Source organism: Taudactylus pleione, unplaced genomic scaffold, assembly GCF_031769625.1.
Source record: "Taudactylus pleione unplaced genomic scaffold, aTauple2 ptg000108l, whole genome shotgun sequence".
Lineage (NCBI taxonomy): Eukaryota > Metazoa > Chordata > Amphibia > Anura > Myobatrachidae > Taudactylus > Taudactylus pleione.
The window spans coordinates 862,264-1,006,442 of record NW_028284510.1 but is presented as its reverse complement, the minus strand read 5'-3'; the positions used below and the strand labels follow the sequence as shown (position 1 = coordinate 1,006,442).

The window sequence follows — 144,179 nt, the reverse complement described above, 5'->3', positions numbered from 1 at the left end:
ATTGATTCCTGCAATGTTTAAGGATCCAATGGTTAATTGAGACATACGGTAACTTAGGTGTTAGTTAAAGTGAATATAAAGTCACAAAGCCAAGCTGTACATGTGAGGAGATAAGGGAGGACAAGACAAAAGGCTAGTGACAAAACAGGACAGGGTAGCATGTGACAAAACAGGACAGGGTAGGATGTGACAAAACAGGGGAAAGGGTGCACAAAAACTCTTATGAACATTAAGAGCCAAGACCATTCAAACAAATACGACTTTTGGTGAATATGATTATGTGAACATAGAGAGTGTAACATCGTGGGAATTTCCGAAAATTGCCCCTATTGCAATCCAGCTGATTATGCAAAATGGGAATATCATCTCTTAAACTACACATCACCTAGAAGACAGGCAAAAGACTGCACGATTACGACATTGTAATGGCGCAGTCGTTTGTCAAGTCTGTGATGTGCCTACACTGAATGAGCAGTCGTTCAGTGTAGGAACATCAATCATCTGCTAACATGCTCAACCTGACGTTATCATGAGGTTGTCCAGCATGTTTGTCCAATGATAGATGTCTAAAACGAACAGCGGGAGCGCGCATCACTGGTCGTTTTAGACATTTTAATGATCGATTTGCAAATGATTAATGAACGATTGAATGATAACAATATTGTTATCGTTCAATCGCTCAATTTAATTGCCTAGTGGATGGGCAGCATTACAGTCAAATATAAGGTAAAGAGATAAAGGTGGGGAGCATCAACATATAATTATTAAGCTAACATCTAGAGCACATCAGAGATATATACCAGGTAGTGCATAGGATACACTGAATATGAGAATTATAGCCGCACAGGAAAATCAGCTAACGTTGTTGTCAATTTGAAAAATAGAGTGAATATTGAACATTAAAGAATCTCACAGTTCCTCTAATGGTCTTGATAAGGAGCTTGAGGAAGGGTTTTGAGGGCTACTCAGCCAATTCTGGGCGAATCAGACAGATCGTGTTACCTTAGAGAGGTAACGAAGCAGGATCTGCTATGTCCTGGGAACAGGCTTGATTTTCCTCCTGAAGAAAAACATGTGCGTCATCTGGATTGTTAAAGTCAACATGTGTGTCTCGACGGAAGATACGTAGCCCAGCAGGATAAATTAAAGCAATTTTTTTCTTTTCTTTTTGCCACTTGGGAACAAATAGAGGTAAAGGCTTTCCTGGCCCTTGAGAGTTCCACTGAGAAGTATTGGAATAAATATAATCTTTTTCTTTCCCACATAATGGACTTTGTTGTCCTTGAAGCTGTCTACAATGCTAATTTGTGTTGCTAGTTTAAGCAATTAAATAGGGTTACACGTGGGCGACCATCAGGGGATCTGGAAGTAGGACCAACCCTATGAACATGCTCTATCCCTAAATCCTGGCAGTCCTCTTCTATTCCTAAAAGTTTTGGAAGAGTATTGCGGACAACTGTTGTAAGGAGGATCCTTTGACATTTTCTGGTAGGCCAACCAGCCTTAAGTTATCTCTGCATGACCTATTTTCAAGGTCATCAACCTTGTTCCATAAATGATAATTATCCTTTTTCAATTTTTGTATTGTATATCAAGCATCTGCTAGATAGTGGCATATAGCTCCTATGTGGATTTCATTATCAGATACCCTATGTGTAAGTCTCTGAAGTTGAGCCATAATGTCCTTTACAGCCTGGGTTAGCAGCGGCCCCATTGTGGATTTTATGGCCTTCACTACCTCCCCATATGAAACAGGGGAATCAGGGTTGTGACATACCTGTGGGAGGTCGGTGCCATTTGAGCATGGAAGCCGGGGTGAATGCCCAAGATTCAGCATCCGGCGCTATGTTCGTGTCCGCGTGGCGCTTCTGCTGCTGTGTCTGTGAGGATTTTGGGGTGGGCTGGCCAGCTAGGAACCTGTCCATAGTAGGGACGCAGGGGTCCGGCTGGTGGTAGGATTAGGTGTGACCAGAGATGGAAACCAACGAGCGGTCTTATAAGAGAAGATCAGCCAGCAGTGCAAGGGAGCAGCATGAAGCGTGTCTTCACTTCATGCAACCGGAACCGGAAGCTGTGTTTGTTGATTTTGTAGGTGATTTTGTAGTGCACATTTCAATTCGACCATTTTTGCACTCTTTAAAATCAACCCACATCACATTCGATTTTGAAATTGATTTCAAAATCGAATTTTAGCAAATGAAGAATTTTTACAGTTGGGTCAATTTTAGTCTAATAAAATCAACATAAAAATCACCTAAAAATTGACCATTAGTAAATATACCCCTTAATGTCAGGAATAAATAAGAACAGTAATTATTTCATTTGTCAGATCATTAGGTGATACTGGTTGAGTCTCCCATATCCAAATATTCTGAAATACGGAATATTCCGAAATACTGAATATTTTTAGCATGACTGAGATAGTGAAACCTTTGCTTTTTGATGGTTCAATGTACACAAACTTTTTTTAATGCACAAAATTATTAAAAATATTGTATAAAATTACCTGCAGGCTGTGTGTATAAGGTGTATATAACACATAAATGCATTCTATGTTTAGATTTGCGTTCCATTCCCAAGATATTTCATTATGGTATGCAAATATTCCAAGCTTTTTGGATATGGGAGACTCAACCTGTACTATACCTTGTTCATAATATAATGGTATATTTATTCTACTCATTATAAATTAATTTTTTGAGTTAAATATGTTAGAAATTTTCATGTGAGCAACATTTGCATAATGTTGTGTGATATTCTATTATTTTCTAAAAAGATGTGCTTCCTTATTTTCTTCTATAGAGGTGATTCATCTATGAGAGCATCAACTGTCTTTCTGTTTACTAAGGTACTCCCTATGGTCATTTTTCTGGTAATGATATTAGATTTAATAGATCATGTTCCCTGAATATTTTGTTATGTATTATAAAGGGTATGCAGTCAGGATACCGGCGGGCGCTATCCTACCCGCCAATATCCCGACACTTACATCCTGACATGGGCCTATAGATAGGCATCGAAATCCCGATGCCTATCATTAGCCCCACTAGGGAATCCCAACACCCTGCATACCAGGTAATGAATTTATGCCATGTGTCTTAGCGTCTAGCTGCTGGAGGGAGGGTTTGGGTTTATGGACCCCCAGGGGCACTTAGGGTTAGGTACCACCCGGGAGGGTTAGGGTGGGGGAAGGGGGGTTAGGGTTAGGCACAACGAGGGGGGGCTAGGCACCCCCCCGGTAGGGTTAGGTTTGGGGTGCAGGGAGGGGGGGTTAGGTTTAGGCACTAATGGGGGAGGTTAGGGTTAGGCACAAGGGGAGAGGTTAGGGTTAGGCACCCCTAAGGTAGGGTTAGGGTTATGGGGGGAGAGAGGAGGGTTAGAGTACTTACCTGCAGCTTTCTGGATTTCGACCCACCGGCCTGCCGCTGTCGGTATTCGATCCGCCGGCATTACATACCAATTCCTTATAAAGTGTGATGGAGTAATACATACCTTTCAACATTTGGGAGAGTGTAGTAGAGACATTGTGCGTGTACCTTACACATTACACTTAACATACAAAGAAATAGTTTTCCAGTGCTGATATGGATATTTTGGGATGTATCCTTGAGTTGTTCAAGATTAAATGTGAATTATGCAAAATATAAATGTCTAACCAATGGATGCAAAGAAATATATTCTTTAATTAAAGTTTAAAGAAAAGGGACGTTATCAATAGACAAGTCAAAGCCATGGCGGCCCCACCTCACAATTTATAGAACTTAAAGGTCTGCTGCTAACTTCTTGGTGCCAGATATCACAGTACACCTTCAAAGGTCTTGCAAAGTCCATGCCTTGACGCGTCAGAGATGGTTTGGTGGCACAAGGGGACCTACACAATATCAGGCAGGTGGTCTTAATGTTATGGCTGATGGATGTATAACCTATTTATAAATAACATAGAGAAGTGCTGGTCACATCCTGTTAGCAGAAGCTCCATGACATGATAGATGGATTATTACACATATGTGTGTAACATAAAACTTCTGCATTTTATAAATAAATAGGAGGCCGTTTTCATTAGTCTTTTTACTGTCCAACATCAGAGTGCTGGGGACATTTGTGTGCTTATCAGAATGATTACTTTATCTTTTTCATTATTTTTACATTAAAAAGTGCCACAGCAAAACCAATTACCGAATTAAGAGGGGAGGGGGTCCATGAGCAGACTCTGGGTCTGATTCAGAGCCGGACGCTATTTGCGCTCACTCGTTCAGAAAAAGGGGCTGGCTATTTAAATTAACCGTTCGCTCTTTGCGGTCTGTTCACGCCTCTATGTCTGAACGAGCGAACAAAACATGCGGTCGTTATTTTAAAAAAAAACGCCCCCTGGCCGCTTGCATCATACGTCATGTCCGCTATTTATTAGATAACTCGAGTACATCGAACGGCGTATGAACTGCTCGCTATTCTTGTGGTTGGTTTTTCCTACCGCAATCATGCGAGCAGTTCTGACTATAAAAAAACCAAGTGACGTGGTCGATGACGCTGCTTTATTAATTATGCACACCCTTAAAACGCCCGTTTTGACCTTTAGGCACGCCTGCGTTCAGATCTCCACTCCCCATTTTCAAGCACCTTCCCCTGTTACCACCCACATACGCCTCCTCCTATCACTCAAAATAGCAGGCATTCGCTATTTAGCGAGCACACGATTTTCGGCCGCACTGACTGGTTCGCGCATGCGTATTACAATCCGTACGCATGCGCAGATGTGCGAACATCGCTCGGAACGAACGAGCGGCCGCTTACGAGCGGCTCTGAATGAAGCCCTCTGACCGGTTTCCATCACTCTCTAGCCAGAGGCACATGGAGTAGACTAAGGTGAGGAGCCAAAGTATATTGCCCATGAGCAGTTCTCAGGGGGAAAAGCGTGGCGGATATTTTCCCAGTCATTTTTTTGTACAGCACATGCGCAAATCACCAGAAAAATGGATGCCACACAATTTTCCCATTAATTTGTGCCTCGCTGCTGATGAAAATGGGAGGAGGGTGTGCAATGTGGGTTCCTCTGGACCCAGAGGCCTGTGTGCACCCCACACTCTGCGCCCATTACAGATATGCCACTGCCCATGTGGGTGTTAGATATTCAGTTCATATATTTCTATACTCCAAGACCAAGTTATACAGCTCTAGCACCTCAACACTATAATCCTATAATACAACATTCATTATATATAACCAATAACTACTCAAATGTCTTCAATAGCCCCACAAATATATTCCCATGGAACCGTACACATTTATTCCATTTCAAAAACTATCCAACACATCCTCATCATTCTTACATAAACCCATCACAATATGATATGACGTCCTCTTCTCAAACAAGTAGACTTCCTGCTCTATACTATTAGAAACGGTGATTGTACAATTGTTATTTTATTTGTGTCTAGAGTTTAACGATGTTTCTTATGTTTTTAATAAGCAAATAATATTCTAATCTACTATCAGATCTTCTTACATGCTATCCTAGCTTATCGTATTTATCTAGTCAAACATTAGACATTTATTACAATTCAATATTCTTTCTTGTGCTCCCAGCTTAATTCCCCATCAGGAGTCATAACGCAAGCAGCCATTAGGTCACATATTGTGGCTGATACAGATAACCCTTGTCTTAAAAAACTCTCAACGATGAGCGAAATGCGTTGACAAGATGGTTAATACAGAAAAAATGTCCCTACACAGGCAGGTTAAGTGGACTCTTTTACTGGGGCACTCTTGAATAGTAGTTTGAAATGATATGATGAATAATTGATAAAATAACAATTTTAATTCACGCGTTAAAATATTGGTGCTAACAGCACTCGAAATACTGAATACCAAGACAAGGCAAAAAGACGAACATAAACATATAACATATAATATAATAAATCCTGCCTGAAGTATCCAATCAATATTCTTATCGCAGGGAAAAAAGATTAGGGCGAAAATATAGCCTATCTCTTTGAAGAGATGGTGAAGGCTGGCAGCCGCTGACAAGGTAAGTGTGGAAAAACAATAAACACAAAGCAGGTATCCCTTACCAATGGTGACCATACATATCCCTGGATGCTGGGCATCCTGTTTGTGAACAAGCCTGCGGGCGAAATGCGCGTCAGCACAGGCCTGATCAGCTGACCGGAGTCACGTGACTGCCACTGTGCAACACGCCTCAGACGCTGCACAGAATACACTAGCTTGTTGCAGCCTGGAACAAGGCAGTTGATCAGACGGCTGAAGGCGGGGCAGCGCTCACTATTTTTGCTGATGCAGACTACATTATACTGTACAGGTACCTTTCTATCCCCTCTGGTGGCAGTGTGACTGATCTGGGGCGCATTTGAGGTTCTGCAATGCTTATGTAACAGAGCCCACCTAACACCCTACAGGTCCTTAACACACACCACTACCCTGTTGTTTCCATGGACACTAAACTCTCCACTCTCTCATCACTCGGCCTGCACTTATTCTGAGTGAAAGCAGAAGTGGGAAGTTATTCTATGTGCCTACTTTCCTTCTTTCAGCTACTTATATATATATATTTTTTATTGATGTTATACACAAATGTGATTTCAATATAAAAGGTTGAGACTTGTGTATTATATGTGTCTCACAGAACAAGCAATTGATGATTTTCAACACTGTTATCTATTTGTGCCAAGCCCTGCACCATTCTTACACTGACTGTAGATTGCATGCTAGGCTTTAACAGGGAGCCTGTCTAACACCTAAACTGTGTTTTGTGACAATTAGACACAGAAGGGTAAGAGATACCTGCTTTGTGTTTATTATTTACACTGATGACATGCATAAATGTGATCTCAATGTTAATGGTTGAGACTTGTATAATATGTGTACTTTACAAACCTAGCAAATGATGATCTTTAAAGCTGTTATCCATTTGTGCCAAGCCTAGAATCATTTTACACTGATTGCAGACTGCATGCTAGGCCTCAATTAGTAGCTTGATAAATATCTGACTGTGGTTTATGATATTTAGACACAGAGGCACTATTATCCATCATTTAGAAATAAGTGGATTTATTATGTGATTACATTTCTACCTAAGCTTATTGTTAAACAACAGGGATATGTATGGTCACCATTGGTAAGGGATACCTGCTTTGTGTTTATTGTTTTTCCACACTTACCTTGTCAGCGGCTGCCAGCCTTCACCATCTCTTCAGAGAGATAGGCTATATTTTCGCCCCAATCTTTTTTCCCTGCGATAAGAATATTGATTGGATACTTCAGGCAGGATTTATTATATTATATGTTATATGTTTATGTTCGTCTTTTTGTCTTGTCTGGGTATTCAGTATTTCCAGTGCTGTTAGCACCAATATTTTAACGAGTGAATTAAACTTGTTATTTTATCAATTATTCATCATATCATTTCAAACTACTATTCAAGAGTGCCCCAGTAAAAGAGTCCACTTAACCTGCCTGTGTAGGGACATTTTTTCTGTTTATAATAATTGACTTTTGGGAGCACCACCAACAATTTCCATTCAACAGGAGGTTTTTCTCCAGTAATTTGTATCTATAGTTGGTTATCTATATTTCTATTCTACTTTTTCTCTTGTGCAGAATCCTTTTTCCCAAATTTCCCTTTTCCCCCCCCATTCTAGAAAGATGGTTAATACTGCTGGGAAAAAGAAAGGCATCCATCTCCTTCTGTCCATCACTACTACCCGAAAATCCGGCAATTGAGTGAGTCCCGTGATTGGGTCAGAGACTAAGCAGCCACAGAGGGATTGACCGGGTGCTAGCAGCGGCCACTACACCATCTGCATCCTGGTCTCCCCGGCTAACGGACTCAACATATTTAGCAGTGCATTGCTACCTCTATTTGATAACTGTGGGTGCTCCAGAGGTACTTAATAAGGGGAGTTACAGCCACCAGATACCAACATTTGCATCTATTTGGATCTATTATTCTGCCGACAGGTAAGAGAACTTGTATATTATACGAGCTATGCATCACAATTGCTGCACAGGTTATTAGTGAAATACCACATCTACCAAGAAACATTAAAAGACTGTGGACATCCTATATATTTGATGTGCATCCCTAGCGGTATATTATTACACAGTTATGAGTATCTATCAACTAGCGATTCAGTTATTTTCATATACAACGTATCAAGTCTTGTATGTTTTTAAATACCGTATGTCATGTCAGTGGGTTATATGTATCACATTGAGATGTAATAAATTTGTTTATTTTTAAGAGAAGCCTTGTTTTGTTGTGAATATTCAGACAAGTACTACCAAGGTAAAATATTTATACATCAAACAAAGTTCATTTCAGATATAAACCATAAAAGCGCAGTCCAATCAATGTTTAATCTGTATTATATGTAAGTACGTTAGTTTACCAGTTGGTACTGGTAGATGGACTATCTGCATTTAAGGTGAATATTTTAAACCATTTTGAAATTAATTTTTTACTACAGCGAAACGCAAGGATATTGGATAATAAGCCCATTTTTTATCTACAGGGAAAGGCTCTATTTATGTGGAAGATCCAATCACTGCACCAGAATCACGATGGAGTTGATGATGCAATTAGTGATGTATGAAACATATGGGCGATAGAAAAAAGTCATATACAGTGTATTATGTTTACTACAATGTATAGTTGCAGTGTATGTTACTGTGTGTATGTTACTGTTTGTATGTTACTGTGTGTGTAGATATAATGATGATGATGAAGACTGTGTGACATATGTGAAAGCAATGGGGTGTCTCAGATAGAGTTCTTTAAATGAAGCATGAAACTTTAAAACATAGAGCTGCAGGGTCATCTTAAGGGGATGTAGTCTGGAACCCGATGGCTAAATGCCGACCACCGGCTTCCAGACTGCTTTATCCCGACTAGGGATGAATGACAGGTGTCTAAATCTAGACGCCTGTCATTTGCCCGACGTCGGGAGACAGGCGCCCGGCAGCCCGATCGAGCGGATGCCGGGCGCCGCAGTGGACAGCCGCGGGGGGGAGGGTTAGGTTTAGGGCTCCCGGGAGGGACTTAGGGTTAGGCTAGGGGGAGGGAGGGTTAGGGTTAGGCACCCCCGGGGGACTTAGGTTTAGGCAGCGGGGAAGGGGGGGTTAGGTTTAGGCACTTAGAGGGGGGGTTAGGGTTAGTCACAGGGGGGAGGTTAGGGTTAGGCACCCCTAAGGAGGGTTAGGGTTAGGGGGGTTAGGTTAGTATAGTTAATACTTACCTTTACGATGATCGGGATTTCCTCCTTCGTCAGGCATCCGCTGTCGAGAATTGCGGCCGGCGGTAATACATATCACACCCATCTTACGAGAGGGGGGGGCTGTGTGCACTACCAATACGGGGCCCCCTCCTCTCTCCCCGGTGGCCGGCAGCAGACTGATACAGCCGGCCAGCAACCGGAGCATTTTTAGACTCCAGGCACTCGAGTGTGTCTGGAGTCTACTGCGCATGTGCAGAACACCGGAAAAATGGCCGCGGCGGCCATTTTCTGGTGTTCTGAGCAGTGCTGACCCCTGACACGGGACTACAGACAGGTAAGTTTAAACTAATATGGGTGCAAGTTGTGTGGTGCGGGGCCCCCCTGGATCCAGGGGCCATGTGCCCCACACACACTGCACCCATTATAGATACGCCACTGCAGAGCTGGTACGCCTGGGGTGCTGGCACGTGGGTTTTGCAGTCTCAAGATCCCTTGGGAATTGTGCATGATATTATAATGCCCGTTACACATTGTGACAGGGAGACCCTAAGCTGCTGGTCTTCCGCTTATAGCCACAAACAACGACATGAAAATAGAAGAGTTGTGGTGCAACTCTGAGACCTTCTGTTCTATTAGATTTATAAATGTGCATTACAATATTTTAAATTGTAAATCTCATATTTGGCATAATATAAAGAATGTACAGAAGTATAGAAATGGTGTGAAATAAAATTAAAGAAAAACCCTGTGACCATTGTGTTCGTGGTTTATTGTATGTTATTATAGGTTTGGTTCTCAATGTTTCCATCATATACTTATATTATATCATGGGATTTGATAAGAATATCTATATTATGATTAGGGGTGAGCGGGTTCGGATTTCTGAAATCCGAACCCCCCCGAGCCCCCCCGATCCGAGTCTGATCCGAATCAGGCTCGACTTTTCCCGCCTGACTCGGATCTGAAATCGAGGCAAAACGTCATCATCCCGCCTTCCGAGTCTCGCGGGTTTTGGATCCTATATAAGGTACCCGCGTCGGCGCCATTTTCTCACTCGGCTGTGGACAGTGAAGAGGGAGGGTGGGAGTTAGGGCTGTGTAGTGTAGTGTAGTGCTGCTGTTGTCCACTACTTCAAAGTCATAGGGGCTGGCTGTGTTCTGCTGTGCTGCTGTTGTTAATAGGGGCTGTGTCCACTACTTCAAAGTTCATAGGGGCTGGCTGGACTGTGTTGTGCAGTCAGTTCTCCATAGGGGCTGTGTCCACTCCAAAGTCCTGTGCAGTGTCCCAGTCCTAAAGGGGTGCTGTAGTGTTGTCCAGGGGGTGCTCTGTCCATCAGGGGTGCTCCCCCCAAGTGCTAAAAAAATAATATATTTTCTGTGTTTGTGAATTGTGTGCGCAGTAGCCGCACGTGCATCAACAAAGTAGTGCCAAGCGTGCGCCTGTGTCATAAGTAAAGGGCCAGCTGGCTTGACCGTTAAGGGTGCTGTAACCCCCGAAAGTACACTCCAGTCCAAACCAAAAAAATAATTATTTTCTGTGTTTGTGAATTGTGTGTGCAGTAGCCGCACGTGCATCAACAAAGTAGTGCCAAGCGTGCGCCTGTGTCATAAGTAAAGGGCCAGCTGGCTTGACCGTTAAGGGTGCTGTAACCCCCGAAAGTACACTCCAGTCCAAACCAAAAAAAAAATTATTTTCTGTGTTTGTGAATTGTGTGCGCAGTAGCCGCATGTGCATCAACAAAGTAGTGCCAAGCGTGCGCCTGTGTCATAAGTAAAGGGCCGGCTGGCTTGACCGTTAAAGGGTGCTGTAACCCCCAAAGTACACTCCAGTCCAAACCAAAAAAAAAATAATTTTCTGTTTGTGAATTGTGTGCGCAGTAGCCGCACGTGCATCAACAAAGTAGTGCCAAGCGTGCGCCTGTGTCATAAGTAAAGGGCCGGCTGGCTTGACCGTTAAGGGTGCTGTAACCCCCGAAAGTACACTCCAGTCCAAACCAAAAAAAAAATTATTTTCTGTGTTTGTGAATTGTGTGCGCAGTAGCCGCACGTGCATCAACAAAGTAGTGCCAAGCGTGCGCCTGTGTCATAAGTAAAGGGCCGGCTGGCTTGACCGTTAAAGGGTGCTGTAACCCCCAAAGTACACTCCAGTCCAAACCAAAAAAAAAATTATTTTCTGTGTTTGTGAATTTTGTGCGCAGTAGCCGCATGTGCATCAACAAAGTAGTGCCAAGCGTGCGCCTGTGTCATAAGTAAAGGGCCGGCTGGCTTGACCGTTAAAGGGTGCTGTAACCCCCAAAGTACACTCCAGTCCAAACCAAAAAAAAAAAAATTTCTGTGTTTGTGAATTGTGTGCGCAGTAGCCGCACGTGCATCAACAAAGTAGTGCCAAGCGTGCGCCTGTGTCATAAGTAAAGGGCCGGCTGGCTTGACCGTTAAGGGTGCTGTAACCCCCGAAAGTACACTCCAGTCCAAACCAAAAAAAAAATTATTTTCTGTGTTTGTGAATTGTGTGCGCAGTAGCCGCACGTGCATCAACAAAGTAGTGCCAAGCGTGCGCCTGTGTCATAAGTAAAGGGCCGGCTGGCTTGACCGTTAAAGGGTGCTGTAACCCCCAAAGTACACTCCAGTCCAAACCAAAAAAAAAATTATTTTCTGTGTTTGTGAATTGTGTGCGCGGTAGCCGCATGTGCATCAACAAAGTAGTGCCAAGCGTGCGCCTGTGTCATAAGTAAAGGGCCGGCTGGCTTGACCGTTAAAGGGTGCTGTAACCCCCAAAGTACACTCCAGTCCAAACCAAAAAAAAAATTATTTTCTGTGTTTGTGAATTGTGTGCGCAGTAGCCGCACGTGCATCAACAAAGTAGTGCCAAGCGTGCGCCTGTGTCATAAGTAAAGGGCCGGCTGGCTAGACCGTTAAAGGGTGCTGTAACCCCCAAAGTACACTCCAGTCCAAACCAAAAAAAAATAATTTTCTGTGTTTGTGAATTGTGTGCGCAGTAGCCGCACGTGCATCAACAAAGTAGTGCCAAGCGTGCGCCTGTGTCATAAGTAAAGGGCCGACTGGCTTGACCGTTAAGGGTGCTGTAACCCCCGAAAGTACACTCCAGTCCAAACCAAAAAAAAAATTATTTTCTGTGTTTGTGAATTGTGTGCGCAGTAGCCGCACGTGCATCAACAAAGTAGTGCCAAGCGTGCGCCTGTGTCATAAGTAAAGGGCCGGCTGGCTTGACCGTTAAGGGTGCTGTAACCCCCGAAAGTACACTCCAGTCCAAACCAAAAAAAAAATTATTTTCTGTGATGGTGAATTGTGTGCGCAGTAGCCGCACGTGCATCAACAAAGTAGTGCCAAGCGTGCGCCTGTGTCATAAGTAAAGGGCCGGCTGGCTTGACCGTTAAAGGGTGCTGTAACCCCCAAAGTACACTCTAGTCCAAACCAAAAAAAAAATTATTTTCTGTGTTTGTTAATTGTGTGCGCAGTAGCCGCATGTGCATCAACAAAGTAGTGCCAAGCGTGCGCCTGTGTCATAAGTAAAGGGCCGGCTGGCTTGACCGTTAAAGGGTGCTGTAACCCCCAAAGTACACTCCAGTCCAAACCAAAAAAAAAATTATTTTCTGTGTTTGTGAATTGTGTGCGCAGTAGCCGCACGTGCATCAACAAAGTAGTGCCAAGCGTGCGCCTGTGTCATAAGTAAAGGGCCGGCAGGCTTGACCGTTAAAGGGTTCTGTAACCCCCAAAGTACACTCCAAACCAAAAAAATATATATTTTCTGTGTTTGTGACTTGTGTGCACTGTGGCTGCACGTGCATCAACAAAGGAGCAGCGCCAAGCGTGCGCCTGTGTCCCATAAGTAAAGAGCTGGCTGGCTCATTTCTTAAAGGGTGGTGTAACCCACAAAGTGCACTACTCTCCAGCAAAAATAAAATAATATTTTCTGTGTTTGTGTGCGCTTTAGCCGCACGTATATATATATCAATATAACATAAATGGAGGACCAAACTTTCTCCGATAAAAATAAAATAGGGAAAGATCAAGAACCACTTCCTCCTAGTGCTGTTGCTGCTGCTGGGAGTTGTTCATCATCCCAGAGAGGAAGCAGGAACATCACTACTTTTACTAAACAATTGACCCTCCAACAGTCCCTAGCGATGAGGATGAAGTACGACAGCAGTCATCCTGAAGCAAAACGTATAACTGAGGCCTTGACTGCTATGTTGGTGTTAGACGTGCGTCCGGTATCCGACATTAGTGCAGTGGGATTTAGACAATTGATGGAGGTAGTGTGTCCTCGGTTACAAATCCCGTCTAGATTCCACCTGCATCCTCAAAGCAGCAGCGACAAGCGTGCGTCTGTCTGTTAAAGGGTGGTGACACCCTCAAAGTGTGCTACACAAACAATTAAAATATTGTTCTTTTTTTTTCTATCTTTGTGAATTGTGTGGGCTGTAGCCGCACCTGCATCCTTAAAGCAGCAGCGACAAGCGTGCGTCTGTCTGTTAAAGGGTGGTGCAACTCTCAAAGTGCTCCAAAAAATAAAAAACTATTTTTTTAATGTGTTTGTGACTTGTGTGCGATGTAGCCACACTTGCATCCTCAAAGCAGCAGCGACAAGTGTGCGTCTGTCTGTTAAAGGGTGGTGACACCCTCAAAGTGTGCTACACAAACAATAAAAATATTCTTCTTCTTTTTTCTGTCTTTGTGAATTGTGTGGGCTGTAGCCGCACCTGCATCCTTAAAGCAGCAGCGACAAGCGTGCGTCTGTCTGTTAAAGGGTGGTGACACCCTCAAAGTGTGCTACACAAACAATTAAAATATTGTTCTTTTTTCTGTCTTTGTGAATTGTGTGGGCTGTAGCTGCACCTGCATCCTTAAAGCAGCAGCGACAAGCGTGCGTCTGTCTGTTAAAGGGTGGTGACACCCTCAAAGTGTGCTACACAAACAATAAAAATATTCTTCTTCTTTTTTCTGTCTTTGTGAATTGTGTGGGCTGTAGCCGCACTTGCATCCTCAAAGCAGCGCGACAAGCGTGCGTCTGTCTGTTAAAGGGTGGTGTAACCCTCAAAGTGTGCTCCACAAACAATAAAAATATTCTTTATTTTTTTCTGTCTTTGTGAATTGTGTGGGCTGTAGCCGCACTTGAATCCTCAAAGCAGCAGCGACAAGCGTGCGTCTGTCTGTTAAAGGATTACATCGGTGACAGCATCCAAGTAGGCATGTCAGACAGTCCGTACCTGTACTGGCAGGAAAAAGAAGCAATTTGGAGGTCCCTGTACAAACTGGCTCTATTTTACCTGAGTTGCCCCCCCTCCAGTGTGTACTCCGAAAGAGTGTTTAGTGCAGCCGGGAACCTTGTCAGCGAAAGGCGTAGGAGGTTGCTTCCACAAAATGTGGAGAAGATGATGTTCATAAAATGAATTATCAACTCTTCAAGGGAGACCAGCCTCCAGAACGTACAGAGGGACCTGTGGTTCCAGCAGGGACGAATTAATACTCTGTGAGGATGAGGATGTACACACTGAAGAGGGTGAGGAATCGGTGGATGAGGAGGATGAGGACGACATCTTGCCTCCGTAGAGCCAGTTTGTGCAGGGACAGATAAATTGCCAGCTTGTTTTGTGGGGGCCCAAACGAACCAATCATTTCAGCCACAGTTGTGTGGCAGACCCTGGCGCTGAAATGATTGGTTTGTTAAAGTGTGCATGTCCTGTTTATACAACATAAGGGTGGGTGGGAGGGCCCAAGGACAATTCCATCTTGCACCTCTTTTTTTTTTTTGCATTATGTACAGTTTGGGGCCTAGTTTTTCAATGCCATCCTGTCTGCCACTGCAGTTTCACGCCTAGATGGGTCACGTGTTTGTGCCGCCCACTCGTGTCGCTTAGCATAGTCATCCAGCTACCTCGGTGCAACCTTTTGGACATAAAAACACTATTGTGAGGTTTGAGGTATTCAGAATAGACTGGAAATGAGTGGAAATTAAGGTTATTGAGGTTAATAATAGCATAGGAGCAGAAAAACCTACAAATTCTGTGATTTTAGCTGTTTTTATGCTTTTTTTCAAAAAAATACAGATCCAAAACACAAAACCCAGAACCCAAAACACGGAAGGGTGGTTTTGGCAAAACCAATCCAGATCCAAAACACAAAGAAAGATCCAGATCCAAAACCAAAACACAAAACACGAAAAGTGGCCGGTGCACACCCCTAATTATGATTCACTAATTAGGCAACAGAAATCCTTCTCCTTATATAATTAGTAGTGTGAGGTGTTATTAGCACTAGGAGAACAGTGCAACCAAATTACATTTAAGTTCCTATTATGATTACCATGAGGAACTCGTACCCACAAGAGATTGTCAGGCTGTCAGCCTTAGCAGGACTTCATATATTGCCCTCTGTTTTCAAATAATGTGGTTTATTGTATGTTGTTATAGGTTATCACCCTCTGGAGGTCTGCATGTCAGTTGCTGAATTGAGATTTAAGTAGATTAATACCACTTTTATACCTAAATTTCCGGTCTGACTCAGAATGTGGAACAGGGTTCCAATCCGGATCAGACCCAGAACTTCCACCGGCTCCAACCCAGGAAATTCCCAAGTCAGCGCCATTCACACCAGAGCCAGGTCTGCAGTGACACCAGCTCTTCCGGCATTGAAGTGGACACTTGGAGATGATGTCATCTCTAAACACCACTGAGCATGTGCACAATCCGGGTCATCGTGACCTGGATCGCGCCATTTATACTGCAGGGTTCCACGGGTCATTCCCGTGTTAAACCCTGCAAGTTACCTGGGTTGGATTGTTGGATTGTCGATCTGGGAATCCAAACCTGTCCCCTTTTACATCCAGAAGCTACCCGGGTTAACCTTGCAATAACCCGGGTTTTAGCTCTGGTGTAAAAGGGATATAAGTGGGGATACTTGTTAAATTACCCAGAGATATATGGCTGTACAGCTAACAGCAATTACACTGCAAAAAGTTGTATTGAAAGGATACTGGGCAGTGATACCCATTCAATCACCCATATAAGAATTAAACTGGTGTCTGTATGCCGATGTACGAGATGCAATAACATGTTACAAATGCATCCTATATGTAACTGAGTTAAGTGTTAAAGTGTAGAGACTTAACTGTGATTGACAGTATTTCCTGATAGTGAAATAAACAAAAATAACAATTGAACTATTAGAACATGGGAGCAAAGAAATCGAATTGACTACCCACACAGCTCACTATACCCATAATGGTTTCTAATTAGTAAAACATGCACTAATTGTGCTAGGGAGACACAGAGCAAATAAAATTAGCTGCTCACAAAACTGTGCATATTTTCGGGCATATTTATCAATATTATTTTTACTAAAATATTGTAAAAATGGGCATTTTCACACCATTTTAACATTATTTTAGCATCATCTACATGTACTCTTGGGAAATTGTAGAAGAATTTGCAAAATTCGCCTCCAAGCGCTAATTATCTAATTTTTCTAGTAATCAGATTGCATTTCCCATAATTCTAATGGGAAATGTAATCTGCTCAGATTTACTAAAATTGAATTGTGAAATAAAAATAGGGGAATCCTTGTGATAATAACGAGACATGGAGATGGCATTTATAGGGCTTTACCCAGTTCCACTGACTCCAGCTTTGCTCTAACAAGCAGAGCAAACCAGGGAGCTGTTACCAGTGATCAGCATTGTGTACCTAGAGCACAAGCTGATCACAGTGTAAGAAAACTATGAGGGCTTATTGAAAGTAATGAGACTGCCTCTGTTTTTCTGTCCCATAGGTAGACGTGGCAACGCTATTCTGGTTATTGTGAAGCTCATACATTGATGTGTCTGAGCCTGCGGTTAGACTGCCGTAGTCTTCTTTGTTTGGTCACAGCGAGTGGAAGATCTTCGTACATTTTGTGATGGCGGTGGAGGAAGACGTGTCTGTGAGATTATGTCAGAGATGTGTGATTGAATTGTATGTTAAACTTGGAAAAAGTGGAAAAGAAACTCATGAAATGTTATGGCAAGCATATGGTGGAGAAACAATTAGCCGTGCTGCAGCATTTCGGTGGTGGAAGCACTTCAAAGAGGGTAATACGCAAGTGACTGATGAATCACATTATGGGAGACCATACACTGTTGTTATAGATAAACCTTACCAAAGCTGTGGAGATGTTGCAAAATGGTACAAAGATAACTTTATGCAAACTTTCATCACACGTCACAATCGATGTCAGGAAATCAGGTATCCTCTCCAATATTCGAATGATGTTCTTGCGCGATTCAACTCGTCGTCGCATCTGCTCTCCAGTGAGATTCCTGGGCACCCACCCATCACACACGCGATGCATTTTCAGTTGCTTTATTACAATATGCTAAACCTGTTTGAATGAGATGCCAAAAGTTTGCGTAAAGTTTACCTTCTCCCAGAACGCACTTTGTCAGTCATTCACAAATACCCTCTTGGAACTGCTTCCACCACCGAAATTTCTGCTTTTTCCAAATTTAACACATAATTCAATCACACGTAATCTCACAGACATGTCTTCTTCATCGGCCATGACGAAACATACAAAGATCTTCCACTCGCTGTGTCCAAACAAAGAAGACTATGGCAGCCCAACTGTAGGTTCAGACACATTGATGTATGAGCTTCACAATAACCAGCTTAGCATTGTTTCATCTACCTATGGGACAGAAAAACAGAGGCAGACCCATTACTTTTCAATCAACCCTCGTATTTAAACTATAAAAAATAACTCTTACCTGCACCAGGAACCGGTGATCGGTGATTAGGCTTTAGATCATGATCCAATTAACTCATTCCAATGCCACCTTTTTAAACATCTCAAACTAGCCATGGATAAAAGGAATTGGTTATCTAAATACAGTACACTCAATAACTGCCCACCTGTAAAACCTCCCTAAATTACATAAGTATCTCAATAAACCTCCAGGAGGACAAGTTATATTGGGAATCAACTCCTTAACTTCCACCCTTTCCAACTATGTAGATACATTCCTCCAAACACTGCTTGGTAAATACCCACCAATTTAAAAGATTCTATCAATATAAGAAAAAAATAAATAAACCCTTCTTAAGGCACTAAATCAATAATACCCTGCACCTTTGAAGGGGGATGTGAGCCCCCTAAAAAGGAATCTAATGAAACCAATAAACAATTGATAAACAGGTTCACAGTGCTGGTAACAGTATTGAATGAATTGAAATTTTATACTGAAGCAAGCATGCAATAAAGTAACAATTTATAAAAAGTAACAATTCATATATTAAAAAGTAACCACTAGACTGTATAGATCTGCAAATATCGGGCACAGTTATAAACCATTGGTGTTTTATGTAATGGTAAAAACCCACAATACAATTACCAGCAGTTCAGTAGAGGAAAAGTCCCGTTAATAGGTAAACTTTCTCTGAATGATATCCACACACTGATGGTTCCACAGTGATGTAGTGTGTTTAGGGAATCATTGGTGGAAATAGCATAGATAATCCTGAATGACTGGCCAGTATTTAGAGGATGTAGGTCTGGCTGAAGTGAACACCCAGGACTCGTTGCTCCAGACAGGAGCTTGTAATCTGTGAAATGATCCACCATTCACCACTGTGTACAGGTCTTGTTGCTGTGTTTAGGGAATCATTGGTGGAAATAGCATAGATAATCCTGAATGACTGGCCAGTATTTAGAGGATGTAAGTCTGGCTGTAGTGAACACCCAGGACTGATTGCTCCAGACAGGAGCTTGTAATCTGTGAAATGATCCACCATTCACCACTGTGTACAGGTCTGGTTGCTGTGTCTCCTTAGACACTGGCTGGCAGCATGAAGTGTGGAGATCTAGAGCAGCAGGTAGCATCACCTACATGTACTCACAGCACTAGCTTGCAGCTGGGCTGGATTGAGAAGCCTGTGAGCGCTGATAAGTGCCGGACACTCTGACATACACTAGTTGCAGTTGCTGAAGAATAGTCGATGTCACACATAAATACTGAATCAAAGCCAGGACACTAGTGGGACATCTCACCAAAGAAGCAGCATTTCAGTCAGCGGTAAAACATCAGCGGCACGCGTTTCCCCATGGCTCTACATACATCTTTGTCTTATTTAAGAGATCCACTCAAATCATAGAGGAGATAAAGAAGATCACCTGGGATGACAAATATTGGCTTTGTAACACAGGTGTGGCCTCTTTATATACTTCATTTAATTGTCAAAGTCTACTGGCTAAGAAACATTTTTAAACTTTGGAAAACCATTTTAAATTGTATTAGCTATATTTTAGAGAAGGGTTGTCAAACTCATGGCCATCCAGCTGCTGTGGGACTACATATCCCAGGATACCCTGCCACAGTTTTATCAAGCCCTAATAGCAAAACTGTGGCAGTGCATGCTGGGATGTGTAGTTCCACTAGTTTGATACCACTGTTTTCAAGTGATTTAAGTCCATGACTGTTTTTATCTACAAACCAAGGGCATAGCCATGGGCACTCATTTTGCACCAAGCTATGCAAATCTTTGTATGGGGTACAGGGAAAATAATTCTATTTGTAAAAATAATCAGTTCTTAGAGAACATGTTATTATGAAAGATATATTGATGATGTATTTTTTTTTGGAAATGTGATCAAGAAACATTGGAACAATTTTTAGTCTACTTTAACACGAATTAACTAAATCTGAGATTTGAATCATGTTTTAGCTGAGAACCCATCATTTTTTTGGATTTGGAGACCTACAATTAAGAAAATTAACTTTATACTAAAATGCATTTAACAAAAGTAGACTATAATAATTATATATTTTCATTAATTTGTCATAATCCAAAATGGATTCACAATTCGCCAGAAATCAGGATAAACTACTCTAGTGATGAAGTTTATAAACCACAGGCTGATTATCTCACACAAAGATTTATTGAAAGAGGATTTCCATGTGGAATCATTTGAAGATTGCAAGGCCAATTATGAAAATGTGAAACAAGAGGATTTATTAATAACCCAAACTCACTCTGGTTCCAAGAAACCCTCTATGCCTTTCATCACAGACTTCTGTGATCAATTTCAAATAATAAAGAAAGATGCAGAAACACTGGTATATGTTATTGCAAGACCCCATAATACTAGCAATTCTATAGCAAAAAAACATCTGTAATCTTCAAAACTGCACCCCAGAGTAGCCTGGTCTTCACTGTCTCATATCAAATATATCTAAACAAGAGACTTGGTTGATCACAAATTCCAAAGGTATATTACTTATGTTTCATGTAAAGCATGCAAATTACAGGGGTTAAAAGTAACACATTCAATTCCAACACTGACCAAAAGGTATATGAGATAAAAGAAAACATCCCTTGTTTTACATGACTTCATTATTTATCTTTTGGAATGTCCGTGTAGCCTTCAGTATGTGGGAAAAACTTCAAGATCACTCAAAATCTGCATACGTGAACAAATACTTAATGTTCATAAATGTCTAATGACACGTAGTATGTCAAAGCACTTCTTCGAAAAGCTACAAAGTTATCAGTCTAGACTGAGATTCATTTGCATAGAGAGAGTATGCAAATACCCTAGGGGTGGTGAAAGACAGATTACATTTTCCAGAAGAGAGACCTTCTGGATTTACCAATTGAATACACTATCACTAAACATTGAAATTGATCTTTGTCTTTTTACAGTAATTTTATTCCAGTCCTGCAAATTATCATCCCATCTTTAATCTACTATATGCACATATGTATTTGTGTATGTGTGTGTGTATATATATATATATATATATATATATACTGTATATATATATATATTTTTTTTTTGTAGTATTATTTTTTCTTATTATTAATAATAATTATAATAATGTAATCCCATTCTATTTGGTATCTCTCATCCTCACCATTATCACTATTTTTTACCATTATTTGCTCATTTCAAATTACAGTATCCTTTGATGAAAAGGGGTTCTGCACTTTATATGATGTGCTGTCATTTATTATAGGTTATCATTTTAGGTGGATTAGTTTTTCCTTAGTACTTAATTTTTTTTCCCTAAAATCAGTAAAGATTGCACTTTAAAGAACAAATCCATTCCTTCGTTCACACTATAATCCACTCATTAGAGCTAACATTTTTATTATAATTTTTATATATAAAAAAACACATTCTAGTTGTCACGACCTGGCCCTTGAGGTTTCCCGTCAGAGGCTGTGAGTCATGGTGACTAGGTGGGGAGGCAGCAGTAGACAATGACTACCTCAGCGGCTAATTCCGGGTGTTGATGAGATCGGACCAGAGGCGCGGAGTCTAACTGATGTAGAATAACATTGAAGACTATTGGTAGTGACCTATGTAGAATATCACTGAAAAATATTGGTAGTGACTGATGTTGTATATCACTAAAGAGTATTGGTAGCGACTTATGTTGTATATCACTAAAGAGTATCGGTAGCGACCAATGTTGAATATTAATGAAGAGTTTTGGTAGTGACTGATTTTGAATATAACTGAAGAGTATTGGTAGTGACTGATGTTGAATATAACTGAAGAGTATCGGTAGTGACCTTCCTGTAGAATATTGGCAGTGACTGATGTTGTATATCACTAAAGAGTATCGGTAGTGACCAATGTTGAATATTACTGAAGAGTATTGGTATTGACTGATGTTGAATATCACTGAAGAGTATCAGTAGTGACCGATGTTGAATATTCCTGAAGGGTATTGGTAGTGACTGATGTTGAATATCACTGAAGGATATTTGTAGTGACTGATGTTGAATATCACTGAGGAGTATTGATAGTGACCGATGCTGAATATCACTGGAGAATATCAGTAGTGACTGATGTGAAATATCACTGAAGAATATCGGCAGACATTTATCAGGGACCTGTGCATGTGCAGTACTAGTGTCCCGAGAAAACAGCATTTTTTTGCTAAAGAAAATGCAGCTATTATGGGACTGTCCCACTATCCTAACGCAGTAGTGACTCCTTTAGTCCCAGCTGCTGGGTGCTATGCCATGCTCCTGTGAGTGGGTGCATCTCACATGCTAAACCCACCCACAAGTGGGTGCAGCCATGCCCAACTTGCTGTGGTCCCACAGGATGCTGCTGTACCTGGGCCCAGAATTTCTCTTGGCAGCCCTGGAGGTGACAGACAGGACCAGGAGGTAATGGGGCTTAGTGATGGGGTAGCAAGGCCATGGAGGGAGGGATGTGGCTGAGAGTGGAGGAACAGGAAAGGCGGGGGAAAGAAGCAGAGGGTTCTAAAGAAGACTGATGAGAGAAAAAAAGGGGAACAGCAAGCGGAGGAGACAAGAGGGGTGGGATAGGGATGGATAAAGTAGAGGATTATGTGGACATAGAATAAGGGGGTTGTGTGAAGTAAGGGTGTTCATGCTGTGGACAAGGTAATAAGTGAGATGTAAACTGGAGTGGAGGCTGTGTGATGTAGAGATAGTATGGATTAAAGTTGTTAAATGTTCAAAAATACAGGTCAAAGAACAGTGCTGCTAATGTATGAGCACAGTTCCAAAAGTAATATATAAAGAAAGGTATGTGAGGAGTGGATGAAGGAATTATTTATTAAAAGAATGATTAAAGTTGTTAGATGTGATGCAATGGAAAAAGGCAATACAAATAAGAATTTCTGTAGTATGAAGGCAAAAATTACAATGTACAGAGCCGATCCAGTCAGAAGTGTTATGAACAACAAATATCAATCAACAAGAGCAGCAGATAGGGGAGAACTTGCAATGTCCAAGCAGCGAGTGCAGTAAGGAGTTTCCTGGATATAGCAGCAGATGGTGATTTCGGTAATTCACATAAATTTATTACTTGATGTCGTTCAGAAAGTGTTCTGGTTTTGAGGAGGTTTTCCCTCAGTTTTCCTCCAGCTTAACTCTGGTGTAACACCGTCTTAGTTATCAAATTGTAATTACACTTATAATCGAACACTTTGAATCTAACGCTGACTATTGCAGCCAACGTCTATGCAGCCTAACTAATCACTAATAAATAAAGTTCCAAACATGTGTCTGTGTACTCACTGATTGGGCCCCACCCCCTGAGCTCAACACACACTAAATTGGGATGCAATAAAGTCTAAAGGTGCAAACACACGGGTTGATTGTTTGGACGACTGAACGATAACGATGTCGTTGTCATTCAGTTGTTCAAAAAATCGTTCAGTTTCAGGGCCAAAACGATGAACGGCAACTACCAATGCATGCTCCCATTTGTAGTTGGCAGTTGCCATTCATCGCCCAAAACTCCCGTCCAACCTGACGATATTGTCAGGTAGAACATGTTCGGGGATGAGGGAGGGAGCCCGGGACTGGAAAAAAGCGTTATTGATTTAATTCAGTGTTGTGCTCAATGTTGTTAACAACACCCAACACACCCCTGCCGGGGACACACAAGACGATTTTCATTCGGGGAGAAAATCATCCTGTGTGTACGCACCTTAAGATAAATAATTTGTGAGAAGGGGGGAGACCATCAAAGAATCACAATAAATTCCTAACTTCCTTTATAGAAATTGCTCCTAATATGGCAGTAGTAACAATTTACCTAGAATAGTTTTTCAAAGCTGTGCTGTGGCAGTCAATATAACAGCATCTGATGGGAGCAGTAGTAACAATTTACCTGTGAATCAGAGAGAGCGAGAAGTCACATCAGTCTTTGCATGCTGTGCATATGGCTAATAAGATCTCCGGCGTAACTCCGTCTTAGGACCTCATTCAGGGCCGGACGCTATTTGCGGTCGTTCGTTCAAAAAAAGGGGTGGCTATTCAAATGAACCGTTCGCTCTTTGCGGTCTGTTCACGCCTCTATGTCTGAACGAGCGAGCAAAACTTGCGGTCGAAATTTTGAAAAATACGCCCCCTTGCCGCTCGCACCATACGTCATGTCCGCTATTTATTAGATTAATCGAGTACATCGACCAGCATATGAACTGCTCGCTATTCTTGTGGTTGGTTTTCCCTACTGCTATATTGCGAGCAGTTCTGACTATAAAACAACCCAGTGACGTGGTCAATGACGCTGCTGTATTAATTATGCACACCCATAAAATGCCCGTTTTGACCGTTTGGCACGCCTGCGTTCGGATCTCCACTCCCCGTTTTCAAGCACATTCCCCTGTTACCACCCACATACGCCTCCTCCTGTCACTCAAAATAGCAGGCATTTGCTATTTAGCGAACAAACGATTTTCGGCCGCACTGACTGGTTCGTGCATGCGTATTACAAACCGTACGCATGCGCAGATGTGCGAACATCGCTCGGAACAAACGAGCGGCCGCTTACGAGCGGCTCTGAATCAGGCCCTTAGTTATCAAATTGTAATTACACTTATAATCTAACACTTTGAATCTAACGCTGACTATTGCAGCCAACGTCTATGCAGCCTAACTGATCACTAGATGTGTCCTCATTCGCTGAGCATCTATACGAAATACAGCGCAAGAAACCCTGCACATCTGATACACTGCAAGACAAGTAGCATACCATATATATATTTAAATTTTGCATATTAGACGCATTGTAGATACAGCCCAAAGCCGCTCACAGTGTGCCAGAGACACAAGGCTAAGATATTAACCGCACTGGAATTTGGTATAACACATGTCCGAAGATGAAGATGTAGCACAAATGAGGAAAAGCTGCGGCTGCACAACAGGAGCCAGGTGCTGCCAGATAATGTCACAGTGCAGAACCCTGCTCCCTGTCACTGCGGAGGAGCCAGCAATTTGGTGTCACCGCCTGGAATTACACAGGTTCTGTGGCTGGCTGATACAAACCTGCATTTCACCTGGTTTCAATGAGCCACAGAACCTGTGTAATTCATGAGTGTCCTGGCCTAAAAGGATAGTATGATAAGCCTAGGTCTGCACTCCCCATGTGACATCTCTGGTAGAGACCTCTGGGCTGATACAGAGTTGCATGCAATTCAGCAGTAATTAATTCACCCATTGCAGAGTAGTACCGCCCTGATTGGTTAAAGAGCTGACATCATTATTAGTGAGCACTTGCATCATCCCTATACTGTACCTAGTGCAACACATCCGCCTGAAAACAGATAGATCTCTATGTATGCACTATTCTTCAGAGCCCACAATTCCATCTGCATGCCCTCATTACACTTAGCCTACCTGCAAATGCCCCATTACCACCCAGTAATGCCATTTCCGTCACACGTGGAGATGTGGGGGACACTTTGTGTACCTTACTATCACTTATTCTAAATATAAATCCTGTGTCTCATAATACATTCTTTATAAAAATGTTTTTTTGACCCACCTTTGTTGACTACTATATTCTGACTTCAAGAGGATAACATATACACTGCATTTATCAGAGGTGATTTTTTGCAATATAACCAAGGTTGCCATTCACGATTGAAATGTAACTATGTTTATTGTGATTGATTCACACATGCAATATTAACATAGACAAACAGGTCCTCTGACTGAGCACACTGGTTGTTTCCTTTTTGTTTCATTGTGGCAGCTATAAAAGGGAGATGTGCAATATTGCGATTAATTAATACATGCAATATTATCATAATCAGTTTGTTTCCTTTTATTCGTTATGGCAGCCTGGACAGGGATACGTGCAATATTGTCAATTGATTATTGCTTTTCCTTTTACAGCTTTCTCTCTCCTCTGCTGCTAATACAAGGGATATGTGCAATATTGGTTCTTGCTAAGACCTAATTCTCTCTTACTACCTTAATAAAGGGACAAGTACAATACCAGTTGATAGTTTTTCTACGTGAAACTGCTGACCACTATAGGTCAACTCAATTCATATACATGCTTTACGCACCAGAGGGGATCTGTGTAATATTAGATACTCACACTGAAGCCTCATGATATATGTGAATATGTCTTCTGGTTAAGCAAATCATCATCCACTATTTTATGCTATTGTCCGTTTTCATTTTCTGTGGCAACCATAAGACGGAAACGTGCATTATTTTCATTTGATTACCATTCTTATCAAATAGTACTATCCTGGTACATGCTTGCTCCTCATTGCAGTTATTATTAGGGAAACATGCAGTTTTGTTTGTTACTGAGACATCATTTGTTTTTTCAATACCCTAATTAAGTGACATGTATAATAGTATTTAATATTTATGACTCTTTCACTGCACTTTTCAGCAATCTATATGAGAATTTGTTCCTCCCCTATTTACTGTTATTTTCCTCTGATCTCAGTCATTAGTGTTCATAACTCACTATATGCTATATTATCATAGAGCTACTAATTTTGTAACTGGAACAGAGGAAGTACCCTATTATTTCAAGGTCGATACTTCCTCATTTTTTATATTTTCATCTTCCATTGTGGTTCAATTTTTAACTATTACTGAACCTTTACTATTGGCACCTACCATGATACAGACATATTCTGTATTTCACACATTAATTTTATAGCAAGTATCAAATAAAAGTTACGTTATAAATTTATAACCATATCATATTTTACAAGCAAAGAGTGCCCCACAAAGGGAATTTTCTTTTTCATTTGCCTGTGAAAAGATTCCATATTAACTATTAATATTTTTTTCCCGGGAGCACCACCAACACCTGTATATTTTGTTAGGAGTTTACTCCAGTGATTTACTTTCATAGTTGGTTTATCATATACTTTACAAACTATCACATCCATTATTTTGCTTAAATAGATCCTGGGCATTTAATCTCTTCCCAGATCCCTTTCCCCTAAAGACTGTTATACCCCTTTTACACCAGAGCTAAAACCCGGGTTTTTGAAGGGTTAACCCGGGCAGCTCCCTGGTGTAAAAGGGGAGAGAGTTGGATCACCGGGTCGAGTGACCCGGCAATCCAACCCAGGTAACTAGCAGGGTTTAACACGGGCGTAGCCCGTGAAACCCTGCTGTGAGAACAGCGCACTCCGGGTCACGATGACCTGGAGTGCGCTGCTAGCCGGCCGATTTGTCCAGCGTCAGTGGCGCTTGGAGATGACGTCATCTCCAAGCGACCACTTTCACTCCGCAAAAGCCGGGTCTATGCAGACCCGACTGCGGTGTGAGCGGCGCTGACTCAGGAATATCCCGAGTCGGCGCCGGCAAAATTCCGGGTCTCTATGAGCGCAATGTGTCACTCACTGTCAGTGTACTCCATTAACTTCCTCCGAGTCCTATACTCTAGCTGTATCTTGCACTGCTGGGAATAGAAGTCTCCTTTCCCCGCCCTCCTCCCCGAGTCCCCGCCCCTCCTGCTGTGCCTGGCATGTACTCAGTCAGCAAACAGCTTGCGGTCCCATCTGTCTGCCTCCTTCCAGTCCCCACCCCCTCCTGCTGTGCATGGAATATTCTCAGCACTGTGAGGTTCCATCTCCCCGCCCCTTCCAGTCCCCGCCCCCTTCTGCTCTGCAAGGACTGTCTTACCTTACACACAACTTCCGGTGGGTGAGGGTCCAGGAAGACAGAGCTTCCTACGGTGCAGTAACACAGGTAAGTACCATGTATTCATGCTATGGGGTAAGGTTGGTTAGGAGGTGTAAATTATCAGGGGGGGGTGAGGTTGGTTAGGAGGTGTAAATTATCGGGGGGGGGTGAGGTGGGTTAGGAGGTGTAAATTATCGGGGGGGTGAGGTTGGTTAGGAGGTGTAAATTATCAGGGGTGGGTGAGGTGGGTTAGGAGGTGTACATTATTAGGGGGGGTGAGGTGGGTTAGGAGGTGTAAATTATTAGGGGGGTGAGGTGGGTTAGGAGGTGTAAATTATTAGGGGGATGAGGTGGGTTAGGAGGTGTAAATTATTAGGGGGGTGAGGTGGGTTAGGAGGTGTATATTATTAGGGGGGTGAGGTGGGTTAGGAGGTGTAAATTAGGGGGGTGAGGTGGGTTAGGAGGTGTAAAATATTAGGGGGGTGAGGTGGGTTAGGAGGTGTAAATTATTAGGGGGGTGAGGTGGGTTAGGAGATGTAAATTATTAGGGGGGTGAGGTGGGTTGAGGGTTGTAGTATTGTATCTGGTCTAGTGCAGTAGTATTCTGTGTGGTGGGGTATATTAATAGTGCAGGCTGCATACTATGTTCTATTAGGATATATTGAATCTATTTGGCGATATATATCGATAGATATATTCATGATGAGATGATGGATGGCAATTGGGCAAAGAGATGGAGGTAAGAGAGAGGGATGTCTGGGGTGGGGGCAGTGGCGGGCTTGGTCGGGGGGCAGGGTGCCATGTGCCCCCCGGGCCGCAGCATCATGTGGGCCACGGGCAGTCTGTGTCACTGTGACACAGACTGCACCGCGTGTGTAGCGCTGACTGGACGGAGTTCGGTCAGCGCTACACAAGTGACAAACACACAGCCGCCGGCTTCGGCAGCTGTGTGTTTGTTTTGATCAGCAGCCAATGAGAGTCTGTCAGACTCTCATTAGCTGCTGCTGCGCCCACTGCGGGAGCCGCTCCATCTTCCGGCTCCCGCAGTGGGCAATGGGAGAGGCGTCATGACGTCATATGATGTCTCTCCCATAATGCAGAGTGGCCCAGCCCGGGAAGGACAGATGGAGGAGCGGATGGCGACGGCGGGAGCGGGGATTCAGGTAAGTGTTTTTTTTTTTAGGCTTTGACTATACAAGTAGGTTACCCATAGAAAAACTAGCTCTGGTGGCATGTTGCTCTTAGTACTATAGTTTTCACCTGCCACTGAAGGACATGCCCATTAGTAACACTAGACACACCCATAGGTGAAGCTAGACACACCTTTTGGGTGGAACATGACACACCCCCTCATCGCCGTGCGGCACATTATCCTACCACCTAAAGTCTCCCTGAAACTGTTTTTCAAAAGTAGGCAAGTATGGTCTGATCTCAAAGGGACCATACAAGTGCACCACCCTCAGCCTGCTCTCCAGGTACATATACATGTAATGCTAAATACCATCAGACGATTTAGCACATACACAGTGGAGGGAAATGCATATAAATGTTGTACTAATAGACCTACGTGTAACTGTAAATGTACCCAGTAAGTCCAGGCCAGCTCATTTGTGTTTGCTAAAATAAGATGCTGCAGATTAGAGGTGATAGACTTCTCTGTAAATAGAAAAAGGAAATAGAGGACAGAATAACCCATGAGAAATGCTAAATGTTTCTTATAGTCAGAGGACACCAAGTAGAGAGACACGGATCCTGATCTGTGAGTACAATGTATTATAGTTTTTAGTTCCTACATTCCAGGTATTATTACTGATACATTTGCAGTGTATACAGTGGATACAGGGGATTGGTATGAAATAATCCCGACGTCGCAAGCCCGGCACCAGTGAAGATCCCGACTGCGCTAAAGGTAAGTACTAACTAACCTACCCCCCCTCCCTAACCCTCCTTTAGGGGTGCCTAACCCTAACCTCCCTCCCTAGTGCCTAACCCTAACCCCCCTCTAAGTGCCAAAACCTAAACCCCCTTCCCCGCTGCCTAAACCAGTGTCGGGGGGGGGCTAACTCTAACCTCCACTCAGGGGTGCCTAACCCTAACTCCCCCTTCCCCTAGCCTAACTCTAAACCTACTGGAGGGGTGCCTAACCATAAGTCTCCCCCAGGAGCCCTTAACCTAACCCGCCCTCCGACCGCAGCTGTCCGCGCCCGGCGCCTGACTTACCTTCGATCGGTATGCCGGGTATCAGGCTCCCGGCGTAGGTAAAATGACAGGCAGAATTAGACAGTCGGGAAGCCGGCGGTCGGCATTTCGACCGCCGGCTTCCTGACTGCATCCCGTATATAGGTATACAGTAATAATATAGCTGATCTAGTCCTTGCACAATGTGAGGAATTAGTATAATCATAATCATATGTAACTGTTTGCTATCAGAGAACATACTATACTGTCTGAGTACAGGAATTATGCTATAACAGGCAGACAGTGTAATATATAGGTCAGCTGTGCTTTGATCAGTAGAAATATATACATAAAGTGATTATTAAATCAATAATTAGAGATGTGCGCAGACCCCTGTGTTTTGGTTTTGGTTCTAATTCATCATTGTGTTTTGGTTTTAGTTATGGCAAAACTACCCTCAAGTGTTTTGGTTCGGATTCGGTTTTGGTTTATAAACCTCATTATATGGCATACTTGCCAACTCTCCTGATTGTCAGGGAGACTGCCTTAAATAGTAGCGATCTCCCTATCTCCATTAAGCATACATGCCTACTTTCCCGGTTTGACTGGGAGCCTCCCAAAACTCCGGTGCCGCTCCCAACCTCCCAGAAAAGTAGTCACTTGTCCTGGTAATTTTCCCACCCGCTGGATATAATAGAAAAAATATACCTGCAGCGGGGGCGGGCTGATGGCGCGATTCATGTGGTAGGGTCTCGGCTGCCGCAAGGCCGAGTGGACTTCCTGCTCTAATAGAGCAGGAAGTCCACTACTGACATCAGTTGTGATGTCAGGAGGTCCTCCCTCAAATGCCAGGCATTCCTAAGGGAACGCCAGTGTTTGGCCAACCACCCCCCTACCTGCCTACAAAACAGGGTGAGCTGTCACTCACCATTGACAGCCGCCCCATCTTGTAGCGAGCCCCACAGCGACTGAACTTCAGTCGCTCGGCGGGGCTTGCGCATGCTGGACACAGTGAATGTGCAGATCACAAACATTAAGCCGCTTGCGAGCGCTCTGCTCTTGTGAGCAGCTCTAAATCAGGCCCTATGTGTAGCGGTGTAGACATAAAGTGTCATAGCCCTCTATATTATTATTATTATTATTATTATTATTATTATTATTATTATTATCCTTTATTTATATGGCACCACAAGGTTTCTGCAGAGCCTTACAAAGCACATAAACAAATGAGCGAACTGTGACTTACAGTACAAAACAATACAGAACAAGGACATGGTTTATTAAAATTGCTGCATTAGCGATCATAACACTCAAATAAGCAGCAAGGAGTCAGCAACCAAGTCTTAGGTGCCCTTGTGGGGAGTTATGAATAGATGATAGTATGAGTAAGGGAAGGAGAAGCACATGAAGGAAGGGATGGGGTATGATATCCCAGCTGTCAGGATGCCGCTGGTCAGAATACCGACAGCGACATCCCGATAACCAGAATCCCGACACCTATAGGTACTAATGGTAAGTATTTCCCTACCCTAACCACTACCCTAATCCTCCCTCCCCAGTGCCTAACCCTAACCTACCCCTCTTAGGCCTAAATTTAACCTCCCCCTCCCCACACCCTAATCCTAACACCCCCTCCCCTGTGCCTAACACTAACCCTCACCTCAGTGCCTAACTCTAACCCTGCTAGCTAAAACTGCAATCTCCCTAACACCCTGATACTTACCTTCAGGATGCCGATGGTCGGGATAGTGGTCCCGGGATCCCGATCTGTCGGGATTTCAGTGCCGGTATTTAGATTGTCGGCATCCCACACGCCGGGTTGCCGACTACATCCCGAGAGAAGAGCCCCTTCCTATTGAGAGCTTATATACAAAGGGGAGGGGCAGACAGACAGAAGTAACACAGATGGGGTAGTGAGGAAGGATATTGGACCCAGTGGCAAACGCAGGATTTCTAGAGGGGGGTTTCCAAATGCTTCATTTTAGAGTGAGTGTGGCCTGTCCATGAAGAGGGTGGGATTACCACTTATCCAGCTTTAATATGTGTCATATAAAGTGTATTGTGTGTCATTATTCCAGCATATACAGGACCAGCGATCACAGTAAGCCATTATATACGGCAGTAGGGCCATCCTGCCTGTGCTGGATGTATTTATTTTAGATGTGGGCACCATTCCAGAGCATTGGAGCAAGTTCAGGAGCCTGGGGGAGCAGCAGAAGGACCTAGCACTGCCCTGGACATATATGTACATATTGGGCTCTATAGCAGCACATCCCTAACAGTGAATGTTTTCCAGATCTCCTACTGTAGCTGGTGCACAGGTGTATTTATTACTGGCTGATACATGTTAAAAGATCTACAGGTGGTGCTATTTATTTCATTTATGACACTGAGAAGAACATGCAGCGCTAGTAAAATTCCATTATATTACTATTTCTATTGTGGTCATGGTGTGGGCTGGGGAGGGGGGTTTCCAGGCAGATGGAAACCCCCCCCTGCATTTGCCTATGGGACCAATGGGTTAGGATGAGAGCTGGAAGGCTTTGATGAAGTATGGAGTCTTGAGAGCCAATTTGAAGATTTGTAGAGAGTTGATGAGTCTGATAGGGTGAAGGAGAGAACTCTAAGAGCTAGGGGAAAGTTTGGGCAAAATCTTAGAAGCAGGAGTGGGAGGAAGTAATCAGATGGCAGGAGAGGTGACATATATTTGTTGAGCGAAGTGGGCGGACAGGAGTGTGAAGAGAGATGAGGTCTGAGATGTAAATGGTAGATTGGGTGAAGGCTTTGTGAGCGTAAGAACCTTGAATCAGGATCTGAAGGGGAAGGGGAGCTAGTGTAGGGCTTGTTTGAGAGGGGAGGCAGATGTAGAAAGTTTGGAGAGGAAGATCAGCTGAGCATCAGCATTAAGAACAGATTGCAGTGTGAGCAGGGAGGCCATATAGAAGGACGTTACAGTAGTCCAAAGAAGATCTGAGTATCATCAGCATAGAAATTATATTGGAGATGATATTGGAGGCCAAAGAGCAGATGAGTTCACATAAAGAAGATGTATAGAGGGATAATATGAGAGGTCCAAGAACAGAACCTTGGGGGACGCCTATTGTTAGTGGAAGTGGGGGGGGGAGGTCATTAGAGGTGACAGAGAACTAGATGGGTCGGTAATTGGAGAGTGTGTTAGGATCAAGGGTAGGTTTTCTAAGAATGGGGAGACAAGGGTATGCTTAAATGCAGAAGGGACAGTGCCTAATGAGATGGAGAGATTAAGATGGGAACAGGTAGAAGAAGAGAGGTTTCTGAGGAGGTGGGAAGGAATAGGGTCAAGGGAGGGTGGAAGGGGGGGGAACTGCATGAGGGCCATGACTTCTTTTGTAGATAAAGGGGAGAAAGATGTCAAAGTTGGTTAAATGGATGGGGAGGAATGGTCAGGGAAAGGAGGAGGTGGAGTACTGAGGGTCTGGTGGGATATGGTGTCCTAATGTATGGAGTCCATTTTAAATGTAAGGTAGGTGACAAAGTCAAGGGGATAGTGTGGAGTGCAGGAGAGGAGTGAGTGGGTAGAGGAGGGAGTTGAAAGTGAAAGAGGAAATGAGGTTTTTGAAATATGAATGTTTAGAGAGGGAAATGGCAGCACTGTAAGATGGAAGAATACATTTAAAATGGAGGAAGTCTGCTTTATTGTGTGATTTCCTACACTTTTAAAGGTATCTGGTGCATTTGGAGTGCCAGGATTGAGGTGTGGATCTGCGAAGGTGAGTAGTGATCGCAGGAGCAATAGAGTACAGAGCAGAAGTAAGGGAGGCATAGTATAAGGAAGCTGCTTGTTCAGGGCAGAAATTTAATAATAAAGTAGACTGTATTAGTAGTTAGAGGTTGTGAGGCTAGGCAAAAAAGCAATGGTAATTCAGATAATATACTCAAGGGTAAAAAGGTTAATTGGCATTGGTACAGATATGTATTCAGTTGTTTATGACAGCAGAGAGCATGCAGAAATAGTTGTAAGTGAAATGGTCATTTCTTCTAATGTTCAAACAGGGAGTTCAGTGTTGAGTGTCCTGGTTATGCAGACAGCAGGTGTTTGTTGTGAAGAGGTAGTGAACTCACAATTGATGCTCCACAGCCGTCCATGGGGTAAATTTACTAAAGTTCGATTTTGTTTTCTGTTCGATTTTGCATTCGATTTCGGTTTGATTTTTTCTGAAAGGATTTACTAAAGGCCAAATCGAATGTCAAATCAAACAGAAAACGGAATTAGAAATGAAATAGAATTTCTGAAAAAAAATCTATGTTTTCAATAGGATCCCTTCATTTACTAACATTCGATTTGTAAATCGAATGAAAAATGAAAAAGAATTAACTCGAACTGCAAATCCCCAAATGACTAGAAGAACTTCATGCATTCATATGCAGCATATTCAGTACAATTTCACACAGATACATGCATACATCAGTAAGATGCATGCATGTATCTTACTGCAAAAAGCTTGTAAAGAGTGACTGTTGTAAAAAAAAGATGTGGGGTCCCCCCCTAAATACACAACCAGCCCCGGACTTTCATAGCCAGTACTGGTTGTGTAAGTACAGGGAAAAAATTGCATAGGGTTCCACTGTACTTAGCACAACCAGCACCAGGATCAGATCCGGTCCTGGTTCTGGAATTACAGGGGAAAAAATGCCTAGGGTTCCCCTGTAATTCCCACAACCAGCACCTGACCCCTTCTAGTGGAGGGTAATTTCACAGCCAAGGAAACCCTATCACCGGGTTCCCCAGCCGATACATTACGCCTGACCGCTAGCCAGCCCAGACCAGGAAATCCTGGGGAGTTGGGGACTCCCCCCAATAAAGGGGTTCCCCCCTCCAGGGCACCCCAGGCCTAGACTGATAGTCCGGGGCTATTCCCACCACCTGTGGGTGGTGGGTGGCAGGTTGATAGTGTAAGTGTAGTGTAAAAATAGATAAGTGTAAACATTGTCTTTATAGTACAACTGCAAATCCCAGCAAGCTCCCCCGCATGCTGGTACTTGGAGAACCACAAGTACCAGCATGCGGGGCATTAAGGGCCCACTGGTACCTGTAGTTCACCTGTAAAGAAATGTTTAAATAATCACAATACACACACTGTGACAGTATAGTTTTATTACATACACTAACACTTCCTCACCTACATTACCTGGACTGGTCCACTGCTTCCTGTAGGCATCCATGGTCTTGGTAAATTAAAAAATGAGAAACGCGACCTACGCAACAGATAACCACGAGGCTTGTTACCTCCCGAATGATGAGCTCAGACATGGCTTCTCCCTTTGTAGAGCAGTATCTGAGCATCCATTGGCTGAGAGAGGTCAGCCCCCACCTCTCTCAGCCAATGAACGACTCCCACCATTGAAGTCAAGCACTTTTATTCTTTGGACACTGGGGAAGAGCACCCCTAAATGAGGCAGCAGCCCCTTGATGAACAACACATACAGCACCCCTTTTTTATGGACAACAAAGCACCCCTGCTGAGTACAGACAGACCACCTGCACAGTCACAAGTACATGGACAATAACCTGTGGCAGTGTCACTGAATAATAATAGCGCAGCTAAGTTACTAACGCACACACACATAAAATATAAATGAATAGCAGAAAACATGGGCAAAGGAAGTACATATTTGTTAAAAGATAAAATGCTGTGAATATAGGTCTAGGAGTAACAGAAATAAGAAAGAGGAAGCACTGTGTCACCACACGCTGCAGCTAGAGTCAGTCAGTAGTGTGAAAATGGACATTTTCAGTATCTGTGAACAAGGCCGGCCCAAGCCAAATTTTTTTGATAAGCGGATATAGATTTTGGCGCCCCTTGTTGAAATAAAGCCTCATATTTCGGTGTGTGAAATATCAGGAGTGCATGTAATAATGTAACAATGACACAATGGAATCTGTAGATCAAAATACCAGCTTTATATACACATGGTTATAATTTAATACTATACTCATTGGAGTTACTAAGAGTGGTGTAACCGAGTGCAGTAACTAATGGTGTCACCCCACATGGACTTTCTCCTGCATCAGACAATACAGAATCCTTAGTAATGATATACAATGGACCCAAAAGGGGGAAAAAAAAACATACACATTAACCTCCACTGTGTGGGCCCCCACGTGATAAATAAAAAACACATACATATTAACCTCCACTGTGTGGGCCCCCACGTGATAAATAAAAAACACATACATAGGCCACAACATGAAAAAAAAAAGAAACACATACATAGGCCACAACATGAAAAAAAAAAGAAACACATACATAGGCCATAACATGAAAAAACACATACATAGGCCACAACATGAAAAAAAAAAGAAACACATAGGCTCCGCATTAAAAAAAATCAAAACACTTTCTGCCCCCACGTAAAAATAAAACACAAGGCGCTTTGCAGAAAAAAAACTGCACATAGATCCCCACATGAGAAAAAAACCACCACACACATTAGCATCCACATAAAATTAATAAAATATAGAGGATTTGCATGAAAAAAACGCACACATAGGCCCCTACATGAAAATAATTAAACACACACACTGACCGCCACATAAAAATGTTATAGGGCCCCTATTCAGCAGGACCACCCTGGGTGTTAAGCTACAAATACACCCTAATGCTGGCCATACACGCTACAATTATCGGGGCGATCCGCCTGATATCGGCGGATCGCCCCGATAATTGTAGCATGTGCACGGGCGACCGAGGGTTAAATATTGCTCGGTCGGGCATGCAGGATTGTCCAGCATGCCCGTCCGATGCGATATTTACCCAGTAAACTGTCGGCCGCAACGGGCAGTGTATGCCCAGCGCGGCCGACAGACAGACATTTCCTGTGTTCCTTCCTACGGAAGGAACAGGGAAATGTCCCCTCCCCCGGGGGCGGAGCGCGGATGTCGGCTATACACTGTGCGATTTCTCTCACAGTGTATGCCGGCGACATCTGCGGCTGGCAGGCTGCCAGATAAAATGTCTGTCGGTCTGACAGACATTTTATCTGGCTGTGTATGCCCAGCATAAGATATATATATATTCAGGGAGAGGGAGACAGCCAGTGGGTGACAGGAATAGGGCAACAGCCAGTGGGTGACAGGGAGTGGGTGACAGCAGAGGGTGACAGGGAAAGGGTGATGACAGGGTGAGGGTGACAGCACTGGGTGACAGAGAGAGGGTGACAGTAGTGGGTGACAGGGAGAGGGTGAAAGGGAGAGAGTGACGATAGGGTAAAGGCGACAGCACTAGGTGACGTGGAGGGTGATGACAGAGAGAGGGCGACAGCACTAGGTGACGGGGAGGGTGACGACAGGGAGAGGGTGACAGCACTAGGTGATGGGGGAAGGTGACGACAGGGAGAGGGTGACAACAGGGCGAGGGTGACGTGACAGCACTAGGTGACAGAGGGTGTCGAAAGGGAGAGGGTGATAGCATTAGGTGACAGGGGAAGGGTGACAACAGGGCGAGGGTGACAGCACTAGGTGACAGGTGGAGGGTGACAGCACTAGGTGACAGGGAGAGGGTGACAGCACTAGGTGACAGGTGGAGGGTGACAGCACTAGGTGACAGGGAGAGGGTGACAGCACTAGGTGACAGGGGGAGGGTGACACCAGGAGACGGTGACAGCTGTGGGTGACAGTGAAAGAATGACCAATGGGTGACAGTGATGACAGGGAGCGGGTGACGGCCATTGCATGATAAATACAAAGTAAATTGTCTTACCTGGGGCTGCAGCGCGTGGATGGCTCCTCCTAGCCTTGGACTTAACGCCGGGGATGGTCACGAGTTTGTGATGTCAGATCCCCGGCATCCAAGCAGCAGCACAGACAGAGGAAGCTGGGGTTGGAGGGGAGGAGCGGGGAGAGCGTGGCCCCTCCTCCCCTTCCAGCGGGCACAAGCTGTGTCACTCTGGGGGGGAGGAGCTCAGGAGAGAGGAGGAGAAGAGAGCGGCCACTCCTCCCCCTCCAGCCGTGCCCGGCCTGCTGTCAATCAACAAGGTATGTATGGGCCGGTGTTCAGGCAACGGCTGTGGCTGGCTGCCGCTACAAAGCGGCATGTGAGTCAGTGTGACTCATTATAACTCCGGCGGCTGTGGGGGACAACAGCGGCAGGACAGATGACGCCCTTACAACTTGGCGCCGTACGCCGCTGCGTACCTCGCGTAATGGGCCGGCCGGCCCTGTCTGTGAATTATTAGTGAGACAATGATAAGTGCAGTAATAGTGCAGTGACAGGGAATAGTGGGTACAGTAGGTGAAACCTGAGAGTGCTGTATTCTCCAGGGCTGGATTGAAGCTGCTGATCAAAATAAGGAAGAACTTCGATACTAGAGCAGAGGTTCCCAAACTCCACCATTACAGTCCACATTTTTTGGACAATCCACATTTTAAGGCTATCCATGCTTGAGCACAGGTGACTTACTTAGTACCTCAGTCAATTTGATTTAACCATCTGGACTCAAGTATGGACCCTGGACTGTAATGGCAGAGTTTGGAAACGTCTTTACTAGGGGCTAAATGCTGCAGATAAAATAGACAGCAGCCCTGATGGCTTCCTCCAAATGTAATGGCAAATCCCAATGCTCTGGATTCCGGGGGAGGTGTCACTTGCAGTCCTTCTTACTGCATACATGCCTACCCTCCCGAATTCGGCTGGGAGCCTCCCGAAAATCAGGTGCCACTCCCAGATCCGCAGAAAGGCAGGCAAGCCTCCCAGTCCCCGGTGACCTGTCTGTCCCCCCTATGATTACCATGTAAACCCCGGCAGCGGAGGGGCCGGTGATGCGATTCGTGCTGAATCGCGTCATTGTGGCACCGCCCCCTGCTTCACAGTGCCATTATTCTCGGCATTGACAAGATGGGGCGGGGTCGCTATTACGTGATCGCGCTGTTACGCTCATGCTCCGCCCCCAGTTTTCACGTAATTTACCCGGCAGTAGTAGTATAGTATAGTATAGTAGTAGTATAGCCATACTCACAGATACACATAGGGGTAGAGAAGATGCAGCAGATCATACAGCAGTCCAGCTGGCAGGGCCGGCTCTTGGGGTGTTCTTACCAGTGCGTTCGAACAGGGGCGCCACCCCATAGAGGGCGCACCCCTCCTCAACATCCCGTTTTCAGCAGGACAGCTCTGTCCTGCTGTTCCACCCATGGGCCAAAGTGGCCCGCAGGTGGTCTGGTCGGGAGGTTGGGTACCCCCACCGCTGCAGCTGTGTGGTGGTGCCCGGACCCTGGAGGCTGAATGGATGCAGCGCGCATGCGCGCGTCATCCATTCAGTGCCGGGAGAGGGCTGGGAGAAGTCCAGCTAGTGATGAGTGCTGGGCTCCCCCCAGCCTGACACGTAAGGGGGCTTGACCTATGGTAAGCAGGCCATGCCCCCATTTTCAGTAACAGGTGCGTACACCCAGGGGGCACGGGGTGATACTAACCCAGGAGCCGGCCCTGCCATCTGGTCATGTATATAGATGCTGGCAGCAGAATTCATAGGATCCCCATGGAGCTAAGTTGTACACTACTATGTACCATTATGGTGCTCAAACATAGTAAGGAGCCAAGATGGAGCTGCACAGACTAATTACCAGTGAAAATCTTGGTTAGGTATGGGCAAATGCATTAGGTGTGAAGCAACATGGAGGGAAGCACAGTAGGGCATCTGTATTCCAACATTCCCCCTCACTGCAAGCTCTCTCCATGCTACACACATATATATAACATCCCCCTCACTGCAAGCTCTCTCCATGCTACACACACATATATAACATTCCCCCTCACTGCAAGCTCTCTCCATGCTACACACACATACTGTATATAACATTCCCCCTCACTGCAAGCTCTCTCCATGCTACACACACATATATAACATCCCCCCTCACTGCAAGCTTTCTCCATGCTACACACACATATATAATATCCCCCTCATTGCAAGCTCTATCCATGCTACACACACATATATAACATCCCCCCTCACTGCAAGCTTTCTCCATGCTACACACACATATATAATATCCCCCTCACTGCAAGCTTTATCCATGCTACACACACATATACAACATCCCCCTCACTGCAAGCTCTCTCCATGCTACACACACATATATAACATCCCCCCTCACTGCAAGCTTTCTCCATGTTACACACACATATATATCACCCCCCCTCACTGCAAGCTCTCTCCATGCTACAAACACATATATAACATCCCCCCTCACTGCAAGCTCTCTCCATGCTACACACACATATATAACATCCCCCTCACTGCAAGCTCTCTCCATGCTACACACACATACTGTATAAAACATTCCCCCTCACTGCAAGCTCTCTCCATGCTACACACACATATATAACATCCCCCCTCACTGCAAGCTTTCTCCATGCTACACAAACATATATAATATCACCCTCACTGCAAGCTCTATCCATGCTACACACACATATATAACATCCCCCTCACTGCAAGCTTTATCCATGCTACACACACATATACAACATCCCCCCTCACTGCAAGCTCTCTCCATGCTACACACACATATATAACATACCCCCTCACTGCAAGCTCTCTCCATGCTACACACACATATATAACATCCCCCTCACTGCAAGCTCTCTCCATGCTACACACACATACTGTATATAACATTCCCCCTCACTGCAAGCTCTCTCCATGCTACACACACATATATAACATCCCCCCTCACTGCAAGCTTTCTCCATGCTACATACACATAAATAATATCCCCCTCACTGCAAGCTCTCTCCATACTACACACACATATATAACATCCCCCTCACTGCAAGCTTTCTCCATGATACACACACATATATAATATCCCCCTCACTGCAAGCTCTCTCCATGCTACATACACATATACAACATCCCCCCTCACTGCAAGCTCTCTCCATGCTACACATACATATATAATATCCCCCTCATTGCAAGCTCTATCCATGCTACACACACATATATAACATCCCCCTCACTGCAAGCTTTATCCATGCTACACACACATGTACAACATCCCCCCTCACTGCAAGCTCTCTCCATGCTACACACACATATATAATATCCCCCTCACTGCAAGCTCTATCCATGCTACACACATATATACAACATTCCCCCTCACTGCAAGCTCTCTCCATGCTACACACACATATATAACATCCCCCCTCACTGCAAGCTCTCTCCATGCTACACACACATATACAACATCCCCCCTCACTGCAAGCTCTCTCCATGCTACACACACATATATAATATCCCCCTCACTGCAAGCTCTATCCATGCTACACACACATATATAACATCCCCCTCACTGCAAGCTCTCTCCATGCTACACACACATATATAACATCCCCCCTCACTGCAAGCTTTCTCCATGTTACACACACATATATAACATCCCCCCTCACTGCAAGCTCTCTCCATGCTACACACACATATACAACATCCCCTTTCACTGCAAGCTCTCTCCATGCTACACACACATACTGTATATAACATTCCCCCTCACTGCAAGCTCTCTCCATGCTACACACACATACTGTATATAACATTCCCCCTCACTGCAAGCTCTCTTCATGCTACACACACATATATAACATCCCCCCTCACTGCAAGCTTTCTCCATGCTACACACACATATATAATATCCCCCTCACTGCAACCTCTATCCATGCTACACACACATATATAACATCCTACTCACTGGAAGCTTTATCCATGCTAAACACACATATACAACATCCCCCCTCACTGCAAGCTCTCTCCATGCTACACACACATATATAATATCCCCCTCATTGCAAGCTCTATCCATGCTACACACACATATATAACATCCCCCTCACTGCAAGCTTTATCCATGCTACACACACATATACAACATCCCCCCTCACTGCAAGCTCTCTCCATGCTACACACACATATATAATATCCCCCTCACTGCAAGCTCTATCCATGCTAAACACACATATATAACATTCCCCCTCACTGCAAGCTCTGTCCATGCTACACACACATATATAACATCCCCCTCACTGCAAGCTCTCTCCATGCTACACACATATATAACATCCCCCCTCACTGCAAGCTCTCTCCATGCTACACACACATATATAACATCCCCCCTCACTGCAAGCTCTCTCCATGCTACACACACATATATAACATCCCCCTCAATGCAAGGTCTCTCCATGCTACACACACATATATATAGCATTCCCCCTCACTGCAAGCTCTCCACATGCTACACAAACATATATAACATCCCCCTCACTGCAAGCCCTCTCAATGCTACACACACATATATAACATTCCCCTCACTGCAAGCTCTCTCCATGCTACACACACATATATAACATCCCCCTCACTGCAAGCTCTCTCCATGCTACACACACATATATAACATCCTCCTCACTGCAAGCTCTCTCCATGCTACACACACACATATATAACATCCCCCTCACTGCAAGCTCTCTCCATGCTACACACACATATATAACATCCTACTCACTGGAAGCTTTATCCATGCTACACACACATATACAACATCCCCCCTCACTGCAAGCTCTCTCCACGCTACACACACATATATAATATCCCCCTCATTGCAAGCTCTATCCATGCTACACACACATATATAACATCCCCCTCAATGCAAGGTCTCTCCATGCTACACACACATATATATAGCATTCCCCCTCACTGCAAGCTCTCCACATGCTACACAAACATATATAACATCCCCCTCACTGCAAGCTCTATCCATGCTACACACACATATATAACATCCTCCTCAGTGCAAGCTCTCTCCATGCTACACACACATACTGTATATAACATTCCCCCTCACTGCAAGCTCTCTCCATGCTACACACACATATAGAACATCCCTCTCACTGCATGCTCTCTCCATACTACACACACATATATATAACATCCCTCTCACTGCAAGCTCTCTCCATACTACACACACATATAGAACATCCCTATCACTGCATGCTCTCTCCATACTACACACACATATAATTAACATCCCTCTCACTGCAAGCTCTCTCCATGCTACACACACATATAGAACATCCCCCTCACTGCAAGCTCTCTCCATGCTACACACACATATAGAACATCCCCCTCACTGCAAGCTCTCTCCATGCTACACACACATATATAACATCCCTCTCACTGCAAGCTCTCTCCATACTACACACACATATATAACATCCCCCTCACTGCAAGCTCTCTCCATACTACACACACATATATAACATCCCCCTCACTGCAAGCTCTCTCCATGCTACACACACATATATAACATCCCTCTCACTGCAAGCTCTCTCCATGCTACAAACACATATATAACATCCCCCCTCACTGCAAGCTCTCTCCATGCTACAGAAACGTATACAACATCCCCCTCATTGGAAGCTCTCTCCATGCTACACACACATATATAGCATCCCCCTCACTGCAAGCTCTCTCCATGCTACACACACATATATAACTGTAACATCCCCCTCACTGCAAGCTCTCTCCATGCTACAAACACATATATAACATCCCCCTCACTGCAAGCTCTCTCCGTGCTACAGAAACGTATACAACATCCCCCTCATTGGAAGCTCTCTCCATGCTACACACATATATATAACATCCTCTCTCACTGCAAGCTCTCTCCATGCTACACACACATATATAACTGTAACATCCCCCTCACTGCAAGCTCTCTCCATGCTACACACACATATAGAACATCCTCCCTCACTGCAAGCTTTCTCCATGCTACACACACATATATAACATCCTCCCTCACTGCAAGCTCTCTCCATGCTACACACACATATATAACATTCCCCTCACTGCAAGCTCTCTCCATGCTACACATACATATATAACATCCCCCTCACTGCAAGCTCTCTCCATGCTACACACACATATATAACATTCCCCTCCCTGCAAGCTCTCTCCATGCTACACACACATATATAACATCCTCCTCACTGCTACACACACATGTAGAACATCCCTCTCACTGCAAGCTCTCTCCATGCTACACACACATATAGAACATCCCTCTCACTGCAAGCTCTCGCCATACTACACACACATATATATAACATCCCTCTCACTGCAAGCTCTCTCCATGTTACACACACATATATAACATCCCCCCTCACTGCAAGCTCTATCCATGCTACACACACATATATAACATCCTCCTCACTGCAAGCTCTCTCCATGCTACACACACATACTGTATATAACATTCCCCCTCACTGCAAGCTCTCTCCATGCTACACACACATATATAACATCCTCCCTCACTGCAAGCTTCTCTCCATGCTACACACACATATATAACATCCCCCTCACTGCAAGCTCTCTCCATGCTACACACACATATATAACATCCCCCTCACTGCAAGCTCTCTCCATGCTACACACACATATATAACATCCTCCCTCACTGCAAGCTCTCTCCATGCTACACACACATATATAACTGTAACATCCCCCTCACTGCAAGCTCTCTCCATGCTACACACACATATAGAACATCCCCCTCCCTGCAAGCTCTCTCCATGCTACACATACATATATAACATCCTCCCTCACTGCAAGCTTCTCTCCATGCTACACACACATATATAACATCCCCCTCACTGCAAGCTCTCTCCATGCTACACACACATATATAACATCCTCCCTCACTGCAAGCTTCTCTCAATGCTACACACACATATATAACATCCTCCCTCACTGCAAGCTCTCTCCATGCTACACACACATATATAACATTCCCCTCACTGCAAGCTCTCTCCATGCTACACATACATATATAACATCCCCCTCACTGCAAGCTCTCTCCATGCTACACACACATATATAACATTCCCCTCCCTGCAAGCTCTCTCCATGCTACACACACATATATAATATCCCCCTCACTGCAAGCTCTCTCCATGCTACACACACATATATAACATCCTCCTCACTGCAAGCTCTCTCCATGCTACACACACATGTAGAACATCCCTCTCACTGCAAGCTCTCTCCATGCTGCACACACATATAGAACATCCCACTCACTGCAAGCTCTCGCCATACTACACACACATATATATAACATCCCTCTCACTGCAAGCTCTCTCCATGTTACACACACATATATAACATCCCCCTCACTGCAAGCTCTCTCCATACTACACACACATATATATAACATCCCTCTCACTGCAAGCTCTCTCCATGTTACACACACATATATAACATCCCCCTCACTGCAAGCTCTCTCCATGCTACACAAACAGATATAACATCCCCCTCACTGCAAGCTCTATCCATGCTACACACACATATATAACATCCTCCTCACTGCAAGCTCTCTCCATGCTACACACACATACTGTATATAACATTCCCCCTCACTGCAAGCTCTCTCCATGCTACACACACATATAGAACATCCCGCTCACTGCAAGAGCTCTCCATGCTACACACACACATATATATAACATCCCTCTCACTGCAAGCTCTCTCCATGCTACACACACATATAGAACATCCCCCTCACTGCAAGCTCTCTCCATGCTACACACACATATAGAACATCCCTCTCACTGCAAGCTCTCTCCATGCTACACACACATATAGAACATCCCCCTCACTGCAAGCTCTCTCCATGCTACACACACATATATAACATCTCCCCTCACTGCAAGCTCTCTCCATGCTACACACACATATATAACATTCCCCTCACTGCAAGCTTTCTCCATGCTACACACACATATATATAACATCCCCCCTCACTGCAAGCTCTCTCCATGCTACACACACATATATAACATTCCCCTCACTGCAATCTTTCTCCATGCTACACACACATATAGAACATCCCTCTCACTGCAAGCTCTCTCCATGCTACACACATATATATAACATCCCCCTCACTGCAAGCTCTATCCATGCTACACACACATATATAACATCCCCCTCATTGCAAGCTCTATCCATGCTACACACACATATAGAACATCCCCCTCACTGCAAGCTCTCTCCATGCTACACACACATATATGTCACCCCCCCTCACTGCAAGCTCTCTCCATGCTACACACACATATATATCACCCCCCCTCACTGCAAGCTCTCTCCTTGCTACACACACATATATAACATCCCCCTCACTGCAAGCTCTCTCCATGCTACACACACATATATAACTTCCCCCTCACTGCAAGCTCTATCCATGCTACACACACATATAGAACATCCCCCTCACTGCAAGCTCTCTCCATGCTACACACACATATATAACATCCTCCCTCACTGCAAGCTCTCTCCATGCTACACACACATATATAACATTCCTCTCACTGCAAGCTCTCTCCATGCTACACATACATATATAACATCCCCCTCACTGCAAGCTCTCTCCATGCTACACACACATATATAACATTCCCCTCCCTGCAAGCTCTCTCCATGCTACACACACATATATAATATCCCCCTCACTGCCAGCTCTCTCCATGCTACACACACATATATAACATCCTCCTCACTGCAAGCTCTTTCCATGCTACACACACATATAGAGCAGCACAGACGGTGTAATGGTAGCGTTACTGCCTCACAGCAATGAGGTCATGGGTTCAATTCCCACCATGGCCCTAACTGTGTGGAGTTTGTATATTCTCCCTGTGCTTGCGTGGGTTTCCTCCGGGTGCTCCGGTTTCATCCCACACTCCAAAAATATACTGCTAGGTTAATTGGCTACCCTCAAAATTAACCCTAGTGTGTGAGCATGTGTTAGGGAATATAGATTGTAAGCTCCACTGGGGCAGGGACGGATGTGAATGGGCAAATATTCTCTCTGTAAAGCGCTGCGGAATATGTGTGCGCTATATAAATAACTGGTAATAAATAAAATAAATAAACATCCCTCTCACTGCAAGCTCTCTCCATGCTACACACACATATAGAACATCCCTCTCACTGCAAGCTCTCTCCATACTACACACACATATATATAACATCCCTCTCACTGCAAGCTCTCTCCATGTTACACACACATATATAACATCCCCCTCACTGCAAGCTCTCTCCATGCTACACAAACAGATATAACATCCCCCTCACTGCAAGCTCTATCCATGCTACACACACATATATAACATCCTCCTCACTGCAAGCTCTCTCCATGCTACACACACATACTGTATATAACATCCCCCCTCACTGCAAGCTCTCTCCATGCTACACACACATATAGAACATCCCGCTCACTGCAAGAGCTCTCCATGCTACACACACACATATATATAACATCCCTCTCACTGCAAGCTCTCTCCATGCTACACACACATATAGAACATCCCCCTCACTGCAAGCTCTCTCCATGCTACACACACATATAGAACATCCCTCTCACTGCAAGCTCTCTCCATGCTACACACACATATAGAACATCCCCCTCACTGCAAGCTCTCTCCATGCTACACACACATATATAACATCTCCCCTCACTGCAAGCTCTCTCCATGCTACACACACATATATAACATTCCCCTCACTGCAAGCTTTCTCCATGCTACACACACATATATATAACATCCCCCCTCACTGCAAGCTCTCTCCATGCTACACACACATATATAACATTCACCTCACTGCAAGCTTTCTCCATGCTACACACACATATAGAACATCCCTCTCACTGCAAGCTCTCTCCATGCTACACACATATATATAACATTCCCCCTCACTGCAAGCTCTCTCCATGCTACACACACATATATAACATCCCCCCTCACTGCAAGCTCTCTCCATGCTACACACACATATATAACATCCCCCCTCACTGCAAGCTCTCTCCATGTTACACACACATATATATAACATCCCCCTCACTGCAAGCTTTCTCTATGCTACACACACATATAGAACATCCCTCTCACTGCAAGCTCTCTCCATGCTACACACACATATATATAACATCCCCCCTCACTGCAAGCTCTCTCCATGCTACACACACATATATAACATTCCCCTCACTGCAAGCTTTCTCCATGCTACACAAACATATAGAACATCCCTCTCACTGCAAGCTCTCTCCATGCTACACACATATATATAACATCCCCCCTCACTGCAAGCTCTCTCCATGCTACACACACATATATAACATCCCCCCTCACTGCAAGCTCTCTCCATGCTACACACACATATATAACATCTCCCTCACTGCAAGCTCTCTCCATGCTACACACACATACTGTATATTACATTCCCCCTCACTGCAAGCTCTCTCCATGCTACACACACATATATTACATCCCCCCTCACTGCAAGCTCTCTCCATGCTACACACACATATATAACATCCCCCCTCACTGCAAGCTCTCTCCATGTTACACACACATATATAACATCCCCCTCACTGCAAGCTCTCTCCATGCTACACACACATATATAACATCCCCCCTCACTGCAAGCTCTCTCCATGCTACACACAGATATATAACATCCCCCTCACTGCAAGCTCTCTCCATACTACACACACATATAGAACATCCTCCTCACTGCAAGCTCTCTCCATGCTACACACACATAAATAACATCCCCCTCACTGCAAGCTCTCTCCATGCTACACACACATATATAACATCCCCCTCACTGCAAGCTCTCTCCATGCTACACACACATATATAACATCCTCCTCACTGCAAGCTCTCTCCATACTACACACACACACATATATAACATCTCCCTCACTGCAAGCTCTCTCCATACTACACACACATATATAACATCCCTCTCACTGCAAGCTCTCTCCATACTACACACACATATATAGAACATCCTCCTCACTGCAAGCTCTCTCCATGTTACACACACATATAGAACATTCTTGCAACAACCTGAATAAATGAGGGTTAAACAAATAAGAACATATCAACATTTTCAAGTATAGTCGGGTCCACAATTCTTCAGGAACAAGACTAGGGATTGTGACATAGGGCCTGATTCACTACAGATCGCAATACTGCAGATGCATGCAGCTCAACTGCGATAGCTAATCCACTGCGATCGCAATGCAAACTCAGCACACCCACTTTACCTTACACACATCTGTAATGTTTAGCAGAATAGTGCAACCATCAGTACAATCGAGCACCATCGCAGCCTCATGCACACTTGCACAAGCCCTGACCTTACTCAGAAATTGCTAACAACCACGCATGCTATGAGACCTCACACTGCATATGGCATCACAGTGACTAATTTATGCCTCTGCGATCACTGTCCCAATCACAATAGCTAGTTCACGCATGGCACTGCAATGCATATGCATGCACTGAACGCAACAATCAGCCGATTGCGTGCATATTAGCAACTGCAATCCATGCTTAATCAGGCCCATAGTCCCTTTAGTGAGCAAATCCGCAGGGTTCTTTTTACTAGCCACATGAATCACAGCAACAGATCCACTCTCCACAAGTTCTTGTGTGCTTGGACTGTGCATGATGCCTGGTGCTATAAAACAGATCCACTGAACCTTTGCTGATGGTGTCATCCTTGCTTACAAGACTTAATTCACATAAAGTATCTTTAAGATGTAATGCTTCCTTAGCTAACTCTGGTAATGTCATATATTCCGCCTTGGTGGTAGACAGGCCTACTGTGGGTTGTTTTCTATTTGACCAGCTTACCGCTGTGCCTGCCAATAGAAATAGATATCCTGTATAGGAATGATGATCATCTTCATCTGTCAACCAATCATCATTACTAAATGATTTTAAGAGTTGAATTTCCAGCTTTGGTAAATTCCAGCCTCAAGGAAGATGTACCTCTTAGGTATCATAGAATTCTATTGACTGCATCTTCTTCAAACATGATCTCAACTGAATGTTCTGGAGGCTCCATGAGTATTTCTTCTGTTAATTCTCCATTCTGGAAAGCTGAGTCAAAGTCTAACTGGTATAGCAGCATGTTGTACAAGGAAGATGTAGCAATCAACAACCGTAGTGTACTATATTTTGCTACTGGAGAGTAACTCTCACCATAGTCAACGCCTGATCTTTGTGTATAGCCTTCTGCAACAAGACAAGCTTTGTAACGGGCGATACCATAGTTCCACCTGCTTTGATCTTTTTGCAGAAAATCCACCTGCTCTTGACTGTATTCCAGTGACTTGGTCCATGTATTATTGTCATTAAGTGATGTTATGTCCTTAACTATTGCTGATTTCCAATCACACAAGTTGTTGCTTGACTTTGCCTCTTAGATATTTAGGGTTCACACAATCTGATATTTGCAAACTGCTAATAGTACCTCTTTGATGGTTTTCGACTATTTGCTCTTGCATTTGTCCTTTTCTGTGGTTGGATGTCCACGCTGGAACATGTAGTTTCTTTTTCAGACATGTCACCAGCAGCCGAGCTCGGGTAGTTAGTACCCAATCTCCAGGGCCAGATTAACAATGGGGCGGATGGAGCTCCAGCTCCAGGCCTCCACATAAAAATAGGCCCATTATCATGACACATCTGTGGCACATATTTCTGTCCAGCCACAGCAGCCAGCTTACTATCTTACACTAATTCAAGTATCTGCTCATATGTGCCCAATATTCATCCATCCTCATAGGGAAGTCTGCACCACCACTGTTTTACTAACTGCAGTCATCATCATTAGTACAGTAACATATAATTGCAAAAATTCCATCTAATTAGAGGTGTCTCATCTCCGTCCACATGCTACAAACAATCACAAAAGTTCCAAAAAATATAATAAAAATCTAGTAATGAGCGGGTTCGGATCTCAGAGATGCGAACCCAGCCGAACTTAGTGGATCTGAGTCAGATCCGAGTCGGCTTAGGTTTTCCCGCCTGACTCGGATCTGAAAACAAGGCAAAACGTTATCATCACGCTGTCGGATTCTCACGGGTTTTGGATTCTATAAATGTCCCGCGATCGCTGCCATTTTTCATTCTGGCTGTGGAGAGTAAAGAGGGACAGCTGGGAGCTGTGCTGCGCTGCTGTGCATGCTACAGTTGTTGCTTTGCTTAATGTCCATAGGGGCTGGCTGTTGTCCATATAGGGGCTGGCTGGCTGTTGTGACTGAGTCACTGAGGTTGTCCTGTCCATCCATAGGGCTGTCTGTCTGTTGTCCACTATATAGTGGCTGGCTGGCTGTTGTCCATTATATAGGGGCTGGCTGGTTGTTGTCCTGTCCATAGGGGCTGGCTGGCTGTAGTCCATAAGGGCTGGCTGTTATGCTGTGTTGTCCAGGGGGTGATCTGTCCTTAAAGGGTGCTCTTCACCCCCAGTGTGAAAAAAAACAAACAATTTTTTTCTGTGTGCATGTTAGCCACGCGTCAGTCATCAGCATAGGTGTGCAGGGGTTCTCTGCTGCTATCTGTGAAGGGGCTGCTGCCTCTTTCAGGGGTTCACCCCCAGTGTGACAAAAACAAACTATTTTTTAGTGTGTGCGTGTTAGCCTGCCACACCACCAGGGAAAAAATAAAATCTATTTTTTGTGTGTACACCAGCAGTGTGAAAATAAAAACAATTTTTTGGTGTGTGCGTGTTAGCCTGCCACCCCACCAGTGAAAAAATAAAAACAATCTTTTGTTTGTACACCACCAGCGTGAAAATAAAATTTTTTTTTGGTGTGTGCGTGTTAGCCTGCCACACCACCAGTGAAAAAATAAAAACAATTTTTTGTGTGCCTGTTAGCCACACCACCAGTGAAAACATAAAAACATATATTTTTTTTTGTGTGCGTGTTAGCCACACTTGTCATCAGCGTAGGTGCGCAGGAGTGCTGTGCTGCTGTCTGTCAAGGGGCTGCTGCCTCTTTCAGGGATTCACCTCCAGTGTGAAGAAAAACAATTTTTTTCTGTGTGCATGTTAGCAACACTTGTCATCAGTGTAGGTGCGCAGGGGTACTGTGCTGCTGTCTGTCAAGGGGCTGCTGCCTCTTTCAGGGGTTCACCCCAGTGTGACAAAAACAAACAATTTTTTAGTGTGTGCGTGTTAGCCTGCCACACCACCAGTGAAAAAATAAAATCTATTTTTTGTGTGTACACCACCAGTGTGAAAATAAAAAAAAAATTTTGGTGTGTGCCTGCCACACCACCAGTGAAAAAATAAAAATAATTTTTTGTGTGTACACCACCAGTGTGAAAATAAAAACAATTTTTTGTGTGTGCGTGTTAGCCACACTTATCATCAGCGTAGGTGCACAGGGGTGCTCTGCTGCTGTCTGTCAAGGGGCTGCTGCCTCTTTCAGGGGTTCACCCCCAGTGTAAAAAAACAAACAATTTTTTGTGTGTGCGTGATAGCCACGTCATCAGCGTAGGTGTGCAGGGGTGCTGTGCTGCTGTCTGTCAAGGGGCTGCTGCCTCTTTCAGGGGTTCACCTCCAGTGTGAAAAAAAAAACAATTTTTTGGTGTGTGCATGTTAGCCTGCCACACTAGTGAAAAAAAAAAATACATTTTGTGTGCATGTTAGCCATACCACCAGTGAAAAAAGAAAAACAATTTTTTTGTGTGTGCATGTTAGCCACACTTATCATCAGTGTAGGTGCACAGGGGTGCTCTGCTGCTGTCTGTCAAGGGGCTGCTGCCTCTTTCAGGGGTTCACCCCCAGTGTAAAAAAACAAAAAAATGTTTGTGTGTGCGTGATAGCCACACTTGTCATCAGCGTAGGTGTGCAGGGGTGCTGTGCTGCTGTCTGTCAAGGGGCTGCTGCCTCTTTCAGGGGTTCACCTCCAGTGTGAAAAAAACAAACAATTTTTTGGTGTGTACATGTTAGCCTGCCACGCTAGTGGAAAAAAAAAATTTCGTGTGCCTGTTAGCCATACCACCAGTGAAAAAAGAAAAACAATTTTTTGTGTGTGCGTGTTAGCCACACTTGTCATCAGGGTAGGTGCACAAGGGTGCTGTGCTGCTGTGTGTCAAGGGGCTGCTGCCTCTTTCAGGGGTTCACCCCCAGTGTAAAAAACAAACAATTTTTTGTGTGTGCGTGATAGCCACACTTGTCATCAGCGTAGGTGTGCAGGGGTGCTGTGCTGCTGTCTGTCAAGGGGCTGCTGCCTCTTTCAGGGGTTCACCTCCAGTGTGAAAAAAACCAAACAATTTTTTGGTGTGTGCGTGTTAGCCTGCCACACCACCAGTGAAAAAATTAAATTATTTTTTTGGTTGTGTGTGTTACCCACAACTGAGCTGCACTATAATTGCATGGTGACACTGCTGTAAGACCACAGTGAGCATGGAGGACAGTTACATGACAGGAGATCAGGATCAACATACCAGTCTTGTAGCTGCCGGCAGCAGTCGTGATGATGATGCAAGGCCGTCAATGTCATCTATGAAGGCTGATGCACTAGGGCTTAAGTCAGTGTAAAAAAAATCAACTATTACCCTGAGAAAGAAAAAAAAAGCTAAAGCGAAGTTAGCTTAAGAGAAACACAAAAGTGGCAATATGCCATTCACTACACAAAGTGGCAAGTAACGGATAAGGCATTGGCCTGTATTTATGACTGATGGTTCTAATGATAATTTAAGCCCCTCTGCTTGTAGGAGAGGTACAAAAAAAAATTAATTGTTAAGATGAGTAAGACACCGTAACCAACTGTGTGCTCGGAAAAATCACAAATCCCCGAGGAGAGTCCAAGTGTGTCTGCGGTTGCCATGTGTGAGCATGACCATTCTAATACTGTATTTGAAGAGGATTCTCCTTCCACCATTTGTGTGCCTTCTGACGTAGAAATCGAGGATGCTTCTGTGGAATTGCATGAGGAGGATGAGGAGGATATTTATCTAGTTGGCGATAACAACAAGGATGATGAGGATGTTGATGATGATGAGGATGTTGATGGAGAGGATGTTTGTGTAAAGACTGTAAATCTGGCAACAGTTGTTGCCCATGGTTGGAAAAATCCCATTGTTGCCATGCCTGGGCAAAGGACAAAAAAATCCACTTCTCATGTGGAATAATTTCCACCCAAATCCGGACAACCTTTGCCAAGCCATTTGTGACCATAGCCAAGTAACAGTGAGTAGAGGTAAGGACCTTAACCATCTTGGAACCTCCTCCCTGTTACGTCACTTGCAGCGCATTCATCAAATCGGAAAGAGTATTGAAACTTTGGGGACAAAAAAACAAACAACAGTCAGTCCAGTGTCACCAAGCTGCTCCCTTTTATCTGGATCCAAGCGCCTGCAATATCCACCACCAACACCTGCATCATCATCGACATCCCCATTCGTGATCGGAAGTAGTCCTGCATCCAATATCATAAGGACTGATTCCTCTCCTATCCGTTGTTCCTCAGAAGGATCCTTGAGTGTTACGCCTGTTGCTGCTGCTGTCGCTATAAGTGGATCTTCATCCCAGAAGGGGACCAGGAAGAAGACTACTTTTAGTAGTTCAAGAAGTTCAACCAAACAATTGACTATCACACAATCCTTTGCATTAGCGAACAAGTATGACAGCAAACACCCAGCTGCACAGCAGATTACTGATGCCAAAACAGCTATGCTAGTATTAGATGTGCTACCAGTGACCGCCATTAATGCAGTGGGTTTTACCCAGTTAATGGAGGTCCTGTGTCCCAGCTACAATGTGCCTTCTAGATTCCACTTCTCTGGAATAGCAATTCCCAATCTGTACAAGGGCATTAAAAAATATCTTATTAATGTCCTCCAAATTGCCGTTGTGCCCACTGTCCACTTAACCACAGATATGTGGACAAGTGGTACAGGGCAAACGAAAGATTACATGACTGTGACTGCCCACCGCATAGGTGTATTGCCTCAAACAGTGCAAACAGCAGCAGCATCATCTAACAAATGCCAGCTCATTTAGAGGCAGGCTACTCTGTGCATAATCGGTTTCACTAAGAGGCATACGCTGAGAACCTCTTAGAAAAGCTCAGGGAAATAATTTGAAAATGGCTTACCCCACTTGGACTCTCCTCGGAATTTGTGATTTCTGACAATGCCACCAATATTGTGCGAGCATTATATGTGGGCGAATTCGATCACATCCCATGTTTTGCTCACACAATTAATCTGGTGGTGCAGTATTTAAAAAATATGACAGGGGCATGCAGGAGATGCTCTCGGTGAAAGATTTCTGGATATTTTCGACATTCAGCAACTGTGTTTCGAAGATTGCAGCACCAGCAAGAACTGTTGAATTTTCCCTGCCATCAGCTGAAGCAAGAGGTAGTAACTAGGTGGAATTCTACCCTCTATATGCTTCAGCGGATGGAGGAGCAGAAAAAGGCAATCCAAGGCTACACTATGGCCTATGACATAGGGAGAGGAGCGGGAATGCACCTTAGTCAAGCGCAGTCGAGAATAATTTCTGTGTTGTGCAAGGTTCTCAAACCCTTTGAACTTGCCACATGTGAAGTTAGTTCAGACACTGCCAGCTTTAGTCAGGTCATTCCCCTCATCAGACTTTTGCAAAAGCAGCTGGAGAAACTAAAGGAGGAGTTGAAACGGAGTGATTCCGCTAAGTATGTGGGACTTGTAGATCAAACCCTTCATTAACTTCGACAGGATCCAAGGGTCATCAATCTCTTGCAATCAGATCACTATATTTTGGCGACCATACTTGATCATAGGTTTAAGTCATAACTTGTGTCTTTCTTTCCGACAGACATAAATCTGGAAAGATGCAAAGAGCTGGTGGTGAAAAAATTGTCAGCTCAAGTGGAATGTCTCTTTCTTCAGTTTCTACAGTTGCCAGGTAAAAACTAAATTTTCCTAAGTGACCCACTGCTGGTGGTGATGCAGATCAGTCAGCAAAATCTAATGACATCTGATTGGGTCTGAAAGAACTGCCTACAATGAGTGACATGTCTACCGTGACTTTTTCTAATACAGTCACCATTCAGAGAATGGTGGATGACTATTTTAGGGATAGCATCCAAATAGGCATGTCAGACAGTCTGTTTCACTACTGGCAGGAAAAAGAGGCAATTTGGAGTCCCTTACACAAACTGGCTTTGCTAAACTTAAGTTGTCCAACCTCCAGTGTGTACTTTGAAAGAGTTTTCAGCGCAGCCGGGAACATTGTCAGTGATCGTCGTAGGAGGTTACTTCCCCAAAATGTGGAAAAGATGATGTTCATCAAAATGAATTCCAAATTCCACGAGGAAACCTTTACCAGCACATAAGTCCAAAAAATACAGAAGCGTCTGACTATGTAATGGTGGATTCCAGTGGGGACGAATTCATATTGTGTGAAGAAGAGGAGGATGCACACACTGATGAGGATGACAATGACGACATCTAATGTATTGTAAAGCCAGTTTGTGTATGGGATCATTGCCACCAATGTCCCTTGCGCATTGGCAGCTTGTTTTGTGGGGGGTCCAAACAAACCAATCATTTCAGCCGCAAGTGGCAGTCCCTGTCGCTGAAGTGATTATTTTGTTAAACTGTGAATGTCCTGTTTCATATATACAACATAAGGGTGGGTTGGAGGGCCCAAGGACAATTCCATCTTGCACCTTTTTCCTTTCCATTATGTGCTGGTTGGGGCATTGCTGCCTGACATGTTTAATGTTATGGTTTATGAATGTCCAGAAATTGTAATGGCCACACACAGCATCTCCTGCATGCCCCCTTTCATTTTTTTTTAAAAGAAAATTCTGAACCAATTGCTTCTTGTTGTGTCAACCCAACGGCGCAAGTCGCACAACAGTGACATTCAGCCAAGGGTTCTCAGCCCTTAAGGCTGCTACATGACGCAAAGGCCGCACCCTTCTTCACGGCCCAAAGACAACCTGTCGTCACTCCTCACCAGCCCTCAAGGCTGTAATGGCCGCAACTTGCCAAGAGTTCCAGGTCTCAAGGCTGTCGCAAAACTGGTACCTTCCTAAGCATAGCTCTATATTCCACTACTACTCAGCACGGAGGTTGCATCAACAATAAATTATCAACTATCAATTCTTCAGTCAGTGGCTGCACCAATTATCAATTCTTCAGCCAGCCAGGGGCTGTGCCAATTATCAATTCTTCAGCCAGCCAGGGGCTGCGCCAATTGTAAATTCTTCAGCCTGCCAGGGGATGCGCCAATTATCAATTCTTCAGCCAGCCAGGGGATGCACCAATTATCAATTCTTCAGCCTGCCAGGGGCTGCACCAATTATCAATTCAGCCAGGGGCTGCAACAATTATCAATTCAGCCAGGGGCTGCACCCCAAAACCCCAATTCTGCAATTTTTCTCGTCACCTATTCTATGGGGACACTTTTTCACCAGGTCTATTGCATTGGCTTTTTGCACCGGCAAAAAGTCAGACTAATAGAATACAGGGATAAATGAAATCGGCGAAAATGACGTCTTCGGCAAAAAATATCACCGAAACTGACTTTTTGCTTCTAATTGAATACGGCCCTAAATGACTTAACTGTCACACCTTCGCCATGTGCTGCTGCTTCCAGAAGATTGATGGTCATGTGACCTGCTGACTGCTGGATCCCTATAGTATGACACTCCTCCTCCTCTCTTTCTTTTGTGGGCTTCCTCGTGTCTCTTAGCATACACTGCACATGAGCCCATCTCTCTGCACTACCCAGACCATCCTGGGGTGCACATTCTCAGACAGCCCTGTCTCCCATGCCTTCACTATCAGCAGCTGCATTGGGACAAAGCTTATCCGATACCTCGCAACTGCAGGGTATCACACACAGACATATTCTACCCTGAAACTTCTACTATGCTTCCTCTCTGCAGCTCTATCCACTTATATAAATGTCTCTCATTGTGTATATTATGCTGTACTGCAATGTATCATGTCGGTATGTGAGTAATCACTCAGTACATCTCTCCTCAGATACCACATGTCAGGAGCTGCCTGGTTATACAATCCAGCTGAATGGTAAAGTCACTGTACAGGAGGGTCTGTGTGTCACCATCCATTGTACTTTTACTGCTGACAGTAGGAGGACATTCACACGTTCCACAGGATACTGGAAGACAAGTGATCATCAGACTGTAGCCTCTAATGATAAATCTACTACTGGGGTAAAACCAAATTTCCATCTGACAGGAAATACAGACACCGGATACTGCTCACTGACCATAACTGCTGCCAGGAGAGAAGATAGTGGGATATATTATTTCAGGTTTGAAGAAGCTCAATACCGTGCAATCATATTTAATTATATACGAACCACAACATCTGTGAGAGTAACAGGTAAACTTTGCTTTTGTTCACCTTTTGTGAATGAATATGAATTAATTTAATTAATACTAAGATGTAGCCAAATGTTTATGCATAGTGCAGTAATCTACCCCAATAAGTAACATGAGAATATGCCACAAACTATCGCACCCACCACCAGGGCCGGACTGGGACTAAAAATATGCCGTGGCATTTAACCCACATAGGCCCACCTCAGCATCCGCATATGGCTCCTGGCATAGACTCCTCCCTTTACTATTCCTGACTCCTCCTCCTTCTTAGTCTATGATCTTACTAATATAATTAATATTAGAACATACAAGTGTACATAATTCTCTGTATGAACAATACACACATCACGCTCATTGTGACCCATTTGCACCATGGTAAAGATAAACATCACTTTTCTTAATCCCACTATATTAAAAAAATACACAACACTCCAAGCAAGAGATTTGAACACCAAACCTCCTTTACCATAATCCGTACTTCCCAACTTTAGCAAAAGAATGAACACTCCAAAATGAGGGGGCATGGTCTCACAGCTAAGGGGCGTGGCCTTGTAGGAAATGTGAGCCATGTCTGCATTTTTGTCACGTTGGGGCATGCCCATCACTCCAGGAGTCCCTCACTCCTGTGAATAGATGCCGAGCACATGTGCACAGCATCTATTCACCACATGTTTTGAGAGCGGCCCACAGTTGGGATGGCGGGACAGCCAAAATCGGGTCAGTTGTGAGGAATGCATAATTAGACACTTAACTTATAAGCTATCAGTAATAGCATAGGGAAACGCAGGGGGGGGTTCCAGTTGCCCGGAAACCCCCCTCCCCAACCCACACTATAACCACAAAAGAAATATAATAGAATTTTACTAGTGCTGCATGTTCTTCCCAGTATCACAAGTTAAATAATTAGCATCATCTGTGGATCTTTTAACATGTGTCAACCAGTAATAAATACACCTGTGCACCAACTAGGAGATCTGGAAAACTTGCACTGTTAGGGATGCACTGCTATAGACCATCAATAGGGTTAATTATTAATACTGTATAAAAATACACTATCCAGTACATATATGTCCAGAGCAGTGCTAGGTTCTTCTGCTGCTCCCACAGACTCGCAGATTTGCTTCAATGCTCTGGAGTTGTGCCCACATCTGACATAAAAACATTCAGGTCAGGCAGGATGGCCCTACTGCCGCATCTAATGGCTTACTGTGATCATTGGTCCTGCATATGCTGGAATTTTGACACACAACATACTTTATATGACGCATATTAAGGGGCATATTCAGTTGCCAGTGAAAAGTCGTTTACAGCGATACTTTTTCGGCGATGACGTAATTTCGCCAATCTGAACTTATCCCCGTATTGGATTCTTCTGACTTTTCTCCAGTGCGGAAAGTCAATGCTTTGAAACCAGCGAAAAAGTATCACCTATGAACAGGTGTAGATAAAAAGCGTAGAATTTGGGTTTTGGGGAACAAATTTTCAGAAACCACCCAGCACCCCTTGGACAGTCCTCCAAAGGTAAACTGTGTCAAAAATTTGTAAAAAAAAGTTATACGGGACACGCGAAGAAACTACTTTTGTTTTGGGGGCGATAAAAAACAAAGTTGGGGGACAAACTTTAAAACTAGCTAAATAGACTCTGGGGGTCGCCCAAGTATACGCCAGGTGTTTTTTTGATTGCAGGTGGTTGCGGCAGATGGATTTTTCATGTTTTTTTAAAAGTTCACATTAGCCACTTTAAAATATGCTTGCACCCATTTTCATGTACCCCAAATTTGATGGGACTACTTATTTTTCCCAAAAAAACTTGCTAAATTCTGTTCTTCACCACTTTTTCAATGTCGCAAAATAGCAGCTAATCAGACCATTTAATTACCCCAAATACAGGGCTAATCGGGGGTACCCATAGTGAATCCCCATGTCACAGCATCTTTTGGGGGGTGTCTGGCTGATTTCCCCAAAAATGACAGCACCTTTTTCGCTCATTTCGATTTCGCCGGGTGCCGTTTTTGCCGAATTGAAATTGAATACGCGGATACGCGGGGATGAGCGCGATACTTTTTCGCTCAGAAACCAAATGATGTAGGCGAAAAGTCTGGCAACGGACATCTCGTCGCTAATTGAATATGCCCCAATAGCTGGTTAAGTGCTAATTCTACCCTCTTCATGGACTGGCCACACTCACTCTAATATCCAGCATTTGGAAACCCCCCTATAGAAATCCTGCATTTGCCTCTGTACACTATGGGGGAAGAAAGGTGGGCAGTTATTATGCACCAAAAAACATCTTATAGTGAATATTGACCTATATCTCACATGCTATCATTATTTTGTAATACTACATTTTACTTTGGTTACTGGAATACAGTCATACCCTAAGTTTACATTCCTTATCCTTAATCAGTGGTAAATTTTACCTAGGGGCTGCAGGGCTGTAGACCACCCAGTAAAATTCACCACGCAGTCAGCCCCCAGTCCGTTCACTGGCTGGCGTCACATTGCATGTCCTTTCTGCTAGTCAGACACTGGATTGTCACTCCCAGGGGGAGTTTATTTCTTTCCCTTGGCCTTCCAGTCATGACCAAAGCTAAATTAAGGCTTTTTGGTGGCCTGGGGTACTCAAGATCATTTCCATCTTAGGCCCGTATTCAATTACACATGAAAGGTCAGAAAGGTATCGCCTGTCCGACTTTCCGCCTACATTGCGTGTTTTGCCGGTGTAAACTTATCGGGCGTGCCCCCACTATTTGCCACTATTCGCCATATTTAATTCCAAAGTACGCGAAAACGCATCCCGGCGAAACTCAAACAGGCGGAAAGTCATGTCAGAATTGGGGAAATCAGCCTGACACCCCCCAAAAGATGCACTAACATTGGGGATCAATGTAGATGTCCCCGAATAGCCCTACTGAAGCTATTTTGGGTACTAAAGTGCTGTCAATTGCTTTTAAATAGCGTCTTTCCACAAGTGGTGAAGAATAGCATTTAGCTGTTTTTTTTGGTGAAAATAAGTAGTCCTGTCAAATTTGGGGTGTTTAAAAATGGTTGTAAGAATGGTTTAAATTCGCTAAAGTGAAGTTTCAAGTGACGCAAAAAAAGCACTGTCAGCAAGCACCTGCAATAAAAAAAAACACCTCCCCCATACTAGCAGACCCCCCCAAAAGTCTATTTCACTACTTTTCATGTTTGTACCCCAACTTTGTACTTTATCGCCCCCTTTTTCAAAGTAATTTTTTGGAGTGTTCCTTACTTTTTTTGACGCAGTTATCCTTTGTGGGGCTGTCCCAAGGGTGCTGAGTGGTTTTCGCAACTTTGCACCCCAAAACCGCAATTCTGCACTTTTTTCCGCCTGCTATTCAGAGGCGAATCTTTTTTGCCTATTACATTGCATTGCCTTTCCACGTACGCGAAAAGTATTTGCAATTGAATACAAAGATAATTTTCCGCCAGGCGAAAAGTTGTAATCCGCGATACTTTTATGCGGATCTCAGCTTTTCGCCGCTAATTGAATACGGTCCCTAAATGAAAAATTTCTTTAACGCATATCCAAAAATAATGATATACAATATTTTTTTGATCACATTTTTTTAACACAATTTTGTAAAGTAACAATTCAAAACTTTGCATACTATATAACAGCTGTAAAACAAAGGCAAGTATAAATTAAAAAGTGCAAATAAATTAGGGGTGAGCGGGTTCGGATTTCTGAAATCCGAACCCCCCCGAGACCCCTCGATCCGAGTCCGATCCGAGTCAGGCTCGACTTTTCCCGTCTGACTCGGATCTGAAATCGAGGCAAAACGTCATCATCCCGCCTTCCGAGTCTCGCGGGTTTTGGATCCTATATAAGGTACCCGCGTCGGCGCCATTTTCTCTCTCGGCTGTGGACAGTGAAGAGGGAGGGTGGGAGTTAGGGCTGTGTAGTGTAGTGTAGTGTAGTGCTGCTGTTGTCCACTACTTCAAAGTCCATAGGGGCTGGCTGTGTTGTGCTGTGCTGCTGTTGTTAATAGGGGCTGTGTCCACTACTTCAAAGTCCATAGGGGCTGGCTGGACTGTGTTGTGCAGTCAGTTCTCCATAGGGGCTGTGTCCACTCCAAAGTCCTGTGCAGTGTCCCAGTCCTAAAGGGGTGCTGTAGTGTTGTCCAGGGGGTGCTCTGTCCATCAGGGGTGCTCCCCCCAAGTGCAAAAAAATAATATATTTTCTGTGTTTGTGAATTGTGTGCGCAGTAGCCGCACGTGCATCAACAAAGTAGTGCCAAGCGTGCGCCTGTGTCATAAGTAAAGGGCCGGCTGGCTTGACCGTTAAAGGGTGCTGTAACCCCCAAAGTACACTCCAGTCCAAACCAAAAAAAAAATTATTTTCTGTGTTTGTGAATTGTGTGCGCAGTAGCCGCACGTGCATCAACAAAGTAGTGCCAAGCGTGCGCCTGTGTCATAAGTAAAGGGCCGACTGGCTTGACCGTTAAAGGGTGCTGTAACCCCCGAAAGTACACTCCAGTCCAAACCAAAAAAATATTATTTTCTGTGTTTGTGAATTGTGTGCGCAGTAGCCGCACGTGCATCAACAAAGTAGTGCCAAGCGTGCGCCTGTGTCATAAGTAAAGGGCCGGCTGGCTTGACCGTTAAGGGTGCTGTAACCCCCGAAAGTACACTCCAGTCCAAACCAAAAAAAAAATTATTTTCTGTGTTTGTGAATTGTGTGCGCAGTAGCCGCACGTGCATCAACAAAGTAGTGCCAAGCGTGCGCCTGTGTCATAAGTAAAGGGCCGGCTGGCTTGACCGTTAAGGGTGCTGTAACCCCCGAAAGTACACTCCAGTCCAAACCAAAAAAAAAATTATTTTCTGTGTTTTCTGTGTTTGTGAATTGTGTGCGCAGTAGCCGCACGTGCATCAACAAAGTAGTGCCAAGCGTGCGCCTGTGTCATAAGTAAAGGGCCGGCTGGCTTGACCGTTAAAGGGTGCTGTAACCCCCGAAAGTACACTCCAGTCCAAACCAAAAAAAAATTATTTTCTGTGTTTTCTGTGAATTGTGTGCGCAGTAGCCGCACGTGCATCACCAAAGTAGTGCAAAGCGTGCGCCTGTGTCATAAGTAAAGGGCCGGCTGGCTTGACCGTTAAAGGGTGCTGTAACCCCCAAAGTACACTCCAGTCCAAACCAAAAAAAAAATTATTTTCTGTGTTTGTGAATTGTGTGCGCAGTAGCCGCACGTGCATCAACAAAGTAGTGCCAAGCGTGCGCCTGTGTCATAAGTAAAGGGCCGGCTGGCTTGACCGTTAAGGGTGCTGTAACCCCCGAAAGTACACTCCAGTCCAAACCAAAAAAAAAATTATTTTCTGTGTTTGTGAATTGTGTGCGCAGTAGCCGCACGTGCATCAACAAAGTAGTGCCAAGCGTGCGCCTGTGTCATAAGTAAAGGGCCGGCTGGCTTGACCGTTAAGGGTGCTGTAACCCCCGAAAGTACACTCCAGTCCAAACCAAAAAAAAAATTATTTTCTGTGTTTTCTGTGTTTGTGAATTGTGTGCGCAGTAGCCGCACGTGCATCAACAAAGTAGTGCCAAGCGTGCGCCTGTGTCATAAGTAAAGGGCCGGCTGGCTTGACCGTTAAAGGGTGCTGTAACCCCCGAAAGTACACTCCAGTCCAAACCAAAAAAAAATTATTTTCTGTGTTTTCTGTGAATTGTGTGCGCAGTAGCCGCACGTGCATCACCAAAGTAGTGCAAAGCGTGCGCCTGTGTCATAAGTAAAGGGCCGGCTGGCTTGACCGTTAAAGGGTGCTGTAACCCCCAAAGTACACTCCAGTCCAAACCAAAAAAAAAATTATTTTCTGTGTTTGTGAATTGTGTGCGCAGTAGCCGCACGTGCATCAACAAAGTAGTGCCAAGCGTGCGCCTGTGTCATAAGTAAAGGGCCGGCTGGCTTGACCGTTAAGGGTGCTGTAACCCCCGAAAGTACACTCCAGTCCAAACCAAAAAAAAAATTATTTTCTGTGTTTGTGAATTGTGTGCGCAGTAGCCGCACGTGCATCAACAAAGTAGTGCCAAGCGTGCGCCTGTGTCATAAGTAAAGGGCCGGCTGGCTTGACCGTTAAGGGTGCTGTAACCCCCGAAAGTACACTCCAGTCCAAACCAAAAAAAAATTTATTTTCTGTGTTTGTGAATTGTGTGCGCAGTAGCCGCACGTGCATCAACAAAGTAGTGCCAAGCGTGCGCCTGTGTCATAAGTAAAGGGCAGGCTGGCTTGACCGTTAAAGGGTGCTGTAATCCCCGAAAGTACACTCCAATCCAAACCAAAAAAAAATTATTTTCTGTGTTTGTGAATTGTGTGCGCAGTAGCCGCACGTGCATCAACAAAGTAGTGCCAAGCGTGCGCCTGTGTCATAAGTAAAGGGCCGGCTGGCTTGACCGTTAAGGGTGCTGTAACCCCCGAAAGTACACTCCAGTCCAAACCAAAAAAAAAAATTATTTTCTGTGTTTGTGAATTGTGTGCGCAGTAGCCGCACGTGCATCAACAAAGTAGTGCCAAGCATGCGCCTGTGTCATAAGTAAAGGGCCGGCTGGCTTGACCGTTAAGGGTGCTGTAACCCCCGAAAGTACACTCCAGTCCAAACCAAAAAAAAAAATATTTTCTGTGTTTGTGAATTGTGTGCGCAGTAGCCGCACGTGCATCAACAAAGTAGTGCCAAGCGTGCGCCTGTGTCATAAGTAAAGGGCCGGCTGGCTTGACCGTTAAAGGGTGCTGTAACCCCCGAAAGTACACTCCAGTCCAAACCAAAAAAAAATTATTTTCTGTGTTTGTGAATTGTGTGCGCAGTAGCCGCACGTGCATCAACAAAGTAGTGCCAAGCGTGCGCCTGTGTCATAAGTAAAGGGCCGGCTGGCTTGACCGTTAAAGGGTGCTGTAACCCCCAAAGTACACTCCAGTCCAAACCAAAAAAAAAATTATTTTCTGTGTTTGTGAATTGTGTGCGCAGTAGCCGCACGTGCATCAACAAAGTAGTGCCAAGCGTGCGCCTGTGTCATAAGTAAAGGGCCGGCTGGCTTGACCGTTAAGGGTGCTGTAACCCCCGAAAGTACACTCCAGTCCAAACCAAAAAAAAAATTATTTTCTGTGTTTGTGAATTGTGTGCGCAGTAGCCGCACGTGCATCAACAAAGTAGTGCCAAGCGTGCGCCTGTGTCATAAGTAAAGGGCCGGCTGGCTTGACCGTTTAGGGTGCTGTAACCCCCGAAAGTACACTCCAGTCCAAACCAAAAAAAAAATTATTTTCTGTGTTTGTGAATTGTGTGCGCAGTAGCCGCACGTGCATCAACAAAGTAGTGCCAAGCGTGCGCCTGTGTCATAAGTAAAGGGCCGGCTGGCTTGACCGTTAAAGGGTGCTGTAACCCCCGAAAGTACACTCCAGTCCAAACCAAAAAAATAATAATTTTCTGTGTTTAGCCGCACGTATATATCAAATCGATATAACATAAATGGAGGACCAAACTTTCTCCGATAAAAATAAAATAGAGAAAGATCAAGAACCACTTCCTCCTAGTGCTGAAGCTGCTGCCACTAGTCATGACATAGACGATAACATGCCATCAACGTCGTCTGCCAAGGCCGATGCCCAATGTCATAGTAGAGGGCACATACAATCCCAAATGGCAAAGTTCAGGAAAATGACCTTGAAAAAGACATTTAAATCAGCTGAAGAGAAACGTAAACTTGCCAATATGCCATTTACGACACGGAGTGGCAAGGAACGGCTAAGGTCGATCCCTAGTATGTTCATGACTAGTGGTTCAGCTTCACATGACGATGGAAGCCCTCCTCCCACTAAAAAAATCAAAAGAGTTAAGCTGGCAAAAGCACAGCGAAGAACTGTGCTTTCTAAGAAGATATCACAAATCCCCAAGGAGAGTCCAAGTGTGGTGGTGGTTGCGATGCCTGACCTTCCCAGCACTGGACGGGAAGAGGTGGCTCTTTCCACCATTTGCACGCCCCCTGCAAGTGCTGAAAGGAGCACCCACAGTCCACTTGCTGATATGCAAATTGAAGATGTCACTGTTGAAGTACAACAGGATGAGGATACTGGTGTAGCTGGCGCTGAGGAGGAAGTTGGCGAGGAGGATTCTGATGGTGATGTGGTTTGTTTAAATCAGGCTCCGGGGGAGACAGTTGTTGTCCGTGGGATGAAAAAGCCCATCACGGTCATGCCTGGGCAGAAGACCAAACATTCCACCTCTTTGGTCTGGCAATATTTCTATCCAAATCCGGACAACAACTGTCTTGCCATATGTACCATATGTAAAGGTGAAATAAGTAGGGGTAGGGACATCAACCACCTAGGAACATCCTCCCTTATACGGCACCTGCAGCGCGTTCATAAAAAGTTACTGTCAAGTTCAGAAACTTTGGCTAAGACCGTAAGCAGTCCAGGGACACCTAAATCCCGTTGTCCTGTTGTATCCAAGCGCCTGCAAACCACACCGTCAACTCCCTCCTCGTCAATTTCCTCCTTAGTTAGGATCGGAAGTAGTCCTGCAGGCCATGTCACTGGCATGACTGACTCTCCTATCCGGGATTCCTCCGGAGGATCCTGCATTGCTACGCCTACTGCTGCCGCTGCTGCTGTTGCTGCTGCTGGGAGTCGTTCATCATCCCAGAGAGGAAGTAGGAACACCACTACTTTTACTAAACAATTGACCCTCCAACAGTCCTTAGCGAGGAGGATGAAGTACGACAGCAGTCATCCTGAAGCAAAACGTATAACTGAGGCCTTGACTGCTATGTTGGTGTTAGACGTGCGTCCGGTATCCGCCATTAGTGCAGTGGGATTTAGACAATTGATGGAGGTAGTGTGTCCCCGGTTCCAAATCCCGTCTAGATTCCACTTCACTAGGCAGGCGATACCGAGACTGTACAGAAACGTCAGAAAAAGTGTCCTCAGTGTCCTGAAAAATGCCGTTGTACACAATGTCCACTTAACCACGGACATGTGGACAAGTGGAACAGGGCAGACTAAGGACTATATGACTGTGACAGCCCACTGGGTAGATGTATCACCTTACGCAGCAACAGCAGCAGCGTCACCAGTAGCAGCATCTCAGAAATGCCAGCTCGTTACAAGGCAGGCTACGCTGTGTATCACCGGTTTCAGTAAGAGGCACACCGCCGACAACCTCTTAGAGAAACTGAGGGAAATCATCGCCCAGTGGCTTACCCCACTTAGACTCTCCTGGGGATTTGTGATATCTGACAACGCCACCAATATTGTGCGGGCATTACATCTGGGCAAATTCCAGCACGTCCCATGTTTTGCTCACACAATAAACTTGGTGGTGCAGAATTTTCTGAAAAGCGACAGGGGCGTGCAGGAGACGCTTTGGGTGGCCCGAAAAATTTCTGGCCACTTTCGCCATTCAGCGACTGCGTGCCGAAGACTGGAGCGCCAGCAAACACTCTTGAACCTGCCCCGCCATCACCTGAAGCAAGAGGTTGTGACGCGGTGGAACTCAACCCTCTATATGCTTCAGAGGATGGAGGAGCAGCAAAAGGCCATACAAGCCTATAATCCACCTATGACATAGGCAAAGGAGGGGGTATGCACCTGACTCATGCGCAGTGGAGAATGATTTCCGTGTTGTGCAAGGTTCTCCAGCCCTTCGAACTTGCCACACGTGAAGTCAGTTCAGACACAGCCAGCTTGAGTCAGGTCATTCCCCTCATCAGGCTTTTGCAGAAGCAGCTGGAGAAAGTGAAGGAGGAGCTAAGACGGAGCAATTCCGCTCGGCATGTGGGACTTGTGGATGAAGCCCTTCATTCGCTTTGCCAGGATTCCAGGGTGGTCAATCTGTTGAAATCAGACCACTACATTTTGGCCACCGTGCTTGATCCTAGGTTTAAAGCCTATGTGGTGTCTCTCTTTCCGGCCGACACAAGCCTGCAGAGGTGCAAAGACCTGCTGGTGAACACACTGTCAGCTGAAGTGGAACGTGACACGTCAACGGCTCCTTCTTCATTTTCTCCCGCAAGTGGGGCTGCCAGGAAAAAACTTAGGTATCCTAAGCAACCCGCTGGCGGTGATGCAGGGCAGGCAGGACCAAGTTTGGACATCTGGTCCGGACTGAAGGACCTGGCAACAATTTCTGACATGTCTACTGTCACTGCATATGATACTGTCACCATTGACAGAATGGTGGAGGATTACATCGGTGACAGCATCCAAGTAGGCATGTCAGACAGTCCATACCTGTACTGGCAGGAAAAAGAGGCAATTTGGAGGCCCCTGTACAAACTGGCTCTATTTTACCTGAGTTACCCCCCCTCCAGTGTGTACTCCGAAAGAGTGTTTAGTGCAGCCGGGAACCTTGTCAGCGAAAGGCGTAGGAGGTTGCTTCCACAGAATGTGGAGAAGATGATGTTCATCAAAATGAATTATCAGCTCTTCCAGGGAGACCAGCCTCCAGAAGGTACAGAGGGACCTGTGGTGGTGGATTCAAGTGGGGACGAGTTAATACTTTGTGAGGATGAGGATGTACTCACTGAAGAGGGTGAGGAATCGGTGGATGAGGAGGATGAGGATGACATCTTGCCTCCGTAGAGCCAGTTTGTGCAGGGACACATTAATTGCCAGCTTGTTTTGTGGGGGCCCAAACGATCCAATCATTTCAGCCACAGTTGTGTGGCAGACCCTGGCGCTGAAATGATTGATTTGTTAAAGTGTGCATGTCCTGTTTATACAACATAAGGGTGGGTGGGAGGGCCCAAGGACAATTCCATCTTGCACTTCTTTTTTTTCTTTGCATTATGTACAGTTTGGGGTCTAGTTTTTCTAACTGCCATCCTGTCTGCCACTGCAGTGTCACTCCTAGATGGGTCACGTGTTTGTGCCGCCCACTCGTGTCGCTTAGCATAGTCATCCAGCTTCCTCGGTGCAACCTTTTGGACATAAAAACACTATTGTGAGGTGTGAGGTGTTCAGAATAGACTGGAAATGAGTGGAAATTAAGGTTATTGAGGTTAATAATAGCATAGGAGCAGAAAAACCCACAAATTCTGTGATTTTAGCTGTTTTTATGCTTTTTTTAAAAAAAATCCAGATCCAAAACACAAAACCCAGAACCCAAAACACGGAAGGGTGGTTTTGGCAAAACCAATCCAGATCCAAAACACGAAGAAAGATCCAGATCCAAAACCAAAACACAAAACACGAAAAGTGGCCGGTGCACACCCCTAAAATAAATAAACAAGCATTTCAAAAGAATGTGCAACATGTTAACAAATATGAATTGCACTTTAACACAAATGTAACAACCATAAAAAAAATACTAGAGATGAGTGGGTGAACCCACCTGAACTTTCTAGATCCGAGCTGCCCTGGCTCGGATTTGCCCGCCATTTTTTTCATCCCAATACGAGGCAAAACGTCATCTTCCCGGCATCGGATCTTGGTGATTTGGGCGTAATTTCTCACAGAACCGCTGGAGGGAAAGATTAGGAGATACAGCGGAGCTGCAGAGTTCAAGTTCTTCAAGTTCTTCAAGTTCAGCAACACTGTTTGTCTTTGATGGGCAGTGGTGCCCACATCTCCCTTATAGTAAAACTGGCCTAGCTAGGTATTTTTGAATAGGCAGTCAGCAAAACATGGTTTGTTTTTTTTATAGTGCAGGAACACAATATTATATTACTAATTACTTGTTGTGTGTGGTTTAAAAAAATAGTGTTTGTTTAAAAAACTTCAGGTCATGATACTGTGTTTTTTAAGTCTAACATTAACGGTCAGTAGGTGAAGGGCCAACGCATTAATATTTGCACAGTGCGCTGCAGTTAGTGGGCAGTTTTTTTTTTAATAGTCTTTGTTCAAAAAACCACACGTCATGATACTATTTTATAGTCTAACAATAACAGTCAGTATGTCAAGGGTCACTGCCTTCATATTACGTGCGCAGTGTGTCACAGTCGGTGGGCAGTTTGTTATTGTTTTTCAAAAAACGGTCAAGGGCATAGAGGCTTTCAGTCAGGGCATCTAAAATCAAAACCATATTTTACATTTCTGAAGAAAAAAAACAGCTCTAATAAAGGGAAAGTTTCCTGCAGAAAAACATAAAAATGTCATCCTGCCATACACCACATGCAGTGGCAAGGAAGGCTCAGGCCATGTCCTTTATTTCTAAATGGCCGTTCTGCGACTGCTGTCAGTCAAGCATCTTCTGCCTCACAGGACGATGCGAGACCCTCTCACTGTGAGTCAAGAAGAGGTGTCAAAAAAATGAAAACCGGAATAACGGTGCCGAAAAAAACACTAAGGCAGTTGAACAAACTGTGTGTTCAGAAACATCACAAATCCCTGAGGAGAGTCTAAGTGCATCCGCGAGTGCTATCGGTGAGCCTGACCTCTCTGATACTGTACTCGTAGAGAAGCCTCCTGCCACCATTTTTGCACCCTCTGCCAATGTGGGGATGAGCAACACAAGTACAGAAAAAGCTGACAAATAGAAATTGAGGATGCTACTGTGGAAGTGCAAAAAGGGATTTGTGTAGTTGATGCCGGTGCTAATGAGGATGTTGATGATGAGGATGTTATTTGTGTTAGTCGGGCACCGTTGGAAGCAGTTCTTGCTCATTATAAGAAAGCCATTGTCATGCCTCTGCATAAACCCCAAAAAATCAATCTCTTACAGTATGTGTGGAATTATTTTTACCCAAATCCTAACAACAATTGTCTTGCCATCTTAGCATTTGTAAAGCCAAAGTAAGTAGAGCTAGGGACCTTAACCATCTATGGAACCTCCTCCCTGTTACATCATTTGGAGCGCATTCATGAAAAGTTTTTGGCAAAATCAGAAACTGATTCTAAAAAAGTAACAACAAGCAGTCCAGTTTGGGCTAGCTCCCTTCTCTCAGCTAGATACCTGCACCTTCAATTTCCACTGCACAACACATTCATCATCAATATCCTCCCTAATGATTGGAGCTAGTCCTGCATACAATGTGCTAAGGCTAATTGAGTCCTCACCTTTTCAGGATACCTCAGAAGAATCCTTGAGCTCTAGGCTTGCTGCAGAGGCTGCATCTTCATCCCAGAAGGGAACCAAGAATACCAGTAGTAGTTTCATAAAACAATTGACTATTAAACAATCCTTTGCAAGAGGAATCAAGTATGACAGCTGCCACCCAGTTGCACAGCATATCACTGACGCCATGATGACTTCAATAATTTTTTAGACAAGTTAATTGAGGTCCTGTGTCCCTGCTACCAAATTCCATCTCAATTCAAGTTTACAATAGCAGCAATTCCTCGCCTATACCAGGACATTAGAAAACACCTAATTATTGGCCTACAAAATGACATTGTACTCTCTATCCACTGAATCACATGTGGACAAGCAGTACTGGTCAAAGGAGAGATTACATGACTGTGACCAAGGTCAGACTGGCCCACAGGGGTACAGGGGAATCCCCCAGTGGGCACCAATGCCTAAGGGCTCACCCCCTCCTCTAGGTATCAGGTTCAAGGCTGTGCACTTCAACTATACATTATATATATGTTACATTATACTGTACAGGAATATGGTGTATTTTCTACAATGCATTGCTGTTATTAATCTGGTATATTATTATTAGTATTTATTACATATACATTTTTAAAGTGCCCAGACCATGCACTCTCTAATGGTTAGCCAAGCCTCTGTGGAGGCTGGCTATACCTCCTCTGGAGGCTGACCACATCCTTAGGCATGGCCCCTATTACTACATTTCTCTGGGGGCCTTTCATGCACCAGTCCGACACCGATAGCAAGTATGTATTTACGTGCACTCCACGTTTCTCAGTCTGACTACCCGCTACTATCTTATCCTTCTACACCCTCTAAAAGCCGGCTTGATCCTTTATTAGTGCTGCCGCTTAACTTGAGATCCTCTGCCCGGCTCTCATTTCTGCCCTTACGTTTTGTAGCATGACATTCACAGTGATACAATGTTATTATAGACACATTTACACAGCGGACGTGCCGCCGATGCGCATTTCGCCCCTAAGGCTTTCTCAAGACTATTGGACATTCCCTTAAAAATTATATTTGATAAGGGAGCTCTGTTATCAGAAAATCTTTTGTACAGTGTGGCAGTATCACCAAAGGTGGCACTGGTGAGCAGCAGATTCTGTGTGGGGCAGGGGAGATCCACCCACACAGACTAGAAAAGCATTGTGGGAAGATGTCTAATTGCTGCCTTGTGGAGAGAGCTCAGGTGTGGGCTGATGAGGAGGCAGACCAGTCATGCTGCTGTTGGAGACAGTCCATGTGGGACTGTGGCAGCCAGAGAGCCCAGTGAAGCTGAGCAAGCCATTGGGGGCCAGGAGGCCTGTGTCTGGATCTTGCAGGAGGCAAGGGGGGACCACAAAATCTCAAACTGTGTGACAAGAAAGCAGTGAAGCTGCAGGCTGAGGGAGCCAGGGCCTAAATCTGTAGGATACAGTGAAGGCCACCCAGACTGTATTTGTGTAGCTGTGGCAGCCAAGCCAAGCCAGGCTGGAGCCGGCGATAGACCTGCAAGAAGCAGGCAGAGACTTTGTTGGCAGACTAGCTGCACCACGATAGAGAGGGCTCAAGAAGTGAGTTAGACGCCCTAAACAGGGGCTAGGTTGTTTATTATTTTCTGTTCCTTTGTGTTGTACCTGTTTTTCCCTGCAGGAAGTAAAGCACCATCTCATTTATTTTACTTGAAAGCTGAGTGTGGACCCTCATTAAGCACCTAAACACTGCACCAATCCACCCTCTGCCGAGCTAATTACCCCCAAGATATCACAACGTTTACATTCTACTAATACCGATGTGACTGAAAAACAAAGTGGAAAGATAGGGGACAAGCTTTGTATCTAGTAACTTTGGTTGTAGAAGAGTGTGATGAAGAAAAAAAGAATAAATAATCTGAAGATGATGAAATGACAGAGCAAGATGAGAACATTTACTGAGGATTGTAAATGAAACAAAGCAGCTGACATGTTCTGCATTTGATTTTCATTTGTATGAATGTTATTACAATTTCTAACTCAGTAATAAAGAAATATAAAATAGAAATTCCAACCACAATAAATATAGATTGGAAATATTCAGGGTATTAAACTTATTCCCATTTTTTTTTTAAAGGAGAAATATTTATTTCTGATTGACATCAGAACTAGGTAATAATGTCTGCTATCTGTTTCCAATTTATCATTCGGATCTTGAGCAGAAGCCAGAAATCTCCAATCCTGGGACGCTACTTTCAGGTCATGAGGTGAATCTAACTTGCTCTTTTCCTGTGAACTGCCCGGGAACTTCTCCAGTTTTCCAATGGACAAAGAGCAATCATAGAGGAAATTGGGAAAACTCATCATCTGTGACATTTACTCCATCTCTGACAGATCACAACAAATCTGTAACCTGTAAGGTGACTTTCCCAGGTGCAACGTCTTCTACAGAGAGTTCTATAAGCCTGAATGTTCACTGTAAGTAAATACATTTACTCACAAGCATAATATTCCTACCTATTGCAGCTAATGCCTGACATTTAGCTTGGTGGCCTGTGTCATATATAATAAAATATCTTATCCCAGTATATCACGGCAATAAGTAATGTTTTGTATTGGTTATTGATGAAAATGATTTTGCTTGGTCTGTGGATCCAATAAGAGCCTGTTGCAGTGAACACTAAATGGCATATTTACTAAAGGACAATTTTTTTGTTTATTTCAAAACCGACATCATGTGTGACTGTACAAATCGCATAATAACTAGCAGTCAGTTTTAATTCCATTTGAAAATTGACGTCAATGTCAGTTGAATTTTGCAGGTGCAAATGCAGTCCTGGCAGGCCCCCTGTGTGCTCGCCCACAAAAGGGGCATCAAAACGGACGTGGCCTCCCCTCAGGGGGGCCTGCCGTGAGTCATGGGGGCCTGGTCTCGCAGCACACCCCCTGTCTTTCAGTATCCCTAGGTGAGCAGAGCGCTGAGAGGTGGAATTGCTCGGCTGGGGCTTTTTCCAGAAGAGCCAGATGGGCAGTCCGGCCCTGGACACCAGGGAGGGAAGGTTATGGTTAGGAAGAGGGGAGGGGTTAGGCTACTGACCGACAAGTGTCGGCATCCTAATTCTGTAGGGATGCCGACATCGGGACTTTGACCGTCGGGATCCTGAGCGCCGGTATCCAAAACCCAACCTGACGCGCGCATGTGTTTGTCATTTAGACTGTGCAGGTAGAGGCTGGGGGCTTCCCAGCAGCTCCTGGAGCACTGAGAAAGCCCCCAGCATGAAAAGGACAGGGGTGTGACACTTGGTCACACCCCCAAAATGTAACATATTTCATGTACTCCAAAAGGTGCACTGAGTAAAGAGTAATCTCCTTCCCTCTCGGTGTCCCTGCACACTCAGCCAATAAACAAGGGGATGTAGTCTGGAAGCCGACGGTCTAAATGCCGACCACCGGCTTCCAGACTGCTTTATCCCGACTAGGGATGAATGACAGGCATCTAAATCTAGACGCCTGTCATTTGCCCAACGTCGGGAGACCGGCACCCGGCATCCTGATCGAGCGGACGCCGGGCGCCGCAGCGGATAGCCGCAGGGCGGGAGGGTCAAGTTTAGTGCTCCCGGGGGGGACTTAGGGTTTAGGCACCCCCCCCGGGAGGTTAGGGTTAGGCTAGGGGGAGGGAGGGTTAGGGTTAGGCACCCCCATGGGGAAGTTAGGGTTAGACACCCCCCGCGGAAGTTAGGTTTAGGCAGCGGGGAAGGGGGGGTTAGGTTTAGGCACTTAGAGGGGGGGTTAGGGTTAGGCACAGGGGGGGAGGTTAGGGTTAGGCACCCCTAAGGAGGGTTAGGGGGGTTAGGTTAGTAAATACTTACCTTTAGGATGATCGGGATTTAATCCTTTGTTGGGCAACCGCTGTCGGGATTTGAACCGCCGGCCATCCAGCCGGCGGTAATACATATCACACCCATAAACAAGCTCTTTTCCACATACAGTACCAACTAGGGGTGAGCGGGTTCGGATTTCTGAAATCCGAACCCCCCCGAGGAACCCCGATCCGAGTCCGATCCGAGTCAGGCTCGACTTTTCCCGCCTGACTCGGATCTGAAATCGAGGCAAAACGTCATCATCCCGCCTTCCGAGTCTCGCGGGTTTTGGATCCTATATAAGGTACCCGCGTCGGCGCCATTTTCTCACTCGGCTGTGGACAGTGAAGAGGGAGGGTGGGAGTTAGGGCTGTGTAGTGTAGTGTAGTGTAGTGTAGTGCTGCTGTTGTCCACTACTTCAAAGTCCATAGGGGCTGGCTGTGTTGTGCTGTGCTGCTGTTGTTAATAGGGGCTGTGTCCACTACTTCAAAGTCCATAGGGGCTGGCTGGACTGTGTTGTGCAGTCAGTTCTCCATAGGGGCTGTGTCCACTCCAAAGTCCTGTGCAGTGTCCCAGTCCTAAAGGAGTGCTGTAGTGTTGTCCAGGGGGTGCTCTGTCCATCAGGGGTGCTCCCCCCAAGTGCTAAAAAAATAATATATTTTCTGTGTTTGTGAATTGTGTGCGCAGTAGCCGCACGTGCATCAACAAAGTAGTGCCAAGCGTGCGCCTGTGTCATAAGTAAAGGGCCGGCTGGCTTGACCGTTAAAGGGTGCTGTAACCCCCGAAAGTACACTCCAGTCCAAACCAAAAAAAAATTATTTTCTGTGTTTGTGAATTGTGTGCGCAGTAGCCGCACGTGCATCAACAAAGTAGTGCCAAGCGTGCGCCTGTGTCATAAGTAAAGGGCCGGCTGGCTTGACCGTTAAGGGTGCTGTAACCCCCGAAAGTACACTCCAGTCCAAACCAAAAAAAAAATTATTTTCTGTGTTTGTGAATTGTGTGCGCAGTAGCCGCACGTGCATCAACAAAGTAGTGCCAAGCGTGCGCCTGTGTCATAAGTAAAGGGCCGACTGGCTTGACCGTTAAGGGTGCTGTAACCCCCGAAAGTACACTCCAGTCCAAACCAAAAAAAAAATTATTTTCTGTGTTTGTGAATTGTGTGCGCAGTAGCCGCACGTGCATCAACAAAGTAGTGCCAAGCGTGCACCTGTGTCATAAGTAAAGGGCCGGCTGGCTTGACCGTTAAGGGTGCTGTAACCCCCGAAAGTACACTCCAGTCCAAACCAAAAAAAAAATTATTTTCTGTGTTTGTGAATTGTGTGCGCAGTAGCCGCACGTGCATCAACAAAGTAGTGCCAAGCGTGCGCCTGTGTCATAAGTAAAGGGCCGGCTGGCTTGACCGTTAAAGGGTGCTGTAACCCCCGAAAGTACACTCCAGTCCAAACCAAAAAAAAATTATTTTCTGTGTTTGTGAATTGTGTGCGCAGTAGCCGCACGTGCATCAACAAAGTAGTGCCAAGCGTGCGCCTGTGTCATAAGTAAAGGGCCGGCTGGCTTGACCGTTAAGGGTGCTGTAACCCCCGAAAGTACACTCCAGTCCAAACCAAAAAAAAAATTATTTTCTGTGTTTGTGAATTGTGTGCGCAGTAGCCGCACGTGCATCAACAAAGTAGTGCCAAGCGTGCGCCTGTGTCATAAGTAAAGGGCCGGCTGGCTTGACCGTTAAAGGGTGCTGTAACCCCCGAAAGTACACTCCAGTCCAAACCAAAAAAAAATTATTTTCTGTGTTTGTGAATTGTGTGCGCAGTAGCCGCACGTGCATCAACAAAGTAGTGCCAAGCGTGCGCCTGTGTCATAAGTAAAGGGCCGGCTGGCTTGACCGTTAAGGGTGCTGTAACCCCCGAAAGTACACTCCAGTCCAAACCAAAAAAAAATTTATTTTCTGTGTTTGTGAATTGTGTGCGCAGTAGCCGCACGTGCATCAACAAAGTAGTGCCAAGCGTGCGCCTGTGTCATAAGTAAAGGGCCGGCTGGCTTGACCGTTAAAGGGTGCTGTAACCCCCAAAGTACACTCCAGTCCAAACCAAAAAAAAAATTATTTTCTGTGTTTGTGAATTGTGTGCGCAGTAGCCGCACGTGCATCAACAAAGTAGTGCCAAGCGTGCGCCTGTGTCATAAGTAAAGGGCCGGCTGGCTTGACCGTTAAAGGGTGCTGTAACCCCCGAAAGTACACTCCAGTCCAAACCAAAAAAAAATAATTTTCTGTGTTTGTGAATTGTGTGCGCAGTAGCCGCACGTGCATCAACAAAGTAGTGCCAAGCGTGCGCCTGTGTCATAAGTAAAGGGCCGGCTGGCTTGACCGTTAAGGGTGCTGTAACCCCCGAAAGTACACTCCAGTCCAAACCAAAAAAAAAATTATTTTCTGTGTTTGTGAATTGTGTGCGCAGTAGCCGCACGTGCATCAACAAAGTAGTGCCAAGCGTGCGCCTGTGTCATAAGTAAAGGGCCGGCTGGCTTGACCGTTAAAGGGTGCTGTAACCCCCGAAAATACACTCCAGTCCAAACCAAAAAAAAATTATTTTCTGTGTTTGTGAATTGTGTGCGCAGTAGCCGCACGTGCATCAACAAAGTAGTGCCAAGCGTGCGCCTGTGTCATAAGTAAAGGGCCGGCTGGCTTGACCGTTAAAGGGTGCTGTAACCCACAAAGTACACTCCAGTCCAAACCCAAAAAAAAATTATTTTCTGTGTTTAGCCGCACGTATATATCAAATCGATATAACATAAATGGAGGACCAAACTTTCTCCGATAAAAATAAAATAGAGAAAGATCAAGAACCACTTCCTCCTAGTGCTGAAGCTGCTGCCACTAGTCATGACATAGACGATAACATGCCATCAACGTCGTCTGCCAAGGCCGATGCCCAATGTCATAGTAGAGGGCACATACAATCCCAAATGGCAAAGTTCAGGAAAATGACCTTGAAAAAGACATTTAAATCAGCTGAAGAGAAACGTAAACTTGCCAATATGCCATTTACGACACGGAGTGGCAAGGAACGGCTAAGGTCGATCCCTAGTATGTTCATGACTAGTGGTTCAGCTTCACATGACGATGGAAGCCCTCCTCCCACTAAAAAAATCAAAAGAGTTAAGCTGGCAAAAGCACAGCGAAGAACTGTGCTTTCTAAGAAGATATCACAAATCCCCAAGGAGAGTCCAAGTGTGGTGGTGGTTGCGATGCCTGACCTTCCCAGCACTGGACGGGAAGAGGTGGCTCTTTCCACCATTTGCACGCCCCCTGCAAGTGCTGAAAGGAGCACCCACAGTCCACTTGCTGATATGCAAATTGAAGATGTCACTGTTGAAGTACAACAGGATGAGGATACTGGTGTAGCTGGCGCTGAGGAGGAAGTTGGCGAGGAGGATTCTGATGGTGATGTGGTTTGTTTAAATCAGGCTCCGGGGGAGACAGTTGTTGTCCGTGGGATGAAAAAGCCCATCACGGTCATGCCTGGGCAGAAGACCAAACATTCCACCTCTTTGGTCTGGCAATATTTCTATCCAAATCCGGACAACAACTGTCTTGCCATATGTACCATATGTAAAGGTGAAATAAGTAGGGGTAGGGACGTCAACCACCTAGGAACATCCTCCCTTATACGGCACCTGCAGCGCGTTCATAAAAAGTTACTGTCAAGTTCAGAAACTTTGGCTAAGACCGTAAGCAGTCCAGGGACACCTAAATCCCGTTGTCCTGTTGTATCCAAGCGCCTGCAAACCACACCGTCAACTCCCTCCTCGTCAATTTCCTCCTTAGTTAGGATCGGAAGTAGTCCTGCAGGCCATGTCACTGGCATGACTGACTCTCCTATCCGGGATTCCTCCGGAGGATCCTGCATTGCTACGCCTACTGCTGCCGCTGCTGCTGTTGCTGCTGCTGGGAGTCGTTCATCATCCCAGAGAGGAAGTAGGAACACCACTACTTTTACTAAACAATTGACCCTCCAACAGTCCTTAGCGAGGAGGATGAAGTACGACAGCAGTCATCCTGAAGCAAAACGTATAACTGAGGCCTTGACTGCTATGTTGGTGTTAGACGTGCGTCCGGTATCCGCCATTAGTGCAGTGGGATTTAGACAATTGATGGAGGTAGTGTGTCCCCGGTTCCAAATCCCGTCTAGATTCCACTTCACTAGGCAGGCGATACCGAGACTGTACAGAAACGTCAGAAAAAGTGTCCTCAGTGTCCTGAAAAATGCCGTTGTACACAATGTCCACTTAACCACGGACATGTGGACAAGTGGAACAGGGCAGACTAAGGACTATATGACTGTGACAGCCCACTGGGTAGATGTATCACCTTACGCAGCAACAGCAGCAGCGTCACCAGTAGCAGCATCTCAGAAATGCCAGCTCGTTACAAGGCAGGCTACGCTGTGTATCACCGGTTTCAGTAAGAGGCACACCGCCGACAACCTCTTAGAGAAACTGAGGGAAATCATCGCCCAGTGGCTTACCCCACTTAGACTCTCCTGGGGATTTGTGATATCTGACAACGCCACCAATATTGTGCGGGCATTACATCTGGGCAAATTCCAGCACGTCCCATGTTTTGCTCACACAATAAACTTGGTGGTGCAGAATTTTCTGAAAAGCGACAGGGGCGTGCAGGAGACGCTTTGGGTGGCCCGAAAAATTTCTGGCCACTTTCGCCATTCAGCGACTGCGTGCCGAAGACTGGAGCGCCAGCAAACACTCTTGAACCTGCCCCGCCATCACCTGAAGCAAGAGGTTGTGACGCGGTGGAACTCAACCCTCTATATGCTTCAGAGGATGGAGGAGCAGCAAAAGGCCATACAAGCCTATACATCCACCTATGACATAGGCAAAGGAGGGGGTATGCACCTGACTCAAGCGCAGTGGAGAATGATTTCCGTGTTGTGCAAGGTTCTCCAGCCCTTCGAACTTGCCACACGTGAAGTCAGTTCAGACACTGCCAGCTTGAGTCAGGTCATTCCCCTCATCAGGCTTTTGCAGAAGCAGCTGGAGAAAGTGAAGGAGGAGCTAAGACGGAGCGATTCCGCTCGGCATGTGGGACTTGTGGATGAAGCCCTTCATTCGCTTTGCCAGGATTCCAGGGTGGTCAATCTGTTGAAATCAGACCACTACGTTTTGGCCACCGTGCTCGATCCTAGGTTTAAAGCCTATGTGGTGTCTCTCTTTCCGGCCGACACAAGCCTGCAGAGGTGCAAAGACCTGCTGGTGAACACACTGTCAGCTGAAGCGGAACGTGACACGTCAACGGCTCCTTCTTCATTTTCTCCTGCAACTGGGGCTGCCAGGAAAAAACTTAGGTATCCTAAGCAACCCGCTGGCGGTGATGCAGGGCAGGCAGGACCAAGTTTGGACATCTGGTCCGGACTGAAGGACCTGGCAACTATTTCTGACATGTCTACTGTCACTGCATATGATACTGTCACCATTGACAGAATGGTGGAGGATTACATCGGTGACAGCATCCAAGTAGGCATGGCAGACAGTCCATACCTGTACTGGCAGGAAAAAGAGGCAATTTGGAGGCCCCTGTACAAACTGGCTCTATTTTACCTGAGTTGCCCCCCCTCCAGTGTGTACTCCGAAAGAGTGTTTAGTGCAGCCGGGAACCTTGTCAGCGAAAGGCGTAGGAGGTTGCTTCCACAGAATGTGGAGAAGATGATGTTCATCAAAATGAATTATCAGCTCTTCCAGGGAGACCAGCCTCCAGAAGGTACAGAGGGACCTGTGGTGGTGGATTCAAGTGGGGACGAGTTAATACTTTGTGAGGATGAGGATGTACACACTGAAGAGGGTGAGGAATCGGTGGATGAGGAGGATGAGGATGACATCTTGCCTCCATAGAGCCAGTATGTGCAGGGACACATTAATTGCCAGCTTGTTTTGTGGGGGCCCAAACGAACCAATCATTTCAGCCACAGTTGTGTGGCAGACCCTGGCGCTGAAATGATTGGTTTGTTAAAGTGTGCATGTCCTGTTTATACAACATAAGGGTGGGTGGGAGGGCCCAAGGACAATTCCATCTTGCACCTCTTTTTTTTCTTTGCATTATGTACAGTTTGGGGCCTAGTTTTTCAAACTGCCATCCTGTCTGCCACTGCAGTTTCACGCCTAGATGGGTCACGTGTTTGTGCCGCCCACTCGTGTCGCTTAGCATAGTCATCCAGCTACCTCGGTGCAACGTTTTGGACATAAAAACACTATTGTGAGGTGTGAGGTGTTCAGAATAGACTGGAAATGAGTGGAAATTAAGGTTATTGAGGTTAATAATAGCATAGGAGCAGAAAAACCTACAAATTCTGTGATTTTAGCTGTTTTTATGCTTTTTTAAAAAAAAATACAGATCCAAAACACAAAACCCAGAACCCAAAACACGGAAGGGTGGTTTTGGCAAAACCAATCCAGATCCAAAACACGAAGAAAGATCCAGATCCAAAACCAAAACACAAAACACGAAAAGTGGCCGGTGCACACCCCTAGTACCAACCAATCAAAATTTATAAACAGGATTGGGGGGGGGGGGTTACATCACATGTGATGTCTTGCAAAATGCATTTTCATACATTATAAGCTAAAATCTCTATAGTCTCCCTCATGGGAACTTACTCTCTAATAAAGCAAAAAAAGTATTCTAATGCTTGATGATGCAAAAATACTGCGGGATTTTGAGAAACATTATAACAAAAAAGAAAACTGTATAACTCCAACATTAACTCAAAATCTAACCCGACATTAAATTCTGTTGGTGTTGAGCACTATGGTACCTTATAAATCAAATCGATAATATATTCTGTGGTTTGTGTTCCAAACTACAGGGCAGATTTATCAAAGCTTGGAGAGAGATAAAGGACCTGATTCACACTCGGTCGCTAAGTTGCGCTCGCTCGCTCTTAGTGATTTTCATCCGACTGCGCATGCATATAAATCACAGTGCGTGTGCGCAAGCCAGTCTTTGCGATCTGTTTTTGGTTGCTCGTAAGCCACTATCAGGTCGCTACTTTGAGTGACAGACAGTGCCATTTGTGGGTGGTAACTGGGGAAGGTGCTTGTAAACGGGGGAGTGGTGTTGCCGGACGCAGGCATGTCTGGCCGCCAAAATGCTGTTTAAAGGCCGTGTATAATTAGCAAAGTAGCGTCATTGTCACGTCACCTGCATGTATTTCAGAGCGCAATGATCGCTGTGCTTGCGGCGGGTTAAGGCAACCTCAAGGGCTGCGAGCAGCTTCGATGGCTCTCGATGGTCCTGATTAATATTATATTTCCCTGAGATGACGTGTGTTGAGAGTGGCAAGGGGGCGTCTTTATACACTTGCGAGCGCACTTTGCCGTAGCTCGCTAAAACATAGTTGGCTTCCTTATGTGACGCAGTGCGAGCACCTCATTTAAATATCCGGCCCCTTTTTGCCAGCGAGCTGGTCTGAATGAGCTCCAAAGTCCCAACCAATCAGCTATGTGTTTGAAAAATAACAGGAGCTGATTGGTTGGCCCTTTATCTCTCTCCATTTTATCTCTCTCCACGTCTTATGGCATCTAAGCTGGTGTCTGCCAGTTTTAAAATCATCTATTAACCTGTTACATACTATAGGACATCCCGGTCATACTCATATTTTGTAAAGCTCATAATTTTGGCCCTGATTCACTACAGATATCTATTGCGATAGCGTACATAGATGACCGATTGTAGCGCACTGCGCATGTGTTTGCATCGCAGTATGCATGCGCATACACAGAACTGTGATCGCACTGCAAGCACGCAGCTCACATAAAGCTATCGCAGAGTGAGTGACGGGAGGTCAGCGTTTTGGGGTGGTGTTGGGGATGTGGTTGGAGAAACGCAGGCATGCCTGTCCGTTTATACGCCGTTGAATGGGCGTGCATAAATTAGCCACTGCGCCGGCATACGCAGCTTCAGTGCTTACTGCGTGCGACAAGGTTAGCATATTCTGAGTAAAGTCAGGCCTGTTGTAATTGTGCGTGAGAAGCCGATGTTACTCGATGTTCCCGATGTATAGGCAGGACTGCAAGGTACAGTATTACGGATGTGAGATAGGGGACCTAGGCGTCTCTATGCTGGCTGTGCGACAGCATTGTGATTACATGCATTAGCATATTTTCGCAAACAGATCTGCATGCATAATCACAGCCGCGATCACAATAGCGATCCGTAGAGAATCAGGCCCTTTGATCTGTTTCTCATCAGCTTGGATTGATGTAGAGGGGCCTGTTGTCCATTATTCTGTGTAGCATTTATTTTCTTTAATGTAAATAAAGTATTAACAGGAAATGAAATTCAGTGTTGTAAAAGTTCCACCAATGCTGTCTCATTGCAGATCCACCTAGAAAACCAGATATCAACTTATACGAATTTAAAGGTATGGTAATATGTCTGTTTTAATTAGAGATGAGCGGGTTCGGATCTAAGAGATCCGAACCCACCCAAACTAAGGGGATCCGAGTTGGATCCAAGCCGGCTCGGATGTTTCCGCCTTACTTGGATCTCTGACATCGAGGCAAAACCATAGAGACGAAATCTTGCGGCTTGCGAGCCATTTCACTCCATCTGTGGAGACTGAACAGGGAGAGTGGGTAGTGTAGGGCTGGGGAGAGGTGCTGTGCTGTCTGCTGTGTCCTGGGCTGTTGCTGATCCATCAGGGCTGGTATTATGCTGTCTGCTGTGTCCATCTGGGCTGTTGCTGATCCATCTGGGCTGGTTTTGTCTGCTGTGCTGTCTGCTGCGTCCATCTGGGCCCAAGTTCTGGACACTGTGTGTGTGTGCATGTTAGGCTTAACTGCACAAGTTCTAGCAAGTCGGCAACGCAACCTAGTGCTGCCTGACTCCAGTCGTCTTCAATCTGTGCTCTGGGCTCAAGTTCTGGAGTTGAAAAAAAATAAAAAAGAATTGTCTTTTCTTTCTAATAATTGTCTGTGTGTCTGTGCATGTTAGGCTTAGCCGAACAAGATCTAGCAAGTCGGCAAAGCAACCTAGTGCTGCCCGACTCCAGTCATCATCAATCTGTGCTCTGGGCCCAAGTTCTGGAGCTAAAAATGAATTGCCTTTTTTTTGTAATAATTGTCTGTGTGTCTGTGCGTGTTAGGCTTAGCCGCACAAGATCTAGAAAGTTGGCAATGCAACCTAGTGCTGCCCGACTCCAGTCATCATCAATTTGTGCTCTGGGCCCAAGTTCTGGAGCTGAAAAAAATAAAAAAGAATTGTCTTTTCTTTCTAATAATTGTCTGTGTGTCTCTGCGTGTTAGGCTTAGCCGCACAAGATCTAGCAAGTCGGCAAAGCAACCTAGTGCTGCCCGACTCAAGTCATCATCAATCTGTGCTCTAGGCCCAAGTTCTGGAGCTAAAAATTAATGGCCTTTCTTTTGTAATAATTGTCTGTGTGTCTGTGCGTGTTAGGCTTAGTCGCACAAGATCTAGCAAGTCGGCAACGCAACCTAGTGCTGCCCGACTCCAGTCGTCACCAATCTGTGCTCTGGGCCCAAATTCTGAAGCTAAAAAAGAATTGTCTTTTTTTTCTAATAATTGTCTGTGTTTCTGTACGTGTTAGGCTTAGCCGCACAAGATCTAGCAAGTCAGCAGTGCAACCTAGTGCTTCCCGACTCCAGTCGTCATCAATCTGTGCTCTGGGTCCAAGTTTTGGAGCTGAAATAAAATAAAAAAGAATTTTTTTTTTTCTAATATTTGTCTGTGTCTGTTCGTGTTAGGCTTAGCCACACAAGATCTAGCAAGTCGGCAACGCAACCTAGTGCTGCCCGACTCCAGTCGTCATCAATCTGTGCTCTGGGCCCAAGTTTTGGAGCTGAAATAAAATAAAAAAGAATAGGTTTTTTTTTTCTAATAATTGTCTGTGTGTCTGTGCATGTTAGGCTTAGCCGCACAAGATCTAGCAAGTCGGCAACGCAACCTAGTGCTGCCCGACTCCAGTCATCATCAATCTGTGCTCTGGGCCCAAGTTCTGGAGCTAAAAATGAATTGCCTTTTTCTTCTAATAATTGTCTGTGTGTCTGTGCATGTTAGGCTTAGCCACACAAGATCTAGCAAGTCAGCAACGCAACCTAGTGCTGCCCGACTCCAGTCGTCATCAATCTGTGCTCTGGGCCCAAGTTCTGGAGCTGAAATTTTTTTTTCTTTTTTTTGTAATAATTGTCTGTGTGTCTGTGCGTGTTCGGATTAGTCGCACAAGATCTAGCAAGTTGGCAACGCAACCAAGTGTTGCCCGACTCCAGTCATCATCAATCTGTGCTCTGGGCCCAAATTCTGAAGCTAAAAAATAATTGTCTTTTTTTTCTAATAATTGTCTGTGTGTCTGTGGTGTGTTAGGCTTAGCAGCACAAGATCTAGAAAGTTGGCAATGCAACCTAGTGCTGCCCGACTCCAGTCATCATCAATTTGTGCTCTGGGCCCAAGTTCTGGAGCTGAAAAAAATAAAAAAGAATTGTCTTTTCTTTCTAATAATTGTCTGTGTGTCTGTGCGTGTTAGGCTTAGCCGCACAAGATCTAGCAAGTCGGCAAAGCAACCTAGTGCTGCCCGACTCCAGTCATCATCAATCTGTGCTCTGGGCCCAAGTTCTGGAGCTAAAAATGAATTGCCTTTTTTTTGTAATAATTGTCTGTGTGTCTGTGCGCGTTAGGCTTAGTCGCACAAGATCTAGCAAGTCGGCAACGCAACCTAGTGCTGCCCGACTCCAGTCATCACCAATCTGTGCTCTGGGCCCAAATTCTGAAGCTAAAAAAGAATTGTCTTTTTTTTCTAATAATTGTCTGTGTTTCTGTACGTGTTAGGCTTAGACGCACAAGATCTAGCAAGTCAGCAATGCAACCTAGTGCTTCCCGACTCCAGTCGTCATCAATCTGTGCTCTGGGTCAAAGTTTTGGAGCTGAAATAAAATAAAAAAGATTTTTTTTTTTTCTAATATTTGTCTGTGTCTGTTCGTGTTAGGCTTAGCCACACAAGATCTAGCAAGTCGGCAACGCAACCTAGTGCTGCCCGACTCCAGTCGTCATCAATCTGTGCTCTGGGCCCAAGTTTTGGAGCTGAAATAAAATAAAAAAGAATTGGGTTTTTTTTTCTAATAATTGTCTGTGTGTCTGTGCATGTTAGGCTTAGCCGCACAAGATCTAGCAAGTCAGCAACGCAACCTAGTGCTGCCCGACTCCAGTTGTCATCAATCTGTGCTCTGGGCCCAAGTTCTGGAGCTGAAAAAAAATAGAAAACAATTGTCTTTTTTTTGTCTAATAATTGTCTGTGTGCGCACGACTGCCCATGTGTGAATTTTGTAACCGCACCTTGGCTACACTATTGGTGCTTGTGACACTTCTTCAAGACCGCAGAAAATATGGAGGGCTGTCACATGACAAGGCAAAAAACCACAGGTTGTAGCTGCCGCCAGCAGTGCAAGGCCGTCAACTTTCTCGTCCTCTATGAAGGTCCATGCCCCAGGGCTTAAGTCACGCCATTGATATGGTAAAGCTACTTTTGCAGAAGTTAAGAAAAAAAAATTGAAAGGAAGTTTGCCTTTAGATAAATAAAAAATTGGCAATATGCCATTCACTTCACAAAGTGGCAAGGAAAGCATAAGACCTGCTGATTCTGATAGCACTTTGGAAAAAAAAACTGTTTGCCCTGAGAAATCGAAATCACAAATCCCCGAGGAGAGTGCAAGTGTGTCTGCGGTTGCCATGTGTGAGCCAGACTTAAATACTAGTGTACTGGAGGATCCTCCAAGTTCCAACATTTGTGTGCCCTCTGTAAATGTGGGGAAGGGCAGTCAACATCTTGCAGATGTAGTCATCGAGGATGCTTCTGTGAAATTGCACATGGAGGAGGAGGATATTTGGTAGTTGAAGGTGATAAGGATGATGAGGATGTTGATGATGAAGATGTTGGTGATGAGGATGTTGATGCCGAGGATGTCCTTTGTGTAAGCAAGGCAACAGCTGTTGCCCGTGGATTGAAACCACCAAAGCCCATTGTTGTCATGCAGGGACAAAAGACAAATAAATCCACTTCTCACGTGTGGAATTATTTCCATCCCAATCCAGACAACAGTTGTCAAGCCATATGTGACCATTGCCAAGCAAGAGTTAGTAGAGGGAGGGACCTAAACCACCTAGGAACCTCCTTGTTACTTCACTGGGAGCGCATTCATCAAATATCAAAGTGTACGTCGCCAAGTTGCAAAACTCAAAACGTAACAAGTCCAGTGTCGCCTACCTGCTCCCTCTCTGTGAGATCCAAGCGCCTTCGATCTCAACACCAACACCTGCATCATCAACATCCTCATTCGTCATCGGGAGTAGTCCTGCTGCATCCAATGTTGGTATTTGAAGCATGATTGACTCCTATACGTGATTCCTCAGAAGGATCCTTGAGGACTACGCCTGTTGCTGCTGCTGTTGCTGTAAGTGCATCTTCATCCCAGAAGGGGACCAGGAGGAAGACTACTTGTAGTGTATCCTCCAAAAAACAATTAACTGTCAAACAATCATTTGCAAGGGCAAACAAGTATGACAGCAATCACACAGTTGCACAGTGGATTACTGACGCCATAACAGTTATGCTGGTATTAGATGTGCGTCCAGTATCCGCCATTACCGCAGTGGTGTTTCAACAGTTAATTGAGGTCATGTGTCCTTGCTACCATATCCCTTCTAGATTCCACTTCGCTAGAACAGCAATTCCAAATCTGTACAAGGACATTAAAAAAACCTTATTTATGTCCTCAGAAATGCCGTTGTACCAACTGTCCACTTGACCACTGATATGTGGACAAGTGGGACATGGCAAACTAAGGATTACATGACTGTGACAGCCCACTGGGTAGGTGTATTGCCTACAACAGCAACAGCAGCAACATCTACCAAAAGACAGCTGATACAGAGACAGGCTACTCTTTGTATAACTGGTTTCACTAAGAGGCATATCGCTGAGAACCTCTTAGAAAAACTCAGGGAAATCATTGCTAAATGGCTTACCCCACTTGGACTCTCCTCGGGATTTGTGATTTCGGACAATGCCACCAATATTGTGAGAGCATTACATCTGGGCGATTTCCAACACGACCCATGTTTTGCTCACACAATTAATTTGGTGGTGCAACATTTTTTTAAAAATGACAGGGGATGCTCTCGGTGGCCCCCAAAATATCCGGGCATTTTAGACATTCGGCGACCGCTTGTCGAAGATTGCATGACCAGCAGGTACTGTTAAATTTGCCTTGCCATCAGCTGTAGCTGAGGTAGTAACTCATGCAGAGGTAGTAACTCAGTGGAATAATACCCTCTATATGCTTCAGTGGATGGAGGAACAGCAACAGGCCATCTAGTAATGGACCACTGACAAGGCTTTTATTATTTTCCCAAGATGTGGGTGGCAGTGTGTGATACCAGCTTGTAGGCCCCTTTAGCGCTGGTTCCGACAGCGTAATGACAACCCACAATTGTATTGTCATTTCAGATGAAATAGGCTATGACATAGGCTGTGGAGGGGGAATGCACCTTACTCAAGGACATTGGAGAATAATTTCCGTTTTGTGCGAGGTTCTCAAACCCTTTGAACTTGCCACACGTGAAGTTAGTTCAGACACTGCCAGCTTGAGTCAGGTCATTCCCCTCACCAGACTTTTGCAAAAGCAGCTGGAGAAACTGAAGGCAGAGGTGAAATGGAGCGATTGCACAAAGTATGTCGGACTGGTGGATCAAGCTCTTGATTCACTTCACCAGGATCCAAGAGTCGTCAATCTATTGAAATCTGAAAAATATATTTTGGCGACCATTCTGGATCCTAGGTTTAAGTCCTACCTTGTGAGTTTTTTTCCAACAGACTGAAATCTAAAACTGTGCAAAGAGCTGTTGGTAAAAAAATTGTCAGCTGCAGTCACACGTGAAATGCCATCATCTCCTCCTTCAGTTTCTGCAGCTGCCAGGAAAAAACTAGATTTTCCTTACAGAATGCCTGCTGGTCATGCAGATCGTTCACAAAATAATGACATCTGGTTGGGCATGAGAGAACTGCCTACTAGTGACATGTCTTCTACCATGACTATGTGTGATGCGGTCTCCATTCACAGAATGGTGGAGGACTATTTCAGAGATAACATCCTAATAGGCATGTCAGACAGTCCCTTTCTGTACTGACAGGAAAAATAGGCAATTTGGAGTCCCATACACAAACTGGCTTTGCATTACTTAAGTTGCCCACCCTCCAGTGTGTACTCTGATAGAGTTTTCAGTGCAGCTGGCAACCTTGTCAGTGATCGGCATAGGAGGTTACTTCCTCAAAATGTGGAAAAGATGATGTTCATTAAAATGAATTACAAATTCCACGAGGAAGACCTTTACCAACAATTACATCAAAAAATTACAGAGGCGCCTATGGTGGATTCCAGTGGGGACGAATTAATATTGTGTGAAGGAGAGGATGTACACACTGATGGGGATGATGAGGACGATGACAACTTGTAATGTAAAGCCAGTTTGTGTATGGGATCATTTTAATTTCCATGTCCAATGCACATTGGGAGCTTGTTTTATGGGGGTCCAAACAAACTAAAATCATTTCAGTCACAATTGGCAGTCCTTGTCGCTGAAATGATTGGTTTGTTAAACTGTCCTGTTTCATATACAACATAAGGGTGGGTGGGAGGGCCCAAGGACTATTCCATCTTGCACCTTTTTCCTTTCCATTATGTGCTGGTTGGGGCATTGCTGCCTGACATTTTAAATTAATTTTATGGTTGGTTTAGGAACCAATGATTTGTTTTTAAATTAATTTATTATCAATTTTACAGCCAGGGTACCAATGAATTTCTTTTTATTAATTATTCAGCCAGGGTCTGCATCCAATGAATTGTTTTTAAATTAATTTATCAATTTAACAGCCAGGGGCTGTACCAATGAATTCCTTTTTATTAATTATTCAGCCAGGGGCTGCACCTGATGAATTGTTTTTTAATTAATTTATTATCAATTTTACAGCCAGGGGCTGCACCAACTATCAACTACCAATTCTTCAATCCTCAAGGGTATCCCAACCATCATCTTTGCACAGTCGTCAACTCTATTAATAATTATATCAATCAGTTTTGAGCCAGCAAGCTGGATGCAACCTTTTGGCCCTATAACTAGATGAAAAAAATCAATATTGTGAGCTGTGAGGTGGTCAAAATTGACTGGAAACGAGGGGAAATAAATGGTATTGAGGGTATTAATACTGTAGGAACAAAAAAAGGCCAATTTTATGTGATTTTAGCAGTTTTTTTGATTTTTTAAGAAAAAATCCAGATCTAAAACCAAAACACAAAAAAAAAACATGGAGGTGAGGTTTTGGCAAAACCAATCCAGATCCAAAACCAGGGGAGATCCAGATCCAAAACCAAAACACGGGGTCGGCGCACATCTCTAGTTTTAATACTGTTATAATAAGTGACCAGTTACTTCAATATTAAATGATGGCAGTCATAGACAATCAATAGTATGAAAAGAGTTGAATTAAATATACCCATCATTATAGCATCTACAGTACAAATATTATGTTTGGTGAACCCATGAGAATTAACAGCTTCCCAACCGACAAACAACTTTTAACAGAATATCCGACTTCAGAGAAGAAAATGGAAGAGCCAAGTCATCTTTTCCCAGTAGTAACATTTATATAGCACCAGTATTTGTTGTTGGGCTTTTCAATTTGGAACAAAATAGCAATAAAACAAGACAGTGGGGCCTATTCATCATACGATAAATGGCCCGGTATCCATGTGGAAACGCTAATTTCCGCATATTTACATTACTGGGCTATTCATCTTTAGGGGTCCTATAGGACCCCCCCCGGGTATTCAGCAAACTCCGAAAACTGAAAGTTTTCAGAGTTTGCTGCCGAGAACAAGCGTCATCTTCAGACGGAGCTTGTTCTCGGTTCCCCGTTCCTTCCTATGGGAAAGAGTTCCGGGAATGCGAAGAGGGATCCAAGCGGATCCTTCCGCCGCCTCCTCACTCCCTCCATGGCGGCTTTGTGCATGTGTGACCTGAGGTCACGCATACGTAGTCGGGATGATGGGGAGCAGGTAAGTAACACAGCTACAGAAGTAGCCGCAATACTTTCTACTGGGACAACTGCTTTTCGGAGCAGTTGTCCCCTCACCAGAGCAATGATGAATTGCTCCGGTGTCAGGCTTCCCCCGCTGCGAGTTGGATACTAAAGTATCCCTCGCAGCGAGTTCAATCCTTCATCATCAGAGGCCATACGTCCTTCGATGATGAATAGCCCCCTGAGTAAGAACAGACAGACAGACTGGAAAGTGGGTCCTCGCAAGCTTATAACCTATAGATCATTGATAACAGTGATCTATTGGTAGCTGACACATCAAGTGATCATCAGCTGCAGTGATGGGAATGGGAACAGCACACAGGAAGATGATAAGTCAGATGATAGGGTGGTCAGATCAGCTGAATGTACAATCGGTCAGTATCTACAGTACCTCTGATAGGAAAATCTATATTAATAGGACAGTGATACAGAAAATTATAGTTGCTTCCATCAATGTATAGGTCCATCACAGGTGCATGTAACAAGGGGGTTAATTTTGACTAGACAAAACAAATGTATGACCTAAACCAGGTGCTATTATCACGTAACGTAGGACCACCAGAGCAGAGATGCCTTGCCGTGGCTGGTGGCTTACCATATGTTTGCTAATGTATGTAACTGAGATCTCTGCATTGATATTGTCATGTAGGATGTCTCTTTTGCTGGTCCATTATGGTGTACTGGGGGAATTTGTTTTATGTTGAAAGGAGCCTGGGGAAGGGAAGGTGAATTGAATCATTAATGATGGTAGCCATCAGTGGCGGATTTTACCTAGTGGCTGCAACCCCCCAGTACAAATCTGCCACCACCAGTGAACCCCCGTGATTGCAGTGGTTTCCCATTGGGCACAAAGTCTGCTAGTGGTATGCTGGAGAGGCCAATTGGAAGCCACTCCCTTTCATATCTGACAGTTGTAATATGCTTCTAGGGGCTGCAGCCGGTGCAGCCACCTACAGCTGAGGGAGAAAAGGGGTTGGGGGTGGGGTTGTGTGTATGCGTAAGTTTCGCTACCAGTCCATAATGTGCTTCTAGGGGCTGCACCTGATACAGTCCCTAGAAGCATGGGGCTTGTGTGCAAGTGCAAATCCCAATTTTTTTCACGTATAAAGTTCACTTAGGTGGGCAGTAGCAGCCCCTCTGAAGACAGGAGGTAGGAGTCGCCATTGGTAGCCATCCTAGTCATACTTTATTTGAATTACTGCCCTGCAATAAATGATTTAGGGTAACAGATGCGCACAAGTAGTTTAAAAAATAGTTTTTCCCTTCCATGATATCTAGGTTGAAATCATAATTGTGCTTGTTTTCTATTATGTATATTTTTATTATTCCTGGATCTCCTGCAGGTCCCAGATATGTATTTCAATCTCAATGCATGTTTTATGGTGCATACACACGGTCAGATTTTTCCTTCAGATATGAACGATAACGATTTAAAAATCATTCAGTCGTTCATATCTGAAGGAAAATCTGACATGCCTGAACGATGGACGATTTACAATGCGCGTTCCCGTTTGTCAGATAACGATATCTGACATCTGATGTGTTTGCAGTCAGACTTGGAGGATTACATTCATTTTAATGCAGTCAAAAATCGTTCAATCGTTCAAATCGTTCAATCGTTCATCTGACAAATCTGACAAGTCTGACAAATCTGACAAGTCTGACAAATCTGACCATGTGTATGCTCCATTAATGTTTTGTTAGTGGCAAAAAAGTTGATTGATATGGAAGAAATACAGTTGTGTCCTCATTAGGGATGAGCGGGTTCTGATTTTTTAAATCCAAACCCCCCCGAGCCCCCCCGATCCGAGCCGGGAACCGAGTCTGGCTCGGGTTTTCCCGCCTGACTCGGACCTGAAATCGAGGCAAAATGTCATCATCCTGCTGTCAGATCTTGCGGGTTTTGGATTCTATAAAAAGTACCCGTGTCAGCGCCATTTTTCACTCCGGCTGTGGACAGTAAAGAGGGAGAGTGGGAGTTATGAGGCTGTTGTTCATAGGGGCTGTGTCCACTCCAAAGTCCATAGGGGCTGGCTGGGCTGTGTTGTGCTGCTGTCATAGGGGCTGGCTGGGCTGTGTTGTGCAGTGTCCCATAAAGGCTGTAGTCCTAAAGGGGTGCAGCAGTGTTGTCCAGGGGGTGCTCTGTCCATCAGGGGTGCTCCCCCAAGTGCAAACAACAATTATTTTTTTTCTGTTTGTGCCGCACATGCATCAACAAAGTAGCAGCGCCAAGCGTGTGCCTGTGTCATAAATCAAGGGCTGGCTGGCTCATCTTTTGAAGGGTGGTGTAACCCCAAAGTGCTCCAAAAAATAAAAAATATTTTTTTCTGTGTTTGTGACTTCTGTGCGCATTAGCCGCACCTGCATCAACAAAGTAGCAGTGCCAAGCATGCACCTGTGTCATAAATCAAGGGCCGGCTGGCTCGTCTGTTGAAGGGTGGTGTAACCCCAAAGTGCTCCAAAAAATAAAAAATATTTATTTTTCTGTGTTTGTGACTTGTGTGCGCTGTAGCCGCATGTGCATCAACAAAGTAGCAGTGCCAAGCGTGCGCCTGTGTCATAAATCAAGGGCCAGCTGGCTCATCTGTTGAAGGGTGGTGTAACCCCCAAAGTGCCGGAAAAAAAAAATATATATTTTTTTTCTGTGTTTGTGTGCGCCAAGGCCGCACGTGCATCAATATCACATAAATGGAGGACAAAAATGTGTCCGATAAAAATAAAACAAGAACCACTTCCTCCTAGTGCTGAAGCTGCTGCCACTAGTCATGACATAGACGATGAAATGCCATCAACATTCTCTGCCAAGGCCGATGCCCAATGTCATAGTAGAGTGCACATACAACCCCAATTGACAAAGTTCAGGAAAATGACCTTAAAAAATAAATTTGAATCGTCTGAGGAGAAACGTAAACTTGCCAATATGCCATTTACGACATGGAGTAGCAAGGAACGGCTAAGGTCCTCCCCTATGTTCATGACTAGTGGTTCAGCTTCACATGATGATGGAAGCCCTCCTCCCACTACAAAAATCAAACAAATTAAGCTAGCAAAAGCACAGCAAAGAACTGTGCATTCTAAGAAGATATCACAAATCCCCAAGGAGAGTCCAAGTGTGGCAACGGTTGCGATGCCTTCCCTTCCCAACACTGGACGGGAAGAGGTGGCTCCTTCCACCATTTGCACGCCCCCTGCAAGTTCTGGAAGGAGCACCCACAGTCCACTTGCTGATATTCAAATTGAAGATGTCACTGTTGAAGTACAACAGGATGAGGATATAGGTGTAACTGGCGCTGAGGAGGAAGTTGACGAGGAGGATGCTGATGGTGAGGTGGTTTGTTTAAATCAGGCACCAGGGGAGACAGTTGTTGTCGGTGGGATGATAAAGCCCTTCACGGTCATGCCTGGGTAGAAGAATGAACTTTCCACCTCTTTGGTCTGGAAATATTTCTATCCAAATCCGGACAACAACTGTCTTGCCATATGTACCTTATGTAAAGTTGGAATAAGTAGGGGTAGGGATGTTAACCACCTAGGAACATCCTCCCTTATACGTCACCTGCAGCATGTTCATAAAAAGTTACTGTCAAATTCAGAAACTGTGGCTAAGACCGTAAGCAGTCCAGGGACACCTAAATCCTTTTTCCTGTTGTATCCAAGCACCTGCAAACCACACCGTCAACTCCCTCCTCGACAATTTCCTCCTTAGTCAGAATCGGAAGTAGTCCTGCAGGCCATGTCACTGGCATGACTGACTCTACTATCCGGGATTCCTCGGGAGGATCCTGCATTGCTACGCCTATTGCTGCAGCTGCTGCTGTTGCTGCTGGGAATCGTTCATCATCCCAGAGAGGAAGTAGGAACACCACTACTTCTTTTACTAAGCAATCGATCCTCCAACAGTCCTTAGCGAGGAGGATGAAGTACAACAGCAGTCATCCTGAAGCAAAGTGGATAACTGAGGCCTTGACAGTTATTTTGTTGTTGTTAGACGTGCGTCCGGTATCCGCCATTTGTGCAGTGGGATTTAGACAATTGATGGAGGCAGTGTCTCCTCGGTACCAAATCCCATCTAGATTCCACTTCACTAGGCAGGCGATACCGAGAATGTACAGAGACATCAGAAAAAGTGTCCTCAGTGTCCTGAAAAATGCGGTTGTACCCAATGTCCACTTAACCACGGACATGTGGACAAGTGGAACAGGGCAGACTAAGGACTATATGACTGTGACAGACTACTGGGTAGATGTATCACCTTATGCAGCAACAACAGCAGCGTCACCAGTAGCAGCATCTCAGAATGCCAGCTCGTTCCAAGGCAGGCTACGCTGTGTATCACCGGTTTCAGTAAGAAGCACACTGCCGACAACCTCTTAGAGAAACTGAGGGAAATCATCGCCCAGTGGCTTACCCCACTTAGACTCTCCTGGGGATTTGTGATATCTGACAACACCACCAATATTGTGCGGGCATTACATCTGGGCAAATTCCTGCACGTCCCATGTTTTGCTCACACAATAAATTTATTGGTGCAGAATTTTCTGAAAAACGACAGGAGCATGCAGGAGATGCTTTGGGTTGCCCGAAAAATTTCTTGCCACTTTCGCCATTCAGCGACTGCGTGCTGAAGACTGGAGCACCAGCAAACACTCTTGAACCTGCCCTGCCATCACCTGAAGCAAAAGGTTTTGATGCGGTGGAACTCAACCCTTTATATGCTTCAGAGGATGGAGGAGCAGCAAAAGGCCATTCAAGCCTATACATCCACCTATGACATAGACAAAGAAGGGGGTATGCACCTGACTCAAGCACAGTGGAGAATGATTTCCGTGTTGTGCAAGGTTCTCCAACCCTTCAAACTTGCCACAGGTGAAGTCAGTTCAGACACTGCCAGCTTGAGTCAGGTCATTCCCCTCATCAGGCTTTTGCAGAAGCAGCTGGAGAAAGTGAAGGAGGAGCTAAGATGGAGCGATTCCGCTCGGCATATGGGACTTGTGGATGAAGCCCTTCATTCGCTTTGCCAGGATTCCAGGGTGGTCAATCTATTGAAATCAGACCACTACATTTTGGCCACCGTGCTCCATCCTAGGTTTAAAGCCTACGTGGTGTCTCTCTTTTCGGCAAACACAAGCCTGCAGAGGTGCAAAGACCTGCTGGTGAAAACACTGTCAGCTGAAGTGGAACGTGACACATCAACAGCTCCTTCTTCATTTTCTCCCGCAATTGGGGCTGCCAGGAAACAGCTTAGGTATCCTAAGCAACTCGCTGGCTGTGATGCAGGGCAAACAGGACCAAGTTTGGACATCTGGTCTGGACTGAAGGACCTGGCAACAATTTCTGACAAGTCTACTATCACTGCGTATGATACTGTCACCACTGACAGAATGGTGGAGGATTACATCGGTGACAGCATCCAAGTAGGCATGTCAGACAGTCCGTACCTGTACTGGCAGGAAAAACAGGCAATTTGGAAGCCCCTGTACAAACTGGCTCTATTTTACCTAAGTTGCCCCCCGTCCACTGTGTACTCCGAAAGAGTGTTTAGTGCAGCCGGGAACCTTGAAAGGCGTAGGAGGTTACTTCCACAAAATGTGGAGAAGATGATGTTCATCAAAATGAATTATCAATTTTTCCAGGGAGACCAGCCTCCAGAAAGTATAGAGGGACCTGTGGTGGTGGATTCCAGCGGGGATGAATTAATACTCTGTGAGGATGAGGATGTACAAAAAACTGAAGTGGGTGAGGAATTGGTGGATGAGGAGGATGAGAAAGACATCTTGCCTCCGTTGAGCCAGTTTGTGCAGGGACAGATTAATTGCCAGCTTGTTTTGTGGGGGGCCCAAACAAACCAATAATTTCAGCCACAGTTGTGTGGCAGACCCTGGCGCTGAAATGATTGGTTTGTTAAAGTGTGCATGTCCTGTTTATACAACATAAGGGTGGGTGGCAGGGCCCAAGGACAATTCCATCTTGCACCTCTTTTTTTTCTTTGCATTATGTACTGTTTGGGGCCTAGTTATTCAAACTGCCATCCTGTCTGCCACTGCAGTGTCACTCCTAGATGGGCCACGTGTTTGTGCTGCCCACTTATGTCACTTAACTTAGTCATCCAGCTACCTCGGTGCAACCTTTTGGCCTATAAACAATATTGTGAGGTGTGAGGTGTTCAGAATAGACTGGAAATGAGTGGAAATTAATATTATTGTGGTTAATAATAGCATAGGAACAGGAAAACCCACATATTCTGTGATTTTAGCTGTTTTTATGCTTTATTCCAAAAAATACAGATCCAAAACCCAGAGCCCATAACACGGAAGGGTGGTTTTGGCAAAACCAATCCAGATCCAAAACACGAAGAAAGATCCAAATCCAAAACCAAAACACAGAACACGAATAGTGGCCGGTGCACACCCCTAGTCCTCATACACTGTGGGGTATATTTACTAAAGTGAGAGTTTTTAGATGTGGAGATGTTGCCCATAGTAACCAATCAGATTCTACTTAACATTTAACTAGCACCCTCTAGAAGATAATAGCTAGAATCTGATTGATTGTTATGGGAAACATCTCCACTTCTAAAAACTCTCACATTTTATACATATACCCCTGTGACTCAAGTTGCGCCAAATAGCCACTCTCGACATTGCTACTGGTATCCAAACTTTCCTGAATTGCCTCAGTTATTCTGAACTAACCTGTAATTGCTACTGGTATTCAGCCTTCATGCATTGTCTTAGTTATACACACTTGGGGCCTGATTCAGACCCGCTCGTGAGCGCATATCGCTTGCAAGCAGGTAGATGGTTGACCACTGCACACACACTCGCTCAGAGGCTTGCTACAAAATGGGGTGGCTGTCGATGGTGTTCGACAGCTCGCCCCGTTTTGTAGGAGGGGAGGAGGGGTTGCTGGACAAATGGAGGCATTCCCGAAGGAACACCTGCCGTGTTAGAGCGGGAAGTTCACTCGGGCTTGCAGGAACACAAGGGTCTCGTCACAAGCCCGATGGTCACGATAATCGTGACCATCGCCAGGCCGCTTGCAAAAGCTCTGGGTGGTCACCCACAGCTATGTGAGCAGCCTGGAGGATTTTTATTTTTTTTTAAAATCCGCCCTGATTCAGAGCGAGCGCTTGCAATAGCGAGCGTCTCTGAATCAGGCCCTTGGTCTGCAATTGCTACTCATATCTGGACCTTACTGCATTGCCTCACTTATTCAGAGCTACCCTGCAATTACTACTGGTATTCAGACCTTCCTGCACTTTTTTCTGCCTTAGGTTACCTTTCTGCCTTAGGTTACCTTTCTGCCATCCATTACTCCAGCTGCACTCTCTTAGAGCATCTAGTTTCTTACATAAGCTCCTACTATGTTGAGTGTCAGTCCTGGGTGTACCTGAGTACCTGTGAGAACATACATTTTCATGGCAAAACTTGCTGCTATAGGTGAAGACCTCTCCAGCCAGGTTCTAGGAGTTTATTTGGTTTCTGGGTGAGTCCTAACATGTGATTCCCCAAGAACCTCAAATCTGTGGTTGAGATCTCTGTTATTCTTAAAAATAAAGTGAAGAAAGAAATCTAGGGCACATGTCTGGTCCTTTCACTGAACTGCCACTGGAAGATTTAATTAGTTCCCCATTTGGTGTGACTTTGAAGAAGACTCCTGGCAAATATAGACTTATTCAGCATGTTTCTTATCTTTCATCTGTCAATGATGAATTTTATTCTGTGCTGTACCAGTTTTTTTACAAAGCTTTGACCAGTGTGAGAGCTTATGGCCCTAGTGCTTTGTTGGCTAAGATTGATTTTGAATCTGTCTTCCATTTGCTTCCCTTGCAACCTGATATTTTCCAGTTCATGGGTTTTTGTCTTGATGACAGACACTACATAGACGAGTGTTTGCCTATGGGGTATTCTGAGTCTTGTGCATTTTTTTTAAAGACTTTGCATCTTGCTTCACTGGTGGTAGAGTCCAGTTGTGGTGCTCATGGGATATCTCACTATAATGATGACTTTCTTTGCATTGGTCCTGTCAATTCTGATCTTTGCTGCCTTTTTCAGTTTTCCTTTGTATGCCATCAACAAGATGCCAGTTTAGCAGTTTAGTGCTGTGCCTCCAGCATTGACCTCTCATCACAAGATTTTGGCACACATTTCTTTCGTATGGGTGATGCTACTTCTGCAGCACCAATGCTTTTCAGTTTCCGAAAGTAAAGCCATGGGCCAATGGAAATCAGTCAGTTATAGATGATATATGAGGTCTGTTTGTTGTTCCAATTTTGCCTTTTTTTATAATGTTCTTTATTTTTTCATTATTGGTCGTTGGCTTGTCTGTATTACATATTTGTGCTGTCTATGTGTTGGTTTATTGGTCATGTCTTACTTGTCCATCCTACTTGTCACTTTTGGCATTGGGAGTCTTGAGGAATTTTTATTTTTTGCCTAAACTGACTGACCTAATTTGGCTAATTGAATTACACTATAATTACAAGACAATACTTAAGTCCCTCAGCAGGTTTTTATTTTTCTTCTTTCCCTGAATTCCATTGTTTTTTTTCTCCCCATCCCCTTTGCTATCCTTCCTACCTGCCTCTTCCTATGTCTTTTTGTTTGTTCCAAATTCATAATTGATATTGGTTGCCATCAATACAGTTTGTTTGTTTTTGGGCAGATCCTCAATTTATCCATTTTTTTTATTTTCTAATAAATTAATTTTACTAATCAATTTATTTATATTCTTCCTCACTCTAGGAGTTAGACCTGATGCGTTGAAGGTGTGGGTTGTTGGCCACTCTTTTATATAATTGCTCCTATAAGTTTGTGGTTCACAATGGGGCTTCTGGTTTCCCAGGTACAGACACGGTCGGCATGATTGGATACAGGATATGCTATGGCGAGGCTCTTAGAGTTGGCTGGATGTTTTGGTCTTCCAGAGATTTTTATCATTCATTTGGGAGGCAATGATTTAGGAAAAAGGGCAGCTTTGGATTGGTGGTACTTCATTGTTGACAACTTTGCACGTGCGTGTTGGCGTGGCCTTTTTGTACAATCATTACGTCATTTATTGTACTGAGGTTAGTGTGGAGGGAGGGTAGTCAAATTAGAAGGTGTAAAGAGATACCTGTGTTTGTGTCTTGATTTGTGTTTGTGCACCTTGGGTCGTCTTTGTCATGCATTGTTGGATTGCTCTGATCATGGCCGTCCTTTCTTTGCCACCATACTCAAGATTTAATACGTTAAATATTTTAAATAAATAGCTATACATTTTCTACCAAATTTAAATCTCGCTATATACTATTATTGTTATCATTTGGTATCATTTATATAATGTACGCACCATCTCTCTCTCTCTGCCTCTATCTCTCTCTCTCTCCCCCTCTCTCTCAGCACAGTAGGGGTTGCAGGGTGGTGGGGGGCAGCATAGAAGGGGTTATGAGGTAGTGGGCAGGATACTAGGGATGGTGGAGGGCAGGATAGTAGAGGTTGCAGGGTAGTGGAGAGCAGCATAGAAGGGGTGCTGTGTGTGGAGTGTAGTATAGTAGGGGATGTTGTGTGGTGGAGGGAAGTCTAGTAGGGGATGCTGTGTGATAGAGAGCAGCATAGAAGGGGTGCTGGGTATGGAGGGAAGTATAGTAGGGGATGCTGTGTGATGGAGAGCAGCATAGAAGGGGTGCTGTGTATGGAGTGTAGTATAGTAGGGGATGCTGTGTATGGAGGGAAGAATAGTAGGGGATGCTGTGTGATAGAGAGCAGCATAGAAGGGGTGCTGTGTATGGAGTGTAGTATAGTAGGGGATGCTGTGTATGGAGGGAAGTATAGTAGGGGATGCTGTGTGATAGAGAGCAGCATAGAAGGGGTGCTGTGTATGGAGGGAAGTATAGTAGGGGATGCTGTGTGATAGAGGGCAGCATAGAAGGGGTTGCTGGTTGGTGGAGTTCAGTATAGTAAGAGATATTGAGTGGTGGAGGGCAGCATAGAAGGGATTGCTGACTGGTGGAGGGCAGTATAGAATGGGTTGGGGGGGCAGCATAGTAGGGGTTGCTGGGAAGTGGAGAGCGGCATAGCAAGGGTGCTGTGTGTGGAGTATTGTATAATAGGGGATGCTGTGTGGTAGAGGGCAGCATAGTAAGAGATGCTGACTGATCGAGGGCAGTTTAGTAGGGGATGCTGTGTGGTAGAGGGCAGCATAGAAGGGGATGCTGGCTGGTGGAGAGTAGCATAATTGGGGTTACTGGGTGGTAAAGGGCAGCATAGTATGGGTTGCAGGTTGGTAGAGAGCAGCAAAGTATGGGCTGCTGGTTGGTGGAGAGCAGCATAGTAGGGGTTACTGGTTGGTGTAGAGTAGCATAGTATGGGTGCTGGTTGGTGGAGAGTAGAATAGTATGGGTTACTGGTTGGTGGAGAGTAGCATAGTAGGGTGCTGGTTGGTAGAGAGCAGAATAGTAGGGGTTGCTGGTTGGTAGAGAGCAGCATAGAAGGGTTGCTGGGTGGTGGAGAGCAGCAAAGTAGGGGTTACTAGGTAGTGGAAAGCAGCATAGTATAGCTTGCTGGTTGGTAGAGAGCAGCATAGTATGGGTTGCTGGTTGGTAGAGAGCAGCATAGTATGGGTTGCTGGTTGGTAGAGAGTAGCATAGTATGGGTTGCTGGTTGGTGGAGAGTAGCATAGTAGGGGTTACTGGGTGGTGAAGGGCAGGATAGTATGGGTTGCTGTTTGGTGGAGAGTAGCATAGAAGGCGTTGCTGGGTAGTGGAGAGCAGCATAGTAATGGTTACTGGGTGGGGAAGGGCAGCATAGTAGGGGTTATTGTTTGGTGGAGAGTAGCATAGTATGGGTTGCTGGTTGGTGGAGAGCAGCATAGTATGGGTTACTGGTTGGTGGAGAGCAGCATAGTAGGGGTTGCTGGTTGGTGGAGAGTAGCATAGTAGGGGTTACTGGTTGGTGGAGAGCAGCATAGTAGGGGTTACTGGGTGGTGAAGGGCAGCATAGTATGGGTTGCTGGTTGGTAGAGAGCAGCATAGTAGGGGTTGCTGGTTGGTGGAAAGGAGCATAGTAGGGGTTGCTGGTTGGTGGAGAGTAACATAGTAGGGGTTACTGGGTGGTGAAGGGCAGCATAGTATGGGTTGCTGGTTGGTAGAGAGCAGCATAGTAGGGGTTGCTGGTTGGTGGAAAGGAGCATAGTAGGGGTTGCTGGTTGGTAGAGAGCAGCATAGCAGGGGTTGCTGGGTGGTGGAGAGCAGCAAAGTAATGGTTACTGGGTGGTGAAGGGCAGCATAGTAGGGGTTACTGGGTGGTGGAGAGCAGTATAGTAGGGGTTACTGGGTGGTAAAGGGCAGAATAGTAGGGGTTACTGGATGGTAGAGAGTAGCATAGAAGGGGTTGCTGGGTGGTGGAGAGCAGCCTAGTAATAGTTATTGGGTGGTGAAGGGCAGCATAGTAGGGGTTGCTATTTGGTGGAGAGTAGGATTGTATGGGTTGCTGGTTGGTGGAGAGCAGCATAGTATGGGTTACTGGTTGGTGGAGAGCTGCATAGTAATGGTTGCTGGTTGGTGGAGAGTAGCATAAAGGGGTTGCTCGTTCGTGGAGAGCAGCATAGTAGGGGTTTCTGGTTGGTGGATAGTAGCATAGTAGGGGTTGCTGGTTGGTGGAGAGTAACATAGTAGGGGTTACTGGGTGGTGAAGGGAAGCATAGTATGGGTTGCTGGTTGGTAGAGAGCTGCAAAGTAGGGGTTGCTGGTTGGTGGAAAGGAGCATAGTAGGGGTTGCTGGTTGGTAGAGAGCAGCATAGCAGGGGTTGCTGGGTGGTGGAGAGCAGCAAAGTAAAGGTTACTGGGTGGTGAAGGGCAGCATAGTAGGGGTTACTGGGTGGTGGAGAGCAGTATAGTAGGGGTTACTGGGTGGTAAAGGGCAGAATAGTAGCGGTTTCTGGTTGGTAGAGAGCAGCATAGTAGGGGTTGCTGGTTGGTGGAAAGGAGCATAGTAGGGGTTGCTGGTTGGTAGAGAGCAGCATAGCAGGGGTTGCTGGGTGGTGGAGAGCAGCAAAGTAATGGTTACTGGGTGGTGAAGGGCAGCATAGTAGGGGTTACTGGGTGGTGGAGAACAGTATAGTAGGGGTTACTGGGTGGTAAAGGGCAGAATAGTAGGGGTTACTGGTTGGTAGAGAGCAGCATAGAAGGGGTTTCTGGGTGGTGGCGAGCAGCATAGTAATGGTTACTGGGTGGGGTAGGGCAGCATAGTAGGGGTTTCTGGTTGGTAGAGAGCAGCATAGTATGGGTTACTGGTTGGTGGAGAGCAGCATAGAAGGGGTTGCTGGTGGGTGGGGAGCAGCATAGTAGGGGTTGCTGGTTGGTGCAGAACAGCATAGTATGGGTTACTGGTTGGTGGAGAGCAACATAGAAGGGGTTGCTGTAAAGCAGCATAGTATGGGTCGCAGGTTGGTGGAGAGTAGCATAGCATGGGTTGTTGGTTTGTGGAGAGCAGCACAATATGGGTAGCTGGGTGGTGGAGAGCAGCACAGTATGGGTTGCTGGAGAGCAGCATAGTATGGGCTGCTGGTTGAGGGAGAGCAGCATAGTAGGGGTTACTGGTTGGTTTAGAGTAGCATAGTATGGGTGCTGGTTGGTGGAGAGTAGAATAGTATGGGTTACTGGTTGGTGGAGAGTAGCATAGTAGGGGTGCTGGTTGGTAGAGAGCAGCATAAAAGGGGTTGCTGGTTGGTGGAGAGCAGCATAATATGGGTAGCTGGGTGGTGGAAAGCAGCACAGTAGGGATTACTAGGTAGTGGAGAGCAGCATAGTATAGCTTGCTGGTTGGTAGAGAGCAGCATAGTATGGGTTGCTGGTTGGTAGAGAGCAGCATAGTATGGGTTGCTGGTTGGTAGAGAGCAGCATAGTATGGGTTGCTGGTTGGTGGAGAGAAGCATAGTAGGGGTTACTGGGTGGTGGTTAGCAGCCTAGTAATGGATACTGGGTGGGGAAGGGCAGCATAGTAGGGGTTGCTGTTTGTTGGAGAGTAGCATAGTATGGGTTGCTGGTTGGTGGAGAGCAGCATAGTATGGGTTACTGGTTGGTGGAGAGCAGCATAGTAGGGGTTGCTGGTTGGTGGAGAGTAGCATAGTAGGGGTTGCTGGTTGGTGGAGAGCAGCATAGTAGGGGTTTCTGGTTGGTGGAGAGTAGCATAGTAGGGGTTGCTGGTTGGTGGAGAGTAACATAGTAGGGGTTACTGGGTGGTGAAGGGCAGCATAGTATGGGTTGCTGGTTGGTAGAGAGCAGCATAGTAGGGGTTGCTGGTTGGTGGAAAGGAGCATAGTAGGGGTTGTTGGTTGGTAGAGAGCAGCATAGCAGGGGTTGCTGGGTGGTGGAGAGCAGCAAAGTAATGGTTACAGGGTGTTGAAGGGCAGCATAGTAGGGGTTACTGGGTGGTGGAGAGCAGTATAGTAGGGGTTACTGGGTGGTATGGGCAGAATAGTAGGGGTTACTGGTTGGTAGAGAGCAGCATGGTAGGGGTTGCTGGTTGGTGGAAAGGAGCATAGTAGGGGTTGCTGGTTGGTAGAGAGCAGCATAGCAGGGGATGCTGGGTGGTGGAGAGCAGCAAAGTAATGGTTACTGGGTGGTGAAGGGCAGCATAGTAGGGGTTACTGGGAGGTGGAGAGCAGTATAGTAGGGGTTACTGGGTGGTAAAGGGCAGAATAGTAGGGGTTACTGGATAGTAGAGAGTAGCATAGAAGGGGTTGCTGGGTGGTGGAGAGCAGCCTAGTAATAGTTACTGGGTGGTGAAGGGCAGCATAGTAGGGGTTGCTGTTTGGTGGAGAGTAGGATAGTATGGGTTGCTGGTTGGTGGAGAGCAGCATAGTATGGGTTACTGGTTGGTGGAGAGCAGCATAGTAATGGTTGCTGGTTGGTGTAGAGTAGCATAGTAGGGGTTTCTGGTTGGTAGAGAGCAGCATAGTATGGGTTACTGGTTGGTGGAGAGCAGCATAGAAGGGGTTGCTGGTGGGTGGGGAGCAGCATAGTAGGGGTTGCTGGTTGGTGCAGAGCAGCATAGTATGGGTTACTGGTTGGTGGAGAGCAACATAGAAGGGGTTGCTGTAAAGCAGCATAGTATGGGTCGCAGGTTGGTGGAGAGTAGCATAGCATGGGTTGTTGGTTTGTGGAGAGCAGCATAGTAGGGGTTGCTGATTGCTGGAGAGCAGCATAATATGGGTAACTGGTTGGTGGAGAGCAGCATAAAAGGGGTTGCTGGTTGGTGGAGAGCAGCATAATATGGGTAGCTGGGTGGTGGAGAGCAGCACAGTATGGGTTGCTGGAGAGCAGCATAGTATGGGCTGCTGGTTGAGGGAGAGCAGCATAGTAGGGGTTACTGGTTGGTGTAGAGTAGCATAGTATGGGTGCTGGTTGGTGGAGAGTAGAATAGTATGGGTTACTGGTTGGTGGAGAGTAGCATAGTAGGGGTGCTGGTAGGTAGAGAGCAGAATAGTAGGGGTTGCTGGTTGGTAGAGAGCAGCATAGTATGGGTTGCTGGTTGGTAGAGAGCAGCATAGTATGGGTTGCTGGTTGGTGGAGAGAAGCATAGTAGGGGTTACTGGGTGGTGGATTACAGCCTAGTAATGGTTACTGGGTGGGGAAGGGCAGCATAGTCGGGGTTGCTGTTTGGTGGAGAGTAGCATAGTATGGGTTGCTGGTTGGTGGAGAGCAGCATAGTATGGGTTACTGGTTGGTGGAGAGCAGCATAGTAGGGGTTGCTGGTTGGTGGAGAGTAGCATAGTAGGGGTTGCTGGTTGGTGGAGAGCAGCATAGTAGGGGTTTCTGGTTGGTGGAGAGTAGCATAGTAGGGGTTGCTGGTTGGTGGAGAGTAACATAGTAGGGGTTACTGGGTGGTGAAGGGCAGCACAGTATGGGTTGCTGGTTGGTAGAGAGCAGCATAGTAGGGGTTGCTGGTTGGTGGAAAGGAGCATAGTTGGGGTTGCTGGTTGGTAGAGAGCAGCATAGCAAGGGTTGCTCGGTGGTGGAGAGCAGCAAAGTAATGGTTACTTGGTGGTGAAGGGCAGCATAGTAGGGGTTACTGGGTGGTGGAGAGCAGTATAGTAGGGGTTACTGGGTGGTAAAGGGCAGAATAGTAGGGGTTACTGGTTGGTAGAGAGCAGCATAGTAGGGGTTGCTGGTTGGTGGAAAGGAGCATAGTAGGGGTTGCTGGTTGGTAGAGAGCAGCATAGCGGGGGTTGCTGGGTGGTGGAGAGCAGCAAAGTAATGGTTACTGGGAGGTGAAGGGCAGCATAGTAGGGGTTACTGGGTGGTGGAGAGCAGTATAGTAGGGGTTACTGGGTGGTAAAGGGCAGAATAGTAGGGGTTACTGGATGGTAGAGAGTAGCATAGAAGGGGTTGCTGGGTGGTGGAGAGCAGCCTAGTAATAGTTATTGGGTGGTGAAGGGCAGCATAGTAGGGGTTGCTATTTGGTGGAGAGTAGGATAGTATGGGTTGCTGGTTGGTGGAGAGCAGCATAGTATGGGTTACTGGTTGGTGGAGAGCTGCATAGTAATGGTTGCTGGTTGGTGGAGAGTAGCATAGTAGGGGTTGCTGGTTGGTTGAGAGCAGCATAGTAGGGGTTTCGGGTTGGTGGATAGTAGCATAGTAGGGGTTGCTGGTTGGTGGAGAGTAACATAGTAGGGGTTACTGGGTGGTGAAGGGCAGCATAGTATGGGTTGCTGGTTGGTAGAGAGCTGCAAAGTAGGAGTTGCTGGTTGGTGGAAAGGAGCATAGTAGGGGTTGCTGGTTGGTAGAGAGCAGCATAGCAGGGGTTGCTGGGTGGTGGAGAGCAGCAAAGTAATGGTTACTGGGTGGTGAAGGGCAGCATAGTAGGGGTTACTGGGTGGTGGAGAGCAGTATAGTAGGGGTTACTGGGTGGTAAAGGGCAGAATAGTAGCGGTTTCTGGTTGGTAGAGAGCAGCATAGTAGTGGTTGCTGGTTGGTGGAAAGGAGCATAGTAGGGGTTGCTGGTTGGTAGAGAGCAGCATAGCAGGGGTTGCTGGGTGGTGGAGAGCAGCAAAGTAATGGTTACTGGGTGGTGAAGGGCAGCATAGTAGGGGTTACTGGGTGGTGGAGAACAGTATAGTAGGGGTTACTGGGTGGTAAAGGGCAGAATAGTAGGGGTTACTGGTTGGTAGAGAGCAGCATAGAAGGGGTTTCTGGGTGGTGGAGAGCAGCATAGTAATGGTTACTGGGTGGGGTAGGGCAGCATAGTAGGGGTTTCTGGTTGGTAGAGAGCAGCATAGTATGGGTTACTGGATGGTGGAGAGCAGCATAGAAGGGGTTGCTGGTGGGTGGGGAGCAGCATAGTAGGGGTTGCTGGTTGGTGCAGAGCAGCATAGTATGGGTTACTGGTTGGTGGAGAGCAACATAGAAGGGGTTGCTGTAAAGCAGCATAGTATGGGTCGCAGGTTGGTGGAGAGTAGCATAGCATGGGTTGTTGGTTTGTGGAGAGCAGCATAATATGGGTAGCTGGGTGGTGGAGAGCAGCACAGTATGGGTTGCTGGAGAGCAGCATAGTATGGGCTGCTGGTTGAGGGAGAGCAGCATAGTAGGGGTTACTGGTTGGTTTAGAGTAGCATAGTATGGGTGCTGGTTGGTGGAGAGTAGAATAGTATGGGTTACTGGTTGGTGGAGAGTAGCATAGTAGGGGTGCTGGTTGGTAGAGAGCAGCATAAAAGGGGTTGCTGGTTGGTGGAGAGCAGCATAATATGGGTAGCTGGGTGGTGCAGAGCAGCACAGTATGGGTTGCTCGAGAGCAGCATAGTATGGGCTGCTGGTTGAGGGAGAGCAGCATAGTAGGGGTTACTGGTTGGTGTAGAGTAGCATAGTATGGGTGCTGGTTGGTGGAGAGTAGAATAGTATGGGTTACTGGTTGGTGGAGAGTAGCATAGAAGGGTTGCTGGTTGGTAGAGAGCAGAATAGTAGGGGTTGCTGGTTGGTAGAGAGCAGCATAGAAGGGTTGCTGGGTGGTGGAGAGCAGCAAAGTAGGGGTTACTAGGTAGTGGAGAGCAGCATAGTATAGCTTGCTGGTTGGTAGAGAGCAGCATAGTATGGGTTGCTGGTTGGTAGAGAGCAGCATAGTATGGGTTGCTGGTTGGTAGAGAGCAGCATAGTATGGGTTGCTGGTTGGTGGAGAGAAGCATAGTAGGGGTTACTGGGTGGTGGATAGCAGCCTAGTAATGGTTACTGGGTGGGGAAGGGCAGCATAGTAGGGGTTGCTGTTTGGTGGAGAGTAGCATAGTATGGGTTGCTGGTTGGTGGAGAGCAGCATAGTATGGGTTACTGGTTGGTGGAGAGCAGCATAGTAGGGGTTGCTGGTTGGTGGAGAGTAGCATAGTAGGGGTTGCTGGTTGGTGGAGAGCAGCATAGTAGGGGTTTCTGGTTGGTGGAGAGTAGCATAGTAGGGGTTGCTGGTTGGTGGAGAGTAACATAGTAGGGGTTACTGGGTGGTGAAGGGCAGCATAGTATGGGTTGCTGGTTGGTAGAGAGCAGCATAGTAGGGGTTGCTGGTTGGTGGAAAGGAGCATAGTAGGGGTTGCTGGTTGGTAGAGAGCAGCATAGCAGGGGTTGCTGGGTGGTGGAGAGCAGCAAAGTAATGGTTACAGGGTGGTGAAGGGCAGCATAGTAGGGGTTACTGGGTGGTGGAGAGCAGTATAGTAGGGGTTACTGGGTGGTAAAGGGCAGAATAGTAGGGGTTACTGGTTGGTAGAGATCAGCATGGTAGGGGTTGCTGGTTGGTGGAAAGGAGCATAGTAGGGGTTGCTGGTTGGTAGAGAGCAGCATAGCAGGGGTTGCTGGGTGGTGGAGAGCAGCAAAGTAATGGTTACTGGGTGGTGAAGGGCAGCATAGTAGGGGTTACTGGGTGGTGGAGAGCAGTATAGTAGGGGTTACTGGGTGGTAAAGGGCAGAATAGTAGGGGTTACTGGATAGTAGAGAGTAGCATAGAAGGGGTTGCTGGGTGGTGGAGAGCAGCCTAGTAATAGTTACTGGGTGGTGAAGGGCAGCATAGTAGGGGTTGCTGTTTGGTGGAGAGTAGGATAGTATGGGTTGCTGGTTGGTGGAGAGCAGCATAGTATGGGTTACTGGTTGGTGGAGAGCAGCATAGTAATGGTTGCTGGTTGGTGGAGAGTAGCATAGTAGGGGTTTCTGGTTGGTAGAGAGCAGCATAGTATGGGTTACTGGTTGGTGGAGAGCAGCATAGAAGGGGTTGCTGGTGGGTGGGGAGCAGCATAATAGGGGTTGCTGGTTGGTGCAGAGCAGCATAGTATGGGTTACTGGTTGGTGGAGAGCAACATAGAAGGGGTTGCTGTAAAGCAGCATAGTATGGGTCGCAGGTTGGTGGAGAGTAGCATAGCATGGGTTGTTGGTTTGTGGAGAGCAGCATAGTAGGGGTTTCTGATTGCTGGAGAGCAGCATAATATGGGTAACTGGTTGGTGGAGAGCAGCATAAAAGGGGTTGCTGGTTGGTGGAGAGCAGCATAATATGGGTAGCTGGGTGGTGGAGAGCAGCACAGTATGGGTTGCTGGAGAGCAGCATAGTATGGGCTGCTGGTTGAGGGAGAGCAGCATAGTAGGGGTTACTGGTTGGTGTAGAGTAGCATAGTATGGGTGCTGGTTGGTGGAGAGTAGAATAGTATGGGTTACTGGTTGGTGGAGAGTAGCATAGTAGGGGTGCTGGTAGGTAGAGAGCAGAATAGTAGGGGTTGCTGGTTGGTAGAGAGCAGCATAGTATGGGTTGCTGGTTGGTAGAGAGCAGCATAGTATGGGTTGCTGGTTGGTGGAGAGAAGCATAGTAGGGGTTACTGGGTGGTGGATTACAGCCTAGTAATGGTTACTGGGTGGGGAAGGGCAGAATAGTCGGGGTTGCTGTTTGGTGGAGAGTAGCATAGTATGGGTTGCTGGTTGGTGGAGAGCAGCATAGTATGGGTTACTGGTTGGTGGAGAGCAGCATAGTAGGGGTTGCTGGTTGGTGGAGAGTAGCATAGTAGGGGTTGCTGGTTGGTGGAGAGCAGCATAGTAGGGGTTTCTGGTTGGTGGAGAGTAGCATAGTAGGGGTTGCTGGTTGGTAGAGAGTAACATAGTAGAGGTTACTGGGTGGTGAAGGGCAGCACAGTATGGGTTGCTGGTTGGTAGAGAGCAGCATAGTAGGGGTTGCTGGTTGGTGGAAAGGAGCATAGTAGGGGTTGCTGGTTGGTAGAGAGCAGCATAGCAAGGGTTGCTGGGTGGTGGAGAGCAGCAAAGTAATGGTTACTTGGTGGTGAAGGGCAGCATAGTAGGGGTTACTGGGTGGTGGAGAGCAGTATAGTAGGGGTTACTGGGTGGTAAAGGGCAGAATAGTAGGGGTTACTGGTTGGTAGAGAGCAGCATAGTAGGGGTTGCTGGTTGGTGGAAAGGAGCATAGTAGGGGTTGCTGGTTGGTAGAGAGCAGCATAGCGGGGGTTGCTGGGTGGTGGAGAGCAGCAAAGTAATGGTTACTGGGAGGTGAAGGGCAGCATAGTAGGGGTTACTGGGTGGTGGAGAGCAGTATAGTAGGGGTTACTGGGTGGTAAAGGGCAGAATAGTAGGGGTTACTGGATGGTAGAGAGTAGCATAGAAGGGGTTGCTGGGTGGTGGAGAGCAGCCTAGTAATAGTTATTGGGTGGTGAAGGGCAGCATAGTAGGGGTTGCTATTTGGTGGAGAGTAGGATAGTATGGGTTGCTGGTTGGTGGAGAGCAGCATAGTATGGGTTACTGGTTGGTGGAGAGCTGCATAGTAATGGTTGCTGGTTGGTGGAGAGTAGCATAGTAGGGGTTGCTGGTTGGTTGAGAGCAGCATAGTAGGGGTTTCTGGTTGGTGGATAGTAGCATAGTAGGGGTTGCTGGTTGGTGGAGAGTAACATAGTAGGGGTTACTGGGTGGTGAAGGGCAGCATAGTATGGGTTGCTGGTTGGTAGAGAGCTGCAAAGTAGGAGTTGCTGGTTGGTGGAAAGGAGCATAGTAGGGGTTGCTGGTTGGTAGAGAGCAGCATAGCAGGGGTTGCTGGGTGGTGGAGAGCAGCAAAGTAATGGTTACTGGGTGGTGAAGGGCAGCATAGTAGGGGTTACTGGGTGGTGGAGAGCAGTATAGTAGGGGTTACTGGGTGGTAAAGGGCAGAATAGTAGCGGTTTCTGGTTGGTAGAGAGCAGCATAGTAGTGGTTGCTGGTTGGTGGAAAGGAGCATAGTAGGGGTTGCTGGTTGGTAGAGAGCAGCATAGCAGGGGTTGCTGGGTGGTGGAGAGCAGCAAAGTAATGGTTACTGGGTGGTGAAGGGCAGCATAGTAGGGGTTACTGGGTGGTGGAGAACAGTATAGTAGGGGTTACTGGGTGGTAAAGGGCAGAATAGTAGGGGTTACTGGTTGGTAGAGAGCAGCATAGAAGGGGTTTCTGGGTGGTGGAGAGCAGCATAGTAATGGTTACTGGGTGGGGTAGGGCAGCATAGTAGGGGTTTCTGGTTGGTAGAGAGCAGCATAGTATGGGTTACTGGATGGTGGAGAGCAGCATAGAAGGGGTTGCTGGTGGGTGGGGAGCAGCATAGTAGGGGTTGCTGGTTGGTGCAGAGCAGCATAGTATGGGTTACTGGTTGGTGGAGAGCAACATAGAAGGGGTTGCTGTAAAGCAGCATAGTATGGGTCGCAGGTTGGTGGAGAGTAGCATAGCATGGGTTGTTGGTTTGTGGAGAGCAGCATAATATGGGTAGCTGGGTGGTGGAGAGCAGCACAGTATGGGTTGCTGGAGAGCAGCATAGTATGGGCTGCTGGTTGAGGGAGAGCAGCATAGTAGGGGTTACTGGTTGGTTTAGAGTAGCATAGTATGGGTGCTGGTTGGTGGAGAGTAGAATAGTATGGGTTACTGGTTGGTGGAGAGTAGCATAGTAGGGGTGCTGGTTGGTAGAGAGCAGCATAAAAGGGGTTGCTGGTTGGTGGAGAGCAGCATAATATGGGTAGCTGGGTGGTGCAGAGCAGCACAGTATGGGTTGCTGGAGAGCAGCATAGTATGGGCTGCTGGTTGAGGGAGAGCAGCATAGTAGGGGTTACTGGTTGGTGTAGAGTAGCATAGTATGGGTGCTGGTTGGTGGAGAGTAGAATAGTATGGGTTACTGGTTGGTGGAGAGTAGCATAGAAGGGTTGCTGGTTGGTAGAGAGCAGAATAGTAGGGGTTGCTGGTTGGTAGAGAGCAGCATAGAAGGGTTGCTGGGTGGTGGAGAGCAGCAAAGTAGGGGTTACTAGGTAGTGGAGAGCAGCATAGTATAGCTTGCTGGTTGGTAGAGAGCAGCATAGTATGGGTTGCTGGTTGGTAGAGAGCAGCATAGTATGGGTTGCTGGTTGGTAGAGAGCAGCATAGTATGGGTTGCTGGTTGGTGGAGAGAAGCATAGTAGGGGTTACTGGGTGGTGGATAGCAGCCTAGTAATGGTTACTGGGTGGGGAAGGGCAGCATAGTAGGGGTTGCTGTTTGGTGGAGAGTAGCATAGTATGGGTTGCTGGTTGGTGGAGAGCAGCATAGTATGGGTTACTGGTTGGTGGAGAGCAGCATAGTAGGGGTTGCTGGTTGGTGGAGAGTAGCATAGTAGGGGTTGCTGGTTGGTGGAGAGCAGCATAGTAGGGGTTTCTGGTTGGTGGAGAGTAGCATAGTAGGGGTTGCTGGTTGGTGGAGAGTAACATAGTAGGGGTTACTGGGTGGTGAAGGGCAGCATAGTATGGGTTGCTGGTTGGTAGAGAGCAGCATAGTAGGGGTTGCTGGTTGGTGGAAAGGAGCATAGTAGGGGTTGCTGGTTGGTAGAGAGCAGCATAGCAGGGGTTGCTGGGTGGTGGAGAGCAGCAAAGTAATGGTTACAGGGTGGTGAAGGGCAGCATAGTAGGGGTTACTGGGTGGTGGAGAGCAGTATAGTAGGGGTTACTGGGTGGTAAAGGGCAGAATAGTAGGGGTTACTGGTTGGTAGAGATCAGCATGGTAGGGGTTGCTGGTTGGTGGAAAGGAGCATAGTAGGGGTTGCTGGTTGGTAGAGAGCAGCATAGCAGGGGTTGCTGGGTGGTGGAGAGCAGCAAAGTAATGGTTACTGGGTGGTGAAGGGCAGCATAGTAGGGGTTACTGGGTGGTGGAGAGCAGTATAGTAGGGGTTACTGGGTGGTAAAGGGCAGAATAGTAGGGGTTACTGGATAGTAGAGAGTAGCATAGAAGGGGTTGCTGGGTGGTGGAGAGCAGCCTAGTAATAGTTACTGGGTGGTGAAGGGCAGCATAGTAGGGGTTGCTGTTTGGTGGAGAGTAGGATAGTATGGGTTGCTGGTTGGTGGAGAGCAGCATAGTATGGGTTACTGGTTGGTGGAGAGCAGCATAGTAATGGTTGCTGGTTGGTGGAGAGTAGCATAGTAGGGGTTTCTGGTTGGTAGAGAGCAGCATAGTATGGGTTACTGGTTGGTGGAGAGCAGCATAGAAGGGGTTGCTGGTGGGTGGGGAGCAGCATAATAGGGGTTGCTGGTTGGTGCAGAGCAGCATAGTATGGGTTACTGGTTGGTGGAGAGCAACATAGAAGGGGTTGCTGTAAAGCAGCATAGTATGGGTCGCAGGTTGGTGGAGAGTAGCATAGCATGGGTTGTTGGTTTGTGGAGAGCAGCATAGTAGGGGTTGCTGATTGCTGGAGAGCAGCATAATATGGGTAACTGGTTGGTGGAGAGCAGCATAAAAGGGGTTGCTGGTTGGTGGAGAGCAGCATAATATGGGTAGCTGGGTGGTGGAGAGCAGCACAGTATGGGTTGCTGGAGAGCAGCATAGTATGGGCTGCTGGTTGAGGGAGAGCAGCATAGTAGGGGTTACTGGTTGGTGTAGAGTAGCATAGTATGGGTGCTGGTTGGTGGAGAGTAGAATAGTATGGGTTACTGGTTGGTGGAGAGTAGCATAGTAGGGGTGCTGGTTGGTAGAGTGCAGAATAGTAGGGGTTGCTGGTTGGTAGAGAGCAGCATAGAAGGGTTGCTGGGTGGTGGAGAGCAGCAAAGTAGGGGTTACTAGGTAGTGGAGAGCAGCATAGTATAGCTTGCTGGTTGGTAGAGAGCAGCATAGTATGGGTTGCTGGTTGGTAGAGAGCAGCATAGTATGGGTTGCTGGTTGGTAGAGAGCAGCATAGTATGGGTTGCTGGTTGGTGGAGAGAAGCATAGTAGGGGTTACTGGGTGGTGGATAGCAGCCTAGTAATGGTTACTGGGTGGGGAAGGGCAGCATAGTAGGGGTTGCTGTTTGGTGGAGAGTAGCATAGTATGGGTTGCTGGTTGGTGGAGAGCAGCATAGTATGGGTTACTGGTTGGTGGAGAGCAGCATAGTAGGGGTTGCTGGTTGGTGGAGAGTAGCATAGTAGGGGTTGCTGGTTGGTGGAGAGCAGCATAGTAGGGGTTTCGGGTTGGTGGAGAGTAGCATAGTAGGGGTTGCTGGTTGGTGGAGAGTAACATAGTAGGGGTTACTGGGTGGTGAAGGGCAGCATAGTATGGGTTGCTGGTTGGTAGAGAGCAGCATAGTAGGGGTTGCTGATTGGTGGAAAGGAGCATAGTAGGGGTTGCTGGTTGGTAGAGAGCAGCATAGCAGGGGTTGCTGGGTGGTGGAGAGCAGCAAAGTAATGTTTACAGGGTGGTGAAGGGCAGCATAGTAGGGGTTACTGGGTGGTGTAGAGCAGTATAGTAGGGGTTACTGGGTGGTAAAGGGCAGAATAGTAGGGGTTACTGGTTGGTAGAGATCAGCATGGTAGGGGTTGCTGGTTGGTGGAAAGGAGCATAGTAGGGGTTGCTGGTTGGTAGAGAGCAGCATAGCAGGGGTTGCTGGGTGGTGGAGAGCAGCAAAGTAATGGTTACTGGGTGGTGAAGGGCAGCATAGTAGGGGTTACTGGGTGGTGGAGAGCAGTATAGTATGGGTTACTGGGTGGTAAAGGGCAGAATAGTAGGGGTTACTGGATAGTAGAGAGTAGCATAGAAGGGGTTGCTGGGTGGTGGAGAGCAGCCTAGTAATAGTTACTGGGTGGTGAAGGGCAGCATAGTAGGGGTTGCTGTTTGATGGAGAGTAGGATAGTATGGGTTGCTGGTTGGTGGAGAGCAGCATAGTATGGGTTACTGGTTTTTGGAGAGCAGCATAGTAATGGTTGCTGGTTGGTGGAGAGTAGCATAGTAGGGGTTGCTGGTTGGTTGAGAGCAGCATAGTAGGGGTTTCTGGTTGGTGGAGAGTAGCATAGTAGGGGTTGCTGGTTGGTGGAGAATAACATAGTAGGGGTAACTGGGTGGTGAAGGGCAGCTTAGTATGGGTTGCTGGTTGGTAGAGAGCAGCATAGTAGGTGTTGCTGGTTGGTGGAAAGGAGCATAGTAGGGGTTGCTGGTTGGTAGAGAGCAGCATAGCAGGGGTTGCTGGGTGGTGGAGAGCAGCAAAGTAATGGTTACTGGGTGGTGAAGGGCAGCATAGTAGGGGTTGCTGGGTGGTGGAGAGCAGTATAGTAGGGGTTACTGGGTGGTAAAGGGCAGAATAGTAGCGGTTACTGGTTGGTAGAGAGCAGCATAGTAGGGGTTGCTGGTTGGTGGAATGGAGCATAGTTGGGGTTGCTGGTTGGTAGAGAGCAGCATAGCAGGGGTTGCTGGGTGGTGGAGAGCAGCAAAGTAATGGTTACTGGGTGGTGAAGGGCAGCATAGTAGGGGTTACTGGGTGGTGGAGAGCAGTATAGTAGGGGTTACTGGGTGGTAAAGGGCAGAATAGTAGGGGTTACTGGTTGGTAGAGAGCAGCATAGAAGGGTTTGCTGGGTGGTGGAGAGCAGCATAGTAATGGTTACTGGGTGGGGTAGGGCAGGATAGTAGGGGTTTCTGGTTGGTAGAGAGCAGCATAGTATGGGTTACTGGTTGGTGGAGAGCAGCATAGAAGGGGTTGCTGGTGGGTGGGGAGCAGCATAGTAGGGGTTGCTGGTTGGTGCAGAGCAGCATAGTATGGGTTACTGCTTGGTGGAGAGCAACATAGAAGGGATTGCTGAAAAGCAGCATAGTATGGGTCGCAGGTTGGTGGAGAGTAGCATAGCATGGGTTGTTGGTTTGTGGAGAGCAGCATAGTAGGGGTTGCTGGTTGCTGGAGAGCAGCATAGTATGGGTTACTGGTGGGTGGAGAGCAGCATAAAAGGGGTTGCTGGTTGGTGGAGAGCAGCATAATATGGGTTGCTGGTTGGTGGAGAGCAGCATAGTAAGGGTTACTGTGTGGTGAAGGGCAGCATAGTATGGGTTGCTGGTACTTGGAGAGTAGCAGAGTAGGGGTTACAGGGTGGTGAAGGGCAGCATAGTATGGGTTGCTGGTTGGTGGAGTATAGCATAGTAGGGGTTACCGGGTGGTGAAGGGTAGCATAGTAGGGGTTACTGGGTGGTGAAGGGTAGCACAGTAGGGGTTACTGGGTGGTGAAGGGTAGCATAGTAGGGGTTACTGGGCGGTGAAGGGTAGCATAGTAGGGGTTACTGGGTGGTGAAGGGCAGCATTTTATGGTTGCTGGTTGGTGGAGAGTAGCATAGCATGGGTTGCTGGTTGGTAGAGAGCAGCATAGTAGGGGTTACTGGGCAATGGAGGGAAGCATAGAAGAGGTTGCTGCTCCTCTTTTTTTTACCACCTTCCATAGTCAGATTGCTCCACAGTTCCACTCTATCAAGGTGATTGTATGTGTGAAGTATGGCGGGTGTGCCAGTGACAGCCTATGAAGCATGCATCTCCTTTGGCTGTCACTGGTCCATCCAGAATCACCTTTATCAGGTACTGTAGGTAGATGGGTGATTGGGCTGTTCTAGTTATTCATATGAAGAGCTTCCGATGTGGTAAGATATATTAAGGTAGGTGAGAGGGGGCGGGAGGTGAACTATGTGGTGGCTCGGAGAGCCCTGGACTGTTAGGAGGTATGTGTGCCTGTGACTGCTTTTAACTGGGATCACTGTGACCACAACGGGGGGCTGTGTGTATGGTTTCCATAATGCCTGCGCTAGACTGATACCTTACAGACTTAATTAATAGATCATTTCCACTTGGTCTGTTACATATTAAGGGGCTAGAACAAAAAAAATAAACTGTTCAGCGCACGCAGTCAGTGGTGGACAGGTGATTGAAAGCTACTAACTAGGGGTTTAACCAAAATATTGGATCAATCACGGCCGTGTAGAAGGTCAAAAAGTCCCTTCAAATTCTATAAAATATACCCTTCTGGTAGTAGCACAGCAGCTGGCATGGGGGCAATTAGATCTGCAGTGTTAAAGCGCTAATTACTAACACCGATGGAAATATCAGGGTAGACCTGGTCTTATATCCGAGTAGTTATTATATGGTGAATGTTTTATCTAACTTTTATCTCTTTTATCTCTTTTATCTAACTTTTATCTCTTTTATCTCTTTTATCTAACTTTTATCTCTTTTATCTCTTTTATCTAACTTTTATCTCTTTTATCTCTTTTATCTAACTTTTATCTCTGCTTTTCTGTGTTTTTAATATTTTTAAATTTGCTATTTTTTCATACATGAGTCGGACATAGTCTAATTTTTACAGTGACTGAAAGTAGACACTGCTAATTTATTTCTATATTAGGGGGTTATACAGTGACCCCTTTGGCAGGAGCTGATATGATGTTGTGCGCCTGAATATTATATATATATATATATATATATATATATATATACTTCAAAAAGGTGAGACGTCAGCGCCATCCAGTGTAATTTTGCCAAAGTGTTCCGAAGGTGAATTCAATGAAAATTATAACTCCAAAGTAGATATAGAAAAAAATTAAATAAAAATTATGTATTAATAAAAACACAAACTATTTAACTAACTTAGTACCCACACCTCATAAGGTGTACAGTATGTGGTTACGAAAATGTGCTAACCTTGCATATAACAGCAGCTCAAATGTAAAGTGCTTGTGCTAATTCACAGCAAACAAGAAAAGTGCACAGTGCATGTGTAAAAAACTCACAAAGGTATGTAATAATAATACCCAGAAAGATACCATTAAACCATGAAAATTATTTTCATAAAGTGCAATGTGCTCGTACTCAATGGACTATTCTAGCTTGGTCCCGGTATTCACAGGAATGCTTGCACGGGTTTATGGCATGATATAAGGTAAAATATATATAGGGCAGGGCCGCAACTAGGGGGGGGCTAGGGTTGCACGTGCACCAGGAGGGAATTGCGGGGGGGTGAAAATGCAGACTCTGCCATCTGAAAATGGCCGCCGCCGAAGAGGAGACTAATGCTAGAGGTTCTTACTGGACCTCTAGCGTCTGTCTCTTCCTTGGCGGCGGCCATTTTTGGTTGGCCGTTTTCAGCAGATTCCATGCGGACTAGCCGTCCGCATGGACTCTGCTGAAAACGGCCATCAAAAAATGGCCGCCGCCAAGGAAGAGACAGATGCTAGAGGTCCTACTGGACCTCTAGTGTCTGTTAGCAGAGCACAATGCACTCAGCGTTCCCGGAAGTGCCGGGAACGCTGGCGCTGCAGGGAGAGGATGCTGAGAGCTGCATCTTCTCCCTTCAAACCTCCCTGGCAACGAGCATAAACCCCCCTGGAAACGAGCATGGAACCCCATGGCAACGAGCATGGAACCAGGGACGTCTGAGTAATGCACTACCTTATGGAGGAGCAAGGACAAAATCCAGGTACGGGAAGGGAGGGGGGCGCAAAATTGCTGCCTTGCACCGGGTGACAGATATCCTAGTTTCGGCCCTGTATAGGGTACCAATGAGTAGTAAAATATCACAAAAAAACATACATCTAAGAATCAGGATAAACGGCTTATCTGGTTTGGAACATCAAGAATACAGTAAGGACCACCAGTAACATCAATTCCTCTATCTACTTTGGAGTTATAATTTTCATTGAATTCACCTATGGGACACTTTGGCAATATTACACTGGATGGCGCTGACGTCTCACCTTTTTGAATAATTATACTGTGGACTTTTTGAGCTGTGGTCCTGATTGGAGACATTCGTAGCTGCCGCCCCTCAAGAGGGTGTGTGTAACCTCACATCTAAATACGGATTGTTAGAGGAAAAGAAAATATTTTACATTCTTTTGGGATTCTATAACAAGAGCACCACTTATTTACCATCACTGTTTATATATATATATATATATATATATATATATCATTTTGCTGGAAAACCCAGAAACTGCCCTCTCACACCTGTTTTTTTCTTTTTTAAGACACTTTGATTTTTATAAATATAATTTTCTCACATGTCTCTAAAATTCTGTAATATCTAACTCATGTTACTTGCTATAGATACCCCCTAATGGGGATGCACCACCATAGGGAGGGTAAGGCTAGGGAAGGGGGGGGGTAGGCATAGGCAAACGCAGGGGGGGTTTCCGTTTGCCTGGAAACCCCCCTCCCCAGCACACACCATGGCCACAGTAGAAATAGTAATATAATACAATGTTACTAGTGCTGCATGTTCTTCTCAGTATCACAAATGAAATTATCAGCACCAACTGTGGATCTTTTAAAATGTGTCAGCCAGTAATAAATACACCTGTGCACCGACTAGGAGATGTGGAAAACATGCACTGTTAGGGGTGCATTGCTATAAACCATCAATAGAGTTAATAATTAATACTGTATAATAATACACTATCCAGTACATAAGGAGACCGATATGTACATATATGTCCAGGGCAGTGCTAGGTTCTTCTGCTGCTCAACCAGACTCCCGGACTCGCTCCAATGCTCAGGAATGGTGCCCACATCTGAAAAAAAATATTCTGCTCAGACAGGATGGACCTACTGCCTCATCTAATAGCTTATTGTGATCACTGGTCCTGTATATGCTGGAATTATGCAACACAATATACTTTGTATGTAACATATTAAAGCTGGATAAGTGGTAATTATGCCCTCTTCATGGACTGGCCACACTCACTCTAAAATCAAGCATTTGGAAACCCCCCTCTAGAAATCCTGCATTTGCCACTGGTAGGGTTAGTTACCACTGGGCGGGTTAGGCACCCCCTGGGAGGGTTAGGTTTAGGGTGCGGGAAGGGGGGGTTAGGGATCACAGGGGGAAGGTTAGGGTTAGGCACAACTAATGAGAGTTAGAGGAGGATTAGGAGGGGAGGGTTAGGGTGCTTACCAGCACCAGTCTGGATCCTGACGGTTCGGGCTTCCAGCGTCTGTATTTAGTCCGCCGGCAATACATCCAGTGGCATTACTTACCGATTCCCCCTTATGAATGGTGCAACTTTATATCCATATTTAGAACTGAAGCTCATAGTGACATCCTTCATTGTAATATTATAATTACAGGTGCCAGCAGTTACACATTGTTTGTAAATACAGCAGTTTCACTTCATGGGCCTGATTCAGAGGTTTGTATTGCCAATGCCGCATAAAAGCGGCCGATGTTTTCAGTCTGCGCGTGCATCCGAGTCACAATGTGCACACGCGTAACAATGGTCACTGCCAGAGGCGTCACTGGGTCTGGTGACACCTGGTGCATATTCTAAATCTCGCCAACGCAGCGTAGCCAAACACACCCCAAAAAGGGTGTGTGCGTACCATAAAGGGTAGCGTCACTCCGGGAGCGTGCCATAATCCCCGGACATGGTGACCTGTCCCCGGAGACTGTGCCTGCACTGCCGTCTCCTCCTCTGTGACAGGCTCCGCGTGCTGTAGGGGAATGTTACACTGCAGCACCCTGCTCTGTCCGGAGAGGCCCAAATTTTGGAGTCACCCCCTCCGAGGGTGACACCCAGAGCGACCTGTAGCCTCCGCACTCCCATAGTGATGCCACTGTTTAACTTTCTAAGACACAGATCAAAATTGCACACAGAGAGATGGAATTTCGGTGGCGTATCTGGCTGGTAACAGGGGGGTGTCTAGTAAACAAAACCGTGATGAATTAGCGGCGGGTGTCAAAGTAGGAAGACCACCGGCTGCGGAATTAGCATAAAGACACCGGGGCAGCTGCAACTGCATCCACCTCTGAATCAGGCACAATGCGTATAACAGTGTATTGGAGAAGATAATCCTCGTCTCTCTAATCCAGTGGTCGGGGAACAGGGGTAAATTACCCCACAGGGGGTAAAAATGAAATTCCAGGGGGTAATGGATGGACAGCCGGGCATGCATATGAATCATTCTATAATACAGAATGATCAATATACATGCCCGGCTGTGCCTCAGAGAGGCTCTAAGCCGGACGCCTGCTTAGATGTTATTACCAGCGGGCGCCCGGCTCCTACCCTGCAGCGCCGCGTTAGCCAGAGGCTGGAGTTCTCTTCTGAACTCCAGCTTCCGCCTCTCTCCATGCGCACTATGGGAGAGACGTCATGACATCTCTCCCATAGTTCTGAGGAGCAGCCGGGCGGACAGGACAGCGGTGGATGCAGGATCTGGGATTAAAGTAAGTGTTATTTTTTGTACAAGCGGGGCATTATATGGGGGCACTATATGGGAGTACTACTACAGGGGCATTATATGGGGGCATTAATACAGGGTCATTATATGGGGGCACTACTACAGGGGCATTATATGGGGGCACTACTACAGGGGCATAAATATGGGGGCACTACTACAGGGGCATTATATGGGGGCACTACTATATGATTTCCTCCTTTCAAATCAAGGGGGTAACGTCGGCGTATCTAAACATATTTTGGGGTAAAAGGTAAAAAAGTTCCCTGACCCCTGCTCTAATCTGTTACATATATACCAGCGTCACTGTCACTAAAATATTAATTGGAAAAATAATACCTTTAACGTTTTTGGATCCAAACAAAGTACACCATATATATTTACTGTATATTTATTATTTATATGCTTTCTAGGAAGAAGACAGGAAACGGGAGCGCTGGTCGTGTTGGAAGGAGACACACGGACGTTACACTGCGCGGCAGACAGTAATCCAGCATCCAGTGTGACCTGGAAGAAGGGAAAGAATGATAATTCTAGCACTGTGATTGGAGAAGAGCCGGAGCTCAACCTCACAAATATAACCACAAGCACAGCTGATATATATTTCTGCATAGCATCAAATGAATACGGAAATTCCAGTACAAGTGTCACTATAACTGTGCAATGTAAGTTGTATTCTTATTTAACATTAAACTGATTATTTGTACACAGTTTATCAGTACAATGTAATTCAGCCTCAGTGACAAACCCCAATAATACTGAGCAGGGAAGGGGATAATGGGTAGCAGGTTTCATAGAAGAAATATTTCCTGATTAGAGGCCATGTTGTTAGTCATATAGGGGTATTCAATATGGGAGCGATAACATCGTTTTTGCGTTAATATCACACTTATGACGTCATTATCGCAGGTTTTAGTTTTACACCCTATTCAATTTCAAAGACTTTTCGCAGGTTAGAAAAGTCTTTGATAAAAAACGGGGAAAACTTTTCACCATTGAATAGGTGTCGAAAAAAAGTGCAGAATTGGGGTTTAGGGGTGCAGGCTTAAAAAAATAGCCTGCACCCCTGGGAATGACATTTAAAAAAGAACTGTGTCAAAAAAAGTTTTTAAAAAAAATAGGGACACCCCAAAAAATGAATTTAAAAATTGGGGTGAAAAAAAAAATGGGAAAAAAATGATTAACAATAGGGAAATAGGTTCAGGGCTATTCTGCAAGTGTGCGGCAGGTGTTTTCTAGAATAGATTTATAGCGGCAGGTGCACAAATGCAGAATTTTTAAAAACTTACTTTAGGGACTTAAAAATATGCTAGTACCCATTTTCATGTACCCCAAATTTGATGGGACCACTTAAAAAAACAAAAAAAATAACCTAAGTGCTCTTCTGCATCACTTCTTCAATGTCGGGAAAAAACACCTGCTGCGGCTATTTAAATCCCCGACTTTCATTTAAAGGCTAAAACGGGGGTACCCATAGTGATCCCCCATGTTTTTACAACTTTAGGGGGATCCTACAATTTTTTTAAGGAAAAATTCGTAACTTTACGCAAATCCAACTTTGCAGGCTCCCGTTTTCATTAATTTCATATTGAATACGGGGATAAGCGGGCACGCGCCCGATGCTTTAACACAGGTAAAATCTCCGATATGAAACGTAAACTTCGACAGCGAAGTTTACACTTCATATTGAATTCCCCTCAAAATGTGAAAACATTCCAGGCGCTACTACAGTACTTCACCAAACATACAAAGACATAAACGAGAATCGCTGAGAACTTCCCTCAAGGTGATTCCACATGTGAATCCAGTTCCAAAGAAACAGTTCTCTACCTCATGTCTTTCGAAAAAAATAATCCATAATTCCAACGCTAGCTTTTCTTTGCAGCCAAGGTTATAGGGATAAAATTTATATTTTCTCCATTAGGTATACCGGAAAAAAAAAAAGCATATATAGTGCAGACGGTCCCGAAGAATATCAAGATACTTATATATATAAAAGGTTAAATTATCACAAAACGACCTGTTAAAATCTTAACATCAAAAGAAATCCATCATGAATAACATAAAAAAGCATCATGAATGATAATGGTTGTTGCAGCTCTAATTGATGTTTCATCATTCAGTTCAAAACCGACTGCAAACAGAACTTATAAAATGATGGGCAGCAGAGACGGTGTAATGGTTAGCATTGCTACCTCACAGCACTGGGGTCATGGGTTAGATTCCCACTACGGCCCTATCTGTGTGGAGTTTGTACCCTGTGGCTGCGTGGGTTTCCTCTAGGTTTCCTCCCACACTCCAAAAATACACTGGTAGGTAGATTGGCTCCCAAAAAACCCCCTAGTGCAGTGGTTCTCAAACTCAGTCCTCAGGACCCCACACAGGTCACGTTTTCCCGATCACCCAGCAGGTGCACAGGTGTATTCATTACTCACTGACACAATTATAAAGATCCACAGGTGGAACTAATTATTTCACTTGCGATTCTGTGAGGAGACCTGGAAAACATGCACCGTTTGGGGTCCTGAGGACCGAGTTTGAGAACCTGTGCCCTAGTGTGTATGTGTGTGTACATGTGGTAACAAATATATATTGTATGCTCCACTGATGTGAATAGCCAAATATTCTCTCTGTGAAGTGCTGCGGAATATGTGTGCGCTATATGAATAACTGTTAATAAATAATGGTAAACCTGTCCAAAAAGGCACTGTACAGTATGATTTGTGCAGGCTTCATTCTTGTAAAATGCGATTTAAAGGTTAAATAAAATATAATTAAAGGCTAAAATACTACATCCTTTGGTGTGTGTATTTTAAGATTTTCTTAACAGGCGGACTACAGGTGCCAACATGCCCTTACTGTCCGGGGTTGCTGGCACCTGTAGTCCTCATGTAAAGAACAATATTAGGATCTATTCTTTATACATTAACCTTGCACCCACCACCACCAGTGCTGCAGGGAATAGCCTCGGGCTTTAAGCCCAGGGCTGGTTGATCCTTAGGAGGAGGGACATCATTTTGCGGGGTCCCAATTTTCCAAGGAAATCCAGCTCTAGGCTAACCAGTTTTGGATATGGCAGGGAATCCGATGCTGTGTGTCCTGCTATGTTAATAGCACCTCAGCTGGTTCAGCCTGGTGCTGGTTATAGGAAAATAGGGTAGACTGCATGCCATTTTTCCCCCCTATTTTTCCATACCAGACCAGGCTATGAGATCCAGGGCTTGTTATGAATTTTTTGGGGGGACCTCCCTATACATTAAAAAAAACCTTTAATCACATTTTACAGTAACAAAGTCTGCACAGATCATACTGATCTGTGCATGTGCAGTGCTTCTCCCAATATCGCCACAGGCAGGTCTATTGTTTGGGCAGGCTTCCCGTTGATTGCGGTCTGTTTTTGGTTATTTTTAAAAGTGACCATTAGTAAATCTGTGGATCCCTCATCTTGTCTTAGTAAAAAAAATAGATTGTTTGCCTGATGTTCTAAAGTCATGTTATAGATGCTTTTCCATCGGTTTTGCTTTTAGCAAATGGTCGGTTTGCAAAACTGACAGAAAATCACCCAAACAGCCAAAAGCGACCTTCAGTAAATTTACCCGTTACTACAAGTTGATGTTATCATTACACAGTACAGTATGTGGCTGATTTACAGTTAGTAAAAATCCAGCTACTGGGTGCAAACTTTGTACCTGGAGATAGAAATATTTTGGCTGCACAATCCTATAGTTAATACCCATAAAATAGTCACTGTGTGATGAAACAAATATTTATTACCACAATCTCTTAAAAATAGCATAACATATACTACAACATATACTATAACGTATACTATATAACATATACTAACGTATACTATAACGTATACTATAACGTATACTATAATGTATAATATAACATATACTATAACGTATACTATAACGTATACTATAGGAGACTCCGGGCCTGATTCAGCTGCTGCTGAAGCTGGTACACCAGCCAGTGGGCTGTCACAATCATGTAATTTATCCTTTGACCTGGATCGCTTGTCCACATTTGAGTGGTTAAGAGGATGGTGGGTAAAATGGCATTTTCTAGGCCAAGAACTGTCCCCTTGGGTGCTAGAATGAGAGAGTAGCTCCCCTTATTACGTTACAGGGCAGTAACTAGGAGCGTGTGACCAGTGCCACCACAAAGGATGCAAGGCCAAGGGGGCTGCTCTGTCACTACTCCAGTATCATCTATCTCCAGCTTGAGAGGTGTCTGTACCTTGAGTACAAAAATGCATCATTGGTTGAACATCAGTCACACAATCGATCATCGATTAGGCTTGCTCAGAATGTCTTTCAGAAGCTATTAGAGCCATTGATATTGCATATATAAGCAGCTGCAGGCTTAGATACAACCCTGAAACGGTCGCAACATGTCTGTATTTGACTCACCACCCCCATTACCTCCCACAAATGCTCACTGGCTGTCAATCACTCTGTGTCCTAGTTCTCACCTCACCTTTAGAATTCAAACAGTGCAAACGAAATGCATGCGCAGTACAAAACCAATTGCTCAATTCCACAAACATCAACATGTTATTTTGTGGGAAGTCCCAGAAAAAGCCATTTTTGCAGAATCCCTGCAAAATCTAAGCGTCCATAGGCTGTAACAAGGAGGAACTACAGCATATATCTTCCTGCTGGTGTTATTGTATAAATGAGCATACTATCTCCTCAGCACACTTTAGTTTGGCACTTGCAAAAACATGAATGGACCTCTTTGTTTAATAGATTTTCTCAGTGTTTGGTAATTATTGTATTTTCAATTTGTTTCTTTTCCTTCCTCATACAGCACTTCAGGCTATACTGGGCACATGCAAGAATATGAAAATCATTGTTGGGATTGTATCTGGAATATTCATTATAATGCTCATGACTTCACTGGGACTTGTATATTTCCTAAAGAGAAACATTGAGACAAGACAATTAGGTAAATGCTGATGTGAATAATAATAATTATAATGATAATAATTGATTCAATAGCATTAGAAACAGTGTAGCAAACTTGCTTCTGAAAAGAACATGGTGCAATGTGAGGGATACAAGGATTTTATTTGTATCTATTTTTGTGAATGTGGAAAATATTGGCGCTGCTCTTGCTTTGTCTACAAATACTGGGTAGCTTTATATTATACCCCTTTTACACCGGAGCTAAAACTCAGGTTATTACAGGGTTAACCCGGGGCAGCTCCTTGGTGTAAAAAGGGAGAGGGTTGGATCGCCGGGATGAGTGACCCGGCAATCAAACCCAGGTAACTAGCAGTGTGAACGGCGCGCTCTGGGTCACGATGACCTGAAGCGCGCCGCCAGCTGGCCGATTGGTCCGGCTTCAGTGGCGCTTGGAGATGATGTCATCTCCAAGCACTCACTTCAACGCCGGAGAAGCCGGTTCTATGCAGACCCGACTCCGGTGTGAACAGCGCTGACTCGGCAATGTCCTGGGTCGGCGCCAGCTAAATTCCGGGTCTGGTTCGGATTGGAACCCTGTTCCAACTCCGGGTCAGACCCGGAATTTAGGTGTAAAAGGGGTCTTACACTGCAATTCTAAATCTGTCTGCATTATTTGTACTAAAACAGAAGGAGATGGAATTATTATATAGTAATCATATTTATTCACTCTGCCAAAACATCCTACTTTTTGGGAAATCCCTCAGACCACTGAAATTAGTATATTTACTATAGTGAGAGTTTTTAGAAGTGAGTTTTAAAAGTGATGTTGCCCATAGCAACCAATCAGATTCTACTTAACATTTAACTAGCACCTTTTAGAAGATAATAGCTAGATTCTGATTGGTTGCTATGGGCAACACCACGTTTAAACTCACTTCTAAAAACATCATAACCTCACTCCCTCTGCTCAATGCAGCGATTACCAGAATTGTTTTGGAAGGCAAATGGTGTCATTTGCCTGCTCTGCCCCTCACAGTGGCCACCTCCAACTCACCTGCAGGAAGCCTACCAGAGGCAGGGACATAAAAGTTGGCACATTTTATTGGTGAGCAGGTGCTGGAGCTTTGGGACTTCCTGTATTGTAAAAATGTTTGTCATGCACAACCAATATTCACCTAGACAGTTGCTTGTGCTCAGTGGCGTAACTACTGCCCCGCAGACCCCGTGGTGGCTTGGGGGCGCGGAGGCTTGTGGGGCGCAGTGGCTGCAGATTCCATGTGGACTAGCCGTCCGCATGAAATCTGCTGAAAACGGCCCTCCAAAAATGGCCGCCGCCTAGGAGGAGACATATGCTAGAGGTCCTACTACCTCGATCATGTGTTAGTCACCCAGGCAGGGTGGTAGTGCGGGCAGCACATTTCCTGTTTTTTATTTTGCAAATTTTAGTAATTTTGTTTCTCACCTATGGAGTCATACACACAGGCACTGAAACACAATACTAGCAAAAACATTAACAACATTGAAATAACAGCTAAAATAATGTACTTTTTGCAATCCAAACCCTGAAATTCAGATTTAAAAACTGAATTCCGTACTGCAGGAAGATCAGAACCACGACTCGAATTTATCCGGATCTGCTCAGGAAATCAGAATTGCGACTTGGATCTTCTATGATGCATGAAATTCTGGTGGATTCTGATTTTAGCACATATCTGTAGTCCGTCTGTATTAGGCCTTATTACTGTATACTGGTGGGCTGTTAACATTGTCGCTTTTCCATGTCCCTAACTCATATACCAGCTGTTATTTCTGTTATGCTCACAGTTGAACTTAAAAATTATTTTGCAAATGATATGTATTATATAATCTATCAGGTAATATTTTTGGTATATTTTCCAGGGAATGGACACAATAAGCAGGAAGGAACAGAACCTACATATCAGGTATGAGATGTTATGGTTATAGCAGTTGAAATAGTATCAATAGCTGTATATTTTCAATGTTACTATTCACTAAGTGTATATATATCACCTCAATATTCTTACGTATGGGTAATATTCAGTAACGTATTATAATGAAACATTAGTTATTAAATGTAGTACTATAGCCATGATCTGCAGTTTACAGACCTGTAAAGATTCCAAAAAGTCCAGCCGATACTGTATAAAGTAGCAATCATTTACAGGGCAAACCAAAAAAAATCAAATTAGATTGAGGTTACCAAAAGGTTAAAAAAAAGAAAAACAGACTAGAAAGCCTAATAGGTTCTTATCTGTCATCCAATGTCTATGTTTCTATGACTGTGAAGTCCTGTAAAAAGTAGTTTTATAGTAGAAAATAAAAAGCAAAAACTCCATCCCTGTTCTGACTGTAGCAAACTCGTCCAGGTCCTGCCCCACCACCGTTCTACTCCATCCCGATCCACCCATACTCCTATCTGTCCCATGTGCCACTCCCCCTTCATCCATCCCGTCCTCCCTCATCCTCCATCCATAAAATGAATCTGTGTAGAAACATCCTTGGTGTAGTTGTCTGGTTTCGACAAAGGAGTTAAAAAGTTCTTCCCGAGATTTATACAACTTATTAATATTATTGTAGAAGAAATTAAAGAGCAGACATTTTTGTTGTAAAAGAAAACTTGCTCATGTAAATAATTGATTCAAAATAACTGTAGGGCTGCATTTGCTTTTAAAGAGGAAATACATCTAAAAATATTTTAAGGTAACTGCAATATACAATCTGATTCTTCATCTCTTCAGTGGAGATGTGAACGGATCTACGTGTTTTGGTTCTAATTCATCATTGTGTCTTGGTTTTAGCAAAATCACCCTCAAGAGTTTTGGTTCGGATTCGGTTCTGGATTCCTTTAAAATTGATCAAAAATAATAATAAAAAATGAAAGAAAAACAAATTAATAAAAATAGCTAACATCATGTAATTTGGACCTACTTGCTGTACATGCAATCCAAAATCCAAGTTCAGTTTTTAAATCTGAGTTCCAAACTTACAGCAGACCCATGCATAGAATCTTTTCCACTTGGAACCCCAAAGTGATTCTGAACTGGGACTTAATTCGATTCGGAACCCCTATGTTTGGATGTGTTCTTTTTACAGGAAAACGGAACCACACACCTCTACTCTTCAGTGGCTGCTATGTCTTTGCGGAGATTGACTTATATTAAATTAGTTTTGCTTTTTCACTTATGCAAGTTCTGTAATTTTGCTCCCAACATTAGCAAAGTGAAACTACATGATATTTTTACTTTTGTAAGTATTTATGCAGTATATTAAATTCCAATCTCTTATTTGAACATGTTCTTTTGAAAATGAGGCTTCATTCTTGCTGCTTTTGGAAATTTTTAAAATGAAATAGTAATCTTATTATAAACTAACATTTCTTTATTTTTGTTTTAATACTTAGACTTTCTTATATTTTATTTTCAAGGATTTGATAAGACAGAAAAATGACATCTATAGCACCATGAATACGGAACAGCAAATATCTGCTTAGACACCTCTTTTAACTGGGAAAGTCCACACCAACTCAATGTGAAAAAGTTATTTGTACCTTACCTTGTAGAACGTGAAAAAAAAATAATACTATAGTGTTATATGTAGTCTAAAATACTGCTTGTTATAAATAATGTCGTTTTTTATTCATTTCAAACAAAAAAGGAGAGAAAAGCATTTTTTTATTGTGGCACACAGAAAAAAAGAAAAGATAACTTATAAAACCTCACTTTTAGTAGGTATGTAATAAAAAAGACTCTGTCCTCAAAACAGAATAAAATTCAGCAAAATATTTGACAGATCTATAATATGATATTGTGAAGTAAATAAAAAAAATAAAAAATAAAGTGTAATTAAAAATATAAAAAATGTCATGTTGTGCTATTTTTTTATTTAGGAGCTAAATTGCTTAATAGTTAAAATGTGTGTATATAATATATGTACAGATATTTGATAATATATTTGTATTGGTCTATCATACACCAGGAATAACTTGTGTTATTATTAAATATCTATTATACAGATGAAGATATGCGTCTCCGTGTCTTATTAAAAAGGGCTAAATTCCTGTGTTTATGTTAGATATATGTTTCACAGATTACTGGTTCTTATAGAAGAGCTGTTTCTTATTCACAAATCAGATGGCACATTATTCGGTAGTGATCAACACTTCACGTGCTGACATAATGTAGTTAAAGAGGTCAAATACAGGTTGAGTCTCCCATATCCAAAATGCTTGGGACCAGGGGTATTTTGTATAACAGAATATTCCGTATTTTGGAATATTTGCATATCAAAATGAAATATCTTGGGAATGGGACCCCAATATACACACAGAATGCATTTATGTGTTATATACACCTTATATACAAAGCCTGCAGCTCAGTTTATACAATATTTTCAATAATTTTGTGGCTCAACCAAAGTTTGTGTACATACATGAAATACATTTATGTTTCATTTACACGCTATACTCACAGCCTGTAGGTAATTTTATTCCATATTTTTAATAATTTGTGCCTTAGACAAAGTTTGTGTACATTGAACCATCAAAAATCAAAGGTTTTATTATCTTAGTCATGCCAAAATTATTCCGTATTTCGGAATATTTGGATATGGGAGACTCAACCTGTACATATAATGTCCACTATATTATCTGGTATGGTTGAATCTATATTTAGCCTCATATCTAGGCATGTTTATTCATAAGTAGCTTTTAATATCAGGGGAACTAATTCTAGAAGGAAGTGCACAGACTTATTTCTATGGACAATTAGGAAAGTCAGCTGGATAGTGATGTTTATTATCCTCATGGAATGAAATATATTCTGTACCTGTGATATCTTTTTGTAATTAGCTCAATACATTCAGCATTTATTTTCTTATACAAAAGGATGTCTTTTAGTATTATGCACAGATTCCTTCATCATATATGTCCGTTACGCAAAGTGGTTTGTACTGTATACAATACAAGTCTCCTACATCTGATTTCCACACAATGATATCTATTTTCTTCAGGTTAAATATTACCCTTAATGATTATTGCACACTTTATTTTGTAACGGCCATTGGGGAACAGTGGTACAGTTAGTGTGTTATTCATGGGTGTTTAATATTGCATAAATATTTCTCTCTTTGCATATGTCATCTATCTTTATTCACATGCATTTCTGTACCACATATAATTCCCTTACAGGTTCCCACAAATGCAGTGTGTTTATTTATTGGCTTAACACAGATTTCTGATTATTATCATTCAGAAAGTGCAGAGTAAATGATTAGTTCAACTGCATAATTTTATATCCTTTCTAGGGCACACATATTACCATTTAGAGAATACAGAGCAGGGGTTAAAGTGGGCCGGAACAGGGCGGAACTGCATTCAGTCATTTCTATTTGGAGACAGAACCAGCTCCGCCTCCTCCGACCCACCTCAGCCCGGTGCCACAGGGAGGCTCCATTTTCTGGGTGCCAGCTGAGATTTTGTTGCGCCCGGCTCCCTCCTCGCAGTGGCAGCTGGAGGCTGAAGCTCACTCTTGAGCTCCGGCTTCCTGCTCCTCCTATGGGCACTATTGGAGAGACGTCATTATGTCTCTCCCACAGTGCAGCAGAGCAGCCAGGCAGACTAGAGGCGGTGGACGCAGGAGTGGGGCTTAAGGTAAGTATTATTTTTGTTTTGTGTAAGTGGCATATTGGAGGCATAACTTCTGGGGGCATTACAAATGGGGGCACTACTACTGGGGGCATTTACTCGGGGGCATTACTATTGGGGCACTGCTACTGGGGGCATTTACTCTGCATTACTATTGGGGCACTACTACAGGGGACATTTACTCAGGGGCATTACTATTGGGGGCACTACTACTGGGGGCATTACTAATGGGGGCACTACTGCAGGGGGCATTACTTCCAGACGGGGCACCACTATTGGGGGCACTGAATAAGAGGCACCACTACTGGGGCGCTGCATAAGGGGCACTACCACTACTGGAGGCACTGCATAAAGGGCATTACCAATGTGGGCACTGCATAAGGGGCACTACCACTACTGGGGGAACTGCATAAGCAGCACTAATACTGGGGGCATTTACTCAGGAGCATTTCTATTGGGGGCACTACTACAGGGGTCATTACTTATACAGGGTGCATTACTACAGGGGGTACCAGTCTTGGGGCACTACTATTGGAGGCACTGAATAAGGGGCACCACTTATGGGGGCAATGCATAACTACCACTACTGCGGGCACTGCATAAGGGGCACTACCACTCCTGGGGACACTGCATAAGGGGCACCACTACAATGGACACTGCATAAGGGGCACTACCACTCCTGGGGACACTGCATAAGGGGCACTACAGCTGTGGGCATTATGTGTAAAGAGCACTACTACTGTGGGCATTGTGAATTAGAGACCCTACTACTGTGGGCATTGTGAATTAGAGACCCTACTACTGTGGGCATTGTGTATAAGGGGCACTGCTATGTGTCATACATGAATAAGGGACACTACTATGTGGTGTAATGTGAATCGGGGAAAATCAAGATTGTGCTACTATGTGCCGTAAATTGAACTGGGAACACTATTTGGTGACCACACCCTCTCTTATGAGACAATGCCCTTTTTTTTCCAAAAGGCATCGAGGCGGGGGGGGGGGGAGGGTGAGTTCCACCACTTCCCTAGGACCACTTTAAGCACTGATACAGAGTAAAACATTGGTTAATCTGCAGATCTATATCCTTTCCATTCTTTCCATAAATCTGTTAATTATCATGTGAGATGGATAGATAGATAGATAGATAGATAGATAGATAGATAGATAGATAGATAGATAGATAGATATGAGATAGATAGATAGATAGATAGATAGATAGATAGATAGATAGATAGAATGGAGGTTCTCAGGTACAATAGCCACCAAACTTCAGGTCTTTCCACACAATAGCCATCAGAGTGCAATTAAATCCAAACACTTTATGCCATATAAGAAGTATCAGCTGTAATCACGAGACACCACATTGGGGTTATGCTTTGTTTTCTGCTCATCACAATGGGGCTGACTGTTGACAAACTGTCCATGGTGATCTAGTGGTGTTTTACCTTCTCCCGGTGGCTGCAGCAGCTCCAACATCATCTTCTGGATCCCGATGGTCACATGAGGAGCAGTTTCAGCAGCAATGTCTCAGCAGTGGTGTTACACTGAGTATTAAACCCCTTACCTCTAACCCAAATCCCAACATCTAACACTCCCCCATAGTGCCTAACCCCCTTCACAGCCTAACCCTATCCCCCCACCCCTCACAGCCTAACCCAACCTCCCCCACAGCTTGACCGCCTATGGCAGTAATAACAGTCAGCAGCCTAAAAATGTCATATCACATTGTGACTTTTAAGATGTCAACATTGTTAGGCTGTCGACATGACATCTGTCAACAGTTTGAATTATGTTGACATTCTAATGTCGACATTGTGGTGTAGACATTATGAATGTCAGCATGGTTACTGTCGACCTTCTATCCGGACACCCCACAATGGGCTCCGATTTCTCTACTAGCCACCAGTGAGGACTGAGTAGTAACCACTGTAATGAGGGGCTTTCACATTGGGGGCCCTAATATAGTATTTATGATGAAAGTGCAATATATTGTCTTTATCTCCTTCCAGTTACAATTACTGTAATCGGTTTGATTTGTTGTGCCTTAATGTAAGTATCTTTAATGACTTTCATTTTCTAATGAATTAATTCATTATCAATAACATTTATACAGCAAATTTGTAAACAAGGTCGTAACTAGGGGTGGCGAGCAATGTTATCACACAGAGCCCTGTGGCTGGCGCTGTCGTTGTCTCATAGCCCTTGCATCTGGCTAGCATAGTACCTGGAATGGCACTCTGCAGCCAGTATCGCTGCTGCAGTGCCACCTATAGCGTCCTTTGGATGCTCCAGGCATGCTCCCTGCAGTCTGTACAGTCGCTCATAGCATCCTCAGGACACTCCGGCCAGTGCTGTATTTCCTGGTGCTGGCAGCCTTGACCCCTCTGCGTAACATCATGATGTCTGGCGCAGGGCCGGCTCGAGGCATGTACAACCAATGCAGTTGGACAGGGGCGCCACCCCATAGAGGGCGCACCCCTCCCAGCCATTCCCAATTTCAGTGGGATAGTCACATTTTTGGGACGAAGTGTCCCGCAGGCGGTCGGGATGTTGGGCACCTCCAACGCCGCAGCTGTGCAGGCCCCTTGCCGCGTGCATCCATGCAGTGCAGGGAGAGAGCTGGGGGCAGCCCAGCTACTGACGTAGTGTTGGGCTCGCCCCCAGCCTGACGTTAAATGGGAGGCGTGCCATACGAGCATGCCCCCAAATAGCGTAATTTAGGGGGCATGGTCTATGGTAATTAGGCCATGCCCCCTTTGTGAGCACAGTATGATGGAGTATTACTTACCTCTCAACATTTGGGAGAGTGTAGTAGGAACATTGTGCGTGTACCTTACACATTAACTTAAAGTACAAAGAAATAGTTTTCCGGTGCTTATATGGATATTTTGGGATATAACCTTGAGTTTTTTAAGATTAACAGTGAATTATGCAAAATAGAAATGTCTAACTAATGGATGCAGAGAAATATATTTTTTATTTAAAGTTTGAAGAAAAAGATCGTTATCAAAGGGAAGTCTGAGCCATGGGGGCCCCACCTCACAACTTAGACCCCTTTCACATCGCAAAAGTACCTGGTATATTGCCGAGTCAAGGTGCAGTGTGAACGCACCAAAATAAAAATTGTCGGGTCCTGCGACTCAGCATTTCCACCCTATAATCGACCAGAGTTGAACTCGGGAACAAGCCGGGTTGATGTGCAGTGTGAACGGGCCCAACCTGGGTAATCCAACCCTGGACTCAGCAAACAATGATGATTGGATGTTCCTGTGTCTTCTTTGATGAGGTCAGCAGCCATAACCCTGGACACACACGCAGCACACTGCAGATGACAATGGAGGCAGCATTCCTGCAGTTAAAGGCTTTTATTCCAAAAATCTGCACTACAGCCATTTCCATTTGGAGTGATGAAGAGGTGAGGGAGCTGCTGGCCATAAGGGGTGAGGAGGAAATAAGAAAACAGATGACAGGAACAGTGAAAGACGCTGTTGTCTACAAAAATATAGCAAAGGCCCTGGAATCCCGTGACTTCCGTAGGACTCAGCAGGAGGTGGTATATAAGCTTAAGGCACTCAGAATATATTTTAGGAAAGTGCACGACCGCAATAGGAATAGAAGTGGAGCTGCCCGCTTAGAGTGGCAATACAATGACATATGTGCCCATGGTTTCAGACACACAGCATTATGTACACCTGTCAGCCTGTCATCCAGCTTATCAGCAGGGGAAAGCAGCTGGTCCTGTACCTCAGAAACCACCAGCAGTGTGCCAGTCTCCCAAGCATGCCCATCATCCTCACAAGCATGCCCATCAGCCTCACAAGCATGCCCATCATCCTCACAAGCATGCCCATCATCCTCACAAGCATGCCCATCATCCTCACAAGCATGCCCATCTTCGCCACTGTTACTACCAGATGACCCAGATGACATCAATCCACCATATTCTACGGCCCATGATGACAGCGTTTCACCAAGCATTCAGGCGGTTGTTGAGACACAGACTGGTGCCAGTGGGACGCCCAGAAATAGCCAAACCCCAGCTTTATGCAGAAACAGTAAGTATTAAATAAAAATACAACAAACATCACACCTCACATAACACATACACATGAAAAAGCACATAATATATGTTGCAGAGTGTAGCTTGTGTGGAGGTAGAGGAAGGACACAAACACATTTGCTAACACAACTGCTATTTATGTACCCTCACTGATGACTCATTTTTTGTTTTTTAATATTATTTCCACAGTATATACGGTTCCTGCAAAGAGAAAAAGAGCCAATAAAACAGAACAAGCTGCCCGAGTTATGACAAGTGTCCTGGTTGAAAAATGACAGGAGATGGACTCTGCAATGTTCACACAGGAAGACGCTCATCTAGACAGGTTCTGCCGGCAGAGCGTGATATGCAAAATTCATTTGTTACCCAGCTCATGGGCATGATGGATCGTCACAGTACGGAATCATATGGACGCCAAAGGGAGTCCCAGCAATTCCAGATGGCGTTTCTAGAGCGAATATTTAGTCGCAGTCAAACCCAGGTCACAGTCCCACCACAACAGCAGGGTCCACACTACCCAAATCAGCCTTACCCCCAGTACAATCAGGCCCATTACTATGACCATAGTCAACCTCCTGAAAGCCAGGAAACCCCAGTTTATACTGTTTACAGGAATTTACCAAAACAAGGCATTTTGATTTAAAAAAATGTTGCCTACGTCCTGTGCCTTGTGGTGCTAAACACTTGTTATAACATGTACATATCAAGTAAGCAATGTTTTTACGGAAAAATATGCTATTTTCAATTTTGTAGTTTGCTACATTACATTTTGTATATGTTTTAACACTTATATTCAATAACATTTATACCACACACACTGTAATGATTGTTGAAGTTAATATTTATAAACAGGTACAAGCGGCCAAATGCATTCTAAACAGCCATCCTTGCTGATCTCAGGGTCTGGGTAAAAGCAATTTGTTCTGGGCCCAACTGTACATGTTGCGTGAAGCCCTTCATTAGCCAGCGCCGTAAAGAGTAGGCTGTATCCCCAATAATGTGAACCGGGATCTCGACCCCATCAACAGTCTTGGATTTCTAATGAAAAAAAAAAAATTTGTAAGGTGGAAAAAGCATAATCACATGGAGTTACCTGTAAGGTCACATGTACAGCACTGTAGATTCTAAATATGTCCTTTGAGTATAATAGTACACACACAGGGCCTGTTTCTGCCAGTATCTCAATTGCAAAGCTGCACGCAGGCTATAGATATGAATGCAAGCAGGCTATAGATGTATGATGTATACACGCAGGCTATAGATATGATGTATGCACACAGGCTATAGATATATGATGTATGCACGCAGGCTATAGATATATGATGTATGCACGCAGGCTATAGATATATGATGTATGCACTCAGACTATAGATATGATGTATGCACACAGGCTATAGATATATGATGTATGCATGCAGGCTATAGATATATGATGTATGCACGCAGGCTATAGATATATGATGTATGCACGCAGGCTATAGATATATGATGTATGCATGCAGGCTATAGATATATGATGTATGCACGCAACCTATAGATATATGATGTATGCACACAGGCTATAGATATATGATGTATGCATGCAGGCTATAGATATATGATGTATGCACGCAACCTATAGATATATGATGTATGCACGCAGGCTATAGATATACGATGTATGCACGCAGGCTATAGATATATGATGTATGCACGCAGGTTATAGATATGAAGTATGCACGCAGGCTAAAGATAAATGATGTATGCATGCAGGCAGCTTTGCTATTGCGATCCTTGCAGATTTGGTAATGCGGGGGAAAGGAGCTTTGGGGCTCGCACAGGATAAAGGCAGAGAGAGAGAAACACCGTCCCTAGTAATTGTTTTTATAAAATGGGTGGTGTAATAGTATTATGATGTTACCAACTTAAGTAAAGATCAACGTGCACAATATTGTTAAGGATTCCGGAGTTGGCGGTGCTCCCCTGAGTCAGAGAAATACAAAGTTTTATGGGTAGAGAAAAGAAGAGTCTTTGTTGGGGGCACTCAAATGATACATCTTAATAGAATTTAAAACTTAACATTTAGTCTAATTGAATAAAATGTAAATGATTTTACAATACAATACAAATGACATACAAACATATAATTTTCCCAGTCAGTAGGTGCTGACCGGAGTGCCACTTGAAATGGGTGGCAAATAAATGTGCATCATGCACCAAAAAAGTAATGTGAAGGATAACTAAACAATAGTTATAGGTCACGGTGAATATTTTGAAATGCAACGGTCAAAACAATGTTCTCAACAAATTAAGCATAGATCCAAACAAAAGTTGGATGTCTCCTGATAATGTACATAAGGCTACTAAAAGCACTCAAAATATGCTACAAGGTTTGCAGGTCTAAGTATATACAGAGAAAAAGAACTGACCATCAAGAGGTGATATACAGTATATAGTTTAACCGCATTCGGTATGAAAAGCCGGCTGCCGCATGACCGGCAGTTCGATTCCCGGCTGAGGCAGCCCAACAAAAGAGCAGAGCCCGGCAGTGGAAGCCCGACAGCGCTGGAAATCCCAATCGTCCCTAAGGTAAGTACTTACTAACCTAACCAACCCCCCTAACCCTAACCCTCCTTAGGGGTGCCTAACCCTAACCTTCTCCCCAAGTGACTAACCCTAATCTCCTCCCTCTAAGTGCCTAACCCTAACCCCCCTTCCCCGCTGCCTAAACCTAAGTCCCCTGGGGGGTGCCTAACCCTAAATCCCCTCCAGGGGTGCCTAACCCTAACCCTCCCTCCCCCTAGCCTAACCCTAACCCTCCCAGGGGGATGCCAAACCCTAAGTCCCCCCCGGGTGCCTTAAACCTAACCCTCCCCCCCGCGCGGCTGTCTGCTCACGGCGCCCGGCATCCCTTCGATCGGGATGCCGGGCGCCTGTCTCCCGGCGTCGGGAAAATGACAGGCGTCTAGATTTTAGATGCCTGTCATTTAACCCTAGACGGGATAGAGGATTCGGGAAGCCGGCGGTCGGGATTGCGGCCGCCGGCTTCCTAAACGTATCCCGTTTAAACAGATCACTGGTTTTTAACTAAAAGTATGCATAATCAAATTTTGTATATACACAGAAATTATATGTCCTACATAAATCCAACATGAGATACAGGGAACAATATTCTCAAAGAAATTATGCATAAAACTAACTCCAATGGGAGTAGATACTTCCTTGTATTGCATACACTGTAACTAAATTCTCTCAAATGTTATGCAGGATGATTTCTGCAAAAAAGTTGTTAAAACATATACAATACTTGTATCAGGTCTCAGAGATTGTTTGGCCCAACTGTTTTAAATAGTGACAGTTCACCTAATGATGGAGAATAATTACCACATATGTCCAAAAAGGAAAAAGAAAGGCCCTGTAGGAATATAGCGGGCTACTGTGTGGTTGATAAACATGTGTGTATATATATATATATATATATATATATTAGGGATGTGCAGGCTCGGATAGGTTCGAGTTTGCACGTGGAGTTCGGATTTTTCCCTCCAAAAAAACGGAACTCAGAACGAGGCAAAACGTCATCTTACATGGACGAACATCATCATTCCTGGTCTTTTGTCCAGGAATGATGATGTTCGTCCATGTAAGATGACGTTTTGCCTCGTTCTGAGTTCCGTTTTTTTGGAGGGAAAAATCCGAACTCCACGTGCAAACTCGAACCTATCCGAGCCTGCACATCCCTAATATATATATATATATATATATATATATATATATATATATATATATTTATATGGAGAAACCACAATGCTCTGCAAGGTACATAAATAAATAAAATTAGTAATATTATAAGCCCAACGAAGCCGGCTATTATTAGCCCTTCGCGTAAATTTGAGCAGAAAATATATAATACCATTAGTCACAGTGTCACCTAGAAAAGGGAATAAGAGACATGTGGTTTAAGGAAATTGGTCATATATGTTGATAGAAAAGTCATTCACAATAGACGTTTGCACACAATATGATGGTAAAAATTATATATGTATATATGTAACAGGATGATGTCAAAAGAGTATGTCAAATGCCATAGATAGCAATAAAGAGACCCAGAATATGTCCCCCCCCCCCGTTTCTGCTGTCTCCGCATCATGTGACACCAGAGGACATGGGATGAGAGAATAGGGTTGGCAACTGGTGGGAAGAAAGGGAAAGAGCACTTCTGCTGTCAATATGCACAGATAGCGTCTTCCCTGATATCAAAGGACATTGCAGGGCAGGCACAATTAGGCAGACTGATAAGAGAGTGCAGAAGGTTACCTAATGCAGCAATCAGAGAGAGTCTCCTCCCGGCATCAGACGTCAAGATGACCATGTGTGCAGTGCAAGTGCTTCCAATAGAGGCACAGCTGCGGTGTCCGTATCCGCTAATTGCCGGGGAAGCGGTACAGGAGAAAAGGCGCCGTGCAGTATGAGGCCAGTGATCGGGCGGCTCCAACTGTATGGATTGTCTCTCAGGCAGTCAGCGGGATGGTGCCCTGCCGACCAGTTCACATGGCAGTTTAGTGATGACGTACGTTTCGCCTCCAGACAAGGCTTTTTCACATCAGTGACATGTCTTGTGGAGAGCTGGATAAATACCCGCCCTCATTAAGCATAATTGTATAATTAGTGGATAATTAGAAATCAAATAATAAAAAGAATTATACTGTCATAATGACAGAGAACTGGGCAGAAGCACTATGGACCTCATTCAGAGGCAGTTGTTAGATGCAAGCGGTCGTCCAGAATCAGGGCTGCCGCTTGCATCCTGAACGGCCACCTCCTTGTCGATTGTTAAGATGTGGGTTACCACCCACAGCTTAACAACAGACCAGGTTGATGGTCACGATGGTGATCACCATCACAACCATCGGGGCTTACGACCAGACCCTAAGTTTGGGTCTGGGCACTCGTAAGCCCCAGGGAGCTTCCTGCTCTGATGGAGCAGGAAGCTCCCCACTGACATCACTGATGATGTCAGTGCGGCCGCCCACAAAACGGTAGGCATTTCTTAAGGAATGCCTCCGTTTTGGAAACCACCCCACTGGCCCGCCTACCAAATGGGGCAAGCTATCGATCAACATCGACAGCCGCCCCTTTGGTAGCGAGCTCCGCAGCGACAGAGTTTATCTGTCGCTCCGGGGCTTGCGCATGCGCAGTGCAGCCGCTGCGCTTGTGCAGGCCTTACCATCGAGTCGGTTATATATATATATATATATATATATATATAATTATATTGAATACATAAATCTGAACTCACAGAAGAAAAAGGGGAAAATTAGAATACCAGGATAAACTAAATTGGTTGGTTGATATCCTGAATGTAGTTATTGGACAGAGAGTAAAAATAAATAAAAATAAATATAGATGTGAATATGGAGAGGAATGAATATAAATATGAATATAAATATAAAAATAATAAGAGATATAAGAATAATGAAAATAAAAATAAAGATGAAATATAAGTAATTTAAAAAATGATGTATAGTTTACTCATAATAATCTGAGTATGAATTTATTATTACTCAATAATTATTGTCATTAAATTGAAAATTTAAAATATTCAAATATTGTGATATAATTGAAATTGTTTATAAAAAAGGGGGGAACAGAAAGGGTCAAAACCTCCGTAGTATGGTACATGCTGATAAGTATCGCATGAGGAATAATAAAAATTAGTCACACAGTAATAATATTGTGACATAGCTCAATACCATTATAAACTAAGTACCACATAGGGTGATTATTATATTTAGCCAATAGAATTGGGATATATATACATATTAAACAATGCGCAGAAGAGCAAAATTCAAAAAGACCTGGTTACAAAAAAGAGGGGGGGTTGTGGGTGGGGGAAAGGGAGGGGGGGGAAAGGTTATTTGTGAAGGGAAGGAGAAAAAGACAAACATGGGAAGGAAGGAGAAAAATAGGGGGTCAGCATTCTCCCACGTAAAGCTAAAATTTAATTAAATAGTACAAAAAAGAGGGAGATATGAGGAGGTGGTGGATCATCCTAAATTTAAATAAAGTTCAAAAATTTTGAGAAATTAGAGGAAGGGGCTAAAGTTAATGTGTTCATTGAGGCCATCCGGTGTCAGGGTCCCCAAATTAAATGTCCATTGGCTTTCCCTCTTGAGTAATTCTTTAGTAAGGTTGCCCCCTCTTATACCCAATTTTACCTCTTCCAAACCAAAGGCTTTGAAATATTTAAGGTCTCCCTTATGTTTATGATGGAAATGTCTAGCTACAGATGTTAATTGTTTCATCCTTGTTATTTCTGAGTGTGCATTTCTCACTGTGCCTAGATGTTCCAGGATCCTTTCTTTTAGCATCCTGGTGGTTATACCAATGTATCTTGCACCACATTCACATGTGATACAATACACGACTCCTCTTGTTCTGCAGTTTATATAGGTTTTAATTGGGACCGACATACCATATTTATTAATGACCTCCTTTGTCTTAATAATATGGAGGCATGCTTTGCAGGATCCACAGGGGTAGGAGCCTTTAATGGATGGAGGTCGAGAGGGGGTTCATCTATAATGAATCTGAGTGAGGTTGTCACATAAGTTGGGAGACCGTCTCCAGCTCATGGATACTTGCTCACCCAGGGTTGGAGATAAATCTTCATCCAGAAGGAGAATATGCCAGTGTTTTTGGATGATAATCCTTATGGTTCTCCATTCTTGGCAAAAGTCCCCCACAAACCTAATACTTTGCAAAGCATTCTTTTCTGATGGTGTTTAACTTCCAAAAATGAGTTCTTCTCTATTAATAGAGTTAGTATTTTTTAAGGCTTCTTTGATGGACCTATTGCTGTAGCCTCTCTCTCTCTCTCTCTCTCTCTCTCTCTTAATCTGGAGGAGAGTATTAGACTCTGTTGTTTGAAAACAGTATGATCGGAGCAATTTCTTCGAAGACGTAGGAATTCTCCTTTAGGGATATTTTCTACCGTGTGTGGAAAATGTGAACTAGTTTGATGGAGTACACTATTGGTGGCCATCTTCTTCCTAAAGAGTTCAGTTTCAAGAATTCCTTCCAGAATTTTGTAGATTTTAAGGTCCAAAAATGTAATCATAGTATTGCACATCTCATATGTTAGTCTCAGGTTGAGGGTGTTATTGTTTAGAAGCTGGATGAATTCAAGCAAAAGTTTTTCTTCACCATCCCATATGACAAAGATGTCATCTATGTAGTGATGCCAGGCTATAATGTGGTGGGTATAGAGGTAATTGGTTTCACTGAACACATATTCCCGCTCCCACCATCCCAAGTAGAGTTTTGCGTAGGTTGGTGCACAAGCCGCGCCTATCACAGTACCCCTGGTCTGCAAGAAAAATTTGTCATCAAATGTAAAAAAGTTATACTGTAATACAAAATGTAATAGTTCCAATATGAAATCTTGAAACTCGTTGTGGTCCTCCATGTCTTGAAAATAGAGTACTGCTTTAATCCCCAGAGAGTGGTTAATACTCATATACAGGGTCTCCACATCCAAAATGACAAGAATTTGGCCATCCTCTAATCTTATATCATGTAGCTTTTTAAGTATGTCAGAAGTGTCTTTAGTGTAAGAGGGAAGCTGTAGGACAAAGTGTTGAAGATGTAAACCTATGAAAATACTGTTTTTTTTTGGCCAAACTTCCTATGCCAGACACTATTGGTCTACCAGGTGGGGTGAGGCTGTTGTTATGCACTTTGGGGAGAAGGTAGAAGGTCGCCAGTCTGGGATGTGCTACTACAGTCAGATAGGTATATTCGGATTTGGTGATAATTCCATTTCCGAATGCGTTATTGATCACATTACAATATATATTTTTAAATGTATCAATAGGATTCAGGACTATTTGTTGGTAACATTCTTCATCCAAAAGCTGTCAATATGCTTTTATAGTATATTCTGTCTTGGGCCAGATCACGATGTTGCCCCCTTTGTCAGAGGGTTTAATTATGACTTCTGACCACCCCTTTATATTCAGTAAAGCCTCTCTCTCATCTCTATTAAGATTAGATGTTTTAC

General features: G+C 44.9%; 1 protein-coding gene and 1 pseudogene across 1 annotated transcript; both read left to right on the top strand.

Annotated features, from left to right (window-relative positions):
• The first annotated feature begins 49,645 nt into the window (after window positions 1–49,645).
• On the top strand, window positions 49,646–128,087 carry LOC148525421 (sialic acid-binding Ig-like lectin 13). Its single transcript, XM_088470928.1, has 7 exons — window positions 49,646–49,877; window positions 57,711–58,066; window positions 73,284–73,542; window positions 83,309–83,350; window positions 121,911–122,162; window positions 126,316–126,453; window positions 128,014–128,087. The coding sequence occupies exons 1-7, from the start codon at window positions 49,646–49,648 to the stop codon at window positions 128,085–128,087; spliced, it is 1,353 nt and encodes a 450-aa protein (XP_088327054.1).
• A 7,325-nt stretch (window positions 128,088–135,412) lies between these two features.
• Window positions 135,413–136,781, top strand: LOC148525420 (uncharacterized; annotated as a pseudogene).
• Window positions 136,782–144,179: the final 7,398 nt, after the last annotated feature.

What these genes read in the sequence shown, in the direction of transcription:
- LOC148525421 (XM_088470928.1), top strand. Translation starts at nt 49,646, where the DNA reads ATGATTTTAAGAGTTGAATTTCCAGCTTTGGTAAATTCCAGCCTCAAG. An exon ending in GAACCACAACATCTGTGAGA is followed by an intron (nt 58,067 to 73,283) that starts GTAACAGGTAAA and finishes TCGGATCTTGAG; the next exon opens with CAGAAGCCAGAAATCTCCAA. An exon ending in CATTGAGACAAGACAATTAG is followed by an intron (nt 126,454 to 128,013) that starts GTAAATGCTGAT and finishes TCCGTACTGCAG; the next exon opens with GAAGATCAGAACCACGACTC.